Source organism: Marmota flaviventris, chromosome 1 (genome assembly GCF_047511675.1).
Source record: "Marmota flaviventris isolate mMarFla1 chromosome 1, mMarFla1.hap1, whole genome shotgun sequence".
Taxonomy (NCBI): Eukaryota; Metazoa; Chordata; class Mammalia; order Rodentia; family Sciuridae; genus Marmota; species Marmota flaviventris.
The window spans coordinates 149548952-149666518 of NC_092498.1; the positions used below are offsets into that span (position 1 = coordinate 149548952).

The 117567-nt window shown below is 40.3% G+C and overlaps 2 protein-coding genes and 1 pseudogene across 2 annotated transcripts; 1 reads left to right on the forward strand and 2 right to left on the reverse strand.

The window, feature by feature from the left end:
• Positions 1-7614: 7614 nt before the first annotated feature.
• Piwil3 (piwi like RNA-mediated gene silencing 3) lies at positions 7615-82468 on the reverse strand. Its single transcript, XM_071613454.1, has 26 exons — positions 82270-82468; positions 75524-75624; positions 54696-54824; positions 50697-50753; positions 50333-50389; positions 35978-36357; positions 34382-34628; positions 32949-33057; positions 32437-32508; positions 31286-31411; positions 30519-30730; positions 29848-29969; positions 28868-28948; positions 27724-27909; positions 25486-25597; positions 22814-22940; positions 21470-21513; positions 20491-20675; positions 16322-16397; positions 13816-14016; positions 13584-13687; positions 11638-11708; positions 11097-11247; positions 10331-10456; positions 7910-8057; positions 7615-7747 (listed from the first exon to the last, which is right to left on the reverse strand). Exons 1-26 carry the CDS (start codon positions 82466-82468, stop codon positions 7631-7633), a joined length of 3540 nt encoding a protein of 1179 aa, XP_071469555.1. The 3' UTR covers positions 7615-7630.
• An 8852-nt stretch (positions 82469-91320) lies between these two features.
• Positions 91321-92244, forward strand: LOC114081788 (carnosine N-methyltransferase-like; annotated as a pseudogene).
• Positions 92245-94853: 2609 nt separating this feature from the next.
• LOC114081824 (E3 ubiquitin-protein ligase SMURF2-like) lies at positions 94854-97494 on the reverse strand. Its single transcript, XM_027923303.2, has 2 exons — positions 97288-97494; positions 94854-97173 (listed from the first exon to the last, which is right to left on the reverse strand). The coding sequence occupies exons 1-2, from the start codon at positions 97485-97487 to the stop codon at positions 95127-95129; spliced, it is 2247 nt and encodes a 748-aa protein (XP_027779104.2). The 5' UTR covers positions 97488-97494; the 3' UTR covers positions 94854-95126.
• Positions 97495-117567: the final 20073 nt, after the last annotated feature.

A 117567-nucleotide genomic window follows, 5' to 3' on the forward strand; every position in this document is an offset into this window, starting at 1 on the left:
AATATCACAGCATGGACTAGTGGGGTCAGACACCTGGAGGCCTGTATCATCCTGACGGGAGCCCCCAGGCCAGCGCTCAAATGAGTGGCACCCCTGTCATACCTCCTAGCCAGTCTCTAGTACCCTTTCCTTGATCAGCCTCAGCGGCCTCAGCACAGGACTCAGTCCCTTCCTGTTCTCACACAGTCTCCCCACCTCGGGGTCCAGCACAGGATGGTGGGCACTACTCTCTTTTGGGCCAGCCCATCTGCCCTCCGTTGCTCCAAGGTCAGTGGACTTACCATGGACAGAGTGAGTTGGATCATGGAAACCGGAATAAGAGACAAACATACAATTCTGCCTCCAGTGACCTGGGGATGGCAGGTGTTGCCCTGAGGTGGGTGCTGGAGGTGACTGATCTCCACGAGGCACCTCCCTTACTGAGCTGGACACACTTCACTCAGTTCCCCAGGTCTGGTACCACGATCCAGTGACTCCAGGATGCTGGGGTGGAGGTGGGGGTTGCTGAGAACCCGCGGTCACTCAGATAGATGTTCCTGCTTCTTTGTACACTACTGTGGCCATGTCCCCCTCCCCCCAGCTCCACATGTTTCCCTTCACCTCAACAACTCCATGAATAACTTCAAAGTTCAAGTGATCCCCAAAGAACAAAGGTCTGAGGATCCTAGAGCCAGCCACCTCCCTTGAAGAGGAGCGGGCAGAGGTTCAGACAGGGTAGAGAAGGCCTGGGGATCGTGGCTGACCAAGGCGAAGAGCCGTACGTTGGAGATGCCACGCTGGAGCCCAAGGCATGAGGGACGGAGAGAGACAGATTCTCACACTGGCACTCGACTCTCCACCCTCCTGCTGCCAGGGTCCCCATTTTCCCCTGACTTGTCCTCTTCTCCCATCTTTAATCTCTTCTCCCACCATGAAATTTCTTTCTCATTTTCTGGTGTGGTAGAATTGGGAGGGTCCCGCAATCTCCTAGGCTCTTATTTCTCAACAGTCCAAGCTTTTTCCTTTGTTGTAGTCTTTAAATTTTGTTTTTCTTAATTCTTTCTCCCTCCCTCCATCTTGGCCCCCCAGACCTCACAGAGTCAAACCCTACCTCGGATGCACTCTACATTGTTTTCTGTTTATTTGGGAGATTATTGGGGGAAAGGTTGAATTTTTGCTTTTAAATATTTTTTTTAAAAAATCTGTCACTGGGAGGAAGAAGATCTGGCTGGCTTTGTGAATCACACCAAACATTCAAGGAATGATCACTACTAATTCTACCAAACTCTTCCATAAAACAGAAGACTTCCCAAATCAAGTGCAAAGTCAGAAAAAAACAAAACATGAAAACAGACCACATGGACATACCCTTATGAACATAGGCACAAAAATCCTAAATAAGTAAAATCAAATCTAACAAAATTTAAAAGTGCAATTAGGACTTATCCCAGAAATGCAAGAGTTATTCAACATCCATTCAAAAAGAATCCATCAGGAGCCTGAGGCAGGAGGATCATGAGTTCAAACCCAGCCTCAGCTACTTAGCGAGGCCTAAGCAACTCAGCAAGACCCTGTCTTCAAATAAAAAAATATTTAACAAGGGCTTGGGATGTGGCTCAGTGGTTAAGTGCCCCTTGATCTAGGGCTGTTCCTCTGATTGGGACTCAAAGGGGACTATTTCTGGGGCTGGCGGGGCTCCAAGAAGGCAGCCACATTACTGGCAGGGGCTGCGGCAGGGCCAGGCAGGTCCTCGGTGTCCAGCACTGTTGCCCCCAAAGCCCGAGAGCTCACACCTCCCAGCCATTGCCTTTCACCTGCCCCGTGGAGAAGGGAGATGAGCATGTTGAGCTCGAAGAGCACTGAGAAGCAAGGCCGGGCAGGCAGCCTCCAAGGGAGCCTTGCTCAGTGCTCATCTCAGAGAGAGCTCAGGTCCAACCAAAGGGAAGAAAAACAGGGGCTCTGCCAAGGCCCGGAAAACCACCACGGTTCTGGGAGGAAGGAAGCCCAGGGGCAGACCCATGGACCCGAGAGGGCACTACGCAGGAGTCCTTCCAGGAGGGGCAGGGACCGTGCAGCGTCCCCTCTCTCCAGGAGCAGTTTCCTTCTGGGACTGGACTGCTTGGCTCCTCTTGTACTGCCCACCTCTTATCCCAGATGCACAGACATGGCCCCCGGCCAGACACCTGTGCCCTCGCCACCATGGGACACAGCCCAGCAGCTGCTCCAGGGCCTCTGTGGATCCAGTGGGGAGCGATTTTCCTCCAGCTTCTGTTCCCAGCCATGTCTGTCTGTCTGTCTGTCTCCCTCTCACATCCTGTGCCTGCTGCATCCCCATTCCCTTGGTGGGGGACATTGCTGTCTGGGCTATTCTCCTGTTCCCTATGGCTTCCCATACAGAGGCCTAGGAGGGCTCCTCTGGCCTTAAAAAGGGCACAAACCTGGTCTCCCTTTGCCATGTGCCCCACTCTGCTGGACCGGAAGTAGGTGGAGTGGCCAATGGAGGAGAAGTGCTCAGCCCCCAGGTTTCTCCAACCAAACTCCTTCCTCAGGTGGGGCTCGTACCCACGTCTCTTGCCTCCTCGCTTCATCTGATTTGCACTTGGTTGGGTACAGGAAGGAAGGCTGGAGTTGGAGCCCCTGTCCCCTGGTCGGAGGTCCTGCATACCTGGCCTTCACCCTGGGATCTGAGTGTCTCCTTCGGTGGTGGAGATGAAGTCACCTACTTCCCAGGTAAGGCCCAGGTTCCCTGAGCAGCCCTCTAAGGCAGGCCAGGGGCCCCCTCACCCCTCACCCATCCTGCCCACTTCCACTCTAGGCTGTTCCCTTCTTCCTCAGATGGGTGCTGACAAGGGCCAGTTCTGCCCGCTCCCGCCTTTCCCACCCCTCCCCAACCGGCAAGGTCCCTCTGCTCACAGACTAGACTGCCTCTGACCAGTTGTCGTTTGGCTCAGTGTTTCATCAGTTGCTGCTGCTACCAGTCCATCCTCTCCTTAGGGAAGGCAGGCTGGGGTGCAGCAGGCTGGAGTACCTACTGCCCAGCCCCAGCAGAGGAGAGGGAGAGGGTATTGTCCATAAAGGCTGTAGGGGCCACTTTCCCCATTGTTCTTGTCTGGGAGATTTGTCCCAGCCTAGGACTCCCCCCTCTGGTTTCCTATTTTCAGTTACTTGAGTAAAAAAATATCCTTTTATTAAAAAAAAAAAAAAATCCAACTTTAATTGTGGTAGCAAACTACTCACGAAAAGATGTCCGAGTCCGAATCCTTGGAATCTGTTAGAATGTTGCCTAACTTTGGAAGGTTGCAGATGGAACTAGTCACCTGCCCTTAAAATAGGGACACTGTCCTGGATTATCCAAATGGCATGAATGTGAACACCAGTGAGTGGAAGTGGAAGGCAGAAGGAGAGTCACTGTCAGGGTGACAGAATGTGAGACTGGTCAGTGGGTCCTTGCTGGCTTTGAGGAAGAGCAAGGCCCCTGAGAAGCTGGAGAGGACAAGGACCCGGATTTTCTTGTAGCGCCCCCAGGAATGCAGCCTCACCAGCACCTTGACTTTAGCTCCTCCAGATCCGTGTCAGACCTGTAACTTTGTAAGATACTACATGGACACCAGTTGAAGGTGACAGGTTTGCAGGCATGGTTACACCAGGTATGGGACTCTGATAAAACAGCACTCCATCATAGAAACAGACTTAAGTAAAATCATGGTCATTTCAATAGAGGCAGAGAAAGCATTTGGCAAAAATTTTGGCATCTACTCATGATAAACAACTTTTGAGAATTAAAAAGGACCTTGTCAACCTGTGAAAGGCACAAAGAATATAGTGAACCACACGTTTAATTATAAAAAAACGTATTTCCTTTTCATTGTTCAACAGTGTACAAGACTTGGTAACTGCCATCATTGTTTTAAGCAAGAATACTCCGTGGGTGACACACCAGTGAGTATAAGGAACAGAACACTTGGGCTTAAAATATCTTCCTATAGGATACTTACTACAAATGGAAATAGTAACTTCAGAAAACTTAAAGTGATCCAAGCTGTCATGACTAATGGGATACAGCAACACCATGTACTTCCTGATAGGAAGATATGGCATCACTTCTGCACTATTTCTACCAAAAATACAAAGCATGGATTTAATCATAGCTCTATGATGTGTTTTTTAAAATATGATTTCCAGCCTGTCCTGTATTTTTTACATTTGTATAACCTTTATTAAAATATAATTTTTGTTACTCTCTTACCATTTTTATTTCCCCCCTTTTTGTTGGTGCGTTACAATTGTACGTACTGATTTGTTGTTCCATGTTCTTCCCTGCATGCAATGCCAACAATATAATAAGGCTAATACCACTTCTCATCACTTTTGTCCCATCTATTCTCCTTGTGGGAACAACTATGTCCAGCAAATTTCTAGAAATAAAAAAAATGAGAGATTCCCTCTTTATATTCTACATTTCCTATCTTTTCATTTCACGGCTTTAGTTTCTTCTGATCCGCCTACCATTTCATGAGTTCTCTTAAGCTGTGTCAAACGTGCTGCTACAGCCATCCTCTGAGTTATTCTAGATACTGTTTTTTAGTCTTAGAATTGGCAAGTTCTTTTCCACAATTTCCTCGAGATTCCTTTTAATTTTACCTCTCGTGTTATTCTGGGTTGATAACTTGTGTCATTTTAAGCCCCTACAATTCCATTTACATTGCTGGGAGCCATTAGCCAAGTAGGTATGACAATTTCCTTGCCAGCGTACCCCATGTTGCTGACATGTTGCAGCGACATTGAATGTAGGTGACCTTGCTCAAGGACCAAGGCAGATTAGGGTGTTCCAGGTTTTAAGATAATCCTGTTTAGGGCGTTCCCAGTTTAGGTTCCAGGTTTAAGGTTTAAGATTATTCCTGCTGGGAATAGGGCGTATCCTGCTGCCTGAGTTCCCCTTGAGTTCTCACGGGATTCAGACAGTATATTTTGGAGATAGAAGCCCAGTGGAGGTGGATTTGGGCAGAGAACGTGGATTTGGGCAGAGAACGTGGATTTCCCCAGAACGTGTTTGTAGACGGCTGGTGTGAGTTCGGGAATAAAGAGTTGCTGTTTGAATCTACAAGCTGTGTGGTGGCTCGTGATTGTGTGCCCAGCCAGACTGCGGCATTACATTGTTTCTGATTTCCCTCTTATATCCAGTATATGGAAAATATAAGAGACTGGTGTTAAAGATGTTATCCTGCAGAGAGACTTTGCCTCTGGTGGATGTCTGTGGGGTATTAGCAGTCTGGTTTCTGTTCCTGGATGGTCTTATCTACTTCACGATTCCCCTAGGGTATAGGCCACAGTATTTTAAACCAAAGATTGTATAAGTCACCAATAACCAACCCTCCGTGCAACATATACCCGCACGTCTATCAAAATAAATCCAACTTTTCAATTGCCTACTGTGGACTTTGGGTATAAAAAATACCATTTTTCCAGATTTCCTTCTAAATATTGGTACAGTTTGCTTTGCTATCTCTTTGAACATATGATTTGTCCAGCTTTTTCATCAGTGCTCAGGGAAATAGCTGACATACAGCTTCCCCTCAATATCTATGGGAGATTGGATCCAAGATCTCCCAGGACACAAAAATTTGCAGATGCTCAGTCTCTTATATAAAAGTGTTAATTTGCATATAACCTTTTCTTCGTATATTTTACCTCCAGATTACAAATACCAAATACAGTGTAAATAAACAATTATATTGGATTATTTTGGTTCTACTGACAAAGAATTCTTAAGTCTGTTCATGTTCTGTACAGAGGATGCCTTCCCCGCCCGCCCCCCCCCCCCCACTTATTTTCAGTCTGAGGTTGTCTGAACCACAGATGCAGAACTCACAGATCTGGGGTGCCAACTGTATGTTATTCACTATTGCCAGAATTAGGAAGTGCATTTTCTCCTAAGTTATTATTGTATTGCTACACAGGATGCATTCCTGATAGGCCTTTAATTTGCACTCTCCAGCCCCTTCTCAACAATGTAAAACAGACATTGATGTGTATGACACATTTACAGAAATTTTTATAAGCCTTTGGAATGGTAAGATTTCCTTTTTGCACATACTGAATACCCAACTTCCTTCACCTAATGTTTCCCCCTGCCAATACTAGGGATTTGAAGTCAGAGGGGCTCTACTATTGAGCTACATCCCCAGCCCTTTTATATTTTTATGACAAGATCTCATTAAATTTCCTAGGCTGGCCTCAAATTTGCAATCCTGCTTGGGCTCCAGAGTAACTGGGCATATACCAGCATGCCCAACTTGCATTTCACACAGTTTTATAAAAGACTAATAGGCTAGTGAAATGAGATATGCCCCAGTTTCAGTAATATTTCCATTCATCTTAGAAAAGCAACAATTTAATCAGAACATATTAAGGTACTCAATGACTTTAATCTGAATAGCTTTATTGATATCATTTTAAGTTTAATAGCATTAGGAATGACATTTGTATATATGCAAACTTTTTCCTATAAATTAATAGCAGTGTTCTACTCTTTCTTTCCAAATTAATCTTTTAGATTTCTAGAAACAACATAAACCAAATTCTAACTTCAAAAAAAGAACATTTGCCTTAGCCCTTGTTTAATTATGGGCCTATCTCCTCTATCATGGTTGGCTGTGTATCTCACTAGAATTTCACCTATATTACAAAAAATTTTCTTAAATAATTATTTTTAATCAGACAGGCACAAATCGCAAAACAAAATCAATTACCATATAATTAAAGCAAGTTATTTCCTAGCATACCTTCTGTTATATTTGAAACTAATCTCTGCCCACCCTGCCTTGCCCAAGTACCATTGTGTTTAAAGGAGTACGAGAAAATAAAGTTCTCATACATTTGTTTTCCTGAGTCTATTCAAAGAATCCTGTTAAGTGGAAAGAGTAACCTGTGTGGTTCCCGAGAAAGCATGTGCCCTCATTGGTAAGGTTAAACAACAGATTGAAAACTCTGATGATGGTGCAGTTAATATGGCATCACACTGGGACAGCAAGCAAAAGAAAGGCTAAGAGATGTTAATATCCTTTGTGGTAGAAGTGGCAAAAGCTGTCCATGTTCCCAAATTGCCAGTTTAAATCACCAGGTTCTCTATTACCTCTCCAAATAGACATCTGTTCAAAGATATAATCCATAGATGACTAATGCCCCCTTTTCAATTATCAGCACACCACTTGGAACGCACAGTGTTTGGGCACATTTAATTACTTAAGCTTTGCAACATTTGAAAGGGAAATTGCAAGACAATCCTCTGTCAGTTCTTTGCAGGCTGGAAAGGCAGCCTTGGGTCAAGTCAGGGGTAGTATTTTAAGCAGAAAGCACCACTGATTTGGACCCATCAATCTGTCAACATAAATTCAACTTCTCTCTCAATTGTCTCCTGTGGAATTTGTGGTTTAATAAGCAATCCCAAATACCAGAGTTAATATTTCTAAATTTCTTTCTGCTAGATATTGGTTTGGTTTTCTTCTTTGCCATCTCTGATGCTGTTCAACATTCTCCCATGTGCAATAAAAAATGATTACAATTTAGCTATGAATCTATTTCAGATATCCAGCTTCAAAAAAATTTTTTTTAATGTACGAATTGTGGTTTTCAATATCACATCTTCTGCAGCTCAAAGGTAATAGAGAGAGTTAGCTAGTAAGCTACTTGGCTGATCGTGAAGACTCTGGCCCACAAGGTAAGCCAGTTTATGGGCATAGTGGCAAGGAGCAGGAACTCGGATGATGCCCTTTAGTAGAAAGAAAAAAAATTTTTTTACTTTACACTCAAATGGACATTTACTATCTCTAAGTTTACATTGTCATAGATATCAATTCAGAGGTTGAAAAGTTGCTCAGTTTTGAACAACACATTTTACAGATTTGAAGGGAAATCACAATAAAATACTCACTGGCAAATTGTAGTACATGTGGCACAGTTTGTAAGTTAAACGCTGGACTGTATCCGGGTCCAAGCAGACGGTGTCATAGATAACATTATAATGAGTGGGAGTCACAGTACCAACTGTAGAAGACTGACTTACAATGTAAAAGTCATACCTGCAATTACAGAACACGGGGGTCTCTGCTTATTTTAGAGTAGAATATGATAACCCTAGTATCAGATGAAAATATTTCATTTACTAATTTACAGAAATCTGTTCTATAGACAGAGTTTCCTTTCAATTTAGAAGCCTGTCTAACTAAATGATTTGATAAAGCAAGTCCATAAAGGACCATTAAGTTCAGGTAGATAATAACTTTCCTGAGATGGAGACTTGAAATGTAGGTACTGATGCCCAGGAAAAGAAACAGAATTGGCACATTGGGTGGCAACAGGTAATTAGATGCAGAAATTTAAAGATGAGGCTTCTTGGGCCGGGGATACAGGCTTCTGTAAATGACACAACTGGCAAGGTTAACCTATTTCCATTTGTTGTAAATACTGAATTTTATTTTTATGTGTACAGTCCTATGTAATGCTTTATTATACTTTTGCCTTTTGAATTAGTTCTTTCCTGTATTCGACTATATTGATCAATGTTTCTGCCCTTCCTTAATGTAATTTCATTTCTTCCCTCTATTCATATGTTTTATTTCCCATTCCAATTTCATATAACTCAATTATGGAAATGAAACATCTACATCTAAAGTTAACCAGAAGCTCTTGTTTTCCCCAGTAACTGAGAACCTTAAAATGTTTTAATTAAATATGATTATAGTTTTATAGATCTACTATTTAAAAAAACACACACAGACATCCATAAGAATGGAACTCTACGATGTTTTAATATACCTAGCAGTTATTCATTACTTATGAAGTCAAGGCTTTCAGCGAGAGCTGGGTAGATCTGCTCATGTGGACACCATATGTTTACCTAAGCATGTTTGTATTTTAGGTACGCTTGTTGATAGCTTAGGGGGCTATCAAATTCTAGTTTGATATTTTGGAGGCAGTTTGAAGATACAATATCACTATTGTTTCTATTACTGGTACTGAATAATTATTGTTTATAAATATAAATAATAGTATTCTTCTGACTGCTTTTAAAATTTCTTATTCTTGCTGTTCTTAAATTTCAACTAAATGGAGACTCATTTTTATTGTTGCTCAGATTTTATTATTTTCAAACATGAAGATTCAGAATCTCAGTCTGTCTTTGCTTATTACTTCTACCCATGTTTTTCCTATAGAACCTTCTATTTGATATACAGCAAGTCTTATTTTGCCTCAATTTCCTGAGCATTTCTTTCTTAGCTTCCATATTTTAAGGCTCACTACTGCATCATGGATACTTAATGTATTTTCTAATTAACCATTTTCTTTCCAGGTAAACTTCACTTTGATACTTCCTCCAATTTCTTTATTTTTGTAAAGTTTATCATTGTTAACTATCCAAGTCCAAATTGACCTTTTAATTCAACATTTCTTAGTTACTTTTCTTATGACTTTTATTCCATGACTTCATTCCATCTTCCCTTTTAAGCATACTTTACTATGGAATTATTGCAATCATTTCATTGTCTAAAAGTTTTGGATGTCTGATCCTGTTGTCATTTTGTCTGCTGATTCTCACTCATGGTGAGTTGCTTCCTTACATGAAAAGAATTCATAAGTGACTGCTCCGATTTATTGCAGATGTTCATGGATAATAGAGCTGACAATATAAAAGGATAATAGAGCTGACAATATAAAACTATTTTGTGGCTTATCCAATATTACTTTATAATGTATTATTTGTCCATGTTCTTACAGGATAAGTGTCATAAGAGAAACTTTTTTTTTTATATTGCCCCCTTTAAAAGCATCAAGACATTTTTAAAAGCTGAAAACCTCTTCAGGTTATTACTTAAATAGACATTCTCATAGAGCATATTTCATATTTGATTTGTGACAACTCCCAGCTGTCAAACACAATTTGCTATTCTTTAAAAAAATTTTTTTAGTTGTAGATGGACACAATACCTTTATTTCATTTATTCATTTTTATGTGCTGCTGAGGCTCAAACCCAGTGCCTCATGCATGCTAGGCAAGCGCTCTACCACTGAGCCCCAGCCCATTTACGACTTTAAATGAAGGCATTTTAGGCCACAATAAAATTACTTTTATTTTGCCACAGACAAAAAATACTCAAGAAACTTAACCATAAGACCAATCACAATTTCTAAATCCAAATGAAGAGTCCCTGGCCAAGTGTGAAAAAATATATAGATCAAATTAGTTGTCAAGCATGAGAAAATGCTTCTAAGGTGAAGTTACTGGGATGAAGGGATTTTGCCAAGGTGAACTGAGAACGTTATAGATGCAGATATAAAAGTAAAACCCTCTTACCATTGCTCCCTGGTTACCATCATGTCAACAACAGTTCCTGGAGCTGGATTTCCAAGTCTTCGATTGTGTTTAAGAAAAAACCTGGTGTTTATTCGTTTCTTCACCACAATGAAAGTTAACTTGATACTTGAAAAATTAGGATAAATTAGGATGTTTACTCAATCTCATCTCAGAAGCATTCAGGGTGCTAGAACCTCACACGCTTAGGACCTATTTAAAAGCCTGTGGACAGCAGCCCCCCTCCATACAGCCCAGTTTAAACACTTGGTTGCATGTACCCAAGTGGGGCAGTAGAAGAGGAGTCTCTTTAGAGCCACCCACATCCTAGGTGAAGGGACCCTTCCTCTGAACCTCAGAACCAGTCCTGCTGTCTCTGCTGGGCAGCAGGCCCCCCAATCAGAAGAGGCTGCGGACACAGCTAGGAGGGAGCCCCAGCACAGAGACTTAAAAACTCCAGGATCAAAGGAGTGACATCTGAGAGCCATGGACCAAGTGCTCATGGACATCTGTGAATCTGTAAGGCAGATGAGCACTCCACACAGTGCTCCATGAAGGGAAACAGGCTGCCCCCACACTCTGCACCCTGACTCCGTGTGAACCACAAAGTCAAAGGGCTGGGGCTGTTAACTGCCCACCCAGCCACTGAAGCCCACTGTGTGAATCAAGCCCCTTTTTTTCTCTTCACATGTCCCTTAGATTTTTTTTTTTTCCTTCCCGAGAATAGCTTTTTCTTACATTATCTGAACTGGACAATTTATGTACTCACCTATATGGGCACTCATTTTCTAAGTAGCTCACGAGCTCAGATATTTCATGGTCAAGCAAGGCCTGAAGCTGACCATCTCCCACTCCATCCCGATAGACCACAATAGATTCTGGTGCATATGGTACATTTCTAAGCCAGGAATTCAAGGCACCTGAAAGGAACCCAGAAACATGTAAGCACACCTCAACTTGGGACAAACTGGCCTCTGCTCTTTTTGACAATGTCAGGGTTCACCTTTCAACACTGTAGCTTTCAGGACAGTTTCGCTCACAGACTCCAACTTCAGAATAGTCCAGGGGTTCTCAATAACAAGTACCATTGAAATTTGAGTGGTATGGGTGTGGGTGGTCATGTCATACACAATGGGGTGTTTTGCAGCATTTCTGGTCTCTACCTACTGGACTACATGCCAGCAAACCATCATCCCAGTGTGGCAACAAAAAAGTGTTTTCGGTCATGAATGACTGGTCTCTGGGGGCACTATCTCCACTTGTGAAGAACTACTGATGTAGAACGATGGTACACCAACCCCAAGGCTGACCTTGCAAACAGTTCTTCAGTCCATCCACAAGCTCCTCTCCTGGTGCCTGGAAGATACATTGAGAGTACCACCTATTTTCAGAAAAAAAAAATGAATTAACTGGAATCTTAGAATTTCATCATTTGGATTCTGAGTTAATCTATGACAAGAATATATACATGTGTATATATGCGGGTGTGCGCGCACACACACACACACACACCAGTAGCCAAAGGATCCAATTAAGGATCAATCCTTCACATATCTACAATGATCAAGTATTAGTCTCTTTTGATATCTTAGGCATCTTATAAGGGTTTTTGAATACACACAAACAAGAACTGTTAAAATTATTATGAATTACTCATTTTGGGGCTGAGGTTGTGGCTCAGTTGTACAGCACTTGCCCAGCAATTGTGAGGCACTGGGTTTGATCCTCAGCACCACCTAAAAATAAAGGTATTATGCCCATCTGCAACTAAAAAATCATTTTAAAACATTACTCATGTTGTCCACATACATGACTACTCTACTTTCATCTGCTGGGGAATGTGACCAAGTGAAAACTCTTCTCCTGGAGATTTTTGCTTTGGGGGTCAATGTCTTAGGCAAAGGGCTCACCCATAATAATAATCTGAGGAAGCAATTTGATTTGCAAGACTGACAGCTATTATGACAACTTCAACATGTCCAGTAAAATCAAAATGGCTGGGCACTGTGGTGTACACCTGTAATCCAAGTGGCTCAGGAGGCTGAGGTAGGAGGATCATGGGTATAAAGCCATCTTAGCAAAAGCGAGGTGCTAAGTAACTCAGTGAGACCCTGTCTCTAAATAAAATACAAAATAGGGCTGAGGATGCGACTCAGTGGCTGTGATCAACCCCTGTTACCACCCACCCACAAAAAAATTCATAAAATGTCTCAAGTTGCTATCTCTTTACTGTTTACTTCAGAAGGAGCTCACCTGACCACCTGACATTATGTGCTCTACTTATTTGTCTGCCTCTTTATTAACCTCCATGAGTTACCATCAGCATTTGGTTCTCCGTTTTCCCTGCTGTACTGCCAGTATTTAAATCTAGAAATTACTTCAGAATGTCCACTGAGTGACACTGTCTTCCCATTATCGCAACATTTTCTAATTCAAAGAAAAAGCAGTATAAAATGTTACTGTGTGGAAATAGAGAATCACTGGGGGAAATGATGTCATCTGTGGAAATGAGGATGGATTTTCTCTAAAGAACACTCTGAAATCATCCTCTAGTGGGCCACAAACATCAATCATGGGGGCAGGGGTAATCTGAGGGCCACATATCATGTAATACACAAGGGCTACAAACTCATTTTAAGGTGTTGTGTGTTTTCTACTCTAAGGATGGGGGGGGAAATGGCTCCAGAAGAAAAGGGGTGTTGTGGAAATACAGATGCACATCTCCTTTTGTGGGTACATTACATAGAAAGGCCTGAAGAAGCCAAGATTCTATACCTCCAGGACTCTGGTTGGAAGATGGGGGGGGCATGTGGAAAGGAATGTGCACGACCTCTAAGAGGCTAGACTGGCCTGCAACTGACAGCCAGCAAAGCATCGGGACCTCTGTGCTAGCACCACTAGGAAATGGCCTCTGCCACACCCACGAGAGTCTGAAGAGGAGAATGTGGCTCAGCTGAGATTTTAATTTCTATCTCATGATTTCAGAGTCTCACCCAAAGAACTAAATATAAGCAGTTATTGTCATATGCTACTTTTTGCTCTGTCAGATGAAAAACAAAAAAAACCCCCACGAACTCAACCATTCATGCAAAATATTTTGGGAGCATAATTTTGCCAGAAAATTGGGACAGCTCATGGCTAAGAACTACTTGTCCGAACTCCCAATAAGTATGAGTCAGGTCACCTCTTTGGTTGGGTGCACAGACAGCTACCAATCAAATGTCTACCAAAGCTTACTCTACCAAAGCTTACTCACTTGGTTAATTCCTCATCGGTGCTTGCCACAAATCCTGCAATTGACTTCTGACGACTTACAATATCGTGGAAACAATCAATACCGACGAACATTGTCTTTCTCAACTTTTTTTTAAATAAAAAAAAGTAAATTTAGAACAGAGTATGAACAAAACTTAATGGTTAGATTAAAAAACAGACTCTTAAATTTCACTATTCACAAATAAAAGAGAAGGTAATGAAATCCTACATACTCCTGTCTCCACCTTCCAGAGGGCTCCTCCCATCTTGCAATTCATCTGCTGGGCAATCTTTACGACCATGGTTTTTAATGTCCAGGTTTTAGTCAGGGTATGTGCCACCACACACTGGCTTGGAATTGGAGATTTAACACACAAGTATTTTTTTATTTCATCATACCTGTTTTTCCTATCATCAGGCAATATGCAAACCACCTTAAAAGCAAGCAGACATGAAACTCTTTAAGACAGTAATGATAAGAGAAATGAAAGCCATTTCAAGGCAGAACACTAACTAGAGTCTACTAAGTGACTAAGTCTAAGGAAGTAGAGAGTGTAGAATCACATCACAAGGAAAAGGCTGCAGAATTGGCAAACTGGGAAGTGTGCATCCAATGCTTAAGCTTGAAAAATCCTTTGTTCCATTGACTCGATTTCCAAGAATTTAGGGTGAAGTTAACAAGGATGGGTTGAAAGTATCCACAGAAGGATACCAGGATCAGGAAAGCCACCATTTGCAGGATGATCTTTATAGATAGGGTACTTGCTAGGTACTCTACTTGTCCCAGTTCATTTAAATCAACATCCTGTGCTTCCTGATATCATGGATTGAGAAAAACCCACTACCACATCTATGGTATTTTGCAAGAATGCATGACTTGAATCTAATTATGAGGAAATGAGCAAATCCAAATTGAGAGAGATTAGACAAATGGATTAGTCAGTGGATTAGACAAATATTTTTCTGTCTTACAACTAAAATCCTAAAATGCAGGCATAAGATTTTGTGTATGTATTTATGCATGTTTCACAGGTGTACATGGTATGTGTTCAACATGACTAATCATCAGGGAAATGCAGATCAAAGTCATATGAGGCATCACCTCACTCCATTGAGGATGACTGTGATCAAAGGTGTGGAGTAGGGCACCCTTGCACTCTGCCAGTGGGAATGTCAACTAGTACAGTCTATCATTGGAGACAGAGGGGAAGTTCCATGAAAACTAAAAGCAGAACTGCCCTTTGGTCCAATGATCCCATGCTGGGTATATATGTAAAGGAAACAAGTTCATGAAAGAAGTATCTGTGCTCCTATGCTTACTCAGCACTATTCACAATAGCCAAGATATGGCATCAACTAACATGTCCAAGAGATGAATGGTCAAAGAAAGTAGTATATATACACATAGTGAATGCTACTCACTATAAAGAGGGAAATCTGGTCATTTGTGATACCACGGATGAACCTGGAGGATATTAAATGAAATAAGCCAGGTACAGAAACAAAAAGCATCATATAAACTTAACTTGTGTGTGTAATCTAAAAATGTTGATCTCAGAAGTGGAAAGTAGGACAGTGTTTACCACAGGTGGGGTTGGTTACCAAGAATGGGGAGCCTGTAGGGGTGTTGGTCAAATAACACATAATTATAGTTAGGTAGAAGGAATGAGTTCCAGAAATCTAGCAGGCAGCACGTTGACTGTAGTTAATGGTGTATATAATATTCTTGAAAAAAATGTCACGAGAGTAGATATTAAGTATTCTCACCATCGACACAACTATTAGGTAATGCATGTTAATTAGCTAGAATTAACCATTCCACAATGGAAACATACTTTAAAACATGTGGTATCCAATAAATATATATCTCTATTGATTTACCTCTTTTTATGAAGAGCTAAGACATTTCATTTCAAAATGGATATTGGCTCAGAAAAGGTGTTTGCCTCCCAAGATTCCCTATAGCAATTAAAAAAAGAAAGTCTAGGCTTCATATAAAAGGAAGAAAAACATACTGGCCTCATGATTAAGAAAGCCTCCCTGGTCAAAGATCATCCTGAGGGAAGGAGGAGGATGCAAGATGAATTAAGGAAAAGAATTCAAGGAAGGGAGAAAGATGGGATATTTCTGTAGTAACTCAGACACCAGGTAATGACAACTTGGTCTAAAACAATGGATGGAAGAATCATTCAACAAGAGGAAGGACTCGAGCTAGAAGAAATACTATACTAAATAAACATTTACTTAGATCATAACTGGAGATGAAAATCATGATGATTTTTATAACCCATTTACATTAAATTTATATGTCATATCACTTTATAAAATAATTCCAAATTCAAAAGCCTGAGAAGGGGCTAGGATTGTGGCTTAGCGGTAGGGCGCTCGCCTAGCACGTGCAAGGCCCTGGGTTCGATCCTCAGCACCCCATAAAAATAAAATGAAGATATTGTGTCCAACTACAACTAAAAAATAAATATTTTAACAAAATAATTGAAAACTGGAAAAGTGTAAATGTCCAAGTATAAGACTATTAAAAAAAAGCCTGAGAACATTAGCAAAAGGAATAGCTAAGCCCTGATAGTGCACATTCAGCTACACAGTGCACATTCAGCTACACTCTAGAGATACATTGGCATTTGTTGGTTAGTTTAGGGGAACATGGGCAGCCTTCTAAATTTTAAAGTACATGTAAATGCAGATTTAGAACTAAAGAACACACACCAACTAGACACTTACCATTTCTGGGCCATCTTTGATAAGCGTCTTTAAAATGTCTATATAACTAGAGATAGTGTTACCAGGTACTTCTCTCCTAGAAAATAAACATATCATCAATCCTCCAGTGGAAATGAATAGTGAAACACAACAAATATTTCATGCAACGAATAAAAATAAGCCATGATAAAAATGTCAAGATTTCCATTTTAGTTGTTTTTCAAACTAATTTGTAGGTCTGGTTTCCTTTGTAATGAGCTGGGATGTCACCATTTGGTCATCAGAAGTAAAAAGCTAAATAGACTGAAAAAAAAAATCATTCTAGGATCCCTAAGAGAGGTGAGGACAAAGGGCAAATGGCTGCCCCCAAGGAAAAAACACAGGTGATCCCAAGAGTCAGGGCTTGCCCAAGAGGCTCAGAGCAAACAGGCCCAAGACAAAGCAGAGACCTAAATTGTCATTGACAATTTATTGAAATTGGTGGATGCTCAGTGTGGACAACTGGGGAAAATTAAAAAAACTGCAGGTGTACCCAGGCCCAGGGAGGACCCCGTAATTTGGAAGACTCACTTCTAGGAGATCAACCAGGTTCTCTAAAATATCAGAAAAATCCCCTGGTGATTCCAAAAGAGGAGGGGAAGAAGAATCCTTCTGAAATATTTTAGAAAACTCTTCTTCCCAGCAAGGCTGGCCTGCAGGGAAAACCAGTTACCAGAGCCTGATCTTTTGGGGAATTATCAGCTAATCTGCATGAGATAAGAGAAATAGCAACTCTAGCACACTCTAGCCATCTGGTCCTGCCTGACCAAGGAGAGAAGAACTTAAGCACCTGTGAAATCCACAATCCACAGGCTCAACCTCACCACAGAATGACACCTCATTATAGGAGTCTAGTTTCCCTTTAACTTACTACCACATGACCATTTACAGCACACACTGACCCAAAGCATCATATCCAGCCATCAAGGAAAAATTACAAGGCACACCAAAATGCAAAAGCACAGTCAAGAGAGAGACAGCAAACATCAGACAAAACTCTCAGATCAGAAATTGAGCACAATTTTTCATAACTAAAAGGATTGATTAAAAAAAACTTTTAAAAATCAGATGTGTCCCCACACATAAAACTCCTTTAACATTTTACTCAAAGTTTCTTACTAATGTGATTATAGAAGAAAGTCAAAGCAATAAACCTCTTTTTGTAGATGATATCTGTGAAGAAAATCTGAATCAACAAAATCCTGAAATGAATAAGAGGTTACAGTAAGGTTTCAGGATACAAGGCTTAATATATAAGAGCTAAATGCTTTTTTAAAAAAATACCAGCAACAAAAGTAGAATTTTAAATGAAAAAACAACAATATTCACACCTCAAAATGAAATACTTAGGTATAAATCTGACAAAATATGCCTAAAACCTACGTAAGGGAAACTAAAATCCCAATAAATAAATAAATAATAAAATGGAACAGTATTCCATGTTCATAGATAGACTCAACTTATAGTTGATGCAATGCTAATCAAAAATCAGTGAATAATTTTGTGAATATTGGCAAACTAATTTTTAAAACTTATGAGAAGCAAAAGACCCACTATAACCAACACATTTTTTTTTCTCTTTCCACATTTGTTTTTAAATTGGAGCATCACAGCTAACCAATACAATATTGAAAAAGAACAAAGGTGGAGGAATGACCTATCCAACATCAAGACTTAATAGAAACCTACAGTAATGAAGACAGTGTGTGGTTTTGGGGACGGCATAGACAAATTGGTCAATGGAAATTATATAGCCAGAAATAGACTCAGGTCAATAATCAGACAGAGGAACAAAACCAACACAATAAGGAATCTTTTCAACAGATGATCCTGGAACAAATAGACATCCATGTGCCAGAAAGAAAATCAGTCTAGACACAGACCTTACACCCTTCCCAAAACTAATGCAAAAATGGATCACAGACCTAAATGTACAACCTCAAAATTAAAAACTCCTAAAGTTTTATAGGAGAAAATTTCCATGACTTTGGTTATGACAACAACTTGATACAACATCAAGGGCAAAATTCATGAAAAAAAAGAAATAGATTAGTAAGACTTCATTAAAATTAAAAACTTGTGCCTTGTGAAGGAAACTGTCAAGAGATGAGAAGACAAGCCACAGATTAAAACAAAATATTTGCAAAAGACATCTAACTAAGAGCTGTTATCTCAAATATACCAAGCACTCTTACAATTCACCAATAAGAAAACAAGCTGATTTTAAAATGAGCCAAACATATAAGACCTCACCAAGGAAGATAAATATGGAAAGATATAACAAATAAGCATGTGAAAAGATGCTCCATATTATGCTATTGAGAAAATGCAAATATAAACAACAGAGTCAATGTCACCCTAGAATCACCTGATCCCAGAACACCTGTAACACCAAATGCTGGTGAGAAATTGGAGCAGTAGGAACTCTGATCATTGCCAAGGGGAATGCAAAAGGTACAGACACTTTGGAAAACAGTTGGTGCTTTGTTAAAAACTAACACTTTTTTATGATATGATCCAGTAATTGTGTTTCCTGGTATCTATCCAAAGTTGTTAAACACTTGTGTCCACACAAAAACTGGCACATAAATATTTAGAGCAGCTTTATGCATAACTGTCAAACCTTGGAAGAAAACAAGATGTCCTTCAGTAGGGGAATGAAAAAAAACTGTGTTACATCTAGACAACATAATAACATTTAGCACTAAAAAGACATGAGCTATCAAGCCATAAAAAGAAGAACTTTAAGTACATTATTACTAACTGAAAGAAGCTAATCTGAAAAATCTACATACTATATGCTTCAACTGTATGAAATTCTGGAAAAGTGAGAACTATGGACATAGTGGAAAAAAATTAGTTGAGACTACTCTGCTTGGTATTGTAATGGTGGATACATGTCACATACATTTGTCCAAATCCATAGAATGAATTTCATTCTTGATTTTGTACAATGTAAACTATAGATTGAGCAATTGTAATGGATTAATATAGGTTTATTAATATAGTTTCAATTATTTTAAATGCACTGCTTTAGTGGGAGATATTGATAATGGAGGAGGTAGGGAGTACATGGGAAGTCTCCATACATTCTCCATTTTTCTGTGAACCCAAAATTGCTACAAAAAGATTAAACCATTTAAAAATAAGTTCAATTTTTAGAAACATGATTGGGACCTTGGTTCTTTTTAAAAACTTTTTTTAAGTTGTAGATGGATACAATACCTTTATTTCATCTATATATTTTTATGTGGTGCTGAGGATCAAACCCAGTGCCCCATACATGCAAGACAAGAACTAACAATGAGCCACAACCCCAGCCCCTTGTTGTTCTTTTTTTTGTACTGGGGATTGAACCCAGGGGCATTAAACCCCTGAGCCACAGGCCCAGCCCTTTTTATATTTTATTTAGAGACAGGATCTTGCTAAGTTGCTCAGAGGCTCACTAAGTTTCTGAGGCTGACTTTGAACTTGTGAGTCTCCTGCCTCAGCTTCCTGCCCACAAGGATTACATGCTGTGCCACTGCATCCAGTGGGACCTAGTTCTCAACAGTCCCCATCCAGAACTGGAGACTATCATGCTAAGTGAAATAAGCCAATCCCCCAAACCAAAAGCTGAATGTTCTCTCTGCTTTGTGGATGCTAACCCAAACAAAGGAGGCTGGGGAGGGGAATAACAATAACCCATTTGATTAGACAAAAGCAAACAAAGGGGTGGGTGGGGGAAGACAGTACAATTTAATCAGTCCTCACTTTGCTAGCCTTGTATTTGTATACATGACCAGTGTAACTTCACCTCGTGTACAACCACAAGAGTAGGATCCTAAATAGAATAAGTTAAACTCTATGTATGTATATTCTGCCAAAATACATTCTCCTGTCATGTATAAGTAAACAAATTTAAAAAGTATTCCCCATCCATTCACACCAAGTTGCTCATTCCCATGCCTTCCTCAACATGTATCCTAACAGCCACAAAGCATGTCACAAAAGTCTGTTCTAGTGTTTGTTGACTATAAGAAATTAACATTTACTTACAGGGTTTCAGAGTTTTGATAAAGAAAATGATTCCTCCCAGTTGATATCTCAGAGACTCTACTTTCAGATTGTTAACAACCGATTTCTAAATTGGAAATTGCCACTCTACTTACATTTTTGCTTTTTCTAATGTAATGCCCATGGCAGGGGTGACCGAGTTTAGATTCTCCTCTAAGATCTTGGCCTCAGAAACACAGTTCCTAGTATGAAGTATCACCCAATGTTTCAGTGACACCGCTCTAAGTAAGGATGTACTTTTTGATCCTTTTAACCAGTCTGCTGGTGGATCAGCCTCAAACTAGAAAAGAATGATAAGACATAAATCACTTTTTTTCGACATCAACATTATCCAAGGGCATTTCCATTGTATATCTGTGCAATTTCTATTGAAATCTGTCAATTCTTAGCTTAAATAATGTGTGGATCACATATTTAAGATCTAGATTAGCAGAACTTGGATTCTATCTTGGGTGTCATGAAGTTTTAGTTGAGAGTTCATTAGACTAAGATGATTCCAGGATCTCAGTTTCCTCAGAGGTACGTGGAGACCTAATGTAAAAAGTAAAATGAAACTAGGAAATTTACCAACCAGAAACTGCCAACCACCATCTATGTAGGGTCTTTCGACTCCAGTCAAATATATCGTTTTCATTGTACTTCTACATCAGCCTGTGGCAGCTCACTGCCCACACTGCTGCCATGAAACTCTGAACCTCTTCTGGTTCCGAGTGCTGCCGGATTCATTAATCCTTCTTTGCTCTAATACTATTAAAACTTCAGTCTTTTCCTTTATTACAGGTTCCTCTGCATCATTTCGATTCTATGTATCTGGTCCTTAAGAATATACTTGGAAGATCAGTCTTCCAACTGCCAGGAGCAAATGTCCACAGATTTAGATAAAGAGATGAGAGAGCTCACTATAGCCAAGTGCTTCACACATATCTTTATGCAGTGTTTCCTGTCATCTCACTGAAAGAATAGGTGTACTGAGAAGAGCAACAGGCATAGCTATAAACATGGCTGAGTTGGTTCCTTTGTGTATTACTCTATTTGACTCCACCATGACATGCAAATCCTGACAATTCATCTTACCGAATCTTTATGTTGGAAGATTCTTTCTTCTTTCAAAGTTCTTCCTGAGATAGACAAAAAGTCTGGGTCAAGCACAAAACTCCAGCGACTAAGTTCTCTTTGTGCATTCTGGTCTCTGAAAATATAAATATTCCCATTGTGATCAGATCAAGGAAAATAAGCAATGGCAATTAGATATATGCAAATCAGGACCATTTTCCTTGAATCCATTACTGCCTGTTCTCAGGGTTGAAATATTGAAATTCAGCAGTGGAGGCGTTTCTGTTCATGGTGGGAGTTGAGATTTTAGAAACTGGAAAACATCACGATTTGGATATCCATTATTCAGCCTTCCTGCTGCAGGACGCCTGACTGTCTGGGAACACCCGTCAATCACTAACATAAGCCCCCCGAGATCAGCTTCCTAAGAGGAAGGGCTTTGGGCAGAGAATTCCCTCTTTCTTCTCACTGAGCCACTCTTTGAATAAAGTCATTTGCCTTGCCTCAACTCCTTAGCTGTCAACTTAATTGGTCAAGCAAGGGGCAAGCAGCTGGAACTTAACAATACTGCAGATAGAACTTTGAAATAATCTTGCCCCTGGACTCACATTTCCATAGGCAATTTAGAGCCCCTTTCATTATTCCTGTATCTTGGTCCTCCAACATTGCCCAATCAGAAAAACTGGAATTGCTCCCCCTCTCCCCCAAAGAATAGCATTTTTTTTCTGCAATAGTCATTTTTTAACAATCTGAGATGTCAAGGGATATACACACAGAGCTCAAACTCAGTGCACACGACACTCAAGCACAAGCACAGTCAGAAAATTAGCACTTACACTTGTAGAGAGTCCCTGAACTCCTTCAATACCCTTGACCTGTTCATGGGACCTGGTCTCATTTTTGCAGACAATTCTCTCATTATTGAAGATCCTCTTTGTATGGTACCTGTTAGACCTTTAAAAAAAGATTAAAATACAGCTACACAAGCAAGAATAAATTTATATTAGAGAAGACCTAGGTAGTGGAGGTAGTGGGAACCACACCTGACCAACTTAGGGGTTGCAATTCTGGGTCATAGGCTTCTGCAAAAAGACTATTTCTACATCATAATTCAATCAGTGACTTTTTCTCTGGTATTAAAAATTCAGAGACTGAACTGGGCAAGTGCTCGACCACTGAGCTACATCCCTACCCTTTTTGTTTTTAGGGAGGGTTTCACTAAGTTGCCTCAACTGGCCTCAGATTTGCCACCCTCCTGCCTTGGCCTGTGCTGCTGGGATTATAGGTGCGCACCACGGCACCAGCTAAATCTGACTTTTAAAGACTTGGGTTGTCTTCCACAGAGACTCCATCAGTCAGCATTACCTGTCAGGTAGCACAGCTGAGGGACCAGACGTATAGGTGAACGTGGCATGAGCCTCCGGCCCTTTTTCCATCTTCCTTGGCTGACCAAGAGTGGCTGTTTGAAGTCAGTGATATATTCATTGTATTTCTGCTCAAGAGAAGCAAGGAAGACGGGTGTGACTATCAGAAAAAAAAAGACATAGAAAACCTGACATAAAGAGATACAAAAGCACGTGTTTTTGATCACATGGTGCCTGGAGGTGTGCTGGTGATTACTTTTCCCTTAGCTGTTAAGAAAGCATGAAGAGGACTTTTTAAGTTTTCTTAATGTTGATGTCCCAGGGACCACGTTGCTATGGTTCCTATAAGCAGACGTGGCAGAGAGAGAGTCGGGCTCCCACAAAGCATCACATTGAGGTCACTGTACTGTTCTCTACCCTTATACACAGCGATGGCTGAGAGACTTAGGAGTATACAGTGATCACTGACCTTGCCTTGAAAACTCCGAACAGACACCAAGAACTTTTAAGACGACTCACACTAATGGGGAAGGGCAAATCCTGACCCCCTTTAAAAATTTCTACATCCAACATTTCTTCTCAGTCTTCTCCCCTAAGCTCATAGTTCCTGTTTCCAGGAGGAAAAGACATTTTAAAAACCAGATGTCACAAACAACTTCTTACACTGATGCTGCAATTCTCAAATAGTGTGGTGCCTTTCCTCCTAAAAAAAAAAAAAAAAAAGCAATCCTGCTAGAGCCTTCCACATCACTTATCAGCAAGGTCCTGGCTGATGACAATCTGTCACATGGATTCTGGCATCAGGTGTTTCTCAAGCACCTGGGAATTTCAAGAAAGTTCCCACACTCCGAAGAAGACAACCTCAAATTCAGCTTTTGTGACTATTCTTAAGAATTGAAACTAGGAGGCTAGCTTAAGACATTGATAGAGAAGAGAGATGTCTTTTCCTTAAAGAGGCCTGTAGTTATTTAAAACGCACCTGGGATTTACCTGTGTCCCTGTCCTAGAACTTTCTCATGGTTTGGAGTTCACCGATTTTGCAGTTTGCCACTCCATCAGAGCCTCTCATACCTCCAGCCCACCCAATCCAGCTTCTTCCAGGCTCCCCCATCCCAGAGGATGATGCCATCATCCACCCATTTTCTCTCCTTTTTCTGGCACCCATAAGATCCACACCATCCACAAGTCCTGCCCATTCCTATTCACCTCTCCAAGCCAGCACACCACCATTTCCGTTGAGTCCCTTTAATAAACTCCTCGCTGGATTCCTTGCCTCCATTTTTACCTAGACACTGCCTGTGCTCTCTCTGTATATATAGATGAAATAGTATTTAAAAACAGATCACTTGAGCTGGGGATGGGGCTCCGTGGTACAGTGCTTGCTTAGCATGCTCAAGGACCCAGGTTCAATCCCAGGGCCACAACAAAATACCAACCCCCCCCCCACCGCCCCCCCAAAAAAAATCAAAAAAACAAAAAATAAAAACAAACCAACCCCAGATCACTTGATCCATCTACATATTACCATTTGATCTCAGTAATCTTCAAGTTTTCCCAGGGCTCAAAATTCTATACAAGGCGTCCCCTACCTCACCCTCCAATAAGGGTGCAGCCCCAGCCCTGTTGACACAGCTCCCTCTGTGAACCACCTTAATTCTCCAGAGAACACACCAGCTCTGAGATAGGGAAACACCGTGAAAAAGGGGCCTTCGCTGTCCCCTTCATTTTCTTCTCCCTGATCTGCACACAGCCCACTCCCTTATGACATGCACATTTCAGCTTCTCAGGAGCTTCCATGTCCACTCAATCTACGTAGCCATGAGAGAGGCCCCATATATGTAAGAGGATCAGAATAGTTTTTTCTTATCTGCCTGCTGTGAGAACCCAAGTTCCTCAAGATCAGGAGGCTCCACTGTCCTAGCATGCACAGCCAAGAGGCGATTGAGGCACTAACTGCTTTTGGATGGAAGACACAAGGCTGAGGGTGGCATTCACTCCAGGGTACTATTGTTCCCTTGGACACCCACCAGAGTGCAGTCATTATCAATGGCTCCACATGGCTATATTTTGGGTTCTTATATACAAATATAAGCTTTTCTTTATCATCCATCTGCAACTTGTTTCTAGTTGCTACAAGTATCTGGCATTCTTTAAATGATCATTCTTCATCTGCCCAAACTAGAAAGTCGATTGTATCAACTGGTGCTCCCTGGTTTACTAAGTTTACTTATTTCTTTGTGAACACTCACATTTGAAATTGTGGAACCCATGATGTGCCTTAGCACATCACTGAGACATCACATCAAGTGTAATTGATCATTTTTATTCTTTTTGCACCAAGTACTACAGAGTTGAGACTTCTAGACAAGCACCTTTTTCTATCTGAAGACTGACCATATTTTATTTTTATCCAATAGTCCATCTACATGTTGAAAACTACTCTAGCCACTTCTAAGGCTGACAGAGTGGCCCTGCTAGAGCTGTCTAATGATGCCACTTTGCCCTCTACACAGGCACTTGAACACATGGATAATAGATAAGGCAGCCCTAGTCCCCAAAGGGGAGTATGTTAATACTGTATATCTAAGGTTCCTAAGTAAGACTTCTGAGAAGTTGATTCTACTAAGTTTGAAAAATTTTAAGATTCAAAATTTTTAAAATAAGATTTCCTACCTCTTTGTAGTATTGCACATAGGTGATTTGGCCACCATCTGATTTTGGAAATGTATCTCTGGGAGTCTGATTCCAATCGATAGCATCCACCCTGTAGGTTCTGTTGTTGTATCTGTGGCGGAACCACAACGTAAGAGGGTATTCCTGACTTAGTCATTGCACACGAAAGTATTTTTAATCCTCCAAGTAATTGTAGGATATATCAATACTAACAAGATTTGATTCACATACTGTACAACTCACCCATTTAAGTGAATGAGCCAATGGTTTTCATTGTATCTGCAGAGTCGTACAATCAACAATCTTAGTATATTTCTACCTCCCCAGAAAGAGCATCATAACCATAAGCAACCATTCATTTCCACCCTAGTCTCCCAGCCCTAAGGCAGCCAAAAATCAACTTCCTGCCTCTGTACAGCATGTAATCTTTCCTGGCTTTCACTTAGCTTAATGTTTTCAAGGTTCATTTAGGCTGTAGAAAGTGTTGGTAATTGATTTTTTTTTTAAATTTCCAAATAATATTCTACTGGAATCAGAAGCAGTGGCCTGTGCCTATAATCCCAGTTACTAGAAAGGCTGAGTCAGGAGGATGGCAGGTTCCAGGCCAGCCTGGGAAACTTAGCAAGACCCTGTCACAAAGGAAAACAAAGGGCTGGGACTGTAGCTCAGTGCTAGAGCACTTGCCTAGCATGGGTGAGGCCCTGGGTTGCAAAATTATATTTTTTATATATATATATATACACACACACACACACAATATATATATGCACAAATACACACATTTTCAGTTGGATGGATAAACATTTTGTTTATTCATACACCAGTTGAGGGGCCTTAGGGTTGTTTGTTTATAGTTGGGTTATTATGAATTATGTTATGAACATGCAAGTATGAATTTTGGCAGATAAAAGTTTTCAGTTCCCTTAGGTTTATAACTAGGAGTGGGGTTTCTGGGTCATGTGGTATGCCATCTTTAGTCTGACACTTCCTCAAATGACATTTTACAAAGAAATTATATTATTTTACATTTCTACCTCAATGTAGAAAGTTGGTTCTACATTTCCCAGATCCTTACCAAGTTGTTGATATCTGCTTTAATATTAGCCACCATCATGGATGTGAAGTAGTACCTTATTTTGAGTCTCACTGGCTGATGATGTTGAGCATTCTCTCATGTGCTCACTGGCCAGAATATCTGCTTTGGAGAAAGGTCTCCGTAGAAAGGTCTACTCCGATGATGTGTCCATTTTTTAAAAAATTGGTGGGCTTCCTTGTTGGGTTGTGTCCTTTATATATTCTAGATACTACTACTTCTAATACATGTGACTTGCATGTATTTTCTCCTTGTCTGTCAGTTGTCCTTTCACTTTTTTGACAATGTACTTAGAATAAAATTTGTTAACTTGAAGTCCAATCTACCTATAATGTTCTTTATCTCTGTGCTCTTGATGTCCTATCCAAGAAGAGTTTGCCTAATCCAAACTCAAAATTTACTCCTACTAGCTCTTATATACGTGTACACATGGTCTATTTTGAGTTAGTTCTTGAATTAAATTTGGGTAAACTTTGTGCATTGTGTGAGGGGTCAGGTGGATATCCAGTCACCCCAGCATATAACTGAGAAGGCTTTTCCCTCTTGTTGAATTAACTTGACATCCCTGTAAAAATAAGAAACTGCAAGGGTGAGGGCCGGCTTCTGGAGTCAGCTCTGTAACAGTGGTCTGCGGGTCTATATTTGTGCCAGTATCACCCTGTCTCAATTATTGTCACTTTTTAATAAGGTTGCAGTTGGGAAATTCGAGTTCTCTAGCTTTCTTTTTAAGACTGCTTTCCACTGTCTTATCAAGTTAATACTTCTGTGTAGAAGGAAAATTAAGATAAAAACTTCCTTCCAATAAAATGTAGCCAATGGATTATATGTAAGAGCTAATTTTTAAACTAGCTTATCATTCACCCAAAAAAATAAAAGGGAAGAAATGCAGAAAAAAACATGCTGCTCTGGGCAAGCAGACCCAATGAATGGGCGTCAGGGACTGAGGGACAACAAGAGCCTAGAGACACTCTCCCAGGCTGTAACCAGATGGGAAGAGCAGCAGATGGTTCTTATGATTTTCATGCTATTTCTAGTCCTAAATGTCCACCTTCAGTGATTCAAGAAGAACAGGAACATCTTGTGTGTGGGGTGAAGAGAGTAATCAAATTGATGATTATATAAATTTGTTTAAAAAGTAGACTTACCTTGTAAAAACAATTGACCCAACTAATTCTTCTTTGATTTTGGCAAATTCATTGTTCTCCTTTAGTCTCATTATTAAATCATAAGCAGTTTCCAATCGGAGTAGTTTATGGCTCAGGTCGGCACACAGAGTAAGGCTGTTTTCATATGGAAGAATGGAAGTAATATAACCAGGCAAGACTTCCAACCTGCAGGCACAAGAAACTGCATGAGAGTATGATGGTCAGCCTCTGCGCAGGAAGCAAAGTGTTCAAGGCCTGAGCTCTGGGTCTAAAATAGGTACAAGTCAACTGGTTTTGATCCCTTAATTTTAGCAATAATTGATCTTTCCAAGGACCTTCAAATAAAGATGACTTATAAGTAGCACATCTTTTTGTTAATTGTTATTACTACATACAGGCTTAATGCATCATCTCTAACTTTTAAAATAAATTTATATACACACATATCCCAACAATAGAGATGCATATAATATATAATTGCTACTAAATTTCAGGCATTTATCACTCAATTTTTAATTGATTTAGGCTTCCTGTATTGTTTATACAATAACTGAATACTTTTAGGTTTATGTTTTTCATACTAGGTTCCTACCCCCCCCCCTTTTCTAATAAAACCAAAAGTTTAATTGCTTTGCTAGGAAAGGAGAAACACAGGGGGCTCCTGTCCCAGAGACCGATTCTGCCCATCATAGGGACCAGAGGGTTTTGACAGAGGCAATTCCAGGTGTTCCTGGTCCTACTTCACTTGTTATTTTGGGAGATAATCATTTCTTAGCTCTTCCGGTGCCATCCCCAAGTCTGAAATTCTTCACTCCTGTAGTGGGTATACACTTAAGGACAGATAACTGGATGGGGACCAAGAGTAAACCTGTCCCCCTGACCCCAGGTTAGGGAGGTAGAGAGGGAGAAGAGAAAAAAAATGTTCATTTTAAAATAAGCCTCAGTGGCAGAGCATCATGCTGGGTTTTTTAAGGTTAATTTTTCTTTTTAATTTACACTAAATTGAACTTTAGTTGATCATGGTGGGTGGGTGGTACAATTTAAAGGGTATATCACTTTAAAATCATACCAGTTCAAATAGAGCAACTTTCTAAAAACAATATATTAAGTCTATAGAACATTGTATTTTCTACTTTATACAAACCCATGGTCCAACATAACACATTTCTTCCTGTAGTCATAATAGTGGCGGCCGATTTGTTTCAAATTCATCTGCCTCAGAGTTCTAGAAGTTGAAACAATAGAATTTATTGAAAAGAGTGAATGTTACTAAGCATTTGGTCACACGTAAGATACATTAGGAAAACAGTCTGCCAATGGTTTTGGTTCTATTATCAATTAAGACAAAGCACCCGATAATAAATTACATGAAGATTATATATTCATATTCTCACACATGCATATATATCTCAAAAATATGTGTATATAAATACAAAAAATATATATTGGTTATATATATACACACACACACCAAATTATATATATATATATATATATATTATACATTTTTGATAGCAGGGATTGAACCCAGGGGTGCTTAGCCACCGAACCACATCCCCAGCCCTTTTTAATATTTTATTTAGGGACAGGGCCTCTCTAAAGTGCTGAGGCTGGCTTTGAACTCACAGTCCTCCTGCCTCAGCCTCCAGAGCTACATGTGCCAATGCTCCCAGGGAAGATATAAAGGCTCATGTAACTTCAATTTTTCTGGCTCTTTTTAAAAGATAAATTATACAAATCTCAGCAGACTGTCCTTCATTCCCAGAACTGAACTTAAACGTCTTAAAACTTGGGACACATAGTTTTGTAATTCTGAACATCTGGTCAACATAGTGACTCCAGAAGAAGGGGCAAGCAGGTGCTCCAGATAAAAACACCCATTATGCATCTGATAACTCTGGCAGGTACCAAACACCGGAAATGGATGTCGGCAGGGAGAATGAGTGTTGGAGATGAGCCCCAGAGCTTGTCCCAGTGTCACTTCTTCCCCAAGACTTCTCACCACTTCAATACATGAAGGCCGTCAATTCACAAAGTGTGAGAAGCACACAGCTCTGTTCACCAGCACTGATGCCTAAGTGAACCATGAGCGCAGCTCATGGGAACTCAATCTTGCTAACACACCTTCTGAAGAGAACGTTGTAATAGCGCACGCAGTCAGGGTGGTTGGGCGGCAGTTCCTTGGAAAGCTGGAGTGTGATCTTCACAATGCTACGGCTTAGGGTATAGCTGACAAATTCTATCTCCTAAGGAGTAGAAAACAAAAAAGTTCCAGACGTTCTTTCAAGAAAGAAGAGTTTCATTGAATAACAAGCCAACATGACCCTTAGATATCCAACACTCCACTATGATGCCTGTGTGTAGAAAACACGGTTCACAAAAGCCAAGCTTTAGAATTTTTAACTTAAGCTCCTATAAATAATTTATTTGGTTAACTAATATCAAAATTTATTGGTGATGAAGTTCAAAGAAGATCATGAAAATGCATAAAAGGAAAATATGTCCTTATCCAAACATTTTTTTTTTGCTAAAGTTTGAGAGTAAATGAAAAAAATTTTTTAATCAGTATTTTCCAGCCACATTGTGCTTCAATTCCATTTAAATTCCCCTTAAGCACTAACATCAGAAGCATTATTGATCATTCATATTGATCAAATGTGACACGCAAGTTAGTTACAAGTCCTGTGGGCAAGAGATCCTCAGAACTTCTCTACACGCTCTTGTACAGAAACAGTTTTGTGATAGCAAAGTGTAAATGCAAGAGAAAGAAAAGAAAACGTCAGATATTACTTAACCTGATTTGGTAGCCTTTGAGATAACAATAAAGAGTTTCCATCAAATATATGGCTTATTCCAAAAACTCTTTCATGTTGAAAAAGTAACTGTGAACGCAGATTTGTATCGTCTACATCTGGTTTGAAGTCAACGTTGTACTTATATGCAATCAACTGGGGACATGTCAATCGGAAATGGTTTGTTACAAGTTTTACCGCTTTACCTTCTGAACCTGAAAAAAATAATGCGCATGTCAAAAATGGGACAAAGTGACTGATTTGACCCCAAATAGTCTGGACACTATGATATTCGGAAACAAACTTAGGTCAATCACGGAGATAAAGAGTAAACAAACATTTGTACACACCTGATTTCCAGAGTGCCTGTCAATTTGGTGAGAACTGATGTAAATATAAATTTAGAGAGTTTTAACTTTAAGATTAAAATATTATATAAATCAAACCCCAAACTAAATCTCTACAGCTACCAAAAGGAAAAATAAGCCACTATAGATAACAATTGTAATTTTTTTAAAGCTCAGGACAGCCAAAGAACTGAGTCATTCTATTTTATGGGCTTTTAAGGAAAGATAAGCAGTCTACCCAAACTCTACAATGAATTGTCATTTCTGCAAAATTGAATGAAAGGCGAGTGGCAGCCCGAGTGAAATATGTCTACGTAGAGTGATGGTGTGAAGCTGTGCAGAATCTCTTAAACACACAGTATTGGTAATCAAGAGCTTAAAATGAACAGCTCCATAAAATGTAATGGTCATAGGCCAACACACCTGTTTTTGAGAGTCTAACATGCTCCAAGTTCTGCCTGGTATTCACCACAAGATCTTGAAAAACTCCAGCACGCCTCTTAGGCCTCACAGATAATGCCTGCAGTCCAGCTTCCAGTTGAGGTTCTCCTACATATGAATACATGCAAAGGCTGCAAATTTATACAGCAAAAAGGGAAAAGAACAATGTAACCCCAACTATCAAGCAAAACAATCAAGGTTTCAAATGATGCCACTGAAGATCCAAACGTCATTTCATGAACAGGTTGCAAGAAGTTTACTAAGAAAGTTTCCCAATAATCTCTTTTATTGGCACTTGATTTATTCCTGTTACACGATTTGTTCACCCTCACAAGATTTGGAAAATACCCTGATTTCTGGTGGCAGAGCTTCATAGCTCAGCTCCTGGCACTATGTGCTGCCCTCTAGTGGGCAGCAGAAAGTGTCGAATGAATGAATGAATGAAGTGAAAAAAAAAATATCTATCCATCTATCTATCTATCCATCCAGGCAATTCCCTTTTAGTATGGAGGGACTGACATTTCTATGTAGAGAAACTGGAAAGGACCTCAGCCTATTTCATTACCTTCTAGGATTTATTTAAATATTCCACATAGGCAAGATTTGAATGAAAGTGGGAATAGTGCATTGTGAAAGATATCTGTAAATCCTGTTTCCTTGAATGGCCAAGAGTCCATAGTTTGGATGACCAAAGTGTTTTACTTCTGAAATGTTACTTCTGAAAACTATTATTCTTAGTTTATGGTGCTCTTACACAGTATTAAGAGTCTATTTCTACAGGAGAATGACTATTCACTATATTTTATGTATAGAATTTAGAACTAGCTCCTGACACATCCAGCAATCAAATTCATTTTCAGTGGAAGAAAGCAGCAGTTATCAATTATTGGCATTTGCTACACACCACATACTTTATACATGATATTTAGTCACACCTGCAGAACTGTGATGGGGGATACAAGTGTGTTTTAATGTGATGTATTCAAACTTCACTTTCTTGGTTCTGGATTTTGTATATTAAAACATTTTTCTGTTTCTTATTTAATGTTCATAGGTTTAGCCTATCACAAGTTATTTGGCTATAAGAAGCGAGGCAGAGAATGGGGTCTGAAGTTTGATTGCATTAGCCACACCCTTGGCAAATGACGACAGCTGAGCCTGAGGGCTCACCTGTATAATGACGAAACCTGTCACCTGCAAGGATGCTGAAAGGCAGGAAAACACCCAGTGGTTAAAGAGCTGCTCAACCTTCTCAACACAGCAATTTATTTTATTTTATTTTTTTAAAAAATTTTATTTTGGTACATTTATGTGTGTATTGTCATAAACAGACAAAAGAATCATGTTCCCAGAACTCCTGGCTAACTTAGGGTTATCTCTATAAATATATTATCTAACCTTGAGAACAATATTGAATTGGCTCATGAATAATGTTCTCTGCTTCTTTTTCATTAGCTTTTCAAATGTGAGGCAAATAAAACACCGACAGTCAAATAATTCACTGCAGGAAGGGAGATAGTTATAAGCTGCCCATGCTCCCCATCCTGCCAAGCATCATGGGAATACTGGAGCTTTCTGTTGGTGTGTGCACCTTCCCCTGACAATCCTCCCCTGCCCCTCACACACTCTCCTTCCCTCATCTCACCTGGAGCCTGGACCCCTCCTTCTGCACCTCTTGGCTGCCCATGTGCAGCTGCTTGGACCTCCTCTCGTGGTGGGTAGGGGCCACGCTGCCACGCAGCAGCCTGAGGGGCCTGCAGGATTTTAGGAGATAGAAATAAAAAGCAGTGTTGCCCAGATGATATATGCTCGGGACCCAAAGAAAGCCTCTCCCTTGGAAAAGCTTACATTCCAGTAAAAAGTAAATTTTGAAAAAATAACTTCTGTTGCACCTTGCAGCTAAGAAAATGAAAAAATGCAGAGCAAAACAGAATGGGGGTTCTGGGAAGCTGGGTGGGAGGGCAAAGTCTGCTCCAACTCATGGGGAGCAATGAGGAACCTCAGGGGACACTGACATGGGATCAGACTTGAAGAAGGTGAGTGAATGAGCCAAGTCCCACGGGCCATAAATAGAGGCGGGAGGGCAAAATTTCTGGGGTGCACAGGTAGAAATGTTCAAGAAGAACGAGGATCCAGTGTGGCTGGAAAGGTGAGACACAGGATGAGAAGACAGTGGGATTAAAAAAAAAAAAAGGGAGGCCATTTGAAGGAACTTGCCTTTCACCTTGAAAATGGGAGCCTTTCCAGGGTGTTGGGCACAAGAGCTACAGGACCTGGTTTGCCTGGTTCCTTGTTAGGAATAGATCAAGTGAAAGACAAGGGCAGAGGCAGGAAGACCAGTTAGGCCACTGCAGTGTCCAGGGAGGGTTGCGGACAACTGGGACCAGAGGGAGGGATCCAGGTGCTGAGAAGCTGGTGGATACTAGATAGGCTTCCATTCCTGGCTTTGGGTGGGAGTGAGAGACAGTATTCCCTGGTGGTCTATGGGACAGGTTTGCCATAGAGTCTAGGATGAACCCAAAGATGTTGGCCTGCACAAATGGATGAACGGAACGCCTTTGAATGAGGTGGGAATGACATGTTTGGTCGGGGAAATTGGGAGTGTGGTGTGTCCATGAACATCTGTGAGGATCGTCGGGCAGTGCAGGAGAGGTTCTGGCTGGAGATCTAGATATGAGGACTGTCCACATACCAGACATTTCAAGCCATGACACTGGCTAATATCGCAAGGGAGTGAGTCTAAATGGAAGAGAGAAGAGGACCCAGGGCATGTCATGGGAGCAAGGAGGAGAAGCCAGCCAAGAACAGTTTAGAGGGGTGGCAGTGCTGGAGGAGGAGAACAATGGTGTGTATGGTGGCTAGAGGGAGTTCATCAAGGAGGGCACGTGCAGGCAGGACAGAAACAATCTGCGGATTAGGGGAGGCAGAGGGCACCATGGAGCCTAAGAGCAGTCTCAGTAGAGCCCTGAGGAGAGCCCAGCAGGAGGAGAGAGAGAAAAGAGAAGAACTGGGGGTCAGAACGGAGACAGTTCTGCAGCAGGAAGTGGGTGGTGAAGGCGGGACTGTTGGGGAGATTACCTGCTGAACAGGAGGAATCTCATTTGAATGCAAATGCTTTAGATGAGCAATACCCAGCTGCCTTGAGTAGCTGACAGGGGAGTTGCCGGAGGGATTCCTGGGATCAAGGACTGCTGAAGGATCCCCGATGAAAGCCAAGCTAGTGCCTAGGGCCTCAGGGGCTGAGACCAGGGGTTTTGATGCTCCTGGTTGAGGAGACAAAGTTAGGAGGTCATTGACATTGAGGTCAATGCTCTGTCTCAATGACCTGGGAGTCAATGTCAAAGACTTGAAATTAGGACTAGAGAGGAGATGGTGAGGCTTGAGGGCAGCAGAAGAGGAGAGGAATAACACAGAATGGGCAGGTTCAGATGTGTCTTGCCAATGCCAAGCAGTACCCAGTCCCACTAGAGGTCACCAAGCTGGACTCCATCAATAGGGGTAGGGTTCTCCTTCACCAGTGCAAAGTTGATATGCACTAAAAGAACACAGAACATATCCACATAGCAGGGATATCAAGTGTTAAACAAGACTGCAAATTCTATCTGGTTCAGGTGGTTGAGGACTTTAATGAAGATGCTTGTTTCCAAGTCGTTTCCAAAGAGGTGTCCTGGGCTCAAGTCAAGAAATTTAGAAACCTTTGTGATCACTCTGGGTTGAAAGGAAAAATCCATTTGCATGTGGTAAAAACCAGGCAAGGAAACAGCAGAGAGCTCTGCATCCCCTCAGCCAAGAAATCTGACTTTTCTTAGAATCTATCAGTTCTCACTTAACAGAAAAGAACTCTATACTGGACTATAGTGGTAGAACCTGGGCTTTTAAATTCTTTTCACCTCCAGCAGGGATCTCTAGCATAAAAGAAACAATTAACTTTACAGCACTCACTGCAGCAGCTCCAGGTGCCTCACGTTGGGGGATAGGCTGATCGGCCCTCCTCCTGGCTCTGCCAGGCATGGTGTTCCTGGCCCTGCCAGGCATTGTGCCCCTGCCCCTGCCCCTGCCAGGCATTGTGGTCCTGAGGGCGTTGACCCTGAAGGAGAAAAGCCCTGAAAGAACATGATTGTAACAGATATCATTGGAAAGTCTCCTGGCAATTTAAAACAAAAAACAAAAGCGATTAATTAGGTTAAAAAATGAGGCACGGGGTAACTAACTACACACGTTTTCCAATCACACCAATGAGACGGATTGCTCCAGAGTTGGCAGAGAAGTGACAGAGAACCTGCTAAAACACTGCTGGAAATTGAAGAATCAAACCTGGCTTGGTGGCCCAGTTTGTAATCCTGGTGACTCGGGAGGCTGAGGCTGGAGAATCTCAAGTTCAAAGCCAGTCTCAGCAATTTAGTGAGGCCCTACGCAATTGAGCAATACCCTGTCTCAAAAAAAAAAAAAAAAAAAAAAGGACTAGGGATGTGGTTCAGTGGTCAAGTGCCTCTGGGTTCAGTCCCAATGGACAAGTCAGTACCGGTTCTTCCCACTCACCACACATTGGCATAGCACAACATCCTCTGTACCCCTAATGTACCCGACACATACACTTGAGCTGCTGCACCCCGAGTTGGCCCTGCACCCAGGCATCCTCTCCCCTGGCCCTTTGGCCCTCACCCTGAAACTCACCTGGGCCAGAAGAGGTCCAACCTGTGCGCTATGCAAACCTGCCCAGGTTTCCTTGCCTGAACCTGCAGCGTCTGAGCACCTCTGATGTGGGTAGATTGGGGGGCGCAAAGCTCCTCTCCAGGAGAGGTGCACACTTGGCTCCCAGCCTGTTCAGGGTCAGCCCTGTTCCAGGCAGCGGTCAGAAAAATGGCCGGCGGTGGTGGGGGAAATGGGAGGACCTGCCTGGCCTCCCGGGGAGATGACCCACGCAGCAGGCAGCCGCCGGCCCTTGCTCGCTCGCTCAGCTTCAATTTCAACCCTGCGGGGCTGGCCTCTTCCGGAACCGCCTCCACACGAAGCCCGCATGGGAGCTGCACCTGGAGGACTCGGAGGTGCTGAGTCTAGTGGATGGGAGAGGGGATGGCTCTCCCCGCTTACCTGTCCCACCTTGTGTCCCCTATTAAGCATCCCCGGATTTATCTGCCAGGTCACTTTACAAAACGATATGCACGTGGGCCCCAGAAACTTAGCCCTTAGCACTGAAGAGCTTTAACCTGATCCCTGCAATGGCCAGCACAACTGAATGCAGCTGCTCCGACCTCCTTGGATTCAAAGAAGATATCCCAAATCCACTCCGGGGCACTGATCCCTATGAGTGGATCTGCAAGCTTTTTGAGTATTTTGTGTCCCTTAAAAATAGATCTGTAGTATCAGCCTCACTGGTTGTTTCCGGGTTTCTGTCATTCTTTGGCTTTGCTGCTTTATTATTATTTTTTTAATCACCAATCCTTTCTTCTAACATTTTTACAGTTGCATTGTTGTGCATTTAAATCCTTGACACACACACATCAGATACTCATTTTAATTATACAACCATTTTATTTATGTTATATTGAGACATAGTTGTTTTTTTTTTTTTTTTTTTTGTATCTGTATTGGTACATGTGGTAATTCAGTAAATATACAGAATGTGTAATAATCAAGGTAATAAGCATTTCCATCTATAGGGAAAATGGCGTGAGTCAAGCTCCCTCACCCTGATGTCCAGGAAGCAATGGTAAAGATGTCTTATTAAAGTCAAGAACAAGGGTGCACGTGTTTTCTTATATAGCCCTTGATATCATACTTGGCAAGCTGCTAGCTTCGTTTTAATCCTGTATATAAACTAAATGGGACTTTCCACTTCATAGATTCCCACCCACCCATCAAATAAAAGCATGTCAGATCGCCCTTCTGCTCCGTGTACCTTCTTAGGCTGCCTGAATCTTAGGCTGCCTGAACCTGCCTCAGATTGAAGCAGTTGTACTACACGATCTCTTCAACCATTAATTTTTCTGTGCTTGGAAAATACCAGATTGTTTTAACCTACAGTTACTTACTCTGCTAAAGAAGAAGCAGAACTAATTCTTCCTCTCTAGGTTTTGTTACCCCTACTTGAATTTCTCTGCATCCCCCTGTCTCATTTCCTTCCCAGTCTCTGGTACCACTATCCCTTTTTGTTCTTTTTGAGACTGATTCATTAGTTTCCACAAATGACTGAGAACTTGTGGCATTTCTCTTTCAGTGTCTGGCTTATTTTACTTAACATGATCATCTCTAGTTCCATCCATGTTAATGAAAATGACAGGATTTTTATGGCTGAATAATGGTTCATTGTGTGTATGTGTGTGTGTGTGTATAATTTTCTTTATCCATTCATCCACTAGAGGGCATCCAGGTAGGTTCCATGTTTTAGCTATTATCAATTGTCCTCCAATAGACATGGGAGTTCAGGTATTTTTTTTGGTATAATGAGTCCCTCTCCTTTGGCTCTATACCTAGTAGTTGGGTTGCTGGATCATATGGTGGTTCTATTTTTAGTTTTCTAAAGAATCAACCTACTGTTTTCCATAATGGCTGTACTAATTTATGTTCCTGCAGTATGAGTTTTCTTTTCTTCTTGTCCTCTTTAGCATTTGTTATTTTATAAAGTAATCTTTATATTACCCACTACTTCGAGATTCCCCCAATGTCCTATATAAAACTTCTATAGGTCTAATTCTGATGTCAACTATGCACTGTACTGTCCGTAGTACGCCGACAACACATTGTTCTGTTTATCATATCTTGAAAATATTCTAAAAACTAGGAAAGCCTAACTCTTCTTGAAATTGACTTCAGAATTATTGCATTGGGTTGCAAAGTATAATCAGTTATGGTGTCCTCTTAATTTGGGGCTTTATTGAATTTAGACATTGGTTTTGTTCCTCTACATTTCAGAGTCCTCTCTCTGATTTTCCAGAAAAATCCCTGTGCTCAGAAGTGATTATAAGAAAGCTGTCCATGGAGTCAAGTTGCTGCTGAGAGTTAGTCATGGAAACCAGCCTTGGAAGTCTGCTGCATAGTGACATTTCTCATTGAATGTTCTAATTTAAGATTCTGATTCATCTGGTGGAGAGTAAGCCAGGAAGGAGAAAATGGAAAGAAGAGGAGGGGAAGAGGATAAAATGCTAGTGCATTGGGTTGGATGAGACACTCCCAGATATCACCGTATCCAGTGCAGCATCCATCCCAGTATCCAGCCCAGGGCAGAGATGGAGCCTGTTCTCAGTACATGTTGCCCGAACCTGCATTAATCACAACTGGTCTGCCTCTTTCAGTAAGTACTTACCTCCTTATGATACTTACCAATAGGCCTTCTTTAATGTCTTTGAGAAAAGTGGTACGGTTTTGCTGCTCACTGGTATTTCAGGTCATGGTACAGAGTCATCCCTGGGAACCACATATTTCTATATCTATTTATTATTAGTCTTTCACCAATAGAATGCAAGGGTCGCCTTGGAGGGAATCTGGTCTCTCATCTCACAGTCTTTGGCAAGCAGTAGACACTCCATTAATGTTTAGAGAGAATAAATGGATGGATGATTAAACTTAATATGGAATTGAACAGGAAAGCAGTCTACATTTTAATTCTCATATACATCCCCATATGTCATGCAGTTATGATTATTGTTATTTCTGAATGAATTAACACCCCCCCCCCCAAAAAAAATGCTCTTAGTCTTCTGTCTGGAAAAAATGAATGGGGAGAGAACAGTGGGAGCAAAAGTGTCATTTAAGCTGGAAAAATTATGAATACATGGAAACAAATGGCAGATGACTAAATACAACTCAAGCATGTATCAGAACTAGGTCAACTAGATGCACACAAAAATTTATTTATACTTCTAATTAGAAAACATATTTAAATACCAAATAACCCTAATAAAAGCCACCCAATGGAGAAGAATAATAAAATCGAAGGTGAAAATGCATGGAAGCAATAAATAAAATGAAGTGATGTTTCTTTAAGAAACTAATGTAGTCACTAAACCACCAGGTAGCCTAATTAAGACAAAAAGGAGATTCCACAAAGTTGAATAGAGAACGAGGAAATGATCACCAAGGAAAAATTATCAGAGGATAATTAGTACATGTCTGCCAGTTAATGGAGAAACCTGGGTGAAATGAAGGGCCTGCTACCAAATAGGCTACAAAGAATAAGCCTTGGCTGACCTTCCTGAGAAAAGTACACCCACAACTCTCTCCCATTCCCTGCTTCCTGTCGCACCTCCTCACCAGGTGAAGTATTGAAAGTCATTAGTGAGAAGTGACTGTCCTGATCTGTGGGCAGAGAGATTCCTCCACCACATCCCTAGGACTCACCATAGTGGTGACCAGGTGGAGGACACTCAGGGTAAGAGCACTGGTCAGGGCTGGCTCTTGTCTATGGTGTTTGTATTTAAGAAGAGGAAACTGAGACCCTCATGTGTCAGCAATATGTTGATTAGAACCCTCATTATTAAACATAAGGATGAGAACTTCTGAAATAATGGCCACCAGTGATTTTCGACCCTGGCTCTACATTGGCATCACCTGGTAGCCTTTAAAAATACAAATTCCTGGAGCTAAGGGTGCAGCTTAGTGGTAAAACACTTAGCTAACTTAGCTAGCGTGAGTTTAGGCCTTGGATTTATTCCACACCCCCCTTCTCAATACTCATTCTGCAGAGCTCCTGCCTTAACTGGCATGAGGTAAAGCTAGCCACCTGCATTTCTGGAACCCCACAGATGATTCTGATGCCTGGCCCAAGGAGGAAAAAATTGAGTTAATTGTAAAAACTGGGATGAATCCATTGTTATGGGTGAGTCAGAGATACCACTGGCCCTGACCTTGACTCTGGGTCTCATAGTTGACAGTCCTCAAATGCCAGGCAGTGCACTGCTCTTCTGATCACAGGAAAGCTGTGAGGATAATGTGACTAGCTATTCCAACAGGTCTCCAACTTGAATACATAGCAATTGTGATAATAATCACCATTACCCAGAAGGCTTGGGTAAGTACAGATTCCCAGGTCCTGTTCCTCCTAGTTCCTGATTCAGAGATGGAGATCATCCAATGAGGGCCACGAAGCAACCAAGATAAAAACCACCATATCTGCTACAACCTGATCTAGGAAGTGCTCCACAATAGCCCCGCCATGCTGTTTCTCTGTGCCTGTCTCTCTGGCTCACTTCACTAAAACAATGACCTCTGATTCCATTCATGCTTGTTGCAAATGATAGGATTCCATTCTTTTTTGTGACTGAATTGCATGCCGGGTGTATATGTACCATGTTTTCTTTATCCATTCATCAGTGAATGTACACCTGGGTTGCTGCAATTTCTTGGCTATTGTGAGTAGCAAGGAACATAGGAATTCAGATGCTTCTCTGAACTACTGGCTTCATTTCTTTTGGACCCAATAGTGGGATTTCTGGATCATGGGGTAGTTCTATTTCTGGTTTTCTGAGGAACCTCTATCCTGTTTTCCATAGTGGCTGTACTAATTTACATTCCCATCAACACTGTGCAAGTGTTCTAGTTCCTCCACATCTCCACCAATATGCATTTTTGTTGATCATTTTGGCAATGACCTTTCTTGCTAGGGTGAGTGATGTCTCATGGCAGTTTTGATTTGTGTTTCCCTGATTATTAGTGATGTAGAGAATTTTTTTCATATAATTATTATTTGTATGCTTTCTTTTGAGAAAAGTCTGTTTAGGTCCATGGCCCATTTTAAAATCAGGTAATTTATATTTTTGCTATTGAGCTTTTAGAGTTCCTTATATATTCTGGATGCAACCCTTATCAGATGTCTACTTTGCAAATATTTTCTCATTCCATAGGTTGTGTCTAGACTCCGTTGATTGTTTCCTTTTCTATGTAGCATTGTAGTTCGATGTATTATCATTCATCTGTTTTTGCTTTTGTTCCCTGTGTTGCTTTTGGGGTCCCCTTCAAATCTTTGCCTATTCTAACATCTCACAGTCTTTCTCCATGTTTTTTTCTAATAGTTGTATAGTTTTGGGTTTTACATTTAAGGCTTGAATCCATTTTGGGTTGAGCTTTGTAATTGGTGAGATAGGGATCTAGTTTATTCTAAATCTAGCCTACTTCAAATACCCGATGTGATGCAGAGACAATGACAAGAAAAATATGTATACATTCTGTACAGACACAATTTTATTTTATTTTTTTAGAATATTTGGACCTGTGGTTGGTTGAATCTGCTGTAGCAGGACCTGCAGATACGGAGGACCAACTGTCTGTGGATGTATGAGAGGGGATATATTGGGGAACTTGGCAAAGTCTCTGTCAGCTGTAGAGCCAGGGAAGCCAGTAGTGTAGCTCAGTCCAAGTCTGAAGCCACAGAACCAGAGAGGCAGATGGTGTCCCTCTTAGTCTGAGGCCAAAGACCTGAGAACCTGTGGGGCCACTGGTGCAGGTCCCAGAGTCCAAAGACTGAAGAACCTGGAGAGTAATGTCCAAAGGCAGAAGTGTGTCCTAGCTCCAGGAAATAGAATGTCTCCCCCTCCTCCTCCTCCTCCTTTTTGTTCTATTGAGGATCTTGGCTGATTACACCTTGCCTGCCCTCACTGGGTGAGGATGGGTCTTCCTTACTCAGTCTATTGACTCAACTGCCTTTGCACTCAGTGGACCCCCCATTCTCCCCTTCCAAGTCTCTCCCCATTTCTGGCTCCTCACCCCTCATGCTCACAGGCTACCCAGAGCCAAACTGACTCAGGATCTCAGAGGGATCTCAGAGGGATCTCAGAGCCTGGCTTCAGAGGAGAGGGTTAAAGTTTCCCATGCCTAGGAGCCAGCTTCACTGTCTCACCTCCCTGCCCAAGGCTGATCTGTAACCCACTGCTATATAAACAGGTGGCCAATCCTGGGACAGCAGTGCCTGCAGCCATGGCCAGCATGTTAAGCCTCGGTACCAGAGCTGGGACCCCAGAGCTGCCTATATTATCTAAAATTGCTGATATTCTGTCTTTGCTGTCTGTTGGGTAATGGTGATGACCTTTGGGCTGAGAGCACGTGAAAGCCTAAAGGGTTTTCAACATGGACATGAAGGTTAGAAGAAAAAAGCATCTTCAAGTGACAGAGGTGTGGCATAACACAGAGAACAGTAAGCATGTGCACAAATGTCACTGTCTTTCTATCGGAGTCGTTTTCTCATGTGTGACATGTGCATTTGTGGTCTATTTCTATCTCTTCCTCATGGGCGAACAACTTCAAACCTTGAGCCAACCATTTTTCCCAGTTTGCCTGAGAAAGTTCTAGGGATAGGCAGCTTGAAACAAAAACAAAACAAATCAAAACAAGAACACATTGTTTTTTGAAATGGTCACCCATTCTGTCGCCTTCCCTTAGGGGCAAGCAATTCACTTACCCCCAAGCTTCAGGCATTCCCCCCACGGGCCACCAAAAGCTGCAGTCTGGCTGGGCACAAATCACGAGCCACTGAAGCAGGAACAAACTTTATTTCTGAACTCCACCAGCACGCTCCACACATGCTCCCGTGAACTCCTCCCGATAGCCACGCAGCTCGTCCAGGAAGCAGCAGCAGGAAATATCCTCCAGAAATCCCTCCTCCTGCACTTCCCTAACCAATGGGAACTCTCCAGGAATCCCCGGGAATCCCCAGGAGAACTCCAAAGTAGCGGCCAAGGCGGATAGAATGCCTCTCCTGTCAACCAATACTATTTATAAAATGCCAGGGTCATTCCGACTCGGCTGTGGCTCTCAGCAGCTGGGGAGGGTGGGGTCCTGTCACACGGCCCAACCTGGCAGACGGCCTAGTGCCCCTGCAGAGGCCGTATCGGGGGTGGGGCAAGCAGCCGCCCATTAGGCTCATGGCCAGTACAGGCCTGGCTATGGGGATAGCATAAGGTCCTGGGCACCTGCCTGGGTACCGCCACCTCCCATATGTTGCTTCCTGAGCAGGCCACTCTGCCAGGAGCAAGACAAAGGCTTGGAGCTGCCACCACAGAGGCCATCGCAGCTACTGGTCAGCATCTCACTCTGACACCCACTGCCCCACACCCTTGCCACCGCTGCGAGCCCTGACACTCTTGGCTCCAGCCTTAGGACTCCCCATGTGGCCACCGGATGCCACCTTCATTGCCCTGCAGCTGGACTCCTGTTCCTGCTGCAGGATGAAGATGCTCACTACTGTGCACCTCTGTTGTTGCTTCCCCTGCTTCTGGACTCTTCTGGTGCCTCTGCCACTGTGCAGCAACTGAACTCCCAAACCCCAGCTGGACTCTGACGCTGCCCACCCAGGCCCCACCGTCACTGCCATTCACCCAATGCCTGATGCCCCACCCCTATACCGAGCCTGGAGCCCTGATGCAACTGAGTGTTGCTGCTGCCCCTGCCAGACTCTGGAGCTCTACCCTGCTGCCACCAGACTTTATTTATTTTTTTTTTAATTTTTTATTGTGGGTTGTTCAAAACATTACAAATTTCTTGACATATCATATTCCACACTTTGATTCAAGTGGGTTATGAACTCCCACCTTCACCCCATACACAGATTGCAGAATCACATCAGTTACACATCCATTGATTTACATATTGCCATACTAGTGTCTGTTGTGCTCCGCTGCCTTTCCCATCCTCCACCATCCCCCCTCCCCTCCTCTCCCCTCCCCTCCCCTCCTCTCTCTCTACCCCCTCCACTGTATAACCCTGAGGGTCTCCTTCCATTACCATGCAATTTCCCTTCTCTCTCCCTTTCCCTCCCACCTCTCATCCCTGTTAAATGTTAATCTTCTTCTCATGCTCTTCGTCCCTACTCTGATCTTAGTTACTCTCCTTATATCAAAGAAGACATTTGGCATTTGTTTTTTAGGGATTGGCTAGCTTCACTTAGCATAATCTGCTCTAATGCCATCCATTTCCCTGTAAATTCTATGATTTTGTCATTTTTTAATGCAGAGTAATACTCCATTGTGTATAAATGCCACATTTTTTTTATCCATTCGTCTATTGAAGGGCATCTAGGTTGGTTCCACAGTCTTGCTATTGTGAACTGTGCTGCTATGAACATCGATGTAGCAGTGTCCCTGTAGCATGCTCTTTTTAGGTCTTTAGGGAATAGACCAAGAAGGGGAATAGCTGGGTCAAATGGTGCCACCAGACTTTAACATGGACACCAGACAGTGACACTCAGCACCGGGGCCAACTTAATTGCAAGTGCAGCTGGACCCTTCTCACTATGGCAGGACAAAAAGTCTTAAGGCTGGATGCCTCTGTTGTTGACACCACTCTTTCTGGATTCTTCCACTGTCACTGCCACCATAAGTAGGAAGCAAGGGAACTCCCAAATTGCAGCCGGATGTTGACACCTCCACAGACACCCCCACCCCACACCAATACTCAACTCCTGACCTCTGACGCCTGATGCCCTATGCCCAAAGCAGCTGCATGTAGCTGCTATTGCTACCAGACGCCACCATTCCATGATGGTACCATTGCAGTGAATTGACCCCAAGGCTGCTGCTGTGCCCAAGACCACAAGAGCTGGGAACCTGGGCATTCTCCATCACAGTCGCCTCACCAGAGTCCACTGCATGCTTCCTGCCTTTCGTCCCCAGGACCATCCACTGGTCCTTCAGGACCCTTGAGGAGTTGCGGTGCTAACTCAGGGAACTCATCCAAGGATAAAAAGTGAGTACTTTAAATAAAGGTTGCAGTCCTTACAGCAGGCAGTGGGCAGGGCTAGGTAGGTCCAGATCACTGGTGAGGGGTGGGGGCAGAGCCTGGGGGCTGTTGGTCAGGTTTGGACCTGACCCTGTGGGGCAAGCTAGAGAGAGATCTCTGGTGGCTCTGGGAGTCCAGGCCTGGGAGCACCTTCTGATTCTTTCTCCTGAGCTTCCCACCCTGTCTCCTTCTCCCATCCTTCACTCCTCCCTGAGGGGACTCTGGCTCTTGGAGACAGGGTCATTGGACACTGGGTCTCTGGGGCAGTGGTGTGAGACCCAGATACATTGTAGCAGGCTGAGGACAGCCAGAGTGACTGGACTCTACCCACCTGGACTTGGGGCAAAGCAGCCTCTTTGGAAAATAACCTCCTAGATCTACCAAATTTAGCCTGACATTGGCTTCTTCCAAGAGATTATCAAGAAAAGAAAAAAAAAGTTTGTCTTGCTAAAGGGTCCTGTGAGGAGAGGCAAAGACTTCAGAGTGGGTAGAGCTGGATTCAAATCCCTCTTACCTGGGTGAACTTGACCAGGGTACAGAACTAGGTACAACTTTGGGTTTGCATCTGGTAAAGTAAATATGGTGAGAAGGATAAGCCAGAGGTAAATGAAGCTGTTGAGAACTATCTAAACTTTGGGAGCCAGGTTGGCATTCAGCATTATTTCCATGCAGAAATATATTCTGAGATTAAGGTTAACTCATTTAGAAATGGACTTTTGGAAGGCAATATTCCTGTGAGGCAGGGAGTTGAAATTTACGTTTTTAGATGAAATATTAATATATGGAAGATCATAAGCCAAAACATAAGATGTTGGATCAGAATCATGATATTATATTTTATATATTTATATTTTCAAATTTGTTTAAAGTTACATTGAGATAAGTCTATATATTTCAAGCCTCCTGGGATATCCCCCACCTCTGCCACACACACATGGAGCACTGTCCACAACCTCTTACTCTTCTTTAGTGTCACCAACTATCAGAATACATGTATATATACCTACGCAGGTATACATTATGTAATATTTTGTTCCTTTTGGCCTGTTTTGGAACCTCCCCCAAATAGAATCTCATTCTCACATCCATTCTTCTGCAACTTTCCCTCCTTAATTTGCACTCCTTCAGCTGAGCATCAGGAATAAAGAACCAGCAGACAAGCTTTCAGAAGGACACCAGCCCTGCTCCAGTCACACTGGAAGCTGACTAGCCTGCACACGTCCAAATCTTGAGGAAACATCAGCCCTGCTTCAGCTACCTGGGGGCTGGCTGATCAACACAAGGTAGAAGATAAACTAACCAATAGGAAAATGGACTGTTTTATCCTCTAAGTTGGCTCTTACAGTGTGATTAATTGCCACCCATTACTTCTGTCATATAAATAGTCCTTTCTTTTGCATTGATTCTAGGACAGATAACAATCAAACATGTAGGTAACAATATGAGAAAACTAACCCATTTACCAGTTCAAACCTGAAAGGGCATTATAGTTGGGGTCCAAGCTCACTATTTGGAGGATGGTTTCCTATTCTTAGTAGATTCAAAAGCTTAATTGATATAGAAGGGATTATGCTGTTAACTTGTTTATTGCTTCCATGTTTGTTTCCCCTTTACGTTAAAACTAGTGGGTCTATTATAGAAGCAGCTGTTTAAAAAAAAGAGAGAAACAACAACTACAATAGACATTAGACAAAGCTTTAAAGCAAGAAGATAATGATGCTCTTTGATTTAAAGGATTAAATAATGAGCATCCAAGGGGGTAATGATGTGGTCCCCCAAAGATCCCCCACTTTAACTGTAACACATAAGCCTCTCTTCTAGTCAAGGATATATTTTTAAGAAGTCAGCAGTATTTCTAGAGTGCTCATTGTGTTTTGAGCTCCTCTTTGTTGTGAAGGCCAGGTTTCTTTCTTGTAAAGGCCTGCAAGGCTGGGGTTGTGGCTCAATGGTAGAGCACCTGCTTAGCACATGAGGCATGGGGTTTGATTCTCAGCACCACGTAAAAATAAAGCAAGAAAATAAAGGTACTGTGCCCATCTATAACTTAAAAAAAAATTAGGTCTCAAATCAAGTTTGTTGATGTGTAAGTTTCTGTTTTCTAAGAATACGGAACAAAAAGTAACTGTTATGTTAACCATTGTGTTGTGTAGCCACCCACTGAGTAGAAATCTCAGAGAATTTCCAGACATGGAGTCCAGAGATTGTTTGGCATTAGCCCCTTTGGATTGCTTCAGCTTAAACCTACTTCCTGCAAATTCCTCAGGTGTCCAGCCTCATCTGTCCTACATCAATGCCTGCTTGGAATGCTACAGTGTCCCCATTCTTGAAGGGCATGCAGAGACAGTCTCTCTGACTGTGCCACAGTATGAATTCTATGCAAAGTCATTCATCACAAAACACTAAAGGCAGGTTACACTACAGTGACTCCCTGGAAGTAACGTTAATGTTGCATGATAAAACCTGTACACCTATATTGAATTGCCATGCTATACCCCATAAAGATATACAAATAATATATATGAATAAAAATTTTTAGCCTGGTAGAAAATGTGAGAACTCTGAATGCCATGTTTGATTTTGTGTTATTTTAAATATTATGCTGTAATAATATTTAATATCATTACATTTTTTTAAATCTCAAAAAAATCAGAATTTTGTACCATAATATTGTCAATAAAGCAAACAATTTATTGATTAGGACATATGTTTTCCTGTTTTTAACTCTAACAGTTGAATTAAAGTTTTGTACCAGACACCAACTCCATCAGAATCTCAGTCTGGTGAAGCCACAGCTTGGTGCCTGCCCAAGCAAGTGCCCACATGTGCCTGGCTCTTTGTCACTCAGTAGATAGGAGCTCTGACCCAGGGTGGTGGGACCTGCATTCCAGCCCCCTTAGTGCTCTGCTTTAATTTCTTATCTGTGGGGACTTGTGTCCAATATGCCCCTGGGGCTGATGAAGATCAGTGAGGAACTTCATCAAGTTAAAGAAATCTGGCTGGTCTACTGTGTAAGGAGGGGCATCCTGTCAAAGCTGTCTCTGTGGCTGACTCCCACTCTCTACCTGCTTTCCTGTGTGGTCTTTATGGAAGGCAGGGGAATTTTGTTCACTTGTCATGTAGCCTGCTAGCTCCAAGGCAAAGGGACCCTCCTCTGACCTCTATCTGCCAAACCAAAGAAGATAATTTTTGTCAGTTCTCTAAGGAGATGAGAGAGATTAGATCGCAGTTAATAGTGAGCATTGAAATGCAAACCAATAACAGGGCAATGTCATGGGTTTTCTTTATGTGGTTTTTAAGATTTTCTTTAAATACATTTAAGGCAAGTGGGTAAACAGATAATGGTATACAAATAATCAGAACAGAGGAAGCCAATTAAGAAATACACCAAGAAAAATTAATGGAGTCCTTACTAACTCTTGACAGGATCTGTTGGGGTCATTGAAAAGCTAGAATTTATGGCCATAGGTATCTCAATCTATATCAGAAGAGAAATCGTCTCAGTATTGCAGGAGAAAAAAGTTAAATTCTGTCTGGCCATTGACCCCAATACTCATACTAACATAGCATTTATTTGTAAATGAAGGACCCCCTTAATAGGATGGCCACCATGACAGTTCTGGAGAGGACCAACTAAGGTCAAAAACTCTACTCTTGACATGAAGGAGTGGGGCAACTGAAAGAGTGGTGAAGGTGGACCCAGTTCTCAGGGCAACCATAAAACACCAATGAATTTGGAGACAGCACTGTTTCCTTTGTCGTTCTCTGCTGGGAGCTGATGTACTCTCCTGAGAGTGCTCTTTATTTGAGCCTTACTTTACTTTTACTTATGAAAAGAAAAGTCATCTTGCATGGTTTTTCATGTCTGACTTCAAATTTTCTTTCTTTAGGTCACAAGAAGTGAGATTTGAAGCTTCAACTCCTCACTCTCCTGTGACATCTAACCTGGTGCTTCCACTCAGACTGACAGCCATCTACAGGACAGGCATTTGAACTTCACCCTGTTCCTCTCCCAGCTCTGTTTGAGATAATGACTAACTTAGCCTCTAATATCTTGCATTTTGCTTTGGGATTCTCTGTGTACTCCTTTTCTCTGCCAAAACCTCTTCCATATGTCACACCCGTGCTCTGTTTGCTTGATGTCATTTTTGTTGTCACTGTTCATCTTTTATTCCTGTTAATAACTGTAGTGACAACTTTTTTTTCCTGCTGACATGCAGATGTACACTCTCTCTTGTTTTTTTTTTTTTTTTTTTTTTGGTGGCATTCTTTTGAGCAAGGCCATCAGAGAAGCATTGAGGCTCCACTGTTGTGGCTGTTGCCTTATGGTGTCCCCCTGACTCTCTTCAGTAATGAGCATCACACCACCTTCTTTTAGAGGCTATTCCCAGAAGCTGAAGGGCAATGAGTTCCCCATCTTTACCTACGTACAAATCACCTCATGGGGCACTAGTTTAAGATATCTCACAGCTAGGAAAACTTTTCTCAGCTGATGTCTTTTCCTCACCAAAATGGTAGTTATTGTTCTTTCTCTGTGGTACTTTTGCATGAACCCTATGTCCCCTCACATTTATTATTCCAAGGGAAAGCCAAGGTATGCAATGATCCTTGCCCTTTTCTATGTCACTTATCCTATTGTTATTTTTGGACTATGTTTTCAACAGAGTGACACAATAACCCCCGCACCCCCCCGCCACCACCCACTTTTCAAAATCATGCCCATCTTACTCTTAAAATTCTCTGCAAAAGGATTAAGAGTCACTTCTCCAAGTTAAGTCAACTGGCTGGCATAAAGGCATTATTAAACATCTTTCTTCAATAAGATTACCAGCTTCAGCAACAGAGGGTTCAGCAAATGATGCACAAGTAAATATACACACTTACATACATATATAATTTGGACAGGCATTCTACACACAGAATTTTTAAGGAACCACACAGGGATGCCTCCTGGTTCTGGGTTTAAAATGGAATATATGGGAGGGACGCCTTCATACATTCATCTCTCTTGCCTGTCAGTACTGCTGAGGGACTCCTGGGGTATTGACAGACTATGTTTAGGAAGTCTGAACTACAATAGTCTTTCCTTAGTAGACTCATGTTGCAGAGAGGAAGGAAAATGGCCAGAAGTCCCCTACATACAGGCTTTTTTACTGAGGGATCAAAAAGATTTATGTGCTATGTACAGCACTGATGATGCCTTTCTAGCAATGATGAGTCAAAACATTACTGGCTTAGAGTACCCCCCAAACCACACCTTCCTTCCTTTCAACAGTATACTTTATATGTATGTCAAAATAGAATTCTCCCACTCTCCTCTGAACTCACCATTATGTACTGCTCCCACTCACTGCCATACTGGTATCCCTCATCATAATCCTGTCCCTATTCAGCCCATTGCCAGGTTACACCCATTGCAAGAGACAAATGGAGAATCTGGACTGGTAGGAATGCAGGTACCTTTTTCTAAGCAAGATATAAAACAATTCCAACAGGATTTAGGAAGGTATACTGATGACCCTAATGAATATATAGAGGGATTCCCACATCTGACCAAGGCTTTTGAAGTAATCTAGAGAGATGTAACAGGAATTTTGAGTCAAACTCTAGAAAACAGAGAGAGTCATCAGGAGACAGAAGCTGCTAAGGTTTGGGAGATGATCTATGTAAATATATGACTAACACTGTATACCTGTGGGTCCTTCTGCCATTCCAATTGAGCATCCTCATTGGAATTATGATGAATCACCTGGAAGGTGGCACAGGGATCATGTGATCATTTGTCTCAAGGGAGGACTTAAAAACAGTAGGATGAAACCTACTCCATGCCATTGGCATCAATTGATAAGGAGTTGAGGTGAAATCCCATGGCTTTTGTAGAAAGATTGAAGAAAAGATTAGTAAAATATACAAACTTAGATCCTATATCTCTGGAAGGGCAACTTATTTCAAAAGACAAATTTATTCTCCAATTTGCTCCAGATATTATAAATTACAAAATTGGTAGCAGACCCTGGGAATTCCCTTAAAGGTAGCCATCCAGGTCTTTTATGATTGAACCAGGAGGAAACTTTAAGAGACCTATGAAAAAAGAAAAGAGGAACAAGAGACCAGTTCAATTATTGACTGCAGCTCTTAATGGCCACCCCCTTTTCTCCCCACAGGACCTTTGAGCCTCTGAAGGCATCTGTCATCATTACAGAAAGTGAAGGCACTAGAAGAAAGATCACCCAATTGATGGCAGGCTTCCAAAGACTTCTTGCCCTATATGTGGCAGGAGAGGCCACTGTACACACGCCTGTACTCCCAGTGGCTGGGGAGGCTGAGGCAGGCAACTTTGCAAGTACAAAGCCAGCCTCAGCAAACCATCAAGGCCCTAAGCAACTCAGCAAGACCTTGTCTCTGAATAAAGTATAAAAAATGGTTGGGGATGTTGCTCAGTGGTAAACTGCCCCTGGGTTCAGTTCCTGGTACCCAGCCCCCACAAAAAAAGAGATTTGTGTTTCCCAATAGGTGCCCTGTCCTCACCACCCTTGCCACAGAGACAACTTTTTAGTTGGTGGTTTTCTAGAACTTTCTGGTGGAGGAAATTGCTGGTGTCTGGATACAACTCATTGTATCCAATATCGCTGTGTCTCCTGTTGTATCAATCTTATTGTGATAGTCGTGTCTTCTTGTTTTTCTCACAGGGCATTTGCCTCTAAGATGGTATTAGAATCTGTTTCTCCTACATCAGATATTGTGGCCCCCTGGATAGGCCTTAACTCATAATCAAGAGCATTTCGCTGGTAATGATTTGATTTAATCACCCTTGTCCCTCATATGATTTTGGGTTTCCAACCTTGGCAGGGGTATTAGATAACAGTTAGTAGTGAGCAGTGGAATGCAAACCAATAACATGGCAAGGTAATGGGTTTTCTTTAAAGTTATTTTTAAGGTTTTTTTTTAAGTTACTTTTAAGGCAAGTGGGTAACCAGATAAATAGAAAAATAACAGGTATGGAAACCTTAAAGAATAAACAGGGAAAAAAAGACCCCATCATGATACACATCCAGAAAGGAAGATTAATGCACAGGACTTAATGCAGCCACAGTGAGTAAACAGGCTACACACAACCAGATGACGACTCACAAATACTGAGTGGAAAGAGCAAAATGTGCTGTATGTTCCCATCCTTGACACCTTCAAAGCCAGGAGAGACCAACTACTCTTTGGGGTGTGAGGACAAGGTAATGACAAAAGCCAGGGCCAAGGCCATCTTAGGGGTGGAGCAAGCAGGTCAGGAAGAATGTGTGTGTGATTCCATGGTGCTGGGGAAGCTGCAGGTCCTGATTGGGAAGTGGGTGTCAGCCACATTAATGGTGCAATTCGTCAGCCCCCACAGATATACTGTATGTATTTTGCATATATATTTTATTTCACAAAGATCACACAAAAAGGAACCACTCCGACCCTAGGCCTGTGTTGGTCTTCACAGGGCACTGGATCACTCATGTCTTGCCCAGATTGTCTTAATGGGGAAGACTGGGTAGGGAGCTGCCAGGGCCAGAGGACAAGCCACTCAGGTGACCCTGAGCCAATGACCATCAAATACCATTTTCATTCCTTCCCCTGGGGTGTCCTCCTGCCCCCAGCAGTGCCATACATGTGCTCCATACCTCTTGTGGTCTGTTATGTTGACCTGGGGACCTGGCTTCCTGGCTCTGTCAGGCTGCCTGGAGTGGCATTATCTGACCAAGATTTGTTTCTTACAAAAGGGATTGGCTCTGATGAAGTGAGCACCCCTGCATGCATGGTTAATGGACTCTCTGGAATGGTGTCTTTAGTATTCATTTATGTATGTGGTCATCTGCTCACTTACTTACAGTTGGGAAGAACCTTTGACTATGTGTGAAGATACCAGTCATATAACAGTGGGAACTTCATCTCCATGTCAGGCACCTCATCAGGGATACAAGGTAGAATACTTGTCCTTGTGGAGAAGACAGGTGTGAGAACAGAAGACAGGTTCATGTGATGAATGCTGCAGAGCAGTCTGGGGCCCTGTGGGAGCCAGCAGTGAGCAAGGCAGGAAAGGGATCCCTAAAGAACTGATGTTTAGCTGGGCACCGTGGCACACACCTGTAATCTCAGAGGCTACAGAGGCTGAGACAAGAGGATGGTGAGTTCAAAGCCAGCCTCAGCAACGATGAGGCACTAAACAAATCAGTGAGACCCTGTCTCTAAATAAAATACAAAATAGGGCTGGGGATGTAGCTCAGTGGTTGAGTGCCCCTGAGTTCAATCCCTGGTACCAAAATAATAAAAAAGTCATGTTTATATGAAAATCAATAAACCTTACATTATACTACAGAGCAATAAAAGCAAAATCAGCATGGTATTGGCACCAATACATACATGTAGATCAATGGTATAGACTAAAAGACACAGAAACAAACCCACATGAATACAGTTATCTCATACTAGACAAAGGCACCAAAAACATATATTGGAGAAAAAGATAGCCTCTTCAACAATGGTGCTGGGAAAACTGGAAATCCATATTTAGCAAAATGAAATTAAACTCGTATTTCTCACCCTGTGAGAAACTCAACTCAAAGTGCATCAAGAACTTACAACTAGAACAGTGGTATATATACATAATGGAATATTACTAGGCCTTAAAGAATGAAATGATGGAATTTGCTGGTAAATAGATATAAAGCTGGAAAATATTATGCTAAGTAAAATAAGCCAACCCCAAAGAACCAAAGGTCAAATGCTGTCTCTGATATGTAGATTCTAATTCACAATAAGGGAAGGTGTCCAGGGAAGAATAGGGACACTTTGGATTAGACATAGGGCAATGAAAGTAGGAGAGGGGTATGGGGGTAGGTAGCATAGGAGAATAAATCACACATTATTACCCCATGTGCATATATGATTACACAACCAGTGTAACTTTATATCATGTACAATCAGAGAAATGAGAAGTTATTCTGAACTTACGTATTAAGCGTCAAAATGCATTCTACTTTCATACATAACTAATTAGAACCAAAAAAAGGCAATGTATTTAAGCATGCTAAAAAATTTTAAGATATTTTCACTGGCCCTTTAAGTGACTGTGGACCCTATCTATATGCTGCAGAATCTATATGGGTCAGAAGGATTAGCTGGCCCTCCTTCTGGAGAGTCCACAGTCTGTACAGGAAGGAGAGGCCTGGGATGCAGGTTGCTGGGGGATTTCACTACAGCTGCCAACCTGAGGGCTGAAGGCAGTGCCCAGGCCTGCAGGGTGTGAGTGGCCTCCTTTATGAATTTCCTGCCAGTGTCCATTCTCTACAGCAGCCCCTATTATACACCGTGGCCCATCAGAGTTCCATGTGTGGTGTAGATGGCATTTTATATTACTGGTAGACTTGTTTATTTTCTAACTTTTGAAATACCATATATATTTTTTCAAAATCACCAAATCAAGATAATTAAAATTCTTATTACCTAATTCATTACCTAATAATGAAAGTGACAAAATCAGAAAGTGCCTCTAATTTGTTACACCTTCGTAGAAACCATTATTAACAGCAGCAGCAATGGACACACACAGGCACATCCAAAAACAAATGGCCCCTTTAACAGGCCATGTTTTAACTCCAGATTTGCAAATCTGAAACTTTAATTTTGGTGTAGAAGAAATAAAACAACTTCTGACCTCCTTGTAGTTCTTCTTCAGATAGGCCAGCTCTTCAGTCAGGTTCTCAATCTGCATCTCCAGGTCAACTCTGGCCAGGGTCAGCTTGTCCAGCACCTTTATCAGGCCATTGATGTCAGCCTCCACAGTCTGGTGTAGAGCCAGGTCATTCTCATACCTGAAAATCTGTTTATTCTTTTTTTTTTTTTAATTTTTATTGTTGGTTGTTCAAAACATTACATAGTTCTTGATATATCATATTTCACACTTTGATTCAAGTGGGTTGTTTAACTATTCAACACAATGATTTGGACAAGGCCAACATTTCCAATGTTGGCAAAAATTATCTGACAAAACAAAGGGAAACATGGAAAATGAAGTCCTAATATACATGTAGGTTACAAATATATTTTTGGCACAAAATTCAAGTGGTAACATTAAATTCTCTTTCATTAAGAATTTTCTTTAAAAGTGATATTTAAACTACAGCCTGAGGATGCAAAATCAAGGGATGATGGTAAAACCCTACTCTCATTTCAAGTTCTAACCCTTTAAGACAAATAGTATTATTCTTATTTTATAGAAGAGGAAACTGAGGTTCAGAGAAGTCACCCAGCTAACATGTGGCAAAAGAAGGACTCAAATTCCTGGCTGCATAATGTAAAAGGGAGGAATTGAAGAGGCTGTGGTCAGTCATGGCCAGGAAAAATGGTAACATCAGTGGAAAGTGCCTATGTAGGCTCAAGAGAGACACTGATAGTAGAAGTGATAGGATATTAGAGAGGTGTCAAAGAAGATTCCCTGTTTCTGTCTTGATAAATGAGAAGGACAGTGATTAAAAAATACCAAGGTGGAGAAAAGGGAGAAGCAGGTTAGGAGAAAAAAATAATTTATCTAAATTTGGTGCATTGTACTTCATTAAAAATAATAAAATATATGTATATATATTCATATGTATGCAACACACACACACACACACACATACACACACACACAGTTGATTCAATGAAAATACAATGAGGATAATTCCCTGCCTAGAACCCGTGCCTTGTGTCCATCCCTTCTTCAATACCAGCATTCTCTTGCACATTTGAGTCTTTGTTCCTCCCAGTAATTAAATAAATTAAATAATTCTGATTCTTGGGCCCTCCAGTACCCAACCCCAGGCACATCAGGACCAGGAGAACCACTAAGGAGGATTCTGTCCTTGGCCACCCCACCTTTTCCCTCAGAAGCCACCCCACAATTTCTCCTCATCTTCTCACAATCTCCATTGTCTGAAGAGGCCAGGCAAAGGCAGGAGTCTGCTCAGGGGCCTTGTCCTTCTGCTCCTCAGAGCATCCTGCGTGTGCAGATCTGGCCCCACAGACATGCCATCTCTGCAGCCACCCAGCAAACTATTCAGAAGTTCCCTACCTTTGGTTAATTCACATCTGTTGTAGTCTTGAAATTCCTAAAATATTTAGCAGGAGGTTTCATATGCTCATTTTTCACCAGGCCCCACAAATTCTGCAGCCACCTGTATACAAATGTCCACATCACACTGGTACAAGCTACTGAGGGGCAGCCTCTCTGATCTGTGAGTAGCAACCTCATTTCTAGCTAGGAAGACCCACTGCCTTAAATTACAGGGAGGTACAGGGGGAAAAAAAAGCTCAATTTCTTTGTTTCTATGAAACACACAGCTTTAGGTGCGATTTTATGTTTCTTTCTAGGTAATAACTTAGGAGGACCCCTTGGGGACAGAATGCAGAAATAACATATTTTGGACCATTAACTGTGCCTTATTGTTTTTTATGGCTTAGAGTGGAGTCTGCTCTGAGTTTTTGTGGCCCTAAGTTACAGGCAGGAAGCGTGGGCTGCTTAAATATGACAGGGAGCCCTGGGGAGGCAGAGGAAGGAGTGGTTGAAGGATCCCAGTCTGGCTCTTGAAGCCCCAACTGCCACCCAGCTCTAGCCAGGTTTAACCATCTTCTGTTACCAGCTTGGGGGGGTAGAGGGCACTCACCTGTGCTCCTGGCTTAGCCCTACTTGACATGAAAATCTTGAAAATTCACATTACCAATACATCATGTCGGAAGATTCTTACTTCTTTCAAAGTTCTTCATGAGACAGACAAAAATTCAGTGTCAAGCCTGAAACATGAGCATTTAAGTTCTCTTTGTGCATTCTGCTTTCTGAAAATTTAAATATTTCTAGTGTGATCAAAGGAAAAAAAAGAAGTGTTGCTAATTAGATATTTGCAAGTCAGGACTACTTTCCTTGAATCCAAAATTTAATACTACTTATCCTCAGTGTTGAAAATTCTGAAGTTCAACAGTGGAAATGTTTCTGGTCATGGTGGGGGTCACTAGATGAGGAAGGAGGCTCTGTTTTTACTGCTGGGGAGTTTACAGCATGTAACTGAGGAAGGATGTTCTTCATTTCAGGGACTTCCATGAGCAGCACAGCTGCTCCCAGTACTATCATTGTATAATACCCATGCCCAACTTGCTTTCACCCAATTTATAAAAGATTAATAGGCTAATATAATGAGATAGTGCCCTAATTTCAGTAATATTTCCATTTATCGTAGAAAAACAATAATTTAATCATAAAATATATTTTTAAGGTACTCAATTCAATGACTTAAACATGAATACCTTTATTGAATTACATCATTTTAAATTTAATAGCATCAAGAATGACATTTGTACACATTTCATTTATAGGGAGCATTCAGAAAGTTTCATAACAATGTTCCATTCTTTCCTTCCAAATTAATCTTTCATATTTCTAGAAAATTAACATAAACCAAATTCTAACTTCAAAAAAGAACATTTGCCTTGGCTCATGTTTAATTATGGGCCTAGCTCCTATAGTATATTCATCACTGTTGGCCATGGATTTTACCTGTTTAAAAATTTTAAATGCTTTGTCATTTTTAGTAAGACAGGCACAAATTGCAAACTTAAATCAATAATTAAAGCAAATTATGTCTTAGCATACCCTCTGGTATATTTGAAACTAATCTCTGCCCCCTGTCCAAATACCACTTTGTTTAGAAGAGTACAAGAAAATATAGTTCTCCTACATTGTTTCCTAGGTCTATTCAAAGAATCCTCTTAAATGCAAAGAGCAACCTGTGTGGTTCCAGAGAAAGCATGTGGCTTCACATAAACAATGGATACAAAACTCTGCTGATAATGGTTCAGTTACCATGGGATAACACTTGGAACATCAAGCCAACAAATGACTGATCTGAATTTTTGCACATGTTCATGGATAGTAGAGATGACAATAGAAAACTCGGTATTTTTAGCTTATCCAATATTAATATTACCTTGTAATGCATCATTGTCCATCTCCATGTCATAAGAGATACTGTTTTTCTATATTGTCTCCTATAGATGGACACAATACCTTTATTTTATTTATTCATTTTTATGTGGTGCTGAGGATCAAACCAGTGCCCCATGTGTGCTAGGCAAGTGCTCTATCACTGAGCTACAACCTCAGCCTGTTTGCTATGTTCATATTCATACCTGAAGTCATTTTAGGGCCACAATAAAGTTAACCTTTATTTTGTCACAGACACAAAAGCTTGATTAAGAATGTTAACCACAAGACCAGTCACAATTTCTAAATCAAAATGCAGTGTCTCTGGCTAAGTGTGAAAAATATATAGATCAAATCAGTTGTCAAGAATCAGAAAATGCTTCTAAGATGAAGTTACTGGGATTAAGTGATTTGGCCAAGGTGAACTGAGAATGTCATAGATTTAAAAACAAAACTGTCTTACCATTGCTCTGTGGTTAACACCATGTTGATCACAGTTCCTAGAAATGGATTTCCAAGTCCATTATCGTTTTCAACAAAAATCCTGGTGTTTATTCATATCTTCATCACAATGAAAGTTAGCTTGATACCTGAAGAAAAATTAGGATGTTTACTCAATCTCATCTCCAAATAATTCATGGCAAGAGAACATCACACACTTAGGACCTGTTTAAAAGCCTCTAGACAGTATCCACCTTCCCAAAAGCCCAGTTTACAGTCTTGGTTGCACGTTACCAAACAGAGCAGCAAAGGAGGAGGACTCTTTTCAGAGCCACCCTTATCCTAGGTGAAGGGGCCTTTCCTCTCAACCTCAGGACCACTCCTGCTGACTATGCTGGGCATCAGGCCCCACAAACAGATAAGGTTGAGGAGACAGGGGAGAGGGAGCCCCAGAGCACAGAGACTTAGAAACTCTGGGATCAAAGGAGTGATACCTGCAATCCACAGAAATGTTGTTATTCACAGAAATCTACGAACCTCTAAGGCTGATGAGTGCTCCACACAGTGCTCCATAAAAACAAACAGGGGAAAGATGCTGCCACAACACTGTGCTCTGCACCCTGACTCAGTGTGAATCACTGAAGCCCACTGTGTGCATCAAGCCCCTTTCTATCTCTTCACATGTCACTTTGTTTTTTTTTCCCTCCCTGAGAACACATTTTTCTCAGTACAGCTTACATCATCTGAACTGGACAGTTTATGTGCTAACCTATGTGTGCACTGATTTTCTAAGCAGCTCATGAGCTGGGGTATTTCATGGTCAAGCAAGGCCTGAAGCTGACCATCTTCCACTCTATCTCAGTAGACCACAAAAGATTGTGGCACACGTGGTTATGTTTCTAAACCAGCAACTCAAGGCACCTAGAAGGATGTAAATCAACCTCCACTTGAGACAAACTGGCCTTTGCTATTTTTGATAATGTCAGGGTTCACCTTTCAACACTGTAACTTTCAAGACAGTTTCAATCACAGCCTCCAACTTCAGAATAGTCCAGGGTCTCTTTCATTTATTTACGTATTTAGTCTATGGTTCTCAACAACAGGACTATTGAAATTTGAGACACACAACTCTTGGTGATGTCGGGGGGTGTGGTTGTGTCATGCACAGTGGGGTGTTTTGCAGCATTTCTTATCTCTACCTGCTGGACTACATGCCAGCACACCACCATCCCAGTGTGGCAACAAAAAATGTTTTCAGTTATGAATGAATGGTCTCTGGGGGCACTATCTCCACTTGTGGAAAACTACTGATGTAGAGTTGGTACCTGAACCCCAGGCTGAATTTGCAAACAGCTCATCAATCCATCCGCAAGCTCCTCTCCTGGTTCCTAGAAGATACATTGAGAGTACCACCTGTCTGATGAAAAAATAAATGAGCTGGAATCTTAAAATTTCAGAATCATTTCGATTCTGAATTAATATATGACAAAACCTATATGTGTGTATATGTCCATTATACATACATACATACACACACCAGTAGCCAAAGAATCCAATTAAGTATCAATTCTTTCACATATCTATAATGATCAAGGTATCACTCTCTTCTGATATCTTCATCACCTTAGAAGGGCTTTTGAGTACACATAAATAAGAACTGTTAACATTACTACAAATTATTCATGTTGTCAACCTGCATGACTACTGTAGTTTCATCTGCTGGGAAATGTGACCAAGTTCCTAGAGATTCCTGCTTTGGTCTCTGTGTCTTAAGCAACGGCTCATCCAGATAATCATCTGCGGGAGCAACTTGCTTTGCAAGAGTGACAGCTATTGTGACAACTTCAGCATGTCCACTAAAATCATAAGATATCCCAAGTTGCTATCCCTTTACTGTTCACTTCAGAGTGAGCACACCTGACCACCTGACATTGTGTGCTATCCTTATGTGTCTGCCTCTTATCAGGATTTAACCTCCGTGATTTACCATTGGCATTTGGTTCTGTTTTCTCTGCTGCACTGCCAGTATTTGGACCTAGAAAATGCTTCCAAATGTCCACTCAGTGCATGGTGACACTGTCTTCCTATTATTGCAACATTATTTTCTAATTTCAAAGAAAAACGCATACAAAATACTGTGTTGAAATGGAGAATGCCTGGGGAAAATGATGTAAACTGTGCAAATGAAGATGGATTTTCCCTAAAGAACACTCTGGAATTATTCTCTAGTAGAACACAGACATCAATTGTGGTGGTGACAGTGGGGAATCTATGAGGACCACATATCAAATACACAAGGGCTACACACTCATTTTAAGGTGTTGTATGTTTTCTACTCTAAGGATGAGGGGGAAATGGTTCAAAGAGAAAAGGGGAAGTGTGGAAATACAGATGCACATCTCCATTAGTGGGTACATTACATAGAAAGGCCTGAAGAAGTCAAGATTCTATACTTACAGGCCTCTAGCAGCAAGGACTTGATGTGCCCTGGCTGGTCAGAAGATGGGAGGTAAGGGGGTGTGCAAAGAAATGTGGACAACCTCTAAGAGCCTAGATTGACCTGGAGCTGATAGCCAGCAAGGCATTGGGACCTCAGTGCTACCGCCAGAAGGAAATGACTTCTGCCCCACCCACAAGAGCCTAGAAGAGGACCACAAGCCTCCAGATGAGAATGTGGCTTGGCCAACAACTTAATCTCTATCTCATGATATCCTGAGAGCCCTGTGGTGCCAACTGTCTCACCCAAAGATCTACACAAAAGCAGGTATTGTCAGCTGCTACTTTTGTGCTCTGTTAGAAAAAAATGAATTAATAATTCATGCAAAATATTTTGGGAGTAGGGAGTATAACTATGCCAGAAAACTGGGACAGCTCATGTCTAAGAACTACTTGTCTAAACTCCCAATGAATATGAGTCAGGTCCACCTCTTCTGTTTGGTGAACAGATGGTGACCAACTAAATGTCTGCCAAAGCTTACTCACTTATCTAATTCCTCATTGGTGCTCTCCACAAATCCTGCACTTGCCTTTGTCTTTTCCAACTTTTTTCAAAAAAGTAGTACATTTAGAACAGAATATTAACAAAAGTTAATGGTTAGATTAAAAAAAGTAGACTCTTAAACTTCACCTTGTACAAATAAAAGAGAAGGTAATACCTCCACCTTCCAGAGGGCTCCTCCCATCTTACCATTCATCTGCTGGGCAACCTTTGTGGTCATGGTCAGTAGCATCAGTACCACATGTACTGGCTTAGAGTCGGGCTATGAAAACATAAGTTTTTTTAAAAAAAATTTGTATAATACCTGTTTTCCCATTATTGGGGAGTATACAAACCACCCCGAAAGCAAGCTGACACTAAACTCTTTAAGACAGAGTAACAATAAGAAAAAAACCATCTCAAGGTAGACCACTGAGAAACTAGAGTCTGTTAAGTGACTACTGGAATCTAAGAAAGCGGAGGGTATAGAATCACATTCCATCCCACAACTGTGAGGAGTGGAAGAAAAAGGCTGTAGAATTGGCAATTTGCCAGCATGCATCCAATGCTTAAGTGTGCAAAATCCTTTATTGTGGGCTGGGGTTGTGGCTCAGTGGTAGAGCACTTGCCTCGTATGTGCAAGGCCCTGGCTTTAATCCTCAGCACCCCTTAAGAATAAATAAATAAATAAATAAATTAAAAAATTCCTTTGTCACAGTGACTCAAATTCTAGGAAATTAGGGTGAAGTTAACAAGAATGGGTTGAAAGTGTTGACGGAAGGATCCAGGATCAGGAGAGTCACCATTTGTAGGATGATCTTCATATGTAAGGCACTTACTAAATAATTTATTTAATGCAGCTCATTCCTTTTTTTAAAAAAAAAATACCTTTATTTTATTTATTTTTACATGGTGCTGAGGATTGAACCCAGAGTCTCACACATGCTAGCTGAGTGCTTTACCCCTGAGCCACAACCCCAGCCCTGACCCAGTTCATTCTTTCAGTGATCCACTAAATAAGTATTATTATCCCCATTTTACCACTGAGTAAATAAGGTTGGGAGTTCCTGGAAACTGCCTGGTTTACAAGGTGTCCAACACTACTTAGAACACTAAGCCATTAGGAAGAGTGTCTTCCACTTAATCTGTACCTGACTTTAATGGGGAAAAAAAAAATCTTTGGTTTTTTAAACCATATGAAACCTTAACATTGAATGAATAAAATACATTCCAAAGTTGCCTATGTAGACTACAATCATGTTGTACTATTTAAATATATATGGTTATGTAAGTTACATAAAATATTCATAAATATGAATGAAGTGATATTAAAAATATGTAAGAATCTGAATAGCACAACTAATGACCAGTTAGAATAGATACCAGTTATAGGGACAAACAGAGTCCTGAGTCCTGGAGATTGCTTCTGTAGTAAATGCTAGTTTTGTTTGTTTTTTTTTTTTTTTTTGAGGTAGATTTTGGTAAAATCCAGAATGTTCTAGGGGAATGTCCAATGTAGACAAAGTTACTCTGAGAGTTTGAGGCAGCAGCTATTTACCAATAAGAAAAAATTTTAATATTACAATGCCTGATGAAAATGTGCCAGTGCTTTCTGACTGAACAGCAGCCATGAATATACAGAAATACCAAGGACATACATGAAAAGGAAATAATTCCATTAGGTACAGAGGTATAACTTGGGAAAACATACTTTTTTAAAAAAATTCTTTAAATGTTAGATATATGTATCTAAAAAGTCACAATATACATAAACTATTATAGGTTGAACATTCTTATTAAAATAAAAAAATTCAAAAGAGATTGACAAAAATAAAGCTGGGCACCGTGGCACATGCCTGTCATCCCAGAGACTCAGGAGGTGAGGCAGGAGGCCGACAAATTCAAGGCCAGTCTCAGAGCACAGCAAGACCCTGTCTCAAAATAAAAATTATAAAGGTCTGAGGATGTGACTCAATGGTAAAACAGCCCTGGGTTCAACCCTCAGTATCTCCTGCCCCCCCCCCCCAAAGAGACTATTAGGAACAGATGAAAGAACATAAAACACACTGTTAAGAAATATGAATGTTTCACTGAAAATAAAACAAACACAAAAACATCTGTTTTCCAGCAGTAGAAGATAATAAAGAAACAAAAAAGAAAGTGTAATCACCATTTCAGACGTGTCATCCGAGGTTCATCCTTTCATTTCATCGACTTCGCTCTTCATTGCTGATACCCTTTGTAGCTCTTCTTGGGTGTAAATATATCAGATATAACCTTTTTCTCCTCAGTAGTTTGCTGTAAGTAAGATACAAAAAAAAAAAAACAACACAAAATGCGTGTCAATATTTTGCAGGAGCCCTTATGAAGTATGCAGACTTCATATTTTACAAAAAAATTATAAATAATAAGTTTGTTTAGAATTTTAAAGGACAATCTTAATGACTTTAAATATTACTTCATTCAATTACTGCCTCTCCATGTTACCAACCTATACTAGATTTCACTATGGTACCCTCAGGTGCAGAGGTGATATTTCTAATTGTTGTCTTTACAATAACACTACATATTAGTACAGAACCTGAAACAGGGTCATACTCAATAAATACTTGATGAATGAATGAATTCTCAGGTGATAAGTTGTTCTTGCATTTGCTCACTCACCCGATATTTACTGTATGTTTAACTGTGCCAAGCACAGCTCTAGGCACCAGAAGATAGCAGTGCACAAAGAAAGCGGGGTGGGGGGGGGATCCCTTCCCTCCACTGAGCCTAGTACTTCTAGTGGGAAAACTAAGCAACATGCAAATAAATAAATAAATACAGATTGTGTGAGGTAAGAATGGGGTTGAAATCTTAAATCATAAGATGATTAGAGAAGGTTTTCCTGAAGTGATATCTGAGCAAAGTCCTGAAGGAAATGAGGGAGTAAGTCTCTAGCAAAGGAATAGAAACAGGAGGTATAGTTTAGGAGAAAAACCTAGAGAGTACAGCACCCTAGAAGACAAGGGAGAAAAATTTATGGGAAGAAGTAGTGATCAACCAGGTCAAATATGAAATATTGCTAAAAGATCAAGTAAGAAAAGAACTAAGAACTGATCATTGGAGTTAGCAATGGAAAGGTATTTGGGATCTGACAAGAAAAATTGCAGTGGAATGGTTGGTTTGGAAACCTTTCTGAAGGTGGTCCCAAGAGAATGGAAGAACCAAAAGGTGAGAAAGATAAAGGAGGAAGAGTTGGGATTTTAGCCTGGGACTTAGAGGGATAGAAGGGAAAAATAAAAAGAAGGTAGAGGGAAATACAAAGAATTAGCCAAAAATTCTAGTGTGATTTCCCCTTTAGGCATTACCAAAATCCTAAGCTGTGCACAAGCAGAGTAGGACTCTCAGAAACCAAACGGAAATCAGCAGATGATTGTTAAAGAGCTGAGCAAGGATATCAACAGTTTCACACTGCTAGGGAAATGGTGGTAGGGATTCAAGCCTTGTCAAGGTGTAGAGGCCTTGCTAAATACCCTAGGCTATCAGCTGAAGTCTCAGAAGAGCTACTTCCTTAGAAGTATGGTAAGAGCTAGGTTCTACAAGTCAAAACCACTGTCTAAGTAAGCTTCTGCCACAGATTAGGAGTAAGCTACAACTAAAAAAAATGTCAACTCTAACAAAAACCACCCTCAAACAGATCAAAGTGATCTTCCAGAAAAAAACAACAACATTGCATTCTCTTTAAAGGAAGACAAAAGGATGAGGTGTAGCTCAAATGATAAAGCACTTGTTTAGCATGTGCAAGGCTCTGAGCTCAATCACCAGCACAGGAAAAAACAAAAACAAAAACCAAACACAAATACAGCTGGGCCTTGAAATTTCAATCACATTTAACACCTTAAAATTTGTATGTAAGCAAAGTAACAGAGTCAAATGACTGAAAATCAAGAAGAAAAAATATAAGACAATAGGAATAGATGCTCAAGTGAAATAATTTATCTGATAGGTACTTTAAAATAGTTGTGATTAATGTGCTTAAAAAAATAAAAGTTGAATCTAAGTAGAAATAGGACCAAATGGAAAACCTAGAACTGAGAAACATAACTGACAATAAGAATTCAAAAAATGGATCAAATAGCACATGAGGCTCCTCCTACCAATTCTCCCTCCTCCCTCTCCCTACACAGGTATTGAAACTGTATCACAATCCGAAGGCTCTCCTGGTCTCTTTCTCTTCCTTTCCCTTTATTCTTTACAAGTGTTCCCCTCAATAAACATCTAATCCTATTTTGGTGTGTGCTTTTTAGAGGATTTGAACTGATACAAGGATGGGTGAACTGGCTTTTGAGGGGAAACAGTAACACTACGGACAACGGAATGTTGCTAAGTTCTATGATGGTTGAAGAAATAAAATGACAGGTTCATATCCACTAATCAGTAAATTAAAGCAAAGTCAGAGAACCTCCTTAGGGGGTTTTAAATAAGCCCTCATTTCTTATTGTTGAAGGGCAGAGGGAACTGAAAACTGGACACAGTACTTAACTATAAGACAGGCAAATTTTCAGAGAAAGCTGAGCTATATAAGTCTAGGAAACTATTCTATGCCAAAATCAGGGTCTTGATGGAGAAGGGAACAGGTGGAGATTCCAGGATGGGGTATCTCCACACACTCACTTGAGATGCTTCAATCCCATTTTAACCTGTATGCTCTGGGGAACATCAAATAGCTAGATTGCTGGTCAGGAGTTTAGAAGAAGCAAGATAGCAATACCGGAAGTCTGAGGACAGGAAGGTGAAGGGAAGAGGCATGTGAATGGACCTATGGGAGTAGGCACTTAGTGTGATCACCTTTTCATCACATGTCCACCAGGGAATGCCCACTGCAGAAAAGACACTGAACAACCAGAAGGAAAGGATGACTTGGCCAGGGATGTCAACCAGTTTCTGTCACTGACCACTCAAAGCTTGGCTAATGGGCTCCTGAACAGAATCACTATGTTGGCAGGGATGGAGACTATGTCAGGGCCAAACAGTCTTGGGCTCTCTTTCCTCACCAGTGTTCATGTAGCCACTGTCAGTGTCTGATGTACCAGCAACAGAGGCCGATCCTGAGCTCCTGTGGGAGTGGGTTACTGATTAAAAGGATGAGTTTGACCTGATTTTCCTGTCTTTTCTGTATTTGCTTGCCTTTTTGCTGTGTTATGACACATCACAAAGGCATTAACAGATGCAAGACCCATCCATGCCTTTGGACTTCCCAGCCTTCAGAAATATGAGCCAAATAAACTTCTATATTTCTGATTTACCAGTCAGTGGTATTCTGTTCTAGAAGTAGAAAATGTATAAAGGCATGTGTTCAAGGCTTCCCTCACCTTCAGCTAGAACTGCCTCTCATCTAAATGACTGCTTCTTATCAAGATGAATTACTGGTAGGATGACCCAGTCCTTCAACCTTGGGAGGTGGGAGACTATAAAAACTGTACCCTTATTAGGCCATGATTGCTGGACTTGCCCAGTTACAGTTAAAATTTTGCATGACAGTAGCAAGATGTCTCAACAAATTACCTAAGTACCAAATGATTTATTTCTGTCTCCATTATATAGCAGTGTGTGTAACACCTTATACACTTTATATACTTTATAATATTCTGCCAATATAACATTTTTTACTGGATTGTTGGCATGAAGAGCCCAAGTAATCAGATGGTAGTCAGAGAACTAAGTTTTGTGGGGTTTTTTGGTAAGTATGTGTGGTGCTGGGGATTGAACCCGGGGATTTGTGCACAGAAGGCAAACACTCTACCAACTAAGCTATATCCCAAGCCCTAGAGCATTAAGTTTTGAGAGCCTTATAACACAAGCATACCTACTCTGGGAAGCAGAACATCTAAACCCACAGAGCTTAACATTGTCTGGAAGGGAAGCATAATTCCCTAAGTGAACCAGTAATGACAATATGAATCCAGTCATGAGAGCAGAGACCTCATGCATTCTCTAATCACCTCATGAAGGTTCTGCTTCTCGACACTGTTGCTCTGGCAGTTAAATGTCAACCTGAGTTTTGGAGGGGACATTCAGCCATGGAATAGAGGAAGGAGATGCTGACTATCTATTATGTCCTCAGGAACAAATATAATAAGAAAATTTCAATTTGTGTACTAATCTTCCTACTAGAAATTTTGACCAATCAGAATCTTGTAGAAGGTATATTTTGTGCCATGAGTTTAATGTGAGAAATAAGCCGATTTCCGTAGTGGAAGAGGTGGACTTAGTGGATGTTGTTCTCCACTCATACCTCACCTGCAAACTGTTGTGCTGACTGCTAATGGTTCACAAGTGCCCACTTCTGCAGAGCATGCCCTCAGCCAACTGGGAACTTCCTCACTTAAGAGGTTTTCCCCTATCAAAGCTGATGACTGACTGACACGGGGCTATGAATGGCCAACCTCCTTGCCTCAAAGTATAATCAACTCTGTGGTGCAATTTGCTCAGTTTCCTCCAGGGATCAGAATGAATTTGACTCCAACTGAGACCTGGTCCTTAGTGGCTATTTTGTGCTGATCCATTTCCTTCCTTCTGGAGGCACTACCTCACAAAATCACTTGTATAGGAATTCCCTTCTTGGCTCTATTTCCAAGGAACCCAACTTAAGAAAAAAATATAAAACAAAAAAGTTGTGTCAAGAACGTAAAGTCAAAATAGATAAGCAATAATCACAGTTAAAATTTTTAAGAAATTTCTCTCAATACTGATGCAAGAAGCAGACAAAAAAATCAAAAAGGGTATGGACAATTTGAGTATGAGGGTTAACACATTTGTTGAAATTTACATATATAGAATATGATTCCCAACCACTGTAAAATATACATTCTTTTCAATTGCACATAGAATACTTACCAATGCAGACCATGTGCTGGGACATAATGCAAGAATAAGCAAATTTCCAAGGACTGAAATCATAAAGTATGTCCTCTGGTTACAGTAGAAATGAGCTGGACACCCATAACAGAATAGTAACTTGAAAATCTCCAAATGTTGGATTTGAAGAAATAATTATAGGTAAATCAATAACAACAACAGCAACAAAAACACACAATGGAAATAAGAAAATAATTTGAAGTCACAATGCAGTTGCTACTATCAATTTTAAAGTTAGTGCTGTTAGAACCTGTTTGATAAACAGTAAATTTTCACTTTTACATTTTCTAGAAGAAAACAATTATTAATCAGCATGAAACAGAAAAGTTCATCTTGTCAGCTAAAAGGAACCACAACTGGTTGAAATTCCATTTACCTCTACCAGCTATTGCTAACATGTGATCAGCATCCTGATGAAACTGATTACCCATGAGTGGGGAAAAAAGTCAAACCAAGAAAACTCAAAGGCACTGGCATCCACGAGGAGAAGAGCTTTGTTCATTACTACTCTGGGTTTAACTTTTTTTCTGATAACTACACCACAAACACATAAGGGATAAGCCTGCAGGTAAACTTCCACAGAGCACCCTTCCTGAATATTTCTTTCCAAAGCTCCTTGGAAGTACATGCTTAGAAATTCCTACCCAGGAGGCCATGATAAATAAATATTTTACAGTCATTCTCTTCCCATATTAACTAGTTAACAAAACAAAAAACCTATTTGGACTTCAGCTTCTATTAGTAACCCTAAAGTGAGAACACATATTTTTAACGTAGTACTGTTGTGCTTACTGCTACATTAAAAATAAATGAATTCATTTATATGACGTCTCTGTAGTTAATCAGAGAAAACTAATAATTTTTATGTTTTTTTCCCAGTAAAAACAATGACCTCAATATAAAACTGTAACCCATAAACCACCTGGCATTTTTATTTACAGCAGCCCAATATAATACCATATGACCAGCAGATGTTGGATATTTTCATGATGTTGCTTAAGAAGTTCTTCTGTCCACTGCAACAGGCCACATTCTGCTTTGAATTCAGCTATTATTTGATGCTTCTTTTTGAAAACTGTATACTTGCTTCGAAGTTTACGGACATTGTTTTAACTATAAAAACATAATATGTAATTAAATGAGTAGACTAGTAGGTAAGTATTATATATACCTAGCTATTAGTATTATATGTACCTTGATGTGTTAGAAAACTGTTCTCTTCTCACCAACACATGTGTAACAAACATATAATAACTTAGTTTTATTAGAAAACTTGGAATGTTTAACAGCTCAATTAAAACACTATAGGAAGAACCTGTATTTAAATCCCTTCAAAACAAAAGCAAGCTACTATATTACTGTACATAGAATAATTATTTGGGAATCTTCTTATCCTTTTTAATGCCCAGTGCTTCTTAAAGCTACTTTGTTTGGGGGGCTTAATAAATAATATTACAAATAATGAAGTAATGAACATAATATTGAAATTTGGGGGCAAAATGGGGAAAAAAATCACTCATGTTAGCTCTGTTACCATGTTGGTATTTTTCCTTCCAATTTTTTAAAAAAATATTTATATTAGTTATAGATGGACACAATGCCTTTATTTATTTGTTATGTGGTGCTGAGAATCCAACTCAGTGCTTCATACAAGTGAAGCAAGTGCTTAGGCAAGTGCTCTGCCCCTGAGCCACAACCTCAGCCCTTTCCTTCCAATTTTCAAGGCTAATCAGCATTTCTAACTTACAAGGTAGCAAAATAGATTACAGCATTTCTAAAATCTATTTTTTCTTAAAGACCAGAATGTTTCCTGAGTACACAAAGAAAAGCCTTAAAAATAGTAAGATTAAAAATTCTTCTCATAAAAATAATCCTTCAATTCCTAGTTTAGATTTTTTAATATTTGACTTTCACTTTGAAAGAACTGGTGAACACATGATGTTTTAGAGCAAGGAAGTCCAAAACACTTTTCCTACCTGAGTAAATCAGTTTGAATACTAAAGAAAATTCAGCCCCCACCCAGAAAATTTCCATGGCTGGATTACAGTAACTGCTGTAAAATATGAAGTCATAGCCACATACCTTGCAAATTTTCCTTTTAAAGAATAAACATGGCAAAAGTCATTTGCTGCTGGTGACCTTGGGCGCGGGCGGAGATCGGTAGAACCCAGACTCTTGGAAGAGCTCTGCAGACTCTCTGGTCCTACAACTCGGCCTCCAGGAGCCTGCGTGGTCCTGGGTGCTCTTTGTATGGCCCATCTCGCTGCTCTGAGGAGCGCCCTCCGCCGCGCCCCCAAGCAATAGGAGGGAAATCGGACATTCTGGGAGTTCACCTTCACTGCCATGCCCAAGAATGAAGGTAAAGGAGGAGGAGGACAGGCAAGAGTGCGCTCAGGGAATCAGAATGATGGGAAATGGACCATTAGAAGCATGAATTTCAATGGTGTGAAGAGGTTTGTCACATCAGAGGGAAATTGAGAAAAACGGAAATCCAAGACAACCAGAATAACAAAGCTGATGTAATTTAAAAATACAATGCAGTTGAAGCTAGAAGTCTGGTGTTTACGTTGAGCTTCCGGAGCAGGCTGAAATCAATGAACCTGATACATTTGGTCCTGGAGATGATGAATTCAGTTTCATGACATTGGAGATGATGATGAAGACTTTGATGCTATTTAAATTGAACTCAATGCTTTACATTCCAATTTTCCTAAAGATTGTCCTGCAGTTTGGATTTTGGCCATAGCTCTCAAAAAGATTAAATTTTCATTAGCATGATTATACTTTGTTAAGGCAGACTGTGATTTGTTTCTAAGGTATTTGTTTTCTTAAAAAATGATAGTGCTGAATGACCTGAAGAGAAATATTAAGCCCACTTTGCGCTATGCATAAAATGGAGCTTACAGATAGATGAGCACATCTATTGAAAAAAAACCCAAAACAAACAACAACAGCAAACACACACACACACACACACACACACACACACACACAACATTACTACCTTTCCTACTTTGACCACTTGCAGTAAGTAAATGGAGCTTACAGATAGATGAGCACATCTATTTGAAAAAAAAAAAACAAACCCAAAACAAACAACAACAACAAAAACAACACACACACACACACACAAAAAAAACAAACATTACTACCTTTCCGACTTTGACCACTTGCAGTAAGTAAATGGATGTTTTGAATAAAAAAGGAATAAATATATAATCCTGATATAACCACAGCCTCAAAATCCCTAGAGTAACTGTATGTTTTATTGAAAGTGTCCTGGGCAAAGTGCCCCAAATGAACTCTACACTGGGCATGTGCTAGTCTCTGGAACATCTAGGCCAATCTCCCCTTCTGTCTTGCTGTGGTACAAAATTGTTTTTAAAAGCTAAAATAAATGTTTCTGGTGAAAAAACAAACCCACAAATTACTCCATGTGTTGTATCTGACTGTTTATCATTTGACATTTATTATACATGCTACGTAAAGAAATGATAGTCAGGTTCGTATTAATCATAGTTCCACACAATTATGCATTAGGTGGCCACCAAAACAGCTAAGAAAGAAAGGAAACACTTTAGAAGTACTTTTCTTCCGCTAGAAGTTTCTTCTTAATATCATCCAGATTTTAGAAAATTTCTGAATTTTTAATATTATACAAAAAACAAAACATGATAAATACATTGACTCTTCAGACACAATAATTCAATAATTTCTGTAGAACATATTTCCAAAAAGAGTCAAAAGAAACATAAGCTTCTGATCTATTCTGCTAAAATGCCTTTCAACCAGCTATTTATTATACTTTTATTATCAATTTGATAAATAAGCAAAATAGTATCTTGCTTTTTATTTTCACGTCTTTATTAGAAAACTACACTTTTTAGTTATGTTTATTGTGTATCTGTAGAAATTTTTTAAAAATGACTTGCCTGTCTTTGGCTCAAATATTTATCTTTTTTAAAAAAATCTTTTTCTTGTACATATGGAACAGTGACTCTAAAACTTTCTGATCTCATGAACCTTTTATATATTCCTAAAATTATTGAGGATCTCAAAGAAATTTTGTTTATGTGCATTTTATTGCTATTTATCACATTAGCAATGAAAACTGAGAACATTTTAAAATACATGAAAATACAAGTACACATTCCATTCATGGCCAGAGAGATGGCATGATCACAATTGAGCCTCTGGTAACCTGTACTGTGCACTCATGTGAGAATGAGAGTAACAACTTCCTCTCCTTCCCCTAGTGGTTTACAGGAGTGAGCATAGTGCTTGGAGAGGTGGCAGTGAGGAGGATCACGAGCTGTACACAGGCACAGGTCAGAGGGCCCAGAATCTAAGGAATCTAAGATTCAAGAATCTTAGATACAAGAATCTAAGGAATGAGAGGCCTTGGGAGTTATGCAGAGAGTAAACCACTGGGTGGTGACTAAGGACACAGCAGAGTGAGAGGTGAGTTATGGAGGTACAGATCAGTCAGCTGAATGAATAACAATGTGGAATGATGAGGTTGGAGGCTGAGGAACATGGAGGCACAGCTAGCAGGCATGACAGCTGAGGACAGAGGGTAGTGGTGAGCTACGGCACTGATGAAGATGCAGGTTGGTAGAATGGGGATAGAAAGTTGATGTGAGGCCACAGTAATTGGTAGGTTGACTAAATTGAGGTTAAAAAAAAATGTTAACTGACAGTGCCAATAAGTAAATACAATAGGGCCAAAGCAGCCATATTTTTCAAGAAATAATACTTTAAAACTAACAAAGGGCTGGCTGCAGATACATACCTATAATCACAGTGTCTCTGGAGGCTGAAGCAGGAGGATACCAAGTTCAAAGCCAGCCTCTGCATAAGTGAGGTGCTAAGCAACTCAGTGAGACTCTGTCTCTAAGTAAGACACAAAATAGGGCTGGGGATTTGGCTCAGTGGTCGAGTGTCCCTGAGTTCAATCCCCAGTATCAAAAGGAAAAAAAAAAGTATCCATCACAGAAGATAATTTTAACTGTTCAAGAAATTCCTTTGTCAGAATGTTGGCAGAATAGGAGATAAATATCCATTTCTGTGATTATTCCTGAGTATTGCCTCAAGTATAGCAATACAATGAAAATGATAACCAGTTAAAATGATATCCAAAGTGCAATGGGAAAAAAGAAGCATTTTTAGACACTTCTTTTATTAATAAAGAAAATAAAAGAGATACTAATTAAAATGCCAAATTGCCGCAGTCTGGCTGGGCACAATTCAGGAGCCACTTGTCATAAGAAATGAACTTTATTTTTAGAACACACACACCACACCACACAGCTCCTCAGGAAAAACCCTCAGAGCCCAACTGCCACCACCGGCTTCCCACAAGCCTCTCAACCTCCCCTACTCCTCCTGCTCTTGAGGACTATTGGCTGGGTCTGGTGAGCAGAGCCAAAAAAAAGTCCCCCAATGAGCAGCTCCGTGGTCTGAAAGGGCGGGGAAACAGCCCAATGATCATCACCGCAGAGGAGCCAATCAGTTGGTAGCTACAAGTTTGCTGGGGCTGCTGTGAGCCAATCATCAGCTGGCAGCTGGAAGTTTGCTGGCAGCTGGAAGTTTGCTGAGGCCCCTTCAGCTGTGGCTCTCAACACCAAATGAAAACCAAATATGTATAGCACTTGTAATCAGCAATCAGAAGAACTAAAATTCAGAGGTCAACTGTAACATCTGGAATATTAACTTTTATGGTAGTAGGAAGTATAAAAATGAATATACTTCATTACCAAAATTCAAAAACTCCTAACTGACCTCTAATAGAAAATTCCAAAGGAAGATAAATCACTGTGTATGTCTAGGGCTTGTGAAATACATCCTTATTAATATAGTCACGTTCGTAAATCAAGGAATGAAGTTCTACATACAAATAAATGGCTTCACAGTTTCTAACAAGCCCTCAATTTTAGTTCATTACATCTACCACATAGTCCTGTGACCATTAGACACCTTATCCATTCTAACAGTGCCTCACAGCAGTCAGGGTATTCCCTCTGAGGAGCATACTGCAGAAGTGTTCAGACGTGCCTTCAGATCTCTGCAGCACACTAACTGGGGAATTTGGGCAAGTTATTAAATTCCTCTAACTCTATTTTCTCACTTAAAATAGAAATAATACTTACCTCATAGGCATTTTGAGAGGATGAATTAGAATAGACTGTATGATGTGAAAGATAAATTTTACCATTTAAACCATTTTAAAGTTACAGTCCTATAGTATTAAGTACAGTCACATTGTTGTGAGTTAGTTACCAAGGATGTTTTAGAAGTACTCAAGACTAAGGGCACAGAAACTGCTCAGTGAATGGCTGCTAAAATAATGCTAATTAGTCCTATCTCATTTCATCTTGGATCTGTGTAAATTATTAAGCCTTAAAGATAAACCATTATTTCTGCTAAATGGCTTCTATTTCTGGTTTCAATTGTTAAGCTATGAACTATATTTCTAGCTTTCAAATTCTTCATTCAAGTGAGTGACATAAACATAAAAACTTTAGAAGTTAGCACATTGCACTTACAAAGGCCTATCATGGTTCTAAGAATGTTACAGGTATAATTCTTCTAGGAGGTGTATATATAGCAACATTCACATTTTACAGCTGAGTGCAAAGAGATTAAGAAATTTACCAAAGTCACTCAGTTGATAAATGACATGGCCAGGAACAGCATTCAAACAACTGAGTTCTAGAAAATGTGCTCTTTAAACATTCTGCTATCCTGCCTCTGGGCACATAATAAAAACACAGGAATTATTAGGAAAAAATGCCAGATATTAGGGTTGAATGAGCCTTTGAGATTTTCAGAAGCTTTAATATCCATTATTTCAAAGAGGCAGAGGCTTCAGGAATATGTGAATATATTATGATTTTAAGATCAATCATAAAAAGTAAGTCAATATAATTCATCACATTAACATAGTAAGAGAGGGGCCTGCGACCCACCGGAAGAAGAGGAGCAGCAGCCTGCTGAGAGGAAGAGCCGCCCCCTCCCCCTGCGCCGGCAAGGTAGACAGAACTGTGACCACCCACAGAGCAGGCCCAGCGGCCTGCTGAGGGGCAGAGCCGCCCCCCACCCCCCACGCCTGCAAGGTAGGCGGAACTGTGACCAACAACAGAAAAGGCCCAGTGGCCCGCAGAGGGGCAGAGCTTCCAATCACTCCTGCAAGGTAGGCGGGCCTGCGACCCACCGGCAGAAGAGGAGCAGCGGCCTGCTGAGAGGCAGAGCCGCCCCCTCCCCCTGCGCAGGCAAGGTACACAGAACTGTGACCACCATCAGAACAGGCCAGACCTGCAACCGACAGACAGAACAGGCCCAGTGGCCTGAGGAAGGGTAGAGCCGCGCCCCCCCCCCCCCCCCCCGCGCCTGCAAGGTAGGCGGACCTGCGACCCACTGGCAGAACAGCCCCAGAGGCCTGCAGAGGGGCAGTGCCGCTGCCTGCACCTGCAAAGTAGGCAGAACTGCGACCACCGACAGAATAAGCCTAGCGGCCCGCAGAGGGACAGAGCCGCCGCCCGCGCCTGCAAGGTAGGCGGACCTGCTACCGACCGGCAAAGCAGGCCCAGCGGCCTGCCGGCGTGGTAGGCACATTGCCCCAATTGGAGGAGGGGCAGAGCCGCCACAAGCGCCTGCGAGGGAGACTTTGCAACTATACAAGACCAATATAAATATATAGGGGGAAAATTCAATAGCACAACAGTTTCACCAAGTAGAAAGGAACGCAAACAGTATGAAGAGACAAGGAAAGAAAGGACCACAAGCAATGCAGGTCAACTCAACATTAGAAGAGGTAATAGCTGCAGCAGATGGAATGTCAGATAAAGAATTCAGGATATACATGCTTCAGATGATCTGGAGTCTCAAGGAAGACATCAGACAGCAAAATCAGACAATGAAAGATCACTTCAACAATGAATTACATAAACAAATCCAAGAAGCAAAAGATCAACTATACAGGGAGATAGAGGTTATAAAAAACAAACAAACAGAAATCCTAGAAATGCAGGAAGCAATAAACCAACTTAAAAACTCAATTGAGAATACTACCAGCAGAGTAGAACACTTAGAAGATAGAACATCAGACAATGAAGATAAAGTATTTCAACTTGAAAAGAACATAGACAGCTCAGCAAGACTGTTAAGAAACCATGAGCAGAACATCCAAGAAATATGGGATAACATCAAGAGACCAAATTTAAGAGTCATTGGGATACAGGAAGGGACAGAGTTTCAAACCAAAGGAATGAGCAATCTATTCAATGAAATAATATGAGAAAACTTCCCAGACTTGAAGAATGAGACAGAATCCCAAATCCTAGAAGCCTACAGGACGCTGAATGTGCAAAATCATAAGAGATCCACACCTAGACACATTATAATGAAGATGCCCAATATACAGAATAAGGAGAGAATTTTAAAAGCTACAAGAGAAAGGAAGCAGATCACATTTAGGGGTAAGCCAATCAGGATAACAGCTGATCTTTCAACACAGACTCTGAAAGCTAGAAGATCCTGGAATAACATATTTCAAACACTGAAAGAAAATGGGTTCCAACCAAGAATTGTGTTTCCAGCAAAATTAAGCTTCAGGATGGAAGATGAAATTAAAACCTTCCACGATAAACAAAAGTTAAAAGAATTTGCAGCTAGAAAACCATCTCTTCAAAACATCCTTGGCAAAACATTACAGGAAGAGGAAATGGAAAATAACAATGAAAACCAACAGTGGGAGGTAGGACAGTAAAGGGGGGGGAAATAATCAAAGAGGAAAACAAACCATGTTTAGTAACATAAATAAACAAATATGGCTGGAAGAACAACCCATATCTCAATAATAACCCTAAATGTTAATGGCTTAAACTCACCAATCAAGAGACACAGGCTAGTAGAATGGATCACAAAACAAGACCCAACAATATGCTGCCTACAGGAGACGCATTTGATAGGAAAAGACATACATAGGCTGAAGGTGAAAGGTTGGGAAAAATCATATCACTCATATGGACTTCGGAAACAAGCAGGAGTGTCCATACTCATATCAAATAAAATAGATTTCAAGCCCAAGTTAATCAAAAGGGATAAAGAGGGACACTACATACTGCTTAAGGGAACCATACACCAACAAGACATAACAATCATAAATATGTATGCCCCAAACAATGGTGCAGCTATGTTCATCAAACAAACTCTTCTCAAGTTCAAGAGTCTAATAGACCACCATACAATAATCATGGGAGACTTCAACACACCTCTCTCGCCACTAGACAGATCTTCCAAACAAAAGTTGAATAAGGAAACTATAGAACTCAATAACACAATTAATAACCTAGACTTAATTGACATATATAGAATATACCACCCAACATCAAGCAGTTACACCTTTTTCTCAGCAGCACATGGATCCTTCTCAAAAATAGATCATATATTATGTCACAGGGAAACTCTTAGACAATATAAAGGAGTAGAGATAATACCATGCATCCTATCTGATCATAATGGAATGGAACTGAAAATCAACGATAAAAGAAGGAAGGAAAAAGAATACATCACTTGGAGAATGAACAATAGGTTACTGAATGATCAATGGGTTATAGAAGACATCAAGGAGGAAATTAAAAAATTCTTAGAGATTAATGAAAACACAGACACAACATATCGGAATCTATGGGACACATTGAAAGCAGTTCTAAGAGGAAAATTCATTGCTTGGAATTCATTCCTTAAAAAAAGAAAAAACCAACAAATAAATGATCTCATACTTCATCTCAAAATCCTAGAAAAAGAAGAGCAAAATAACAGCAAAAGAAGTAGAAGGCAAGAAATAATTAAAATCAGAGCTGAAATTAATGAAATCGAAACAATTGAAAAAATTGACAAAACTAAAAGTTGGTTCTTTGAAAAAATAAACAAAATTGACAGACCCTTAGCCATGCTAGCGAAGAGAAGAAGAGAGAGAACTCAAATTACTAGCATACGGGATGAAAAAGGCAATATCACAACAGACACTTCAGATATACAGAAGATAATCAAAAATTATTTTGAATCCTTATACTCCAATAAATTAGAAGATAGTGAAGGCATCGATAAATTTCTTAAGTCATATGATCTGCCCAGATTGAGTCAGGAGGATATAGACAACCTAAACAGACCAATATCAATCGAGGAAATAGAAGAAACCATCAAAAGACTACCAACTAAGAAAAGCCCAGGACCGGATGGGTATACAGCAGAGTTTTACAAAACCTTTAAAGAGGAACTAATACCAATACTTTTCAAGCTACTTCAGGAAATAGAAAAAGAGGGAGAACTTCCAAATTCATTCTACGAGGCCAACATCACCCTGATACCTAAACCAGACAAAGACACTTCAAAGAAAGAAAACTACAGACCAATATCTCTAATGAACCTAGATGCAAAAATCCTCAATAAAATTCTGGCGAATCGGATACAAAAACATATCAAAAAAATTGTGCACCATGATCAAGTAGGATTCATCCCTGGGATGCAAGGCTGGTTCAATATACGGAAATCAATAAATGTTATTCACCGCATCAATAGACTTAAAAATAAGAACCATATGATCATCTCGATAGATGCGGAAAAAGCATTCGACAAAGTACAGCATCCTTTTATGTTCAAAACTCTAGAGAAACTAGGGATAACAGGAACATACCTCAATATTGTAAAAGCAATCTATGCTAAGCCTCAGGCTAGCATCATTCTGAATGGAGAAAAACTGAAGGCATTCCCTCTAAAATCTGGAACAAGACAGGGATGCCCTCTCTCTCCACTTCTGTTCAACATAGTTCTCGAAACACTGGCCAGAGCAATTAGACAGATGAAAGAAATTAAAGGCATCAAAATAGGAAAAGAAGAACTTAAATTATCACTATTTGCAGATGATATGATTCTATACCTAGCAGACCCAAAAGGGTCTACAAAGAAACTATTAGAGCTAATAAATGAATTCAGCAAAGTGGTAGGATATAAAATCAACACGCATAAATCAAAGGCATTCCTGTATATCAGCGACAAATCCTCTGAAATGGAAATGAGGACAACCACTCCATTCAAAATATCTTCAAAAAAAAATAAAATACTTGGGAATCAACCTAACAAAAGAGGTGAAAGACTTATACAATGAAAACTACAGAACCCTAAAGAGAGAAATAGAAGAAGATCTTAGAAGATGGAAAAATATACCCTGTTCATGGATAGGCAGAACTAACATCATCAAAATGGCGATATTACCAAAAGTTCTCTATAGGTTTAATGCAATGCCAATCAAAATCCCAACGGCATTTCTTGTAGAAATAGATAAAGCAATCATGAAATTCATATGGAAAAATAAAAGACCCAGAATAGCAAAAACAATGCTAAGCAGGAAGTGTGAATCAGGCGGTATAGCGATACCAGACTTCAAACTATACTACAGAGCAATAGTAACAAAAACAGCATGGTACTGGTACCAAAACAGGCGGGTGGACCAATGGTACAGAATAGAGGACACAGAAACCAATCCACAAAACTACAACTATCTTATATTTGATAAAGGGGCTAAAAGCATGCAATGGAGGAAGGATAGCATCTTCAACAAATGGTGCTGGGAAAACTGGAAATCCATATGCAACAAAATGAAGCTGAACCCCTTTCTCTCGCCATACACAAAAGTTAATTCAAAATGGATCAAGGAGCTAGATATCAAATCAGAGACTCTGCACCTGATAGAAGAAAAAGTTGGCTCCGATCTACACATTGTGGGGTTGGGCTCCAAATTCCTTAATAGGACGCCCATAGCACAAAAGTTAATAACTAGAATCAACAAATGGGACTTACTCAAACTAAAAAGTTTTTTTCTCAGCAAAAGAAACAATAAGAGAGGTAAATAGGGAGCCTACACCCTGGGAACAAATCTTTACTCCTCACACTTCAGATAGAGCCCTAATATCCAGAGTATACAAAGAACTCAAAAAATTAGACAATAAGAGAACAAACAACCCAATCAACAAATGGGCCAAGGACCTGAACAGACACTTCTCAGAGGAGGACATACAGTCAATCAACAAGTACATGAAAAAATGCTCACCATCTCTAGCTGTCAGAGAAATGCAAATCAAAACCACCCTAAGATACCATCTCACTCCAGTAAGATTGGCAGCCATTATGAAGTCAAACAACAACAAGTGCTGGCGAGGATGTGGGGAAAAGGGTACACTTGTACATTGCTGGTGGGACTGCAGATTGGTGCAGCCAATTTGGAAAGCAGTATGGAGATTTCTTGGAAAGCTGGGAATGGAGCCACCATTTGACCCAGCTATTCCCCTTCTCGGTCTATTCCCTAAAGACCTAAAAAGAGCATGCTACAGGGACACTGCTACATCGATGTTCATAGCAGCACAGTTCACAATAGCAAGACTGTGGAACCAACCTAGATGCCCTTCAACAGATGAATGGATAAAAAAAAATGTGGCATTTATACACAATGGAGTATTACTCTGCATTAAAAAATGACAAAATCATAGAATTTACAGGGAAATGGATGGCATTAGAGCAGATTATGCTAAGTGAAGCTAGCCAATCCCTAAAAAACAAATGCCAAATGTCTTCTTTGATATAAGGAGAGTAACTAAGATCAGAGTAGGGACGAAGAGCATGAGAAGAAGATTAACATTTAACAGGGATGAGAGGTGGGAGGGAAAGGGAGAGAGAAGGGAAATTGCATGGTAATGGAAGGAGATCCTCAGGGTTATACAGTGGAGGGGGTAGAGAGAGAGGAGGGGAGGGGAGGGGAGAGGTCGGGAGGGGGGAGGGTGGAGGATGGGAAAGGCAGCGGAGCACAACAGACACTAGTATGGCAATATGTAAATCAATGGATGTGTAACTGATGTGATTCTGCAATCTGTGTATGGGGTGAAGGTGGGAGTTCATAACCCACTTGAATCAAAGTGTGGAATATGATATGTCAAGAAATTTGTAATGTTTTGAACAACCCATAATAAAAAATTAAAAATAAATAAATAAATAAATAAAAAGAGGTGAAAGACCTCTACGATAAAAATTAAACAATACCAAAGAAAGTAATTGAAAAAGATCTTAGAAGATGGGAAGATTTCTCATGCTCTTGGATAGGCAGAATTAATATAGCCAAAATGGCCATACTACCAAGACATTCACAAAGATTTAATGCAATTCCTATTAAAATCCCAATGACATTCTTTTTTTATTAAAAGCACCAGGCTAAGACTAATGCTCTCCCACATGGGGTCTGTCCCCTGGGGCCTTTCCTGACCCTCTTTCTGGCTCTGACTTATACTTTCCCTCAGGGAAGTCATTCCCTGGGGACTTCAGGACCTTCTTTTTGCATGGGGATTTTTTTATCTCCCAGGTTGCATCTACCTGGGAGGTTCTCAGGATATTTATCCTGGCCCCAGCTACTCAGGAAACTCTGGTCACACCAGCATCTCTGGACACATTGAGGAGCCATTCCCTCCTGGCACCCCACTGGAGCCCACAAGCCTGGTGGATAGATCACTACAGGAAGCACTTGGGGTGCAACTGCTGCCACTGCTGTGGCTGTTGCTCCTGCTGATTCTGATTCCATTACTACAGGGGCTTGTAGAGGTGTTGAGTATGGGAATCCCACTGGGATTGGCACTGAATGGAGCAAAGACATTTGCACATGGGGTTGCATTGCCTGGGACCAAGAACATGGGTGTCCTGGCACACAAAGCAAAGGTGCTGGGGCTGGCATCTGGGCCTCCAAATGTGGCATGCCTTGTGCTCCAGGTGCCACCACCTCTGCCTGCTCCTCTCCTTCCAGGGGCCATGCCACAGCACCATGCTGTTGGGCTCCCTTAACAGGTACAAACTTTGGGGGCAATGCTGACCTACCAGTGCTGACCTCTCAGCCTGAAGTAGCCTCCCACAGCACTTCACGCTCATCCATCACCTGCTGCAAGGCAATCTGAGTAAAGCTCAGCTGAGAGGTAGCATCATCATGCTCCTCACGCAGCCATTTCAGCTCAGAGGCCAAAGCCCAGCAAGCTGCCTCGCACTCCTCACTTTTCCACCTGATCCTGCAGCTGACAGACTTGACTCTCCTGCTGCTCCCCCTGCCTGGCCACCACTTGCACATGTTATCCACACACTTCAATTTTTCTCTTTTAGTACTGCCTGTGTTTCATATTGGTTATTCTATTGTGAAATCTAAAGCTCTTTACAAGCATTTCAGTGAATGAATGAATGATACTCATTTCCCAATGTTTACACTGTGATCTTAGTTTTCATTTGTGTAGTAAATTGTTCATTTCCCATGAAGGATGAGGATGGAGCCAGACAGTATCAATTTGGTGACAAAGGATCTTTAGGTGTGTAGATATTTGAGCAGGTGAAGTCAGGTATTTAAAGCTGCAGGAGTCCACCAACCTCTGGTGGTCCTGGGGCTAACTTGGAGGTCCTGATAGGTTGGTCTAGGGCATAGGAGATGGCCACTAGGGTGCTCAGGCCAGTCCTCTGTTATCTACCTGACTCTGGAGGAGGCTGACAACCTCTGGGGCTGTTTGCTGTGGTGCCCCTATGGCTGGCCTGCAGCAGGGTTCAGAGAATCTTCTGGCCATATCTCTGGGCCTAGTCTCCTCTGCAGGGTCTGGCAAGGAGCAGAGGGAGAGGCCTGGGTGTGCAGAGGGGAGGGCTTGAGAAAGGACGCCATGGAGTGGAGACCCATGAGATGCAGAAAGGGGTGAGAGTGGTGGGAGAGGAGAGGCCCTGCAGAGGGTGGAAAGAGCCTGAACATGCTCCAGACAAGGAGCTCCTGCAGGGAGGGTCATAATCCAGCTCAGACAGCCATTGACCTGGTTGGGGGAGCCATTCACCCAGTCTGTACCCCACACCAGCAGTCCACTGGGGGCTCCTTCACAATGCCCTTTTCATCCAAATGTGGATAAAACCTGCAGGCCTGGGATGGCTGAGCCAGCCCCTCTCAGCCTTGCTCATGATTATGTGTCTGTTTCACTGCGGAAACCTCACATCCTCCTCCCTGTCTCATGGTCACTGTCATCCCATAGTGAGTGTGTTTGGTGCTGAGGACTGAGGCCATCTGTGTCAGCCAGACACTTAGGTTCAGGAGGATGCAGGAGTAAATACTACCTCCGTAAATCTTTACTTCAGGACATTCTAGAAAAACAGTTGTCCAGAGAAACAGTTGGCTGCATTGAGCTCTCAATTTTCACCCATGCAAGTTGTTTTATTATTAAAAATGATCATCATATCTTTTCCCCTCATATCCTCACCAACAATTATTGTTGCTTATATTCTCCATGATTGCCATTCTGACTGGAGTGAGATGAAATCTTAGAATGTTTTGATTTACATTTCTTTAATTGCTAGAGACATTGGATTTTTTCATATATTTTTAATCAATTGTATTTCTTCTTCTGTGACATGTCTAGTTCTTTAGCTATTTATTGTTTGGGTTATTTGGTTTTGTTTGTTTGTTTTGTTTTGTTTTTCTTTTTGTGTTAAGTTTTTTTAGTTCATTAGGTGCAACCGTTATGGAAAGATGTTTGGAGATTCCTCAGAAAACTTGAAATGGAACTACCATTTCACCTAGCTTTCTCACTCCTTGGTTTATACAAAAGGACATAAAATCAGCATACTTCAGTAATGCAGCCCCATCAATGTTTATATCAGGTCAATTCACAATAGCTAAACTATGGAATCAACCTAGGTTCCCTTCAACAATTGATCGATAAAAAGATATAGCATATATATATACGCAATGCAATATTACTCAGAATTAGAGAAGAATGAAATTATGGCATTTGCCTGATAATGGATGGAGCTGAAGAATATCATGCTAAGCGAAATAAGGGAATCCTTTTTGATAATGTTAATTCTTTCTGTCCAAGAGCAAGGTAGATACTTCTGTATTCTAAGGTCTTCTATGATTTCTTTCTTTAGGGTTCTGTAGTTTTCATTGTATAGGTCTTTCACTTTTTTCTTTGATTCCCAATTATCTTATTTTATTTTGAAGTTTATGCAAATAGGGTAGTTTTCCTCATTTCAGTCTCAGAGGATTTGTCACTAGTATACAGAAATGCCTTTGACTTATGGGTGTTGATTTTATATTCTACTTTGCTGAATTCATTTACTAGTTCTAGAAGTTTTCTCATGCAGCTTTTTGGGTCTTCTAGGTATAGGATCATATTGTCAGCTAATAGTACTAATTTAAGTTCTTCATATACATCTCCCTTTAATTTCTTCCATCTGTCTAATTGCTCTGCCCAGTGTTTCAAGAACTATGTTGAATAGAAGAACAAAGGCCAAATGTTTTCTCTGATAAGTGGATGCTGATCTCTTAAGGGGGAGTGGGAGGAAAGAATGAAGTAACTTTGGATTGGGCAGAGGAGAGTGGAGGGGATGTGGAGCTGGGAAGGATGGTGGAATAAGACAGACATTATTACTTTGTAAACATTAATGATTTTGTTACTGGTGTGTCTCTGCACCAGGTATATCCAGAGGAATAAGAAGTTGTGCTCCATTTGTGTACAAAGTGTCAAAGTGTATTCTCCTGTTATGTAAAACTAATTGGAACCAATTTTTAAAAATTTAATAGCATTGAAAGACTAGCCATAGATTAGGGCTGAATCCCATGATCATTCACACATTGTGGTTTTTGATCTCTTTCATGGACCTGTCTTTGCTTTATTTGGTGCCATTTTTCCCTCCTCCTAGGGGACTACACTATGAAATAATCTACATCCCTGTCCCAGAATGTATCTCCACAAGGACAAACATGTACTTGCTTTTATGCTACACAAAGTTTAGTTTTGATCAGATTTAGGAGGCATGTGAGCATTTCTTCTTGGGTGTAAGAATATGGTGGTCCTTGCTCTCACCTAAGTCCCATGTGCACACTTCTTAATTGTATGAGCTGTTGGACAACTTTGTCCTCAGACACTGAGAACTGCTTTGGTCAGGTCAGCATGTGTCATGCTGTCCATGCCATCCTACAGGGTCACAATCTTTTGTTTTCTCTGCCAAGGCCAACCTGTCAAGGAGGTCCTTTTCCTGACACACTCTGTTCAAATGCAGGGAAGAGAGTGTGAGTGTCTAATGCAGAAATCAGGTTCTCTAGAGACACTGTCCATCCAGAAAACTGTGTACTATTTGCTTCATGGTTATGGATGGAAGTGATATGACTTTCAATTTAAAATCGAAGAAAATATTATTTTTTTCTTTTTGTTTTGGTACTGCTGTTTGAACCCAGGGCTGTTTCACCCCTGAGCAACAAATTCAGCCCTTCTTTTATATTTTCATTTAGAAATAGGGTCTTTATAAGTTGCTTAGGGCCTCCCTAAGTTACTGAGGCTGACTTTAAACTTGGAATACGCCTGCCTCAGTCTCCTGGGTTGCTGGGGTTACAGGAATGCACCACCTCACCTGGCTTTAACAAATCCAATTTCCAGTCAGTATCTCCATGCTTATTCCATAGCTTGGATGTAGTGGGAAACCAGCTGAGTGAGTGGAGATCAAGGTCATGCCCGTGGCTCAGTGGGTGGTTCACAGAATAACACTGGGCAGGTGTTTCCTGTCCCACATACCCTTCTGTGTCACCATGAGTCACTGCCAGCTGCTCCCACTGCCATGTGCTGTGGTACAGAAGTAGTCTCATCTGTGACCTGAGTCCTGCTGGTGGTCAGGGTGGCTGGGTTTTCCATGTTGAAACCTGAAATCAGACCAAGGATAGTGTATGTCATTTGCTATCATCATAATTGACAAGTGAAGGAGCCTGGCATGGCTTCTGCTGGTACTAATGTCCATACTTATGCCCTAATTTGCCTTTAGAGCAGTGTTACTAGCTGTCTTACTGATGGCCATCTACTGAGGATGGCTGAATCAGGTCAGATGAGGCCAAGGTGACTCCCCAGAGAGAAAAGGAGAGGTGGGATTAACATTGAGAAAGATTTCCAAAGGATTTTCTGCCTGCCTAGCCAAGACTCACTTCAAGGATGCTCTTGGCTTTCTGGTAGCCCTCTCTCTTCAGTGTAATTCCAGTGTCCCATGGGTTGACTGGAGGGTGGTGTCATTGAGCATGTGAGCAGCAGCTCCTCTCTTCTGGCAGCTATAGCCCCCTCAGACTCACAGCAACCAGTAAGCAAGTGTGGGGCTAAAATCCTGAGGATCCTGCCCCCCAAAGGCAGAGCCATGCTGAGCTGAGAGCCAGCTCCAGGTTGATCCCAGAGCTCTGGGCTCCATGGGTCAGTCCCTTGAGGAAGAACTTGTGCAGTAACAGAGAAGCCCGAGAAGCAGGGGTGTGCAGACCATGGTGGAGGTTCCCCTGAGTATTATCCTGAGGCCTCGGCTGGGCTAGCTTCTCAAGTCTTCTCTTGTTCCAATCTAAGAAATTGTTGTCCATCATGCAAATTATCCTTAGCTCCAGGCTGATTCTGGAGGAGATTTTTTGTAAGCAGCATTTATCCACAGGGGACAGGGAGAGGAGGGACAGCCCTTTGCACTCACCCTCAGCCCCTAGGATGATTCTTCATGGTGTGGTCTCCTAGCTTCTGTTGACAAATGCTGCCCAGACTGTGACTTCTTAGATGGACTCTGTGCTCAGGAGGGCCTGGAGGTCATTGGGATTATCAGGAGATTGAAGCACATGCAGGTAGGAGGACACCTGCATGACCCAGGTGCTCTTTGTTCCAGCGCAACAGGCTCTTATAAGAAATATTCATGATAGTTTTTTTTGTATAACAGTATTCTGAAACAGAGGTCATATAAATGTGTATTACCATCTGAAGCAAGGTAGATACCTTTTTATAAAGAATACTTCTGAGTAGTTATCTTGGGGTCTGATCTTCAGAGAACAGTGGGTGAGATCAGCATCTGTTTGGCTAGGAGAACGGCAACCAGCATGTTTTTTTCTCTTGGTTGATATTTTTCTATCTTTTTTCCCCTGCCCCCCCCCCCACAATTTATCTCTGCTTCTCTCTTCTTCACTATGTAATATTATAGTAATGTTGCAATCTTTAGTAATTAATTTCTCAACAAATTCCAGATCATTACTATGATTTTATACTTGGGGTTAGAGGAACTGTGAAAAACAGTTTTAACTAGTTGTTGTGTCTTATAAGGTTAATTAGTATATGGTTTGTTCTGAAGTGCTTGTATAAACAGGGTTTAGTGTTTACACCACTCTCTCATGTGGTACTGATGCTGAGAAGAGAAGAGGACACACATTGAGTGTAGTAAGTATGAACAACTGGATATTCCCCCAACCAGGTTCTCTTAAGAGAAAGCAGCTCATGAAATAGTCCCTTGTATAAAAGTAGAAGCAATAATCATCCCAGCAGATGAATAGACATATAAGTGGAAAAGTAAAGGAACAATCTCCAAATAGCCCACAACACTGATCAACAACTGATCCCATTGACATCACAGTTAAGGAAATGATGAAGAAAGAATTTAGAAAGTTTGTACTTAAAATGTTCAGTGACCTAAAAAATTTAAGGAATGAACTAGAGATAAAATACAGGAAGTGAATAATCATTTCAATAAAAAGAGAGATTCTTAAAAAGAACCAAATGGAAATCCTGGAAATTAGAGACTCAATAAATCATTTTTGAAGGCAGAATATCAGGCTTTGAAGACAAAGTATATAATACTGAACATGGAGTCAAAAATAAAGAAAAGATATTAAGTAACCCTGACCAGAATATTGAAGAACTCTGAGATAACATTAAGAGACCAAATCTAAGAATCATTGGTGTTTTCAAAATACAAACTAAAGGAGTGCACAATTTTTTCAATGAAATGCTCAGAAAATTTCCCAAACCTTAGGAACAAGGAGAAAATTCAGACTTCAGTCACCCAAAAGGAGCTAGGGGAGGACTGGGGCCCACGAAACTCGTGGTAAAGTGGTGGCAATGTCCAGGAGCAGGTGGCAGCAGCAATGGGGCCTTGCTCAGAGCAGAGTGCCCTGGGTGTTAGCCTGCCCTTGGTTCCCTGGAAGAGGACCAGTGACCAGTGTGAGAATGGCAACAGCAACAGAAGCAGATGCTCAAATGCTTCTCTGTGTTTTTTAGCCTAAGACAGGGGAGGCCAGGCCATGTGACCCAAGTAGCTGGATGGGGTCCACTGCACAAGATGGTGATTCTCTAAACCAGGATATGGAGGCTATTCACTAATCAGGGTAACAATATTATCACTGTAGGTTTGGACAATGCAGGGGAAACTAGCATCTATAATAACTTTCTTTTTTTAACTTCAAAATTATAGGTTCTCCTTAAAATTTTTCAAGAAGAAAATTATAGTACATTAAAAAGGTACTTAACTCTCACAATATTGATGTAAACCATAGTTTCTTGAAACATTTGAAGACATCATAGAAAATATGCTCTTACTGACAAAAGGATGTTAGTTTTTCAATATTTTTATACTTTCGTTAGCTTTGCTCTATGTTAAGGGAAAGTTTTTTTTGTGTGTGATTAAAGACGTGGAAAATATCTAATCAATTTCCTTCAGATAAATATTTTTCTAGTTTATATGATAAATATGGAAGACTAGTGCCAGTTTTCAATCTTCATTCTCTATTGTCTGAGCTTCCATTTCACTTCTTCTCTTTTTGGCTGTGGTGTCAAAATATGGTTACAGGAAAAGTTTAGCTTTAAAATGGTCACACTGCATAAGAAGTATAATAGTCACTTGGTCACAATGCATAAGAAGAAGACCACAGAAGCCATAAGTGTGACTTAACAATATTTGACACATTTTAACTCAAAAAGAGTAGAAAAAGGAAACAAGAATCGGTACAATTCAAGTAAGTGTTTGCCATTTTTTTTTTAATTTAACATTCAAAATTTGCTTAAATATCATCTTTTCAGCGTGGTATTCAGTGACTTCTTGATTTTTAATTGCTAATTCTCATCTGTTTCCTGGGGAAATATCTGGTAGACAAAATGAAAAAAAAATAAAGCAGACTTTTAAAAATAATAAAAATAGTGGAAACGAAGGGTTTACATTGATATGAAGGGGGAAAGCATACTTCAATAGTGATATCCACCTTTAATAATTTTATATGAATAAAATTGTACATATATCCTCTACAGTAGGAAGTAAGGTAGAAGAGATAGTGATTAATGATGTACATTTCCTAATGTGGGATACTGGTGGCCAAGAATCTCTTTATTCTTCCTGGAATACTTATACTAACACTGACTTCATAATAGAATTAATGAAAGTGTAAAACTACCAAAGATCAATGAGATTTTTGGTCCTTTTAAAAGATAAGACTGATATACTCTTAGCCAAATTAACTAAAAGAAAGAGAAAGAAGAGTCAAATCAACAAAATCATAGATGAAAAAGGAGATATCACCACAGACAATTCTGAAATTCAGAGGATCATTAGAAACTGTTGTGAAAACTTATATCAATAAATTAGAAAATCTAGAATATATTGCCAAATGCTGAGACACATATGACTGACCCAAAATGAATCATGAGTATCTAGAAAATTTGAACAGACCAAGATCAAGCAATATAATTGAAGCAGCAATTAAAGACTTCTAACCAAGAAAACCTAGGACCCGGTGGATTCTCAGCTGAGTTCTGTGAGACTTTTAAAAAAGAACTAAAGCCATTTCTCCTCAAAATTTTCCATGAAATAGAAAAGGAAGGAACACTGTCAAATTCACTCTATAAGCCAGTGTCACCCTGAAACCAAAACCAGACAAAGATATATCAGACCAATATTCCTGATGAAAATTGACGTGAAAATCCAAAATAACAAACTGACATGCCACATTTAAAATCACTTAGGAAGATAGTACAACATGATCAAGTGCATTTTATCCTAGGAATGTAAGGGTGGTTCAACATATGCAAATCAATAAATGCCATTCACCACATGAATTATGTGGTTATTAAGTATAAGAATCATGTGATTATCCCAAGTGATGCAAGAAAAATAAACAAAAAAGTCCATCACCCATTCATGTTGAAAACACTGGAGAAACCCTAGTGTTTAAAACACTAGGGATGGAAGGAAATTATTACAATTCTGTAAAGGCTATATATGACAAATTCAAGGCCTACATCATACTTAGGGATAAAAACTGAAAACATTTCCTCTAAAATCAATAACAAGACAAGGGTATCCACGTTCACCACTACTATACACTATAGTCCTTGAAACTCTCACCAGAACAATCCGGCAAAAGAAGGAAATTAAAGGGATACAAATAGGAAAACAAGTCAAGTTATCTCTGTTTGCTGTTGATAGGATCCTATATTTAGAAGTCCCAAAAAACTCCACCAGAAAACTTCTAAAGTTGATAAACAAATTCCACAAAGTAGCAGGATAAAAGGTCAATTTACATAAATTAATTGCTTTCCTCTTCTCCAGTAATGCATCTGCAGAGAGAGAAATCAGGAAAAGTATCTCATTCACAATAGCCTCACAAATACTTGGGAATAGAAACAGGAGTTAGTAGCTCAGTGGTGGAGCGCTAACCTAGCATGCATGAGGCATTGGGTTCGATCCTCAGCACCACATTCAAATACATAAAGTGTATTCATTTACAACAAAAACTATTTTTAAAATACTTGGGAATAAATCTTATCCCAGCTAGCCAACCAACTTATACAGCAGACCTGCCAATTTACATATATCTCTGATGCCCAGGTACAGGCAGTGTCAGAGAATAGATAATTTGGTAAGACACTGACATCAAACTTCATATACTAAAAAGATAACACTCAATATTAGCTTGACAATTTGCAAGAATTTTTTGTCTTACATTTATGCAAATTTGTTAATTATATCATGAAAATAGACATTAAAGCACTTTATTGTTAATCTATATACTTGAAAGCAACTTCAATCACTCCTTGAAGGCCATACAAGCTCAGTAGCTGAAAACCAGTCAGACCCCAGTGTTTGGAACCCTGAGGTTGGTGGGGGCGGGGTGGGCAGCCTGTTCAGGGCATGTCTGAGACGAGCGCCATCTGGAGGAAACCAGCCGCCACAGCGCTTTCAGTAGCTAGGAGCAGCAAGGCTGAGATGCCTAGGGCCAAGCAGGCAATCCAGCAACATTGTTGCTTCCCACTGACCCTTTCTCAGCTGCACAAGGGCTGCAGGGGAGGCTTGGGCAACCTCCATGAGAGTAAGAAAAATGCAAGTGCAGTTCTCTGCCTGGCTTTTGAGCTAATCATTAAAGAAATTTTGAGTTTTTCTAAAAGACAGATGGGATCCTACTAAAGAACTTATTCTGGTACCTGTTGCTGAACTAGGAAATCTGGACTGGGAATTAGCTGTGCTAGGTGATCCTTGCCAAGGATAGGAATTAAGTGTTTTTGTTGTTGTTGTTGTTGTTGTTGTTTTAGGCTCTTTTATCTCAACCTTGTTCTGAACAGAGGTTCTAAAATTAATAAACATACACTTTATTCCTGGATCTATCTGTTTAGCAATAATGGGAGATAAGAAGACCAGATGCAACCCATTTTTTCCCTGATATTGACCCCCACAGTCTTCCTCCTGGTTCTAAATTTTGTTTGACAGCAGAAGATTTTCAGGAGATTTATTCATAAAGCAGTAGGTGGCACTATATTGCCAACTATTTCTGCATAGGCACAGCTCACAATGTAATTGACTGTATTGATACAATATGAAAAACATTCAAGCCAGGTGAATTTTGATACATCTTGGTTCTCTGCTGTACCACTTTGAAAATTTGGCAAAGAATTTTCCATAGAATTGAGCTATGAGGATATAAACAATGTTGTTCTGCAAAACAGATTCCAGGTACAGGTGGACAAAGAATCCGTATTGTCAACATAGACTGTGAAGGATTTCTCTATGATGAAATACTATTATGAATTTGTCTTATTTGTAGTTCATAAGCCACAATAATGGTTTTAGGTTATGTCACTCAGAAAAGTTTAATAAGAACAAATGCTGAGATAAACAACTTAAAATCAATTATTAGTGATTACAAGACATCAAATCAGTGGTGCCTTCTTATTCCTAATAATATGTAGAAATAGTGTCTATTCACTTTAAGTGACCTATTCTTTTGTTCATAAATAAAGTATGCAATGCAGATTTCCATTGCACAAGTAAAAATGGAGGAAATAACCTTCATATATACTTTTTCACTGAAGCCCACAATTGTCTTTCAGTTGAAAAAAAACTGATCTCCAGTGTCTTCATGAAACTGTCACAAGTCTGCCATTTTAATGACTGATTGTATTGAAGTCTATAATAATCTCCTTTGTATTGTTTTATATGCATTTCATATGCTATTTTTGGAAGTCTAAGATTCCGTTACATTCAACATGTGGAATTGTCACTTTATTTGCTTTCTTCCTGAGCAATCTATATATAAAATATAAATTCATTCATTTTTCTTCCAAATTAATTGATTGTATTTTTTCTGGTTGACCTGAATTTAGAGAAGAATCAGCTATTTAATTTGTATGAAATATTAAAGTCAATCAGTAAAATATACTTGGATAATTAAGTCTTTTATGCACATTAAATAGAACACTTTATGAAAGCAAACTCGTCATGGATCACTTTGAAATGATCTCAACATTCTAAGTATGGCACAAAAGTCTTTTTAAAAGTAGCACTACAAGAGTGGAAAATAAACATCTGCCCATTCGAAATGTATGATTTCAAACTAACAATGAATACAGTTTGTCAGTGTGATGTTTACAATAATGTTTTTTTTTTTAATTTTTGGATTACCAGGATCTTGAAAGGAAGCACTTTTTTAGTTAATCATATACTAGTAAAAACTGTCATAATGTTATTAATGTGGAAAATCTTGACTATGAAATTCAGGGATAAATTTTCACCTGTGGTATGTCCTTAAGAAGAAGGCATTCATGTCATTTCATATTAACACAATTTTGTTCCTTGATAGATCAAGCTTAAAAATCACATAAGCTGCCATAAATACTACCTTTAGCATATCTTTATTTGGGGGAGTTTTTCTTTCTCTCTCTCTTTCTTCCTTTTTTTCTTCTTTTTTTTATTTTAATGTTTGTAATTCTGTTTTCAATCTCTTGGAGAGTTAAAGATGAATAATATTTTAACCTTTTCTTGGAGAAAAGAAAACTTTTATTGAATATATTTATAGGTGATTGTGATTGCTTTAAATTATCTCTTTGGCAGTTTGGATTAGAGGGACTTAACATGCTGGTAACATAAGTGTCATGGTTTTGATAAGAAAATTTAATTGTGAATCATTAGATCTGAGGGCGGGTTCTGCATAGAGTGAGGGAGCACTTTTATCTTTATTCCTGGTATTCGGGGTAGGGTTCCACGAAGCTAATTTGACTTGTCAATTTAGAGAAATCTGAAACCTGAGGTTTTTCAAAACAAAATAAAACTATGATGTTTTTATGTCCCTCAGTACTTGGCAGGCATATATTTGGTAGAAATTCTAATCACTTATTTGAAAAAAACTTGAAATTAACTGCAAAATGGAAAAAAACAAAATTATTTTTAAGAAAAAAATAAGGAGCATATATATTTAAAAACATCCATTGAACAGCAAGGAATGAATGCTGGTTTTGAATAATTTTAAAAATGTCTTTTATTCGCTCACTAGTGTTTTCTCAACTTGTATCAAACCAAAAGATTGCCACAGTCCGGCTGCAGCAAAATAACCCGGGGGTGGTGGGGTGGTGGTGGGGGGGCGGGGTGACGATCAACTTGTGTACATTGAATGGGAGCAGGACATTTATTGCAGGAATGGGAGCCATTTATTGCAGGACAGGAGCAGTATTTATACATTCCACACAGCTTACCTAATTAGCATAAACTAGATACATCAGTCAACCAATAAGGAATCTCCACACTTAATGGCTCGCTTTTGTTACTTCTCAAACCACTCCCTCTGGCATTTTGCCAGGCACCATCCAGACTTGTTTACGAACTCTAACATTCCCCTGGCAAAATGCCAGGTGTTATTTTGACTTGTTTACAGACTCTAACAAAGATCTTTTTCTCACAAAGTCAAAAACAGATCAAAACTGAGGGATTGTTTTTGTTACCTAATTTTTTTTTTACTATCAGGTTTTATCCTTTAATAATGTTACCTATATTTTCAAATTATAGAATATATTTTAGTTAACTCCAAAGTTAGATATTTTATTTGTTTTAATTTCTCACTCATGAATGTTGATTTTATTTTTTTTTTTGAACCACATAATGCAAAATATAATGCTCTATAGAAAAACATGATTAAACATGTAAATGGCTTAATTTCTCAAAGATAATGATTTTTTTAGCCAATTGTTTACAAAGGTAGAATAATTCAAAATAACTTTATTTATTTATTTTTACAAAGAGCAAGTACAGGAGCTGTTCAAAATCATGTATTCAATCAAAATGAAGTGTGACTTGTACCAACTGCTGAAGTTGTCTTGATGTATGAAAAACATGAAATCTGTGAAGCGTTCTGAATAGATTATCTTTTATAAAAATAGTAGTAGTCTTTAAGTGTAGAATACTGCCTAACTCTGGAAATGCAGGAAAAGTCAGCATTCTGTAAGGTTCAAGATATTAATTTTAATAGCAGCTGAATGTGTCCTCATGGCAAAGCATAAAGACTTTTTTTTTCCTTGAAAAGGAATTTCAAAATTGTCCTTTCCCCTCACAGTGTCCTAAAATTTAAAAGGGGGGTAGGGCGTTTTCCTGTATTTCAGCATTCTTTAAACTCTGCTGAAGGGAGGCTGTCAGTCAGGGGTATAAATAGAGTCTGGGTAAGTCCTTGAAGTTCATCATTCCACAGCAAATCCACATGTTTCTTCAATGGCTGTTAGCAGCTTTTCATAGAGCTTTTCATAGCTTTCATAGGGCGGAATGTCTATTCGATTGAAGCAGGTATGGGCTTTTGGCAGGTTGTTAGTACAGGCATCGATCTGGTGGATGGTAAAGAGGTGTGGGCCTGCAGCACCTTGTAGTGCTTTGAAGCCCTGCAGAGGCACTCTAGATGATCCTGTCACAAACTGAAGCAATCGTGCTCGTCGCTCTTCATCAAAAAACTCCACAGCTTTCCAGAACCACTTAACAACATTGCTGTCTGGTGTACAGTGTTTTAACCGGGTGTTTACCTTCCAGTCATTGACATCTATTTTTCCAAGTCCACAAATAATGAGCTCTAACTCTTTCTCATCAAATGTCTTCAGCAGGTGCTGGGGAATCACTTCATTAAACCCTTTCTGCAGAGCCAGGAACTGAGCCTCAATGCCTTGTAAAAATCTCCAGTTCACATAGAGCCTGACATATTCTTTTTTATTTTCTTCATTAACAGGGATACTCTTGCCATTTGGTTTGAGTTCATGCTGAATAATTTCACCATATGCGTTATGTTCAACACAGAAAGTATGGTCCAAAACACCTGTAATATCATTTTCAAGTACCCACACCAAACTGTTATGAAGATCTAGATCAACTAACTCCATGTCATCCAAAGTAATTGACTTTCCAAGCAACTGTTTATAAAAAGGCAATGTAAAACCACCATCAATATAATGTCCATGAAACACAGCCATTCCCATTATTTGTCCAACGAAGTGGAAATATGATAAATGTTCCGGATTCACTGCAGAATCAGGGTTGATCTGCAATGTATAGATGTAATCTCTTGAGTACTGGAAGAGGCCATAGTATGGATTCAACATTTCATGTGACAGGAGATACAACCATTCCCTGGCAACCCCTCCATAATCAAGGCCTTCTTCTCCACGAAATTTTATCATTAATCTCTTCCAGAGATCTTTTGGTCTCATTTTCATGACCTGTCGATATGACTCCTCAAAAATCTCTTCCCTGGAAACCTCAATGCGGCAGTGGCCAGCCTGAGGCTGTTGTTGGGAAAGTTCTTGCCGCAAGACTTTCAGTTTCTGAACCAGGTCTCGCTTGTACCTTGGCACTGTCAGACACTCTGTCTCATCAGGGCATAATGAAACCACTTGCTGTTGCTGTTGGTCTTTCAACTGGTTCTGCCGATTTAAAACTAAATGCAAGTTGGCAGAGAGTCGAGGATCTGTAAATTGTGTTGTTCTGTTGTTATGGTCAACGAAATAAACTCTGCCTGTTGCAGTATTACGGATCTCCCATCCAGGAGGCAAAGGACCAAGCTCTTCACAATTGATGTTGCTAAGATCCCTAGGTACTCTTGGATCATGCCATGTGCTCACACCAGTTTGAGTGTGTAAGAAATATACCTGACCTTGTTGCGTTGTCCTCTGTTCATAGCCTTCTGGTAGGTCTGGAGGAGTGTGTAAATGTGTCCTGCTCATATAATTTCTATGTCGTTGAGACCTGACTCTCCTCTCTGCCAGCCTGGGATCTGAAGACTGTCCACATGTTGCACCATTTGTTCCACTAATTGGAGTATTCTCATCAACAAAGCAGCTAAGAGGTCTGCCAGGACTAGAATATTCAGATGCCGGTCGTGTTGGGCGTTCCCATTGTGTAGTTCTTGTTATGTGGTTAAGATACTGAATTCTTCCAGAGGCAGTTCGCCTTTCTTCCCAGCCATCTGGTAAATCATCATCAAACAAACGACTGCAGTCCACAACTTGTCCTCCTGTGCCTATTCGGTCTCTGGACTGAAGACTTACTACTATCTGTCCTCTAACTGTATCATTGTCATTTGGCCCAAGTTTGCATAGATCCAACCTCTGATAACCAGTGTCTTTGAGGCGGTTGATAGCATTGGAAAGAAGACGAACACAACCAAGAAATCCAGCACCTTGTTTTTTATGGATCTTCTTGTGATTCCATACACTGATTGTAACTGAATCAGACTTTCCAATATACCTGTTATATTTTTAAATGGTGTAGAACAAAAGCTGTTTGTAACGCTTTTCCCCTGCTTCTTCCCTGTATGCAGGCCTTGAGCGAGCAGGACTCTTGTAGATTTCACTTTACTGCAGGTCATAAGGCTGATTCCACTTTGGATCGAGTGTATTCTTCACAGTATCTGTAGAATGGCATTGCCCAGATCCATCAACCACCACTTTAGCAAATGGATCAGGAAGGCGGAAAAAATCCTTTTTCACCAAGTTTTCTGCACAGAGTACTGTCAGGCGCAGCTTGACGGGCCCGTTCCTCCGGCCTCCGGGGTTAGACATGTCCCCGGCGGCGGGGGCGGCGGGCGGAGCGGGGGCGACGGCGAGGCGCGGCGGAGTCACCACAGCGGCCGGGGCTGGGGCCCGAGCAGCCGGCGCCGCGGCCGCCTCGGCCGGAGGGTCCCGGATGTGCCGAGCGTCGTCGCCGTGAGCCGCTGGGGGAGCGGGACGCTGAGCTCCCCCCTCCTCCCACTTCTCCTTCCCGGGCCCCGGCCGCACAACAAAGCGGCAGCCGCAGCCGCGCCGCCCGCGCCCCCGCCGCCGCCTTTCCCCTCCACCCGGCTCGGCGAACCCCAGAGCCGACGAGGCTAGTCGGCTGAGGCAGGCGCCAGAGCAGGACCCGGCGCTCGGCCGCTTCCTCCTCCACCCGCCCTCTTGTCTCATGAGTGTTGATTTTAAATGTTCTATAAATATTTGCATCACTTTTTTTCTTGTAGCTTTTCAGTTAAGATATTCTAAACTCAAAAATGTGGTATCAATGAATAAGAGAAGAGTCATTGGAGGACTTACTTAATTCTATATTTCTTAAGTTTAGACCAACTGCTAAACTATGTAAGCCTTAACATTTCTTTCTTAAATTAGCTCTAACCACAAATGAATAGTTTTCAAAATGATCAGGTGTTGATTTAGGGGTGGCAGGACCATTCTGTCCTGGTATTTTCTAGGCTGGGGCATAGGCAAAAAAGACAACCTGACCAAAAGGAAAATCAGGGGCAGACATCTGTTCAGTGATCATGATTCCTGGATTCTAAGGGTGGTGATTCTCCACCCCTTGGCCCAAGTGAATAGGTCAGAGGACGTTATTTATTAAGGCTGTGTTAACCATGTTTATACTTACTGCATAGGTAAGTTCCTCCTCCCAGAATCTGGATGTCACAGCAGCATCAAGTCTAGTGAAGCAAATAGAGAAATTACACACTCATCACAGAGTGGACAAGACAAAGAAGTTGGCTATAGGTCTTCTTGTACACATCCTGGGGATGGCTCTAGAACTGGGACCAGGTCCCTGTAACATAAAACCATCTACTCACAACATAGGGACCCTCTTCTAGCCTACGCACATAATAAAACCATCACTGCCCTTGTGAGCATCTGAGTGTGTGCATATATGTATATGTGTGCACCGTTATAAAGTGTGTGCCCAGCTGTGCCTCCCATCCTGGCCTCATGCCCTCCCCTGACCCTAGATGACCTGTACAAATCCTGCTACAACAAAAGCAATACCTATGTTTAGCATAATTTTCTTAGTTTGAAAGAAATGTTCTCAGTTATCTTATCAATAGAGTCTCCTTGGGCCTTGTTAGGGTCGGGCAAACGTCGGAGGAAAGGACCACCAAGAGACTGTCTCATGCAAAAGCAAAGGGGTTTACTGGATCAGCATGCTGGGGCTCAGAGTTCTCCTGAGAGAAGCTGGAGCCCTGAGCACAGCTTAAGCAGAGTTTTTATGCAGTGTTTAAACAGGGAAGTTCATATGGCAGTTAGGGTGCGAGGGTGGGATTGTTACAAAATAACCATTACAGAATAATCATGCGTTTTGTCAGGGGGTGTTGGGTCAGGGTACATTTTGACATAAGTGACTGTTTTTAACATAAGTTTCGGGTTCCAGGAAAACAGAACTTAAACTTACAGAAAAGCAAAACTTAAACTTAACAGGAGAGCAAAACTTAAATTTAACCTTTACAACATGATGTCTAGTATGTGGTGCCATGAGTTCTTTAAGTAGTGAGAGTGACAACTGCTGGTTTAGCTGGATGATCAAGAAGGGATTCACAAATGAATGAAGGACCAGCAGTGCAGGTGTCTGGGGAGAAGTGCTCCTGGCAGAAGGAACAGCAAGTACAAAGGCCCTGGGGTATAAATGTACCTGAAAAGTTTCAGAAACAGAAAGGAGGCCAGGAGTCAGTATCCAAGGAAAAGTGAGGGGAAGGGAGGCAATAGAGGGAGCCCTGAGGGTCCTTAGGGTCTCATAGACATCTGCAATGAGCACTTTAAGACATCATATGGGACATATCTTGCTCCCTTTCACTTCCTAGGACTAGGCCATCCAACCTGGTTAAATAGAGCAAGTTAGAAGTCTTGTGTGTGAATAGAGGGCAGGTACTGGCCAATCCTGGTTGGATGGACCCATCGGCTGCTCCAGTTCTTCCTTCACCAACAGCCACATGAAGCTCTGAGCACCTCCTTCCTGTGCACACTCCAGGCTTTCCCCAGGCTCACCCCAATTTGGATGTGCAGGATACAGGGCACTTGCTTCTCTTGAGGTTGACTGAGCAGCAATCACTCCCCAGAGCAGCCAGACCAATGTATAACCCAGCAATTTCACGTTCCCATAGCTAGGTCCATGTTCTGCTTTGGGGTTTTAGACTCACTGATGTTGATCCTGGCTGGGCACAGCCCCTCCCACATTGAGAATCCAGGTAAAGCCCCAAAGAAAGACCATGCACAGGGGCATCAATCACTCAGAGATCCCTCAACTTTTCCCTGCCATTCTGATTCCCAGTTTGCCACTGCCTCATATAACCCCGAGTACTGCGCCTCAATTTCTCCTCCTCAGAGGTTCCAGAGACGCCCTCTGCGGTTCTGGTCTCTACTCCTCCACACATTGGAGCCCCTCCCAGAGCTACCAGCGAAGGCCTAGACCCCCAGGCCGACGGATGGTGGTACTGCAGAACCCTGAGAGCACAAAGAGCCCCGCCCTTGCCCCAAGGTTTGTGCTCAGGGAGTCTCTCCCCTCTGTCATGACCTTGAAGCCGCCCAAACCACTTATGCTCCTTTTCTCTTTTAAAACAATCTGAGCTTCTCGTAGAACCAGCAACTGGACTTCCTCCTCAAAAAAACATACAGGAATTTTGCATGTTGAACAAATTCTCAGGGAATTTGCCAATTTGGGAAGAACTGACATCTTTGCCACATTTAATCTTTTAATCCACGAATATCTTCTGCCTTTCCCACTAATAAGTTTTAATAATTCTCAATGAAGTTGCACAATTTCACCCACGAATGACTTGGAAATCTGTATAACAAATATTTTAATGCAATTGTAAACTTTTATTTTCTATTGTGAAAATATAAATATATATACATACATATATATGTAAGTTTATGAATCTGAAATCAGATCAAGTAAAAATGATATACTTTTTTAAATAGATTCTATAATCCCAGAGGCTGGGGAGGCTGAAGCAGGAGGATCGGGAGTTCAAAGCCAGCTTCAGCAACTCAGTGAAACCCCAAGCAACTTCGAGAGTCCCTGTCTCTAAATTTAAAAATAATAATAATTGTCATAAATATAATAATGGCTTAAAATGTTGTTCAGTGGTTAAGCACCCCTTGGTTCAATCCCTAGTACCCCAAAAAAAGTTTTCTAAAATAAAAGAAATTCTATTAGTGTATCTATATATTCTGTGGGATTTTCTAGCTATATGCTTAAGCGTATCACCTGTGAATAATGATAATTTTCTCAATTCCTGTACCTCTCCTTTCTTTCCTTCACCTTACTCCAGCTACTGGTATTCCAGTGTAAAAGGGGGAAGGCGTTAAAACATTTCACTATGAAACACAATGCTTGCTATAGTTCCCTTCAAGATTCTCCCATCAGATTAACAAAGTTCCTTTATATTCCTTGTATGATAAGCAGAGCTGGCTAGTGGATTGTTTTTTAATTGATCATCTGTTGAATCATATTCAGTGTTTTCTTTGAAGGTATTTTTTCTTTTATAACATTGCAAATTGTGTATTTTTCTAGTGTTGAGACATCTCACATTCTTGAAATGCACAAACCAAACTCACCCATTGTGTACAATAGCTAGATTCAGTGTACTAATATTTTGTCTAGGGTGTTTGTATCTTTATTCCTAAATGAGTTAAAGTTGTAATCATTCTTTCTTTTGCCACCCCATGTCAGGTTTTGCAAAGAAAGTTGTGTTAGCCTCATGAAATGAGGCACTGTGTATTCCCTAGAATAACTGTCCTAATTTCTGGAGGAATTGGCATAATCCTGGAATTTCTTACTCTCAGAGCCAGTTTTCTCTGTGGGAAAACTGAGACTGGATATCTAGTTTTTGTTTGTATGTGTGTTTGAGACTGGATGCCCTTATGTTGCCCAGGCTGGCCTCAAATTCCTGGATTCAAACAATCTTCCTTTCTCAGCCTCTCAAGTAGTGAAATTAGAGAACTACTGTGCCTGGCTCCCTATGGGAAGATTTTTAATTACCGATATTATGCCTTTAGAAGAATTGAGATATTTTTCTCTTTTTTTTTTCTTTTTCATTTGTTTTAATTGGCTATATATAACAGTAGAATGCACTTTGATACCTCATATATAATGGAGTATAATTTCTCATTCTTCTGGTTGTACACGATGTAGAATCCCACCAGTCATATAGTTATATATGTATATAGAGTAATGATGTCTGATTCAAGAATTGATATTTTTATGAGATTTTTTTTTGTGGTTCTGAGCTGAAGTATTCTACAACTCAGCTATAACCCTTCCATTTCTTCTTGAATTATATATATATATATATATATATATATATATATATATATACACACACACACACATTTGAGAAAACTGGGTTGCTGCTCCACTATGGCACAGGGAGGATTTAATCTAGAACCCAGAATACTAAGCATCTTAATATTTCTTCATACTCAGACCTTTCAAGAATGAAAGTTTAGATCTCCCCATTACGTAAAGATCTATGACCATCTAAGGTTCTAGTAGAAGAGCAGGGAGATAATCAAATAGGTGGCAGAGGAAAAAAACCATAATTGTCCACTAAGAATCAGGTTCTTTTGTTTGAACATGGTTTGTTTCCTCTGAAACTCATGTTGAAAATTAATCCCTATTTGTGAAATCTTAAGAGATGGGAGCTTTAAGAGGTGATTAGGGCTCTGTCCTCACAAGTGGATTAATCCATTCATGTGATTAATGGATTAATGGGCTAATGAGTTTTTTTGACTTTGTGGTTGCTATAAAATCCTATTTGGCTAGGTCACAGGCACACTCTCTGTCTCCTACCATGTGATACCCTGTGCAACTTCAGAACTCTGCCAGCAAGAAAGACATCACAAGATGCAGCCCATTGACCTTGGACCAGAACCACGAGCTAAAGTAAGCCACTTTTCTTTATAATTTACCCAATCTATCTGTGGCAATGTGTCATTAGCAAGAAAAAACAAATGAGACACTAGGATTACCGGATTTAGTAAATAAAAAACACTCAGTAAAACTTGAATTTCAGATAAACAATAAATAGCATTTTTAGTGTACATCCTCTGTAATTATCAGGGATATATTTATACTTAAAATTTGATGAAGTGCACTACATTTTATCTGACAAACTTATTCATGACCAATTTAAATAGGAGAATTATAGTAATTTTGCACACTTTTTTCTCTGCTTAGTATTTGCATGTGTTTGTATTTATAAAGCATGTTTTCTTCTTATCACTATTATTTTCCTTACAAATTGATGACAGAATAAGATCACAGTTCTGTAATCAAATTTGAGGAGAAATGAATATTGTTAGCTGTGGATGCAATGGTTCCTGGGAGCATGTGTCTCTTCATTTGGGGGAGAGGGTAAGAACTTCTTTGGATAAGGGATAGATGTCTTATTAAATGGAAACACAGAATGGTTTTGTAGTTGTTCAAAAGTTCAAATGTGTATAGAAAGATAAGTACAGAAGTTGAGTTAAAAAACGGATTGACTGTGCCAGTTATAAATTTAATATCTCAGCTCCAATTCCTCCTGCCTTGCACAGTCCTACAAACCTGGCCCTTAAGGTAGCCATCTGGTGCAATGTTAGACTTTGCAGGTAGAGGGTGGTAAAGGGACACTTCAAGGCCACAGCAACAAGAAGGTACTTCCTTGCTTACCTTCTTTTATAGGCAGCACAGGAGACCAAAATTTGACTTTTGAATAGTCCCGTCACACCTCAGGAATCCTGACTGAGCAGTTCCAGCTTAATGTTCAGACCCCACTCTGATCACCTGGCAGCCACTACTAGGTAGCTCCAGACTCTCACCCCACCCCTCCACTTCTATGAACCAGTCCTGGTCCACACCCTCTAGCAAGGAGACACAAGATCTGCTAGCCTAATTCTAGCTCACGCTGCCCTGCCAAGTGCTGGCTGGTGTTACCCAGCATCCTCTCAGATTACTTCTTTTCCCTTCTCAACCATTCATCCATCCATTCATCCATCCCTCCATTCATTCATTCAAGTATTTATTGATCACTTACTATATGCCCAGGATTTTTCTAATACAAACTTGTGAACAAGTCTTTGTACAGCAATATGGTGTCTTTGGATAAATACCTTGGTGTGGAGTGACTATATCATATGATAGTTGCTTAACTTTTCAAGCAACCACCATACTGATGTCCCAAGTAGATGTACAATCTGACTTTCCCATGAGCAGTATGGAAACAGAAGTAGACACAGAAGTGAACGCAACAATGTCCTTGACCCCATAGAGCTTACATTTAAGAAAGGGAAGGATACAGTAAAAAAAGATAATAACAGGTAATGATAAGTTGTGTTAAGAATTTTAATTTGCTTCTGAGTTTTGAAATTTATATAGATGGTTTTATGTCATATATAGTATGAACTAGGAATTTAGGAGGTTTTTTGCAACAAATGATGTAGCAGTTAGCAAATAATACTGACAGTTTAAGTAATATCCAACAATGGAACTGCTGGGTCAAAAGTAAAGCACACTTTCAGTTTTACTGCTTTCTAGGGTAGCCACACTAATTCACAACCTGACAGCAGTGTAGGAATCCTATTTCCCTCAGTTGGTACCACTCTTGATATTGTCAGGTTTTTCCATGGTCACTATGTTGAACCTGTGACACAAAGAAAAGACCACCGACTCCAATTTTAAACCAAATTAAAGCAGATTTAAATTGTGTGCACAAGAGAGCTGACCAGCAGTGTCTCACCCTAAAGCCTGGCTAGAGAACAGCAACAGCTCTCCAAGGAAGAAAGGTTTTTATAGTCGAAAAAGTTACAAAGGGGATGTCTTGGGAACTTAACAGCTAAAAGGATTCTGGCAAGTGTAATACAGAGGCAGTTAGCAGGTTAATGATCTATATGGCTTAACATTTCAAGGTAGGGAGTAAAGTGAGATTCCAACATCAGAATTTATGTGGCACCACCAAGGTTTTAGGGAGGGTTGTTATCTGGTCAAGGAGAGCCAGGCATGAGTTCAGAGCATGGGCAGGAATTTCAAAAAAGTTTAAACATCAGGATATGGTCAGGCCAAATAGAAATATTAAAACAGAAATGAACTTTTCATGACTTTGTGATGAGATGGCTCCCAATCTTGAGATGGAATTAGGTTGAAGGGCTCATCAACTACACAATTCTTTCTGTGGCCCTTCCTCATAGTTCTCAAATAATGCAGGCAAAACTGAAAATGTGTGCTACACTCCAGGTAAACTCTACTTTGCAATTAGGTGTCAAATCTCTCTCTTCTATCTGGACCAAGGGCAAAAACTTGTTCATGCTTGTTTTCTCTAATGCACTGCTTCACACACAAAGTTATTTTCCAGTTCTGTGACTAATTCATAATCTGCCTGTCTCTGTCTATTTTTTGTTTCTAACAATACAATTCCACAGACTGGATAAGTTAAAAAGGAAAGACGTTTACTTTGGTTCATGATTGTGATCTAAGATCAAGGAGCTACATCTGGCGATAGCCTTGTTACTGGCAAAGGTCTGAAGTATGCAGGGCATCATATGGTAAGAGACAGGGAGCATGTATGTGACTTATCCAAACTGGCTTTTAGAGCAGGCCAACTTGGAGATAATCCATTAATCACAAGAATGGATTAATATATTTGTTGGGGCAGAGCTCTAATAATTTCATAAAGGTCCCACCTAGTCCCACCTCTTAATATTTCATAATGGGGATTAAATTTTAACATGAGTTTTGGAGGGGAGAAACTAAAATCAAACCACAGCACTGCCCAAGTTTCTCAATCAGTGTCATTAAATGGTCACTCTGCACAATGGTGTGCTGGTAAATGTTTACCAACTCAGAACGCGTATAGGGGATAGGGAGCCCTAATCTGTATCATTTGCTTATTTCCATGATGTGACTATTCCCATCACAACTGATGTCAAGCTACCAAGGTGCCCCACTGATCACAGAGCTGGTCATCAGTTCTCATGAATCTTCTTGTAAGAAGCCTCCAGCACACCACTGACAGCTCTTTGCAACTGCCCTGTTCCTTCATTCTCTAGTCTAGGGAGCAATTTCAGCCTCCAGGTTCTTCTGCACAAGTAGATGATGACACCTGGTGGCAAAGCCAAGCAAATTGCAGACCATGTATAGCCTAGATTGTGGGAAAAGAAGTAAAAGCCAACCCAACCTCCCTACCTCACAAGGGTTTCTCTCTCTCTCTCCTAATCAGCCCCAGGGCCCATTCTCTGTCCAAGAAAGATTCAATGTCTTGGGGATGCCCAAAGTAGGACCCCTGCAGTTCTCCCTTCATGTTGTAGCTAGTGTGGGGTGGCTTGATTTAGGATCACAGTAAGAAGTAACTCGGTAGAGCAGTAATTTCCACTAAAGAATATGGAAAATGACAACCCCCAGGACAGGGAAATGACTACCCTCAACTGCCTGACTGAAAGAAGAGGGAGGAGGAAGGCAATCATTAATCCTTTCTCAGTAAATCTTTTCCCAGAAACAATGGGCCCCAAGGAAAAAGGGCCAAAAAAATCCTTTCCTGGGGCTGGAGTTGTGGCTCAGTGGTAGAGCACTCGCCCAGCACTTGTGAGGCACTGAGTTCGATCCTTAGCACCACATAAAAATAAATAAAATAAAGATAAAAAAAAATCCCTTCCTGGATTCGATCACCAGCATCTCCACCAAAAGTAAACACAATGGGTCCCAGAGGAAGAAGATAAACAGTGAACTCTGGCCAAGTTCTGAGCTTTCATTCCTTGCCAGAAACAATGTGTCACCAGTGGTTATTATTGACCCAGTCTGAGGCACAGTTAGATTCAATCAAACCTATTTTACTGATGCTCATCACACTTCAGACACACATCCAATTCTTTTTTTAATAGATTCTTTTTTAAATATATATGTATATATTTAGTTGTAGATGAACACACAGTATCTTTATTTATTTTTATATGGTACTGAGGATCGAACCCAGTGCCTTGCATGCGAGGCAAGCACTCTACCACTGAGCCCCAGCCCCAGCCCCACACATCCTAAGTCTAACTAAGTATACTCCCAAGGGTCCCAGATGCTCACCTGTGACATGTTTTAAGTCCAGGTCGCTGGAACTTGATCCGGGCCAAAGGAGTCTGGTACAGAAGGGACAACGGTCTCTCTGTCCAGGTCCTGTTAGTCCCATCGCCGCCCAGAAGTCTGGGTTTTTAAGTCCTAGTTCAGTTATGCTTGCAGCCAATAACAGGGTTAGGTCTGGGGTGTAGGCTCCAGGTGCAGACTCTTACATCACTAACTTAAGTCTACCTAAGTTCTGCAGTTGATCTAAGTTTTGCAGTTCACATTATATCATGGTCACATTGCTTATAGTCTTTTATCCAACACCCACACTAATTAATATAATCAACGGTCAATAATCCTATAATATTTCTGGTACTCATATAACAATGTTTCGGAATTTTTACCTTTTTTCCTGACTGCCCAAACTGACACATTCTGCTTCAGTCTCCAAGGATTTATTCACTCTTATTGTAACCTAGAAAACTCAGAGCCCTTCTGTAACCAGTAGACATTTTCTACCCAAAAAGAGAGCCCCTCTGGTGCCTTGTTGACTGACTCCCCTGTGGAATAAAAGAAAGCTTGCTGATCCATTTGAAATCTGCTTCCATCCCAGTTATTTGTGCATTCATAATGGTGCCAATGGTTATTTTTGCTAACACCCACTGCCTTCCTGAAAACCCCCAACCTGCCAGGTGGCTGACAATTGCCAGAAGGGCACCTCAACCCCAAGAAGCCACCCACAGCATTCATAGAACAAGAGCTACTCAGTTGGCATAACTAGAGACATTCATCCACAATGAGTACTTCCTCCTAGGTCCTGGAATTTGGTCCCATACTTCTGGGCCTTTCTTTGGTAGAAAAATTTTCTCTGGCCTTACTTGCAACTCTGGCCTCTCAAATCTCAGCACCCAATATCCTAACCTGTAACTATAATTTAGTCCTTGGCCACCAAAATCCTATTGTAGCAGCAACAGATTGCCGACCATGAAACATTCCCTTCCCTTTCCATAGAGTATTCATAAAGAAGGCATCTGCTTAGCCCAGGACTCTATTTTCTAGATCCCTAGAGGGACAGTGTAGAGGAAAGATTATTAACTCAAACATTAAGCTCCTGGCTTCTGTTTCTCCAGACCAGCTCCTGCTGCACCCTCAGGCAATCATAACGCCACCCCAGAAGCTGCTCTCACACATCTTCTTCAGCCCACCCACACCCTCCAGCAGTGACAGGCCATTCTTCTCCCACACTGACCTTGCCTCTATTGACTAGCTCTGGCTCACATTCTCAGACAAGTTTCTTTGCCCCCAGCATGCTGCATATCCTTGCAAAGCCATCTCCTTAGAAAAGATCTGAATCTCAGCCTTGTGTGGAGTCCCTCTCCTGAGTTCTTATTCCTTCACTGGCATAGAGTCCATAGCTGCTTTCTGATTTGGCCAATAGAGAACTTCTTACAGTCCTTTTTCATCCTTTTCACAAGTTAACAACTCTTAATAATAAAAGTTACCTGTTCAAATTACTGGTATTGTTTGTCTCCTGACTCGACCCTGATTGACAACCCTGATGGATCCAACAATAGAGCACAATAACACACAGCCTGAAAAGGTGGGGTCATCTCCAAATTGCTGCTGTCATTTATCTAAAACTCAAACCAAAATGAAAATATCATCTTCCAGAAACAAATGTGAGAGTGGGAATGGGAGATAGCATTAGGAAGATAGTTCAGGGTATATAGAAAAACCTCACTCATCTATGACCCCATGAAGCCAAATAAAATCTAAAGAGAATGGGGAGTGTTATTAAGAAATCCTTCACAAACCTTCCCTATTCTCCACAGTACTTAAGACTGATAGACTTAGGGAGATCTTTATTAAAAAATTCTTGAGAACACAGCCTTCTTGTGGAACACAGTCTAATATTTTACATCTGACTCTGTTGAGGCTTTGAGGTTCACCCTCTCCACTCCATTCCACATTGTCAGTTTCTAATGGATGGAGACTCCAGGCATTAGGTCTTGCATAATACAAATAGCCATATGACACAGGGAAAAGCATAGGACAAGTGTTGTGACCAAACAGTCCAATTGCGGATTAGGCCAATTCAAATCAGAATTACATTGATGGGATAGATATCAGCAAGTATAAACTCAGATTTCTTTGGGAGGATCACTGGAGGGAAGGACAAAAAATGGATGGGAGTACTCTCTCCTATCCAGCAAGCAATATGGAGTACAAGGTCTACTAGGACTACTGAGATTCAATTCAGGATAGTTGTTATAAAAGCCTATCCAGCAGTATATAATAGAAATCAACCTTAGAAGGTGTTGGAATTAAATGAAAACATCCTTGCAAATGCCTCAGGTTTTGCTCTAGTAAAATGTCACATGTCCAAGAGCTCATGTAGCCTGCATTGCACACCAGAAAGAGGGGAGTCACTTTTCCTGTAGACTTAGCTTTCCCTATAAGCTTCACATGGTAAAAGAGTGAGGTTGGCCACTTAGCTCTCTCCTTTTTCACCTACTTCCCTGTTTCCAAATTTCATTGAAATAAAGGAAATCATCATGTCACCTTGTCATCTTTCCACACCTCTCATAATGTCTCTGAGTGGAAAACTTCTGACTTCAGAAACAGCCTCACACAAGGCCCTAATGTCATATTTTTCAAACATGACCGTCCTTCATCAGTTTTAGTATTTTCCATATGGGAAACCTCCTGGAAGGTTAGAAGACAGTAGAAGTAGGGACTGCAGCAATTAAAACCAACATTCCAAGACAAAGGACTGTTTAGAAAGTTGAGTTTTATTTTTTCTAAATGATTCTTCACAAGTTAAAAAAAAAGAACTGGACTTCCTGATCTGATTACTCAGTTAAGGTAAATGAAGCACAGAATACAGCTTAAGAGTCCAAGATCATAAGCTTCTGACAAGGACACTATGCATCTCAGCCTGTGGGTCACAAAATCGGGCAATCACTCCTGGTGACCAAAAGATGGTTGAGCAGGTGGGATATCAGCAAGTACATCAATCTCCCTGAATGCTCTCTCTACTAGAAGGACATTGCCCTGTGAAAATAACTAGATCCAAAGTATTGAAGTAATTCCCCCTACTCACTGGGAAAGAGAAAAAATATTTAGGCTTGTAGAAATCCCTACAAAGGAGGGAAAAGATGTTTTATGTACTTTGAAGGACTAGTTGTAAAACAAGACACAATCCAGTCTCTCTCTGGCTGTTTTCACTGGTGGTCAGAAAAATTGAGAGAAAACAATATTAAGATGCCCCCAATATATCCTTTGAAATATGGTGAAATCTGTGCAAAAATCCAAAACCATGATAACAGAACCCTGACCTCCTCCAGGTCAGGACTACTGAACTGGAAGACCAGGGAAACACATACCTTGAACTCTCTCACCAGGAGCGTAAAATTGACCTACTGCTAAAGAAATGCCATCCAGCTACCTGTAGTCAAAGATACAGGTTAGTTTTTCTGGACCCTGAGCTAACAAGCTCAGGACAATCCTACTCACTAGGTCAAAAATCATGCCAAGGACTGGGGTTATCACTCAGTGGTAGAGTGCTTGCCTAGCACATGTGAGACAGTGGGTTTGATCCTCAGCACCACATAAAAATTTATAAATAAAATTTAAAAAGTTATTTTGTTCATCTACAACTAAAAAAATATTTTTTTAAAAATCACGTCAAATATAACATAACATCAAGCTACCATAAAACACCAGGCTGAGATGTTTTGTCACTAGAGGGAGCCAGAGGCCACCAAATATAATTCAAGCTCCAGAGAGTCTATGCAAATTTCCCACCAAGTGGCCTGCATTCACAAGAGGGATAGCACTTAACAAATACCTTTTTGGGAGGCTGGGATTGTGGCTCAGTGGAAGAGCACTTGCCTCATACATATGAGGCACTGGATTCAATCCTCAGCACCACATGAAAATAAATAAATAAAATGAAGGTATTGTGTCCATCTACAATTAAAACTTTTTTTTTTAGAAAATACCTTGTTTCCCATAACTCCATGTCCCCTGATGAAATAGAGAAAAGGAAGACAATCCTAAAAGAGGATTTGTTAGCATTAGGAGTCAGCTAGGTTGTACATTTACCCTAAAAGAGCTAAGATTAAAATTCAAGGTAATGGGCTGAGGTTGTAGCTCAGCAGTAGAGCGCTCCCCTAGCACGGGTGGGACCCGGGTTCGATCCTCAGCACCACATAAAAATAAAGGCATTGTGTTGTGTCCATCTATACCTAAAAAAAATAAATAAATATTAAAACAAAAATTCAAGCTAATAAGGATTTTATTCTAAATGTGCATAGCTTTTTTTAATTTAAAAATAAGGTGAAAGATTGATTCATTGGTGCTTCTCTTCTCAAGTCTTCCCTGCAATGGGAGATAATATAAGCGCCCAGCTTAGCATCCAAATCCAGAGTTTCAAAACCCTATTGGGTAACCTCAAAAAAAAAATACTTGAGAATTAATCTAACCAAGGATGTAAAAGGGCTTACAATAAAAATTCCAGAACACTGAAGAAAGAAATTGAAGATGTTAGAAAGACATCCCATGATCTTGGACAGGCAGAATCAATATTGTCAAAATGGCCATACTAACAAAAGCAAAATACAGATTCAATATAATCCCCATCAAAATATCACTGACATTCTTCACATAATTAGAATAAACAATTCTTAAATTCATCTGGAAGAATAAGAGACCCAGAAGAGCCAAAGCTACACTAAACAAAAAATATGGAAGCAGGATGCATCACAAAACCTGATCTAAAATTACACTACAGAGCTATAGTAACAAACAGCATGGTATTAGCATCAAAATAGACATGAAGACCAATGGAACAGAATAGAAAACACAGAGACAAATCCACACACCTATAGCCATCTGATATGTGGCAGAGGTGCCAAAAATATAACTTGGAAAAAAGACAGCCTTTTTAACAAATGGTGCTAGGAAAACTGGATAGCTATGTGCAGAAAAAATGAAACTAAAACCTTATCTCTCATCCTGCACAAAACTCAAATCAAAGTGGATCAAAGACTTAGGAATAATACCAGAACTACTAGAAGTAGTAGTAGTACAACTACTAGAAAAAAAATAGGGTTAACATTCTATCACATAGACGCTAGCACCAACTTCCTTAATAAGACTCCCAAACTGCAAGAAATAAAACCAAAAATCAATAAGTGGGATGTAATCAAACTAAAAAGCTTCTACACAGCAAAGGAAATGATTAAAAGCATGAAGAGAGAGTCTATAGAATGGGAGAATTGGCCAGATACTCCTCTCGTGTGTGATTAATATCCAGAATATACAAAGAGCTCAAAACACTTAACATAAAAAAATAAAATAAAATAACCCAAAGGCTGGAGTAGTGGCTCAGTGGTAGAGCACTCATCTAGCACAGGCAAGGCACCAGGTTCAATCCTCAGCACCACATAAAAATAAATAAATAAAACAAATGTATTTTGTCCAACTACAACTAAACAATGTATATATAAAAAAAAAACCCAGTCAATAAATGGGCAAAAGAAGGAAACTGAAATTTCTCAAAATAAAAACACAAATGGCTAACAAATATATGAAAAATGTTCAACATCTCTAGCAATCAGGGAAATGCAATTCAAAATTAGTACATACTAAAATTTCACTTCACTCCAGTAAGAACAGCGATGATCAAGAATATGAACAATAATAAATGCTGGCAAGGCTGAGGGGGGGAAATGTACACTTGTACATTGTTGGTAGGACTGCAGACTAGTACAACTACTCTGGAAAGCAGTATGGAGATTTCTCAAAAATCTAGGCATGGAACTCCCTATGACCCAACTATCCCATTCCTTGGTATTTTCCCAAAAATCTAAAATCAAAATACTGCTGTAATACAACCACCTCAATGTTTATAGCAGCACAATTCACAATAGCTAAATTATGGAATTAAACCAGATGCCCATCAATAGGTGAATGGGTTAAGAAATTCTGGCATATATAAACAATGGCATTCTAGTCAACTGTAAAAAAAATAAAATAAATGAATAAATAAATAAAATTATGACATTTGCAAGTAAATGGATAGAATGGAAAATATCATGCTAATTAAAATAAGCCAAACTCAGAAACCAAAGGTCAAATGTTTTCTGTAATATGTGGAAACTAGAGTAAAATAAAGGAAAGGGAAGGGAGGGAAAAGTAGGATAACATAAAGAACCAATTGAATATAAATTAATAGACAAGTGAAAGGAAGTCTAGCAGAAGAAGGAGAATGGGAGAGGGGAGGGGGAGGGCAGGAGGGAAAAGGTAGAGATCATGAAGTGAAATTGATTCCCATGCATGTATGAGTTTGTCAGGATAAACTCAACTATTATGTATAACTATAAAACTCTGATTTTTTAAAAAAAAAACCTATTGGGGGTGAAGAAGAGTTCTACTTCCAGATTGGCAATATGGTGTTTGTGTGTAAGTAAAACATTTATGATTTATTTATTTACTTACTTGTTGCATCTGGAAATAGTCTTAAGGGCACATAGCAAATAAAGATGTTTAACCACTATTCCCCAATACCAACCCAAAGTGACAGGTGGGTACAGAGGAACCAAGTGTCCAAGCTCAAAGTCAAGAGCTATGGTATCTTCCCAAGAGGGGCAGTCCATCAGCATTTTTCTTCCTACTCCAGCCACCTGTTGGAAAGGCTAAATTCTAGGTTATTTTAAGAAGTGGGGGCACTCTTCTTGCACTTGATCATCACCTGTGGGACAGAGGCTCTCTCTTTGGTGCAGCATACTGAGAATACTGAAATACATATCACTCTTGCCATATCTCATTCATAAGGCAGAAATTCTCCATGCTATGAGAATCAATCTGAAAACACGAGAAGCCTCCAAAACAAGTACACAGCTCCTAATGCAGGCATGTCAATCAGAAAAAAGCTACCACTGTCCCTATGCCCTGCCCCAGGGCCATAGCTCAGAAACTTTTCCCAGTAAGAAAATAACAAATTAAATGGAGAGCTCCAAGTGCCATCCTAAATGAATTCACTTTATTTGCAACAGAATATGAGGAAGATTAGACTTGAGGGCACTCTCAAAACAATGGAGCTTATGGTAAAAGCAATTAAGAGGAAGGTAAGTCAGGTGTAGTGCTGTGAAACTGCAGTCTCAGCTACTTGGGGAGACTGGGGTAAAAAATCACTTGAGCCCAGGGACTTGAACCAGCCTGGGCAACATAGTGAGACTCTACCTGTAAAGAAAGAAAAAGGAAGGGAGGAAGGAAAAGGGGAAAGAAGGAGAAGAAGGGAGGAAGGGAGAGATGGAGGGAGGGAGGGAGGGAGGGAATGGGAAGAAAGGCTAGGCTGATTGCTTCACTAGAGACATAAGCTAATTTATCAGAAGAACCAGGAAAAGAACTGATGTGATTCTGCAATCTGTATATGGGGTAAAAATGGGAGCTCATAACCCACTTGAATCAAATTGTGAAATATGATATATCAAGAACTATGTAATGTTTTGAACAGCCAACAATAAAAAAAAAAAAAAAAAAAAAAAAAGAACCAGGAAAAGAGACAGTAGAGAAGAGCCTTCTTGAAGACAGAAAAAAAAACTCAAACACTGACCTCAAAAACTGTCCTGACTAATGAGCCTGAAATTAATTGGATCATCATCTTGATGAAAATGTTTTTAATTGGAGATTCTGGCCAATATGGAGCATGAGGGACCAGATTCGACCTCCTGCCTCAAACAATTTTTAAAAATACAAAAGATATGGAAAATGTTTTTAAGTCATTGGACATCAGACAATAAAAGACCATAAGAGAAGGGAAACTAACAAGCAGAGCCCTACAACTGCTCCAGATGACTACATGGAAAGTTTGCAAGGCTGAGGTTCAGGGAGTGAAGAATAAAATCAGAGCCCAGTGGTCTCCCTGAGTTGAACAGCTCCTTGAGAGCTGTGCAGAATCCTCAACAATTAGAGTTCCTTGGGCAGAGTGCTAAAAAGGAAAGAACTGAACAGAAAGAGAATTTTGCAAATATAAGGATTAAGGTATTCTGATGATTAGCAATCAGTAAATACATATGAGAAAACCACCAAAAACCAAGGAATAAATACTCGAATGAATTAAAGAGCATACTTCCCAGAGAAAATTCAGGGCTGATAATATGCCTAATCTCATCATCAAGCATGCACATTTCATAATTCATGGAACATTAAGTAGAGCACTCAAAAAACTTTGCCTGAGTAGTGAAGAAAATTAACCCTAGACTTAATGTCTCTGTAGTCTCAAGTAAAAATAAAAAAATCTTAAAAGCAAGTCTGGAATAGATTAAATTCTTTCAAATAATTGACTAATACGCCAGAAAAAATCAAGAATATTTGAAGGAATAAAAAAATATATTTGACACCCAATAAGATAAAATTCATAATATTTGTCATTCAACCATAAATTAACAGACATGGAAAAACATGAAGAAATACGATCCATAATAAGGAGACTATCAACCAATCAAAACTGATCCAAAATTTACATAGATAATAAAAATGAAGCAAGGACATTTAAGAAGCTATTATATTGCCTTTCATACATCTAAGAAGCCAGAGGAAAGATCAAACATGTTTCGTAAATATATGGACTTTTTTAAAATTAAACTTCAAAAACTACAATGTCTGTGATGACAAATATATTTGATGATATTAATGGCAAATTAGAAATTACAGATTAGTGAACTTGATGACCTAGTGTTACAGGGCTGGGACCCTCTAGGAAGCTGAGGCAACACAAAGACCTCACTACACTTCAAACCCTAATTCTTGTGGTCAAGTCAGAAAGATTTCAGACATGTTGCTCAGCATAACAGGCATGAGTTTTTTAGAAGTTACAGGAAAGGGGAAAAGGGGACACTCTCAAAAAAAGAGAGTGGGTCCTCTCAAAGAGGAAAGGAACAACATACCTCTCCTACACTCACTCCAGTTTTATTGAGGATCCCAGAGAAGTTTCCACAGAGTTCAGCCCAGGTCCACCTCCTGACTTTTGACTGACAGCAGAATGACATCAGACTTTCAAGTCCCCACTGCCATGACAACTCTAGGTCACTTGGGCCCATGATGACCAATTCTAATTGAAACCTATTCTTACAGATTTTACGGTTAGGTGGCATTTTTCTTACCTTCCTGAGGGATCTAGTCTGAATAAGGGTCATAAAGGTCCCCTTAGTAGTAACTTGGGTTCCTCTCATGAACATTATTTAGGGCTAGTATTTCTCCTGCAGATAACAGGTAGTTTTCTGAGGAATGTGACATACCCATTGCTTCTTGGAAAAGAAAGTATGTGGGAGGTCAGCACAGTGGGCCCATTTTATAGAATCATTCACTTGACCTCATGTTTCCACCTCTCACATCATAGCAATAGAAACTATGCAAAATTAAGAGAAAGTTAAAGGATTGGAAAAAATTAATTAAAGTATTGGTGATACCTATTAGATACCTTCAAGCGGTCAAATAAACATGAAGTTTATAGTCTCTGAGAAAGAGAGAGAGGATTTGAAAAAAAATGACAGAAATTTTTATTAATTTGATGAAAGCTATACACCACAAATCTAAGAAGTCCAAGAAACCATACCATAAAAACATAAAGAAAACTATACTAAGGCAGATCATAATCAGCAAATTTCTTAAATCAATTCGTTTAAGAAAATTTTTTAAATAGCCAGAAGAAAAAATTTATATTATATACAAAACAAAGATGAAGATGGCAGCAGATTTCTCATAGGAACAATGCAAGCCACGACAGTGCAGCACATCTTTAAAATATTAGATTTTTAAAAGTTCATCTAGAATTCTTTGCCTATAAATATCTTTAAAAAACAAGGCTAGGTAAATATTTTTGGAAACACAAAATCCAAAATAATGTATTATTATTTTGTATCATCAGACTTGTTCTACAAGAAATATTAAAGGAAGCATCCAAGGAGAAAGAAAATGATCTCAGAATTCCGATCTACACAAAAGAATAATGAAGAATGCCAGAAATGATACTTATGTGAGTAAATAGACTTCTTCCTTGTTATTTAAATCTCTTTAAAGATCATTAGACCATTTAAAAGAAAAATAATAACATTTATAAATTAAAATTTAACATTCTTAACAAATGTAAATTTGTTACATTTGTAATAAATGTAAAATACAATGTATGACAACAATATTACAAAAGCTAGTAGGAAAGAAATGGAAGTATTTCATTGTAAAGTTCTTATATGTGAAGTGAAATAATATCATGTAAAAGTAAACTGGATTAAGGTAAAGATATTTACTCTGAACCTTAAAGCAACATTTCAAACTGAGAAAACACAACAGTTACAGGTAATAACCTCACAAAGGAGATAAAATGAAAGCATGCATGCACACACACATACAACGCTAATGAATCCAAAAGAAGGAAGAGCTGAGGATTTGGCTCTTATTCAGACCAGATCCCTCAGGAAGGTAAGAATAATGCCACCTAACCATAAAATCTGTAAGAATAGGTTTCAATTAGAACTGGTCATCATGGGCCCACTGATTTGGCTCAGTGGTAGAGTGTTTGCCTAACATGTACGAGGCTCCAAAATCAACACCCAGCACCACCCTCACCAAAAAAAAGGAGGAAAAAAAGAGAAAAGAGAATGTGTGACAGACAGAAAACAAGTAATATAATTGGTATACTTAAACAAACCATATCATTACTCATATAATCAAAAGGCAGATTATCTGCTTTTAAAAAAGCAAAACCAAACTACATACCAGCAACAAGAAACCCACTTTAAATATAAAGACACCAATAATCTGAAA

Bases quoted from the DNA above. Each gene is read 5' to 3' on its own strand.
- LOC114081824 (XM_027923303.2), bottom strand. From the start codon at position 97,487: ATGTCTAACCCCGGAGGCCGGAGGAACGGGCCCGTCAAGCTGCGCCTG. The intron at 97,174-97,287 runs GCAGTAAAGTGA...AAAATATAACAG, and splicing joins TGGAATCAGCCTTATGACCT to GTATATTGGAAAGTCTGATT.
- Piwil3 (XM_071613454.1), bottom strand. From the start codon at position 82,468: ATGTGCAAGTGGTGGCCAGGCAGGGGGAGCAGCAGGAGAGTCAAGTCT. The intron at 27,910-28,867 runs GTTTGTATAAAG...TTGTGCCTGCAG, and splicing joins TGTGTTATGTTGGACCATGG to GTTGGAAGTCTTGCCTGGTT. The intron at 14,017-16,321 runs GTAAGTGTCTAG...CTTGCTTTTAAG, and splicing joins TCAAAGATGGCCCAGAAATG to GTGGTTTGCATATTGCCTGA.